The sequence below is a fragment of the Podarcis filfolensis genome, assembly GCF_964270895.1.
Source record: "Podarcis filfolensis genome assembly, chromosome: 5".
Classification (NCBI taxonomy): Eukaryota; Metazoa; Chordata; class Lepidosauria; order Squamata; family Lacertidae; genus Podarcis; species Podarcis filfolensis.
In genome coordinates, this window is record NC_139608.1 from 81,398,143 (window position 1) to 81,522,281 (window position 124,139).

A 124,139-nucleotide genomic window follows, 5' to 3' on the forward strand; every position below is an offset into this window, starting at 1 on the left:
CGGACCAAAAGTATAGGGGAAATGGCCTCTTCCAGCCAAAATTAAGAGCTGGTTCGCTCGTGAATGTGCATTACCTTATTTTTCCAAATGACTCCCAGCTGTGAATCACTTCTTTTAATCTTCTGTCCATGATGCTTCTGCACATATGCAAGTTGCCACAGTGCTGAAGTAATCAAATGGTGTACATTGAAGGTCGGGAAACCTGTGGCCTTCTAGATGATTCTGGACTACAACTCCCATCGTCCCTCCTCATTGATTGTGCTGGCTAAGGCTGATGGGAAGTGTAGTCCAACTAGATATAAGGTGTCATATTGCTGTGCACACATACATACCAGGTGTACAAGCATGTGTGAACGAGCCCTTGGTGGGTGAATATGTGAATTAATTCCACTGAAATGCAATGCTTCTAAGGTGGATATGGACATTCTGTCCCTGCTATTAAATCTGAACAAGAAAGAACCTTCCATGTCATTCCGTTGCTGCCACTCCCAAAATAAGGTAAGTCTGACCCAATTCCTGAAAAATCTAAATGGAAAATTGGACCCCCAAATAGTATTCATCCATACCTCTGTTGCACCATCTACTTATAAGCATATTTAGATAAATAATTAAATTGCCATCATGTGGAAATTTGACATTAAAAATTTGGCTATTGAAAATATGCTACTAGTCCAGAGATGGAAAGAAGGGTCCCTACCAGAGAGGAATGGCAAACTAAGTTGTTAGACTACGCTGAAATGACAAAACTGACCAGAAAACTCAGAGACCAAGAAGACAAGAGATTCAAGAAAGAATGGGGAAAGTTTATAATTTATTTAGGAGACTATTGTAAGCAGATGAAAACATTAGCAGGATCTTAATCTCACTTGTAATGTAACAAATACTATGGACAATATGGATAGACATAAAATATAGATTACGAAATAATATGCAGTTGAAAATGCTGACAGCCATGGAGGGGATGGGAGGAAGTCCCAAGATTCAGAGTAATCTCTTTATATGGATGCGTATTTGGTATGGTTATTAATTCATATTTGTAAAATCAAATAAAAGTGATTTGCTACGAAAACATGAAATTAAGATGAGAATAGAATATTGTGGTGCACACCCCAATTTTCAAGTGGCAAGAGGCTCCAGAGATGCCAGCACTTACCTAGAGTTCTCTTTCTTTGGAATGAATGTCAATGGAGACTGTGGTGCCCATAGGATATATGGTTTTATTTGCACATGTATATAACCTGAGCATAGGGCTCACCTGGTGGACGGGCTCACAGCATTCACACGCCAGCAAATCTTCCATCCCCATTAGGTTCCCAGGGAGACCCCCCAAGCCAGTGCTTTGGGTCCAGCAGAGAGCAAGACAGGTCTCCATGTCTCTAGCTTACAGAATTAGCCCAAACTCATACATACTCTGGCTCTTCTTCTTCTACCTTACATGGTGATGTCGCTTCTAACTGTGGGGGAGGGTCACCTCCATTTGTCTCTAGGACAACTGGGCAACTACTTTGGACATGTAAATGGAGGTACTCAGTGGTTAAGGACATTATCTTTCATAGAAACTGGTCTGACTAGTTCAGCAGCCTCTTCTACTAGATTCTAAACCTTACTAGATATAGAATTGTAGGCCTGGAAGGAGCCCATGGATATAATCTAGACTGACCCCCACATTTATAGAAATAGACTATTACTGCTTACCAAAATAATAATTAGAAAATTAAAGAAATTTGCTTAATACAGCAAATAACCAACTCCCATAAATGAAAATGGGACTATAATGAATCAAGAAACAGAAACATATAATGAGATTACAATATAGAAGTAAAATTTAGCAACTGAAATATGAGATTAATAGTTAAAAGCCTTTATTAGCAGTTATAAGATTACAATACTTCAGAGGTTATATTATCAATCAGCAATTAGGAGGATGACATGACTTAACTATAGACAAGAGATTTTTGACTTAAGCTTAATTAGAAGATTTTAACTTTAACTTAATAAATCGAGAAAGATTTTTATCAAGCTTAGCCAAAGCTATTTGCATCATGGACAGTGGTAGTTTCACTCATTTCCCACTGAAGTAAAGAGGCAATTATATGGCACCTCATAAGATAAGGTGATAACTGGAAAAAAACAAAAACAAGCCCAAATTCTCCTTAATTCTTCAAAGGCCACAGATGTTTGGGAGATCATGAGTCCAGGTAACTAAAAATGCAAGCCTTCCTCAGCATACTACACACGTAAATTAAGCTCCATTAATAAGGTTCTGTTAGGGTTATCAATTTTGTGGACACAAGATTAGCCTCCATTCAGAGCAGGGCCTTTTCAGCAGTTGCCCCAATGTCACAAAATGTTTGATGCTCACTTGATGAATCCTGGAGGCTCACTTTGACTCACTGTTTGCCTTTTTCCAGAAGTAGGGAAAACTATGGTGGCCACTTCTATATTGCCAAAAAAGAAGACTAGAGGGCACGGATTTGCATAAAATTTGCACGTACTAGTTTTTTAATATAGGGCTAAATTGGGGGGGGATAGAAATCCAATACAGTTTTTATTTTTTAATTTGGGGGGGGGGATACAAATATACCCTTTCCCCCAACCTGAAGACATAGTTCAGATGTAAACAATACTAGCCAAATTTATGCAAGTGGAAAGAGACCGAAAGTTGCTAAAAAGAAGGAAGGAAGAGAAAGATCAGACCTATTGGTCTGTTCTGGCAAGAAAAGAAAAGAAAGAAGAAATCCAATACACTTCACCACGGTGGGATAGACTGTGAGCAGGTGCCCTGTGTGCCTACTCAGTCTGCTGTCCGGGATCTAATTGCTGGTGAACAACATCAGGGTGCCTGCTGTCCCTCCTAGTGCTTCATCATCTTGAGACCAGACTTGGACAGGACAGCCCTTCAAGCAGAGGATCTCTCCAAACAGAGGACAGTCTCTTGATGACTCTCCAGAGAACACTGTGCACTGCAAAGGAGGACACATATGGATGAGTTTGGGGACCCTTAGGAGAAGGGTTGTAGCTCAGCGGTGAAGCATCTCTTGGCATGCAGAAGGTTCTGGGGTCAACCCCAGGAATCTCCAGGTAGGGCTGGGATTGCTCCATCTGAAATCCTATCGGGAGCCTCTGGCAATCCGTGTAGACGATACTGAGCTAGATAGCCCAAATCATGGGTAAGGAGGAACCTCTGGCCAGCTGGCTGTTGGGCGTTTAGGAAGTGCTGCACAAAATCCACAAAATGCAAAGCCCCTTACACAACAACACTTCCCAAAGGCGCAACAAGCAGCTGATTGTCAGGTGTTTGGGGAGCAAGTGCAAGTTGACAGGCGTCAATCACCTGACATCATTATGGCATTATGGCATCAGAGGATTGTTCAGTGGGTGGTCCCACCCCACCTGTCAAAGTTGGCACAAGGAAGTGGAGGGAGATACAGGTATGGCCAACCAAAATTATTCCCTGCACCTAGACGAAATAATCAGACCAAATATTATAAGGCAACTTCCTGTGTTCCTATCGGACTGTGTTCTGCTCTGAATAACATCGCTGGGGGGCAACAGAGTCCAAAAAAACCCCAGAATCTAAGAGGAAACAATTTGGGTTTTACAGACCAGTTCCAAGCCAGATTAGGGGGATTCTATCCATCACTAGTTGAGATGGGAGTGCAGACTCTATACACAAAATCTCTGACTCATCAAATTGCAGGTTCTGCCATTAAAAAGGTAAAGTGACCCCTGACCATTAGGTCCAGTCGTGGCCGACTCTGGGGCTGCGGCGCTCATCTCGCTTTATTGGCCGAGGGAGCCGGCGTACAGCTTCCGGGTCATGTGGCCAGCATGACTAAGCCGCTTCTGGCGAACCAGAGCAGTGCACGGAAACGCCGTTTACCTTCCCACTGGAGTGGTACCCATTTATCTACTTGCACTTGGATGTGCTTTCGAACTGCTAGGTTGGCAGGAGCAGGGACCGAGCAACGGGAGCTCACCCCGTCGCGGGGATTCGAACCACCGACCTTCTGCTCGGCAAGTCCTAGGCTCTGTGGTTTAACCCACAGCGCCACCCGCATCCCAGGTTCCGCCATTAGGCACATACAATTCGGTAGGCTCGGTTCCCAAAGAAGCAGTGACTGTGTGAAGGCCAGGGGTGGGAACATCAAGTTCAATCAGCTCCCTCTCCTATGCAATCTTCCAGACTGTGTGGAAAGGGATGGCATGGGAGGCGATTCTGCTAGTATTTTGGGAACGGTGAAGGGAAAACTGGGGAGCAGATGAAGGAAGTCAAGATCAAGCCTATAGTCTCGGGGGCCACTAGGTGGCGCATCGGAAGATGGCTGACAATAACATCTCTCCGACCCACACGAGGTAATTTGGAGGCTATGATGGGGGTAATTAGCCTCCTTAACCCCCCCAGGATTATGGGGGGGACGGCCCTTGCCTGCTGTGCCCTATACCACCCCCGAATTTGTGGGGGTGGGGGCACTAGGCACAAAGCCCTCCTGTGGGATTCCGGCACTCCTTGATGCCGTCTCTGATCCGCGCCTCTAGTTTGCAAGAATCTTCAAAAGAAACAATTTGGACGAGATAAATTGCACATACTTCAAGGAAAAAGGGGGAGTAAAGACTGCTGACAGAAGAGATCTCTGATAACAAGGCAAGAATAAAATATGAGAAGATACGACAAGATACGGTATTGCAAATGACTGAGGGGGGAGGGGGGGAAAACCTTCCTTTCCTTTTTATGTGATTTAACAAGAATCCCCTCCCCTAATGAGTCAGAACTTTAAGGACTTAAGCTGTGATTTAAGGCTGTGTGGAGATAAACTTTCGAACCAAAGCAATGTTTCAAGACGAAGCTGGAAAGTTAAGAGTTTTGGAATGACGCAGTTAAAAATGCCGTCGCCATCTTGGGAGGCATTGTTGGAGCTCTTGGGTCTGGGAGGAGAAAGAGAGAAATAGTGCTGTTTACATATCGTGGATTAACTCCTCTGTGGGATTTAAGAGCGAAAAATGCCTGATTTATAATGGAAAGAGTGATGTTATCTACGAAGGAGATATATGGAAACCATCTGGACTTAGATTGGAAGAACGGGAAATTCACACAGGATTATTATATTTGCTTATCGGCTTAAGGAGACTAACAGAAGAGATTGTAAAAGAAAAAGAGAAATTATATGAACAAGATATGATGTGGAAACACCAAGATAAGACTGGATAGATTTATGAACTTTGTCTGGACTGATTGGGACTGATTTGGACACTAACGCAGTAATAAGAAGATGATTTGAATCCCCCTTTGGATCTTGAAGTATGGGTTCCCCCAACAAAATTTAAAAATTTGGCTTTGTAATTTGGAATTTATGTGATGTGATTTAATTTGATGTGATTGGCCAGTTAATAAAAATTATTTAAAAAAAAAAAAGATCAAGCCTATAGTCTCTCTCTGTCTGTCTCATTTAATATTCCTATGTGTTTTCTTGCAGCTGAACTAATCTCAAACACTCCTATTGTTTTGCCCCAGAACCTGAGCAAGACGCTGACATTTCAAAGAAGTGGACTGACTTGCCACTGCTAGCACATTATCACATAGCAAATGTAGTGAAACACTAAGGCGCCAGGGCAATTGTTAGCTGCTCCACGAAGCATGACATCAGAGGCCTGCTGATGCTATTTGATCTTCCAGTTCGTGTCTGGCTAATGCTCATGGCATTAAATATCACACAATTCACAGGGACGAGAGCAGAGCAAAACTCCATTGAGTAGACATTTCTGCAGAACTCAACTTCTCCCTGTTATTGACTCTCTGTCCAGAAGCTGGTGTGTGTTGCCTGGTACCCAAGTCACTTCCAGATGACCTGATTATTGACCATTCATCCTGTTTTGTTTGCACAAAGCTTTCAGGGAGGTGAGGTGAAGTCTGCTGCTCTTTGTTGAGCATTCATTTGGATTCCTTTGTGGGGAGGTTATACCACACGCAGGTCTCAATCTCTGAACACAATGCATTCTCGGGAAATCATTTGTTAGGCAAGCGTTTGCATGACAAATGGACTGTTTCCCCTGATTCCTAAGGGGAAATTTCTAATACATTCCCAATCATGGAATTTTCACCAGAGAAATGTTGGAGGGCATGCTGTCTTCATCCCTCAACTCTAACGGCAAAACCATCAGCAGTTCCAGTCTAATGCCCCAGGCTAGAAGAGCAACACCCCAGGCAAACGAGGAATTGGGATTTCTAAGGAAGTCTGTTAAAGCACACTCTTCCCCAGACAAACCACAAACCTCAGTTTTTCCACAGATGACAAAAAACAGACAGCAGGCCTCTTAGTATTTATCAGTGCTGTGCTGAAAATTTCTCCTGCATTCTCTCCCCCTGCCCCCAATCCTGGCAAAAAAAAACCCTGCATTCTCCATCAATTAATGAGAAAAGAAATTGCATTGAAAAATTAACAATGGGAAGAGAAAATTCAAGTGAAATTCTCATGGATTGGTTACAGGGGTTTCTTCATGCTTAATAATGATGATGATGATGATGATGATAATTTATTATTTATACCCTGCCTATCTGGCTGGGTTTCCCCAGCCACTCTGGGCGGCTCCCAACAGAATATTAAAAACGCGATAAAAATCAAATATTAAAAACTTGCCTAAACAGGGCTGCCTTCAGATGTCTTCTCAAAGTCAGATAGTTGTTTACTTCCTTGACATCCGGTGGAAGGGCGTTCCACAGGGCGGGCGCCACCACCAAGATGGTCCTCTGCCTGGTTCCCTGTAACCTCACTTCTCGCAGTGAGGGAACCGCCAGAAGGCCCTCAGAGTTGGACCTCAGTGTCTGTGCTTACTTTACCTTTAAGGGCTCTTTTTGAGCATCCTTGCCTTCATTCTACAAGTCATTTCATGGGTTGTCTGTACTCTGTGACCTTCCTGGGTGCCCACTCTTCAATTAAAAGCCCACAGGTGGACATCATGACGCAACTCTTCCCACAAGGAAGAGTTATTATTCTTATTCAGATCAGAAAGTACAGACCTGGCCAATCACACGGGGCTTAAGCTGCCCAGTCCTATTTCCTTCTGGCTGAAATAAACACATTCCCCAGGCAAGACCATACTGCATACTTTGGCAGAGAATGCTCCCATGTTTGCCCTTTTCTGTGCAATTGCCATCATGGTAAAAGTGGTGAAAGGTCACCACTTTTTACACAACATCCTCAGGGCACATTGCATTGCATTCCAATGTTTTGGAAATAATTCTTAGGGGTGGTTTTTTTTTTGTTTTTTTGTTTTTTTTTTACATTTCTGGTTATTTTGTGTGTGCGATCAAAAGCAACGATAACAGCCATTTGCCCACTGTGGACGGGGAAAGCAAGTTGGCCTTCAAAGTTAAGCTCCTTTCCTTTGCATAACAGCTTGATTTATTGCCCCCTGTTCATTTTCAACAAACAGCTTCTGAATTGCCCCAGTGTCAGTTTCCCTTGCCACAGAAGAAGGCTTTAATGAAAGCTTTTTGGCGCTCATTGGCTGGCTGGTCTCATCCCCTGGGGAAAGCCTGTCCAAAACCTTCCGGCATTGGTCAGTCGCCAGCAGGCGGACTCGTAATCTGGTGAACCGGGTTCAATTCCCCGCTCCTCCACATGCAGCTGCTGGGTGACCTTGGGCTAGTCACACTTCTCTGAAGTCTCTCAGCCCCACTCACCTCACAGAGTGTTTGTTGTGGGGGAGGAAGGGAAAGGAGAAGGTTAGCTGCTTTGAGACTCCTTCGGGTAGTGATAAAGTGGGATATCAAATCTAAACTCTTCTTCTTCATCATCCACCCCAGCCATTCGCCAGATCACCGCTGTGACACCACCCACCATAGAAAGTGAACAGATCAGTATTCCTCCTCCCCCCCCCCTTTTTTAATGGAGAAATTGCCCTTTGTTATGCTCATTGCCAGCCTGACAACAATGCAGGCCTCCAGGTCTTCAGCTGCTGCAAACCTTCCTCTTCGCTGTGGGAGAGAGAGATGGACTTGACATGCACCACAGTTCACCATGCTCAAGCAGTCCTTCCTTTCACACAAAAACCTTTTCTCAAAAAGGCAACTCTGTGGTGTTGTTGTGTTGTTGTGTGAAATAACGCCGTGATTTTCATAATGCTGAAATTGCCCTCTTTCCTAAAGATCCCCTGTACTACTGCTCTTGCTTCCCCATCGTGGATTCTGTGAAGAACATCCTTGGAGATCATTTGTTGTTATAGTGATAGGGCTTCAAAGACCATTGGGAAAAGGTGTTCATATTAATCTGAAAGAGAGGGAGGCTGGGGAGCAAGAGGGAAGCATTCGCTGCGCTCCCCTTTCATTTAAAGGAACGGTTTCCTACTTTGGCACCCAGTTCTTTATTTACGTTATTCAGATGCCTTCTTGTGTCATCAAAAGATTATTATTTTTCCTTACTGCCTTTGCTAACAGCTTGTTTCTGGCAACAAGGGACCAGAGGGGCTCTGAATAGAAGGTGCAGTTTGTATGCTTTGCTTCGGCAGGGCCTGAAACCAGGGGAACTTTTTATGAAGCTTTTGGATTTGTTTGTGCATATAAATGCTCTGCCTTTCTTTCCACTAACAAATGGGTTTTCTAAACATTGCCTGTTGTTGCTAAGATGCAGGTGCGCCAGATGCAATTTCTGAAAAAAGACAAAGATGCTTGAACATCTGGTTATCTTCCATAGCTGCCTCCAGTGACCATGGAAATGAGATAAATAAAATTGGAAGGGGAGGGGCTGGCCACCATCATAGCTGCGTGTATTTCTTCTTCTTCTTCCTGTTTTCTTCACTTAAATGTTTTAGATAATTTCCTTTCCTTTTTATTGTTTGTGGGTCTGCAGAGAGAGTGGGTATTTTGCCTGGTGAAAAACATGGCTTTGAAGTACTTACACAGCGTTCTGAGCTTTAGGCTGTGCTGTCAGAGAGGAGACATTGTGGACCCTCTCGCGATGAGCAAGGCCCAGCCTGTGAAGGTGAAAAAACTGGACAGGACAACATTCTGGGATTTAAAAATTGGCCGCAACTTTATTGGTTTCAGACGTAGGTTGGACTTGACTCAGGCCAAGGTGTGTATGCCTCACAGCACCCCTGGTGGACAGCTGTGGCATGGCAGGGTCAGGCCCAAGATTAATGGGTCCTCCGCAAGATGCAGGTCTACACGGATGACCCTCTCAGGCAGCTGAAGGAAGCTCTGTGGCCCATCTTCTGCACACCTTCGCTTTTGGACAGAGACTTCCGACTAAGGCATGATGGAGGACAGCAACAACCGGGAAGAGATAAACGTACCATTTTACAAGGACAGGAAGAAACATGACGGACAGAATAATTGTCACACGCAGGAAGAATAAGGATATAGACTGAGTGCCTCACTTGTAGTTCCATAAATCATTTAATGTGCCAATACGAATGGAAGTTGTTAATGTTGCAGTTGTTGTTTAAGGGATTGTTATCTTGACTGGAGTGTAATTGAAATTAATAAGATTTTGGAATATAGAAATAAAGAAAATAATCAAACCATCAATTCTAGCACGCGGGGGGCCACCTATATTATATAATTTGATATCTGAATGATTGGTATTAGTAACTGTATTATTATTTAGCATTGTTATAATGAGGCTATTATTGGACTGCAATTGAAAACTAATAAAAATTGTTATCAAGAGAGAGAGAGAGAGAGAGAGAGAGAGAGAGAGAGAGAGAGAGACTTCCGACTAGCCCCCTGTAATGGGGTATCCTGTTATTGCACAGTTCTGAGGTGGGAATGATGTTAGACTAGAATAGTTCTTGGGGATGGATGCAGTCAGGATGGTGCTCCCAGGGGCAGAGGAAGGGGGTGCAGTGGGTCCACCCTGGATGTCACCACTGATGGGGTGACAAAATGCTGGGCAGCACACCCTGCAGCACACCTGAGCCACGTGTCTCTCCTGGGAGAGACGCAGTGGCTTGGGCGCGCGTAGGCTCTGTGCTGCCCAAATGGTCCGCCCACTGCCTCACCCCCCCCCCCAAGCTGTAGGGCAGCTGCGTGGGAGGAGGCAGGCAGACTCTGGAGACCCCATCCTATATGGGGCTCCAAGCCTCGTCCACTCAGCCCAGTCAGAAGGCCGTAATGGTGGGAGAGTCCGCCAATCCACAGCGGCCAGCTAGGGTTTTCCCCAACGGCCGGCTGCTTGACCCCAGCTTTGCTCTCTAGGAATGGGAGCAATCACAATGAGTCACAACAGCCGCCCACCCCGTGACTGGGTAAGCAGCCATTATTCCACAATCGACCATCTCCAATACTTAGTAGATCCCTCTTCTATTTCTCATCTAGAATAAATTCAGGTGGTTCTGCCGATTAAGATTTAGGAAAGAAGAAATTGGGAGACAAATCGAGAAGGGAAACACATTTGCCCCTTTGCTCCACCTGACTCATTTTCCCCAGGGTGAGGGATCAGACGGGAAAGGAAACAGCCCCTGCCAATGTGTTTCTTCTTGAGAATCTTTCTCTGTCTTCTGCTGTTTTCTGTAATGATGGCAAAAAGGTCTGCCAATCTGGTGGTGGTATATATGTTCCCCCATTGTAATCCTTGTTGCCTCAAGGTGCAGCATGGAGAGAAAATGTATACCCCAAAACATTTGGAGAAGGGGCATAGCTCAGTGATAAGTCACCAACAAAAGATCTCAGGTTCAATCCCTCTCATCTCCATGTAGCATTGGGAAAGACCCTGGTCTGAGATGCTAGGCAGCTGTTGCCAGCCAAAAGAAGAAGAAGAGTTTGGATTTGATATCCCACTTTTTCACTACCCAAAGGAGTTTCAAAGCAGCTAACATTCTCCTTTCCCTTCCTCTCCCACAACAAACACTCTGTGAGGTGAGTGAGGCTGAGAGACTTCAGAGAAGTGTGACTAGCCCAAGGTCACCCAGCAGCTGCATGTGGAGGAGCGGAGACACAAACCCGGTTCACCAGATTACGAGTCTACCGCTCCTAAACACTACACCACAATGGCTCTCTCTCAGAAGAGATACTTTTGAGCTCTAAGGAATAATGCTCTAACTTGGTGTGAGAGTACTTCCTATGTCTGATAGCTCCCTGAACTGGATCCCACTCCTGTCTCCTTTAAGGTTGCCTCCAGACTGTCAGTATTTTACAGGAGGCAATCAACTGTACGCTAGTAATTTAAGTTTGTGCAATTAAAGTGGATTAAAGTGTTCTGTCACAGTAGCACAACAAATTCCCTTAAAAAACAACAACCTTTTTGTGTTGAGGGAAATTAACGAGAAGAAATACGTACACCGTTCGAGCAAACCAGTTCATTATTGTATAACCTCCCTGCAAACAATCAGAGCAAATGTTCAGTAAAGACCCAGCATAATCTTACCTCAACATAAGCTTTGTGCAAGCGAATCAAGAACGCCCAGTAAACAGTGAATGACGACAATGTATCCCTTCTCCCTGCCTCGGTTTCCCCTTAGGGCTACAACTCCCTGCCTCATTTTCCCTCCCCAAGACTGTAATGTGTTCTTTCTTCCTCAGTTTCCAAACCCAAGAAAGGTTCACAATACTTGCCTATTTGCCCTACCCACAAAGACCGCCCTCTCTCCCACCCACAGCTTCCTCGAAAAGGACAACCTCTCCTTCCTCTTTCCACTCTCTGGTTTCCCTTTCTCCGTCTCTCACTTTCTCTCACCTGTGAGAAAAGTCATAAAGGGACCCCTGACAATTAGGTCCAGTAGCAGACGACTCTGGTGTTGCGACGCTCATCTCGCTTTACTGGCCGAGGGAGCTGGCGTGCAGCTTCCGGGTCATGTTGCCAGCATGACTAAGCCCTTCTGGTGAACCAGAGCAGCGCAAGGAAATGCTGTTTACCTTCCCACCGGAACAGTACCTATTTATCTACTTGCACTTTGAGGTGCTTTCGAACTGCTAGGTTGGCAGGAGCTGGGACTGAGCAACGGGAGCTCACCACGTCATGGGGATCCGAACTGCCGACCTTCTGATCGGCAAGTCCTAGGCTCTGTGGTGTAACCCACAGTGCCACCCGTGTCCAGAGAAGAGTCATACCTAGACCCTAAAATGTTCAATGCATGAATAATGTTTCTTGTGCACTATCGTAGCCTAAACTTCAGGCTGAATGCTTGTAAGGACACGAATGCTAAACACAAAATGTAGTTGTCATCCTCAGAGTCCATATTCCTTTCTTGCTTGGGTGTTACACATTATTCAAAATTATGCAACATAACCACAGTTACTTTAGCCTTCCTGACCCCATATACTGGCGCACACACTGATTTTTGCTTTCACGCTACACAGTTTCACAGAGGGAGAATGAGAATTGCATTCCGGGTAATCTTCCCATAAAGAAACATGTTTATTTAGGCTGGCAGTGTGGAGAGATGCTTTTAAAGTCACATCAGTGCCCCGCCACCTGTGGCAAGCTGCTTGTTTTTGCAACAGAAGAGTGCTAAATTTGTGGATGAGTGGCGGAAAAATTAATTAAAACTTGCTTTGGAAAACAAATGTGTCCTCCAAGTGTCTCAGGAAATGTATGGGCATCATCAAATTCATTAGCTGTTTAAAAAAAAAAAAGCAGGAGGGAAGATAAAAAAAGGTCTTTTAAACTATAAATGATGCATGTGTGCATTCCCCCCCCCCTTTAAGTTATTCAGATTCTCTTGGACCTTCCACACAGTTATAAGGCCCCTGGAGTGAGGCAAACATGAGCAACCATCTGTTATTTTTGCCTACAAAATGGCAACTTCTCTCTGCCTCCTGCCCCCCCCCCCACGCTGAATCTTTGATAGCAGTCAAGCAGTGCCATTGAGTGACTGCCAGAATTGGAGGGGGGGGAGAGAAAGAGAGATCTATATAGATTCAGGCTTCCCCCCACTCCTTCTCGCTCCCCCTGCATAGTAAACGGCCGCCCCAAACCCAAGGAGTTTACTTACCTATTTACTTATTAAAAACAAATTTTGTCTTTTCCCCTTTTTTATGATGCTCTCATTTAAATCACGGCAAATGAAAGGAAATGGCAACTGGCTTGGGGAGGGGAATGAACGCAGGGAAGGGGGAGAGCAATTGAAGAGCCTCCTGAGGGAGCATTTGTAGCGCCAAAGAGAGGTTCATTTTCTACAACCATCTGTCATGATCTACTTGGAGCGCTCTTTTCCCTCTCTCTGTTTGTTTTCTATCCACAGTCCCACTCCCAAATATGTATTGATATGAGCGGGGGGGTGGGGAAACCACCCTCATGGGGCATAGCGGACTCTCAAGAACTAATACCACAGCTATGGCAAACATGAACAAAGGCTGCGTACACGCCGTACATTTAAAGCACATCCCTCCCACCGCCCCCAAAGAATCCTGGGAACTGTAGTTCACCCCTCACAAAGCTATGATTTCCAGCACCCTTAACAAACTACCATTCCATGAATTCCTGGGGCGACAGGGGAGAGAGAAATGCGCATTAAACGTGTAGTTTTTGCATGTTCAGTTGTTGTGGTTTTCTTCTTTGAACTTTTGGAACACTTTAAGTCTTGTTTGTTATACATTTAAAAATAAATAAAAATAAATTGCTATGGGTGGAAGGTCTATTTAGACCCGTGCTTCTCAGTGTGGGGCACATGTCTCACAGGGGGGCAATTTGATTTTTAAGGGGGGCAATTCGAGAATGAATTTTAACAGTTAATGGCCTCTTAGGCTTCCTCCACGTGAAAAGTTCACTTTTTGAATACAGTGGTACCTTGGGTTAAGTACTTAATTCATTCCGGAGGTCCGTACTTAACCTGAAACTGTTCTTAACCTGAAGCACCACTTTAGCTAATGGGGCCTCCCGCTGCCACTGCGCTGCCGGAGCACGATTTCTGTTCTCATCCTGAAGCAAAGTTCTTAACCTGAAGCACTATTTCTGGGTTAGTGGAGTCTGTAACCTGAAGCGTATGTAACCTGAAGTGTATGTAACCCGAGGTACCACTGTAATAAGAATTAGATGCTTAAGGGGGGCATGGCCGAAAAAAGGTTGGGAACCACTGATCTAGACCTATTAGTCCTTACATCTAAAGGTGGTGATATGACTCGAGTGCCAAATGAAGAGTCCGCCACGAAGCTCTCTCGGTGAGCTTGGGCCAGTCACTCTTTTTCAGTCTAACCTACCTTACACGGTCAGACCTTCCAAGTCTATAATTCGAAGCGTCCCTATTTTCCTAGAACAGTCCCGACTGACAGAAGCCGCCCCGGTTTCTGATTTGATCCCAAAATGTCCCGCTTTTCCTTAGGACATCCCTATTTTCATCAGAGAAATGTTGAAGGGTATGGAGTTAGGTGACCGCCGATCCAAGGAGATAAGTAGCTATGTTGGAACCCATTAATTTGTTGGAAGCTGCCCAGAGTGGCTGGGGTGACCCAGTCAGATGGCTGGCATATAAATAAACAAATCATCATCACCTTTAGAAGACATCTGAAGGCAGCCCTGTATAGGGAAGGTTTTTTTAAAAAAAAAATGCTTAATGGTTTATTATGTTTTTATGTATGTTGGGAGCCGTCCAGAGTGCCTGGGGCAGGGGTCAGGAAGGCTTACCGGGCATGGGCCAGATCACTCCCACGGAGATCCTCCATGGGCTGGACCGACGCAGCATGACACCAGAAATTGCATCTGCGCATGTCCATGGAGCCGGAAATCGCTTCTGCGCATGCCCAGATGCCAAAAATCACTCCTGCGCAGAAGCAATTTCCAGAGCTGCAGAAGAGGGTCCCCACGCCACGCTGTGCCCGTTTAGCGCAGCGTGTGGTAACTCGCCAAGTGGGCGGCTCGGTTCGGGGTGGCTGATGGGCCAGTTAAGCGACCCTCATAGGCCGCTTCCGGCCCACGGGCCTTAGGTTGCCGTCCTCTGGTCTGGGGCAACCTAGTCAGATGGGCTAGGGGTAAACTAATAAGGGCCGCCTTCAGATGTCTTCTAAAGGTTATATAGTTATTTATCTCCCTGGCTCGGGGGTCGCATACCTCCATACCCTCCAACATTTTCCTGGTGGGTTAAACCACAAAGCCTAGGACTTGCCGATCAGAAGGTCAGCAGTTCGAATCCCCGTGACGGGGTGAGCTCCCGTTGCTCGGTCCCTGCTCCTGCCAACCTAGCAGTTCGAAAGCAGGTCAAAGTGCAAGTAGATAAATAGGTACCACTCCGGCGGGAAGGTAAATGCCGTTTCCATGCACTGCTCTGGTTCGCCAGAAGCAGCTTAGTCAAGCTGGCCACATAACCCGGAATCTGTACGCCGGCTCCCTCGGCCAGTAAAGCGAGATGAGCGCCGCAACCCCAGTGTTGGTCACGACTAGTCCTAATGGTCAGGGGTCCCTTTACCTTTAAGAAAAAGCGGGACATTCGGAGATCAAATCAGAAACCAGGACAGCTTCTGTAAATCCGGGACTGTCCCTGGAAAATAGGGACACTTGGAGGGTCTGTTGTTATTCTCTAAAATATCGCAGTTGGGGGGAATCAGTTTTTCTTTGGCTTAACAGCTAATGCTGCTGCTGCTTCATTGGAGCATGGTTGCTTGCTTAAATGAACATTGCTGGCTTTTGGTGGCTGGTGGCTACTAGCTGTAATGTACTTCACCAGCAGGGCTGGAAAGAAACACTTTGCCAGCTAGTATATAACCACTAGGGAAGGCAAAAGTCTGTTTGCGCCAGGCTAGCAAGAATCAGGCATTGTCAAAGTCCAATGTGCTTCTGCTTTCAAAGCTAATGCTAGGAACCTGCCTATTCCCAAATATTACAAGCTTCCAATACTCTTGCCTCACAAGGAAATGGATACCATAAAAGGTCGAGCCTTGTAAATTCCTACCACTCAGAGAAATTGAAAACAGCATAATACACTTTCCAAAGTCTGGAGTCTTGGCAAGCGTAAGCAAAGCTTAAACATTGTGATAAATTTACATTTGTTTGTACCACATCAAACATCATAAATGAAAGCTTTTGTTGTAAAAACTGAAGTACAATTTGGTGTGCTTCACCTCTTCAGTTGTGCTATTAAATCATTTTTCCCTCTTTCCAGAGATACACATGTTGAGGCATAAGGAGCAAACTGTTGACAGATGGCGCTGAAACACCACAGTCCCATAACTGAGGTTTATTTTCACACAGCCTTGCCAGTTCGAAACCTAATTGCCAATAAAACAATGCTGTGATGGTGCCACATCTAATTCCGTCATATATTTCTCTAAAGCTACCCTGAAATCTACTAGCAAATCCTCATCTCCCAAACACTAGTGTTCCCTCCCATTTTCATTTAAAGGAAGGGCCATAAATCTAGGAGCAGGAATAATATTCTGAATGAGAACCTGTTCACTGGAGCCCCAAAAGAACTCTTGTGTGGTTCTTGCTTGGGCCATTAGTAGGGTAGAACAATATTTGGCCTTGGCAAACATGTGTTTCAAAAGCCACACTGGCCAAGGGGACATGAATCCAGGAAGTGACATTTGTAGGGGAGAATCGTTGGGTGAGAGTGCTTAACCCTTCCCTGCCTTCTGTTTCTCTCTTGTAGGTGCCCACTGAGGCCATTCCCCTCACCAAGTTTCCATGTTTACTTCCATCTCAGAGCCCGGCTGAGTGGAAACAGACTACAAAAGTGGCTGTGGAAGGAGGCGTTTATCAGGGAGAGTCGGTAGGGATGGGTTAAGCACACTCTCACACTGACCACTGATCCTTCCCTGCAAATGCCACCCATTTCTGCATTAATATTATGAAGCCAACACTGGATTGGGAAAATCGTGTCTGCATTGTAACGTGAAATTCAGCTCCTCCACCCGGACCACTAGCTATTGTTCTACGTCACTGAATATCAGTTGCTAGAAACCGCAGGAGCCAATAGTGCTCTTTGCTCAGCTCCTGTTTATGGGTTTCCCACAGGAATCTGGTCGGCCACCATGAGTTACAGGATGTTGGACTAGATGAGCCTTTGGCCTGATCTAGCAGGCTCTTCTTATGTCCCTACTCATTTGCAGAACAGATGCAGTTTGTTTCCTTTTATCTATGTGGATATTGGAGGGTGGTATCCAAATAAACGCCGTTTACCTTCCCGCCACAGTGGTACCTATTTATCTACTTGCACTGGCATGCTTTTGAACTGCTAGGTTGACAGGAGCTGGGACAGAGCAATGGGAGCTCACCCCATCGCACATATTTGAACTGCCAACCTTTTGATTGGCAAGCTCAAGAGGCTCAGTGGTTTAGACCACAGCGCCACCCGCATCCAAATAAACTGTTCTGGTACTGCAAGCACTTTTGGTGCACAACAGAACTTCCTCTCTCTCTCTCCCAGCCCGCTGCACCCTTGAAATATATTCTAGGGTTGCCTCCAGCCCTCCAGAGTTCAGTCAGGGACTACACAGGGAGAGGAGAGGGCATGGGTTTTCTGTTGCGCAGCCCAAAGTGTTTGCGCAAGTAAAACTGCTCATTTGGCTGACGCCTTATATCCTGTCCTTCAGCCAGCAAGGCTCCCCCAAATGAGGTGGTTCATTTTAGCAGGGAAGAGTGCTACCGGGGTATTTTGGTAACCTTTATTAACAGCACACTTTCTCTCTCAGAGCACCACTGCAGTTTTCCTGAGTATTTCCAGTTTGAATGGAGAAGGTTTGGGGTGTGGAAAGTGCTAACTAGATTTCAGGGGAAGAGTAAAGATCAGCATCAGGAAAAAGGGAGGAAAGAGCAACATGGGGAAGGAGCTTGGAGTGAAGATATGCCCATCCAGTCTTGGAAACCATTCACTCCCATGTTTTCCCATTCACTGCTTAGACACATGGAGTCCATGGGTATCCAATGGATTTATTCTGTTAGCAGAAGAATTTCGCCTCTCTACAGCCGTGGCCTGCCCCTTCCCCAAATCTGCTCCTGAGGGTTTGGGAACTCCCACCACCCCATAGCAGTTGTGTGGGGAGAGGAGAGGGGCAAAGTTCTGTTATGCAGGCAAAAGTTGTTGTGCTGATAGCTTGTTGAATACAACTATGCAACGGAAGCTGTCATGAAAAGGTACCTGCTAACTGGATGGCAAACTAAACTGTTGGACTACACCGAAATGGCAAAACTGACCAGAAAGCTTAGGAACCAAGAGAATAAAAACTTTAAGAAAGAATGGGAAAAATTTATAATTTATTTAGGAGACCACTGTAAGCAGATGAAAACATTAGCAGGATTTTAGTCTCACTTGTAATGTAACAAATACTATGGACAATAAGGATAGATATAAAATATAGATTATGATATAATATGCAGTTGAAAATGTTGACATTAGGACCCATGGGGGGATGGAAATGTATTTGGTTTTGTTATAAATCTATATTTGAAAAATAGAATAAAAATGATTTTTAAAAACCACAAAGTACCTTCAGTCAAGCGCTCCATAGAAAAGGTTACATTAAACTCTAAAGTATAATCTAAGATTGAACTCCATAGATATCTTTGTAATGGCCAGTAGGATTTCATGTTGGAGGCGATATTTCCTTAAAATAAAGGACTTGAGACAACCAGACGAGATATTCAGATCAAGATGTCCGATCAAGAGCTTATCCTTAACACAAAGAATATTACATTGGCTAATCCCTTTTGTAAAAATGGACTCACGCTTCAGTATTAATACACACAAGTGAGATGGTATCTTCCATTGGATTAAATGGTGCTTGGGGTTGGTTTGGTACTGGGATTAGGTTTTTAAATTACATTAAACTCTTCTTCATCCCTAGAGTATGAGATCAAACTTGCTAGCGAGTCATCTTCATTGTTTTCTAGTTGTGGAGGTTTATTAAGCCTCTTCCATAGTCATGGAGATAGCCAAGGTCAACTGCAAGCATGACATTCTGATGCCGTGTATGATGTCATAAACGGGATAAGCTCCAAGTCTTGGCAAAAGGAAAGCAAGCTGACAGTCAGACAGAGGCTTCATGCTGTCGCGATGAGTCTTTGGTGCATTTTGCACCAGCCAAAGCTTCTGAACATATTTCAAGAGCATCTCTACACAAAGGGCACTGTGTCCATGAAGCTTTAAGCATGGGGAAAGCAAGAGGCTACGGGTATTAAAAGTGTCTGTGTGAGGTAGGAAGCATCTGAGAAAAGGCGTTAGAGATGGAAAGACCAATGCAAATGCCAGACATCACGAAGGCACATAATCCTGTTAAACATGAAGCAATTGGTCACTAGGGGGACCTTTAGTATGTGATCTTCTATTACTTGCTGCAGAATTTCTTTCTTTCTCGACTCAAAGGCCTCTTTCCCTTAACATGCTGGGCAACCCTGAGCGTTTGAAAGATTGAGTGTGAAATTTAGATGAACATTAGCACGATAACAAAATGTTTAATGGAGGAGAAAGACTATAGTGGGGTTACTGAGGTCTGCAGAGGAGTGGGGTGGGGTGGGAGATGAAGTGGATGTCAGAGAAATGGAGGCTTTGGCTTGCAGAAAAGACAGCCACTCATATCAACAGGTCAACCCATGTAGTGTTCAAGGACCCTGTCTTGAAACTCTTTGAGCAACATCATGGGCAGGGGGCTTCCAGCTGCCCCACCTGGTGCCTTTGGAAGCCTGATAGGGGGACTGTGAGCAACATCATGAAAGAAGTGTTTCTGAGACCAAGGTGCGATTGTCCATCTCACTTCTTGTTTTGGCCATTGCCCGAGAGGTTTAATGTAATCTTGTTATATCTATGGTGCTGAAATGTAATTATTATTATTATTGGTATGTTGGTATATTTGCTATTATGTCGTTGTTTTATTATGTTATTACAAAAGTGTTCCTGTGGTGGCTGATTTTGAGATGTACTACAGTGGAACTTTGGTTGTCAAACGTAATCTGTTCCGGAAGACCATTTGACTTCCAAAACGTTTGACAACCGAGGCACAATTGCTGGTCAGCAAAATCCTTTGAAAAAATGGAGAAACGCGCCTCAGAAGCCGTAGGACTTCCAAGGTGCGTTCGGAAATGGAAGCATTCACTTCTGGGTTGTCAGCATTCTAAAGCCGAAGCGTTTGACAACCAAGGTTCCACTGTATATTCCTGCTTTCTTTGTTGCAAGCCACCTGGAGCATGATTCTTTTTGTGGAACAGTGGTATACAAACAAAATAATGGTGGTGGTGGTGGTGATTAACAAAAATTGTCAGGGAACTGACATCGGAGCCAAGAGTGGAGGTAGGGCTCTCCAACGATGCAGGAGAAGGGACCAGCAGGGAGAGGGAGAACACTTCCCTTGGGGAAGGAAATCGGCGTGACACCAGGAAGGAAGGGGAGCAGGGAAGGGCTTCGGAGAGAGGGCTCCAAGACCCTTCCACGGGGTCCAGCAGGGAGAGCCCAGGACCTCCGCTGGCCACGCCCACTCTGCACAGGAGACTTCCGCGCAGGGAGGCTAGGCGGAGACTTGGCGTCAAACAGCTTTTATGTTGGAAGAAGTTCAGGGAACGCCCACTGACGGATTCTGCCAGTGACTGAGACAGTCGCCTTGTAAGGGCTGTCAAATCAGGGAAAGGTTTAGCTACCCCAACAGCTGGGAGCAGTTTGGAATTTACGCACAAGCAACCCCAATTCCCATTACAAAAATATTTTAGCACAACTTCTCCAGGATAACTCCAGGGTAGCGGATTAGTTGAGGCATTAGTATTTTATTTCAGCAAACTCTTTCTTTTTTTAATAGTGAAATGTTTTGTGTTGACTCTTAGACCTTTTTCTGTTGGCTATTTAGCAAACAGACATATTAGAAGGGGCCTCCTCTCTCACAAACTCGCACATACACACCAAGCAATTGTTAACTTCATGTTCATTCTCACTCGTTTTTAATCCTATGCAGCAAGCCCCGAAACATCACTGAGCTCCTGACAGCTTTAATTGGTTCAGCCAACAATGTGACTAGCATCCTGCCTGAACAAACCATGAATGGCATGAAGAAGACAACAGTAAGCAGGGCCTGCCCTACTGTTCAGCAGAGTGAGGCATTCGCCTCAGGCGGCAGATGCTGGGAGACCACAGTGACAGCCCGCCCAGCATTTTCTCCTGAGCCTCCTAGCCATTCCCACCTTTTGGAGACCAGAGGTGTGTGCCTTACACCTTCTAAACAACCTGCTGACTGCTATCCCATTGCCCAGTCAGCTTCTGTACATTTAGGGTTGCCATATTTCAAAAAGTAAAAACCAGGACACCCCAAAAGTCGTTGAGCATGATTTTTCAATTGATTTGATTGACAAAGTGCTGACTTTCAGAAATCCCCCCCCACATCAGTTCCGCCTTTGAAATTCTGGTAATGTCCAGGAAAATCTGGACATATGGCGATCCGTGTGTATGTGTGTGTGTGTGTGTGTGTGTGTGTGAGAGAGAGAGAGAGAGAGAGAGAGAGAGAGAGAGAGAGAGAGAGAGTCTTTTCCTCTGCCTAAGGCAGCAAAATGTATTGGGACAGCCCTGATAGTAAACACAGTGGTGACCTGGTTAGATATTAATATTCTGCTAGGCCAGTTTTGAGAATGTGCACTCTTCCTCATTATGAAACATTAATGTCTTACTAGTTCAAACTGCTTGGAGAGGAGCATCCAAAATACTTAATGAGTCATGAATTCAAAAACAAACAAACAGGAGTTCTGTTTATCTAGGCTTGCATTGACACGGTGGACCACTTGATGGATTTAGAGAATATGCAGGGGATTTCAGTATGCCAGGGTTTGATCATGTGGATACTCTTATATTTTGCTTTCTCAGTCTTGGACAGTCTTGGACAAAAGTGTAAAAAGCAAAAAAAAAAAGTGTTCATAGAGGAAATAGTTTTGAAGTCAAGTGAGCCATTGGAAACGGGCCCTTTGAAGATGCAGCCCTTCAAATAAGGGTTTTTATTTATTTTATTTTTAAGTGGATTTGAAGATTCCACCATAATGTTGCAAGGTGATGTCAAACAGGCTAATTTCTAAAAGATAATAATACAGCTATTAGAACTTGGAAACCATACTGTCTCACCAATAAGCCTATGTAATCTCAGGTATGTTGTTTTTCTTCTGTTCAAGTTGAACTCTGACCACTTGGGCTGCTCATGAAAGGCTCGATAAATCTAGTATTGCTGCCTGCTTGGGTCTGAAAAACAGGGAGCTTGTCAAGTCCTTGGCAGTTCAGAACACTTGACGGGTAAACAAGGCCATTTTGTATTGTTGCAAGTCTTTTCATGTGATATGCTGGTACCTCTTTTTTGTACGGTAGGGTCTCCACAATTTGAATGCAGCCAGCTACATTCTGGCAGTCATCCAGAACCACTCCAAAACAACAGAGATATTCTTGCAGTCCTCCAGAACCATGGAGATATTCTGGTAGTCTTCCAGAGCTACTTCTTAGCACATTTCATCATCAAACTGCTAGAGATCTTCCAAAGCCAGCTGCTGTCACATGTTTGGTGTTCTCAGAAAACATGCAAACAAACATATTTGGGGGGTCTGATCTTTCAAAAATGGTGGGAAAATGAGTGAAAGCTCTAGGGTGGGTAGAGTCACTACTACATGGATGAACCTCAAGATCTTGTTTGCAATATGAAGGGCATTTTCAGTCTTCCCTGTTGTCCAGCAAGATTTAAAGTGCATTTTTTTGAAAACCGTAATACAATGATTTTTGTTCTTCTCCATATTAAGTATGTAATTGATGCACCTGTAGAATTGACCGTAAAATTGGGCAATTGGAAGTCATCCCCGTTGAGTATTATTGATGGGCCAATTATAATGGGTCAGTTATACTGCAGCAGTTAGTTTCATAAAAGGGCAAGAGACGCTCAGACAGGGAAAAAAGAAGTAGAAGTTCGAAGTTGTGCAATGTAAAGAAGTACTCCAGGTCCTTTGGGACAGGGATAACATAAAGCTCTGCAAATGAAATTATACTTGGAAGCATAACATTTATAGCTCTTATCCCAGTTACAGATAATGCAACTCAAGAGTAATTATATTGGAAGTAAATGACCTGAGACTAATTTTGTTAAAAAAGCAAGATCAGCATCAATATTTTGTTGCAGACTAGGAAGGGGGGGAGGGAATCAGTGCAAGGAACAGAAAGAGACTCTTGTGGATACAAAGGCTGAGCCAAAGCAGTGGGACAGTGACAAAGCATGGAAAAGTTGAAATCTTACCAGTTAGATTTTTTTATTGTGGGGGGATGGATGATGAGCGTAGGCCTCTGTTGCCCCACAATTGATTGGTGGAATTTCAGCAGCAACTTCTCTTTTTTAACCCATATTATTGTATTTTTACAATCTAGATTTCTTTCTCGTTGGCCAACTCTGCACGGCCCATTGACATATCAGAGCCGTGAGAAACCGCCGTTGCTTTTCTCGCCGCATCTACGGCTCCAGATGCAGTTGAAATTGGCTGTGTGTACTTCACGAGGGCTGGTGTGACTTCTGCGCATCAGAACAAGGCGACGTGATCTCAGACAATTGGACTGTTGCGCTACGAGGATTCTAGGTCAGCTCTCATCAGGCACTGCCTGACCCCGGGTCTGTGCGAGGAGCTTAAACGTTTCAGAGGGATGACATGGAACGACGGCAGCTTGGTGAGCACAATGAAAAGCCTGCGGTCAAATCATGGCCCCAATTGAAGTCCGCGGCAAAGCTCCCATTGACTTCCACCGGGTGAGATGTTCACCTCAAGGCGCCGGGGGTTAACTGCCGGCTGTACGTTGATTAGACCTTCTATGGTTGATTTCCTCAGCTTGCCTGGAGGGATGATTTATGGCAGCTAGGCTGCTGCTCTTCATCTGGGTCTCAATTAAATCACATCAGAGGGGCAAACACCTCCTTGCCTCCATCTTGGTCAGAGCAGTAAATTTCCATGGCTCACTAGCAGACCGATACAAAAGGATATTGTGGTAAGCTTAGACAGCGATGCCTGTCCTTTTTGAAGGTAGACTTGAAAAGACCAAAAATGATTGTCGTAATACATCATCGCTAAAGGTCTTTCCTCCCAAAGGATCCCCTGGTTTTCCTGTCCAACATCCTACATTTCTCTCCATTAGTGGGGTCGTTACTTCTTTTTAAAAAATAATTTTTATTTGATTTTTACAAGTGTAGAATACATGTCCATCTTTAGAGATTTCTCTGAATCTCCTGAGTTCCCACCATCCCCTCCATGGGTCCTTTTGTCAACCTTTTCAACTGCATATTATTTCATAATCATGTTTTATATCTCTCCATGTTGTCCATGATAATTACTACATTACAAGTGTTATTAAAATCCTTCTAATGTTTTCATCTGCTTACAGTGATCCCCTAAATAAATTATAATTTTTCCCATTCTTTATTGAAGTTTTTGTCTTCTTGGTTCCTGAGCTTTCCAGTCAGTTTTGCCATTTTGGCGTACTCCAATAGCTTGATTTACCATACCTCTCTGCTAGGGACTGTTTCTTCTTTCCATCTCTGGGCTCGTAGCATCTGTGCAGCTGTTTCTGCATACATAGAAAGTCTTTTCTGCTCCTTTGGGGTCTCGGTACCTACAATTCTTAATAAAAAAAGCTTCTGGGTTTTTTTAATAAATGTTAATTTAAACATTTTTTCCATTCATTATATATCATTTCCCAAAATGCTTTTATTGCCTTACATGACCACCACATATGATAAAAGGTACCTTCTTTTTCTTTACATTTCCAGCAGGTATTTGTACTTGTTTTATACATTTTTGCTAGCTTACTATGAGTCAAATACCACCAGTACATCGTTTTCATATAATTTTCTTTCAGCGTACAACAAGACATGTTCATTAATTTCAATGTGTACGTGAAACTTAGTTGAATACCACCCACCTTTCCCCAGAGGTGTAAATGGTGATTATTTACTTATATAGAGGAAAGAAAAAAGGATTTGTAGAAAATTGGGAGCTCAGAAAATAAATATAGATGTGTTTTAATGCGGCTACTAAGGGGGAATTAAAAAAACATCAAGAAAGGAGGGATGGGAAGTCAAGAAGAAAATGTGTAACAAAAAAAGAGAGGTGTGTGATTGGAGTTATGCAATAGTTTGGAAGATTTAATAAAAATCATTACAAATAAAGAGACTACATAAAGATGGAAGCTGAGCCCACTTACTGCACTTTTTGGCTCCAGGCACTGAAAATGAATCTTGTTCATATCTGCACACTCCTCCATTGTCTCCTGAGACAGACAGATGGCAACAACTAACCTACATAGCTCCATCCAAGGTTCTGTTTCTTGGTTATGCTAGAGTATAGTGGAAAGCTGGGAGCTCACCCTTTTCTTTTTTTCTTTTGCAAAAGAAAGAGATTATATAGTTAAAGGGTTTAATTTGCCTCTTAAAGCAGGAACAGTTTTGAGTTATTGGCTGGGATCTGAAGAACTAACCCCTTGCTCAAAAACGGCTTTGGGTAGATCCGTCACATGTTGCTTTTGAAGCTGAGTGAACTCTCCAAAGCCGCTTTTGATATACAGCAGTACCTTGGGTTACAAACACCTCGGGTTACAAACAGTTCGGGTTACAAACTCCGCTAACCCGGAAGTAGTACCTCGGGTGAAGAACTTTACCTCAGGATGAGAACAGAAATCGTGCACCAACGGCACGGCGGCAGCGGGAGGCCCCATTAGCTAAAGTGGTAGCTCAGGTTAAGAACAGTTTCAGGTTAAGAACGGACCGCCGGAACGAATTAAGTTCGTAACGAGAGGTACCACTGTATAACATGCGAGTGACTGTTTTGTAAGTGGAGATGGGTAAAAAAAATCCCACCAGGCCTGCAAGAGTCCCACAGTGCTGCTCAAGTAGCTTTTTGAATCCCAGCATCTGTGTACGTTCAATACCAATAGCAACATAAGTCAATAATAAATAATAATGATAAATTTTTATTTATATCCCGCCCTCCCCAGCCAAAGCCGGACTCAGGATGGCTAACAACAATAAGTCAAGGAACTAGCAGGGACTTCCAACGCTGAGAACGTACACAGGGATCTGACTGAGACAACAGAAGCATCGTTTGGAACAAATCCTCAAAATTTCCATTTTCCAGTAGCTGGGAAAGCAGGAAATTCACATGTTGAAGGGAGTGGGGGGAAGAACAGCTTTCCTTGTGTTTGAGGAAAGCAGAATTGACTGGGTGGGAGGGCAGGAAGGGTTGCCAGCAGTGACATCTGTTGCCCATTGGTGCTCATTGGGTTTGGTAGGATGGAAGGCAAGGAGCCTACCAGTAGGTGGAGCCAGAGCCAACTAATTCTGGTTTTGCCCCCATCCGCCTCCCTGACAGTTAGTGGGCCAATATCCTATTCACCCTAACAGACAAGGCTCCATTAGTTGCCCACTTCCAACCCCAATAAAACACTTGTGCCTTTGACAGTAGGTATTTGTGCTCAGGCGCAGACAGAATCGTAGCTCCAAAACTGCAGAGACGTTTTAATGCAATTACTGGCTGACCAAATGATTTAGCCCCTGTGAAGGCCGGGCAGGCTTTAATGCTCTCACGTGCATTCAAATCAGTCACTTCCTGGCTGTAATTTTTGCTTGTTATCCCTTGGCACTGGCCAAGTCAATCAATTCTTACATTCAGAGCCCACCGCTGCCATTGCCGCTGCTGCTGCTGCTGCTGCAGGATACAAAATAATGAAGAAAAATAGGTGGGGTGTTGAAGGAGGTGAGCCTGACTGAAGACACTGTGATGTGGAATGAAAGTAAAAGCCAGATGAGTCGAAACCTCTCAGGGGTTTGCAAGTTAGGATGGCACAGCAATGTTCAAATCTGGATTCACATGATTCACATCCAAATGTGTGTGTGTGTTTGTGTGTGTGTGTGTGTGTGTGCGTGTGTGCGTGTGTGGAGTTGGGGGATGGTGTCAGTAGTTTTCTAACATTTACCATAAATATGAAAAGAGGGTTATCAAGAGGTGTTTCATTTAGACTACACTAGCCAGCAAGGCTATGGACTGCATATATGAACTGCTTTTCTGTGGAAGCACTGAGAAAGTGTGATGTGGTAAAATATCAAATTTTAGCACCGCAGAATTTATGGGCAAGATCCATTGCAAGAAGCACTCATGTTAATCCCAAGAGGAAAGTAAAGCAGTGACATATAGCGGGGGGAGGGGGGGACACAGGGGCGGTTGCTGCAGGCACAAAATTTTAACACTCAGTGCTTCCTCAGTACAGCTGCATGTTGGGCTCTGTTGGAAAGGGTTTCTCCATGCAAACCAGGAAATGACCACTCCAGACAACAAAATGACTCTTTTATTATCTCTGAGGCTGTGAATTTTGGGGTGACGTGGACACTGTTAGGCAGTTGAATGCACATGTGTGCTCTGTTTGTTTCCTTCCCCCTTCATGTGGCCCTGGGCCCTGGCAACCCATGTTCTGCCACTGTAGTTAAGCACATGATAGGCAAGGCAATCCTAGTAGCAGACAGTGTGGTGCTCACCCAGCCTCTGGTCAGTCATGGCTCTGCTGTTTACCAGAAGGTTGAAGGGGAAGGTGTGGCAGTGGTGAGTTTGATGCACTGCAGACACTTGGATGAAGCCAATCCAGGACTCCCACTGGTGTGTTTGCACTGCGCCAACCTTGCTGCAGTCTCACTCCCTCACCCTCCTCGTAAGCAGCAGCAATGTGACTGACTGGAGGTCAGGTGGGCACTGCTGTCCCACCATGCCATCCACCACTGGGCAATCCCATTGTCCCATTATGCTGGCAGCTGCCAATGTCACCAGAACAATAGCATAATGCAGTTGGGATCCTGGGCAGTCCCAGCAGCAAAGGTGGCAGCAAAATGGCACCGCTGCAAACCATGATGCAGCAAACCTTACAAACACTTTCCCAGCTTCCATGGCAATTGTCAGGAATGAGCCAGCTCCTAGTGGAACCTTACAGTCTGCTACAGAACAGAGAGACTTAGATTTGATGCAGGCTGAGCAAAGAACACAGCAGTCAGTGGTGAATCCTCTGGACTTTGGAATGCCGGTTGCCAAGGGAACAAATGAGAGTGGGCTGGAACACAGCCAAAGTTCTCAGGAAGCTCAAACAGCAGCAAACAGACACAGAGACAGTCTGTCAGAACAGGAAGAGGCTGGAGCTAATCCAATAAGTCTGAAGAGTCAGCGAATGGGAGGGATGCTAGATAGGAAGCAAAACAAGAGATGTCAGGGGCAAAGGTTCAATATATTCTGTAGAAACCGGAAGGAATCTTCAGAAGGGTCATCTGGAGTGATAATGCCGGTGGCTGCGTTAGAGCCGTCCGGAGCTATATGTTTGTTTTTGCAATAAATCCTCCTTTTTAATTAACTAAGCTTACTGTGTTATCAAGCTGGGAACCTGGACTCCTGACAGCAATGCTGTTGGCTCCCACCGGTCATACTGTCCTGTGCTGAAAACATTCCCATATGGATCCCTGATACTAGAGCTCCACTGGTGCAAAGAGTCAGTCAATATCCTATCCTTATTAAACCAGTCCACATGGAGAATAGATTTGCACGGCAAGTACTTCCTGTTGTCACCAATGAGGGTTAAAGGTGCTTAAAATTGCCTGGGTTGTGCCCTTTGTGACCAAAACTGGAATTGTGGAATTTGTGTTTGTGAAACGCATCCTTTGCAGGAAACAACAACACACTACAAAATCCAAAATAGATAATTTAAAAGTTGGTTAATGGGTTGAATATTTTGTGTGATTGTCTTCGATTTATTTGTAGCTATTCAACAGACTTGTAGCAAAGTCACTGACCCCCAAATAAACACCAGGCTCAGACAGGAGCAGAGCCAGCCCAACACTTTTTGCTGCTTGAAGCAAAAGAGAAGATGGAGCAATGCAACAATATTATCCACCACAGCTGGAATAATGGGGCAGCTTATGAAGTGCAGAACTGGCTAGTTAGCCCACCGGGGCAATAATAGGAACACTGTTGCCACATCACAGCCTCTGACACATGAGGCATTCTGCTTAATGGTCTCACTGGAGGGAGGAAGAGGCCGCTTGGTTTTATTCTGAGGAAGGTGCTTTTCAAGGGCTGCGGAGAGCAGCATCATTCAAAAGAGGAGCCTGAAGTATCAGTCACTTCTTTCAGAATGAGGAGAATAATGAAGAAAGAAGGGGAGGCAGATGGGGAAATGCCAGTATGAAGATTTATGCAACTCTAAGGTGATTAAGTAGCAATTATGAAAGCTGACTTGCAAATATTAGCATAAAATGTCCTTCCTGAAGTACTTAAATGCCTAAATGCACAAATCTCTTTGTGCATTCCACATTGGCCACAATATGTACACACATCTCAAATCCCAAATGTAAAATGTGGTCCCACTGCTGGTTTATAAGGACTGTCAGTCAGCCATGTTTATCTATTGGTAAGCAGATCCCTGCTCCAGCCCATTTCATAAATAATTGGGAGTAGTCAGGTCGATTTCCTGCATGCCCTCTAAATGTCGGGAAAGCAAATCTGGACGCCATATTAGTGGGTGTTATGTACTGAGTTGAATAGGATCCAAACTGCAGCAGTCTGATTGGTCCTAGAACAATAGGATTCAGAATGAAGCAGTCTGATTGGTCCTAGAACAATGCAGCAGTATGATTGGTTGGCAGGAACCACCCAATCATGCTCCAGATAGAAGTGAATCCACAACCTGATTGGCTTACAGTAGAATTCCAGAATTAGCCAATCATGTGCAGCCCATTGTGTAAATAATGTATATAAAGCAGATACCTTGAGGGGGACATTCATTCATTCCTCCTCACCACTATGAGCTGAATAAAAAGCATGAAATCACTTTGCGACTTGAGTATATTTCAGTGACGACATCATTCTTGCACGTCAGAGCTTGGAAGCCACAACCTTTCCTAGGCCTTAATGCCAATGTGTCTCCCTCCTTATTGCCCCATTGTGTTCCTTCTGTTTTCATGGATAGCCTGGGTACTCTTTGCTCTATGTATCCTTTGGAAGGACCTCTAAAGCCACAGCTTCCCACTTCAGATGTCATGGGAAATGGCAGTATAAGAAATGGATTGTTATTATTTTTGCTGAAGCTGGATACACGAGGAGAGGACAGGAGGGGTGAAGAGGAAACACGCTTGTTCCCAATGCAACAGAACAGGGTTTACTGTACTGAAATGGTTACATTTGGATTGGGCCTAGGACCGCCATAAATTCTTGCTGCTTTTGCCACAGGTTGTGCCACCCATGCAGCAAGTATTCTGCTCCTATTTTGATGTCATTGCAATTGATGAGATGGATATTCCCTGACAGAAAAGCAGGGGAAATCCCACTGTAACGACATCCATGCAAGCCCTCTGTTCACCACCTGCCTATGCACACCTGTAAGATCAAGATGTCAGGTGATGATTCTAACCACACTTATCTGGAAGCAAGTTCCGTTGCAATCTCTGTACAATTCAATGCTGTTCAATGTGCCGGTTCCCGTAACCAAAGTCCTTGAAGTGGCAGGGTTACTGGAAAGGATTCTCGTGGTTCGTCTCTTCAGGGAGCTGAGGGGGAGAGCTAGTAGCTCTCTCTTCCTTCCCTCGCTGAGCATTCAACAAGGAACAAAAATGAGTGGGGATGAGGAGCAGCTTCTTCCTGCTGGGCTGTACTGTAGGGAGCTGCGGTCAAACTAATCGGATCCATTCTTGTTTGACCTACTCACGATGTGGCACACCCCAAAGCAGAAAGTGTGAGATCTGGCAGAAGCAAGCCTGTTTGGAAGCTGGAATATGAATGGTCCAAGAATACTACCTTTCCCAGGCAGACTTTCTCTGAAGAGGTTGTGCATGTTTGTGGGTGGCAAATGACTCTTTCCTTCCTCACTATGTTCTGAGAACCCATGAGGGTAACAGATGTGTCCATCTCTGGACCTTCTTGCATGTTCCTCAAGAGCATGGAGAGTGCTGTCTGATCTTCCTACAGGTAAGCTTTAGGTGCATGCATAGGTGCCAGTTCTAAAGGGCCCAGGTCCCTTCGGGGCCGCCAATAAAATATTTGCCCCCTCCCAATGTTGAGGACAATCAGGAGCAGAGGTGGTCGAACGAGGAGCCAAGTGTGGTGTGGCATGGCTTCCGTGGCTCCTTCTCCTGTCACAAAGGGAGGGAGAAGCATCCACAGGCCAGTGGCAGGAGGAGGAGGAGGAAGCCAAGTGCCCGAGAAGAGGAGCCATCGGCCACTGAAGTTGTGCCCTCACAGCATTTGGTACCACCCCCTGACTCCTCCTAGCATCCCGACATCACATGCATCATCAGCACCCCTAATCTTCTGCTCAAATCGGTGCCTCTGGCGCATGGTTCATTCTGACTTATTCTAAGGAACCCAAATCCTAATGAATCTATTGCATGGCTTTCTGCGAGTTACAGTTCATAGCTCAAAAAACGGAGTGATCCATTGTCAATTAGAAAATTAATCCATATGGCTTTGCCGTTGATACATTAATACTGTCAAATCCCAGCGCCATATTGATCTGCATGCTTAATTATCTTTTGTAAACAGAGCATCCAGTACCGACTTTTGAGTAAAGGATTATTGGAAAAGGTGAGAGATTTGTTGATACATTCTGAAATCTGAAGCTCAGGGGCGGTCTTTTAGACATATGTCAAGCTCAAGGCATAGCTGGTCCCTAAATGTCGGGTTAGCACAACCTTTGACTGAGCATGCTGAACACAACATCCGAGCCATGAACCGAAGCCAATTTGGTGTTTCTCAGCATCCCTGTTTGTATATTAGTCTGCTGAGTGGCACTTTGACTTAACTGGTCCCAACTTATATTAAGACAGTTCTTAATTCTCAGTTTTATTATTCTTCTGTCATTGCTAGCTAAAGGGGACTAACATTCATTGGAATAATCAAAACAAAAATGCAGCTGAAAATTTTTTTAAAAAAACAACAACAGCATTTTGTGATCTGTTTACATTAATATTTAATTTAAAGTAGTTTGAAGATTAATGCCTGCAATTCTTTCCCTTTCTTTTCTTTTTTAAGCTTTATTAACCAAAGATGCTAGAGGATAGCATTTTGCCCGTTGCACTGTAGAAAACCGTGCCAAGGAGGAAAATGTGTTTGTGGCTGAAATCCTACAAAACCATCCCTTTCTCATCCTCCGCCCCTCTCCTCCTTCCTAAATAATAATAATAACAAAACACCAATCCATGGGGTACTAACAGGGCTCTGATTAAATATTCTGTGTCATAATTTATGCAAAAGCAAATCCCAACAGGAATCAGGAGCTCTGAAAAATCTGTTGTGAAATAATTATCCTGAATGACATTGTCGAAATGGTCCACAAGGATGTTGTCAATAATACATTACACAAAATCGGTTGGAAATAAACCTTGAAAATTACATGATATTCCTGGAACCTTGAAAGAATTATCTGTAAACAAATTTAATCAGTTTGATGTTATGCATCCCACTCAACCTCTTATTATCTGATCATCTAGGTTTTAGAACACTATGGGGAGTTGAATGACAATGAGCAGCTTCTTGTGAGAGATGACTTGCCGATGTTTGTGTGTGCTGGTTACCGAGCTACCTGATCACCTTTCTGACCTGCTTTTAATTTGCATTCCTGCCTTGTTGCTTGGATGCCTTTGGTGACACCCACTAATGGGGACATGGCTGTTTGTTTTACTCCCCTGACAAGAAGGTGGCTTGTTAGCCAAGGTGTGAACTTGCTCCTTTGCCTATGATTTGCAAAAGTGGTTACCTGATTTTGTCTGTTTGGCATTCTCTCTTTGTTTGCTTGCTTGCTTGAAACATGATGTCTCCCATGATTAGTGATAGATACTATATGGGAATGAAATTTGGTATACATGGTCAGGACTAGGGCTGGGCGATATCTGTTTTTCAACATTGCAATATACTGACATATCACAATGTCTGAAATATGGATAGAGCTGTGTAGAGGCATTGACTGGCTTTACAGTTTATCCTGCATCATGATTTTTGCCAGAGCCTGCTATGGTGATTTTCTGCCCCCTGCAGAGGAGAGCTAAGCCAGCAGAGTTAACAGGGGCTGCAGGAATTGAAAGCAGCATTTTCCCACATTGTGATTTTTGCATAGCATGCACACACACAAATGCATCCTGATTCACAATATATTGACAGGTCAAAAATTATGAAACTGATTATCACGATATGGAGTTCAGATCGGTTTTGGACGATATATCGCCCAGCCCTAGCCAGGACCCAAATTCTACATTTCAGATTTAAATACCAGCACAACTCACCCAGCTGTTTTCAAAGGGTGGAGCAAAGTCTAAATATTGTTATAGATCTTGGGGGGGGTTAACAGAGTTTGGGGGTGCAGGGGCACTTATAATATGGTTATCAGATGTCCCCATTTCCTGGGGACAGTCCCTCAGATTTACGAATCAGTCCCCTATCATTTCCACTATCATTCCGACTGAAGTTGAAAAGTGTCCCCAGATTCATTGAAAAAAATCTGGTAACCTTAACTTATAACTGCTAGAGCAAGTGAGTGTTAGAAATTAATAAGTGGTAGAATTTGGATATTTGACGTATTGAAGGGAAGATGCTAGGCCAGGCATCTGAGGTAGAAATGGCTAAGAATGACAAAAGATTCTGGAAGCAAGTCTTTAACACATCAGTGAAAACCATCATGGGGACGAGATTCTTTGCCAGTGGACAGAATCGGGGGGGCGGGGGGGAGTTCCCATGGTGGATGGAGAAAGTTTAGGATTTCAGCTTCTAGGACTTGGAAAACAGGGGAGGGGGCAGGCTGTGCCCAAAGAAGGTGAAAGTGTTATGTTACACAAGGCTGGGGGGCGGGGGGGTGTTGGGCTTCGGCAATGGTTCTTGGGAAGGAGAAAGGTGGAGCCAGAACTCCAGGCAAAGGCCATGCAAGGCAGAACCATATTGGCAGGCTGCGACAGACACGAAGATTGTAATGCTCTGAACTCTCTCCAAAGTAGACCCAGGTGTGGAACAATATGGAATAGTATGGGATGCGGGTGGCGCTGTGATCTAAACCACCGAGCCTCTTGGGCTTGCCGATCAGAAGGTCGGCGGTTTGAATCTCCACGACTGGGTGAGCTCCCGTTGCTCTGTCCCAGCTCCTGCCAACCTAGAAGTTCAAAAGCATGCCAGTGCAAGTAGGTAAATAGGTACCACTGTGGCGGGAAGGTAAACGGCGTTTCCATGTGCTCTGGTTTTCATCACGTCCCGTTGCACCAGAAGTGGTTTAGTCCTGCTGGCCACATGACCCGGAAAGCTGTCTGTGCACTAACACCGGCTACCTCATCCTGAAAATGAGATAAGCGCCGCAACCCCATAGTCACCTTTGACTGGAATTAACCATCCAGGGGTCCTTTACCTTTTTTTACCTATGTGAACAATAAACCATTTCTCTTAAAGAAACCAGTCTCCGCTGTGCCTTGATTTCCCAGTGGAAACATGACCAATCAGGGCGCCAGCTCTACTCTAGGAAGCTGCCTGTGTGACTTAGAGCCCTGATTGTGACATCACGTCAAGAACATCAGCAAGTAAAGGAGGCTTTCTACGTCAGACCTTTGCCATCACATTCATGCCAGCTGTAAACTGGGTAAAGCTCACATGCCAGAGGGGGTGGGGCTTGGCAGCACACTGCTGTTTACCCTCACATGTTTACTTACACATAAGTAAAAGGAAGACCCCAATAGGGCTTTGTGTGTATGGTGTTCCCTCTTGGGTTGCTTACCAGGCCTCCTGAGATCCCAGGAATATTTTTAGAAGGTGCGCAAAGTAAAACATGTTTTGCTGTTTTTATTTTAACTACTTCTTTAGGTGTTTATCTTGTGAACCACCCTGAGATCTTTCGAGGAAGGGCGATATATCGATCTAAATAAAATTTAAAATAATAAGTAATAAAGGAGGGCAGGGAGTGAGGAGGCAGGCTACTTTCTCAGAAAAATTAGGAGAACAGCGCCTGTTTGCCTCATGTCTCAAGTTCTATAAATGCTAGAAACTTGCTCTTTTTAAAAGGAAAAAAGGAAAGCTGATGATTATGATTCCATACCCTCAAACATTTCTACGATGAAAATAATTCCATTCCATACTGATAATGATAATAATTTTATTATTTATATCCTGCCCATCTGACTGGGTTGCCCCAGCCGCTCTGAGTGGCTTCCAACATATATAAAAAACATAATAAAACTTTACAGGGCTGCCTTCAGATGTCTTCTAAAGGTTGTATCTCCTTGGCTGGTGGGTTCACATAACTCCATACCCTCCAACATTTCTCTGATGAAAATAGCGATGTCCTAAGGAAAAGCGGGACATCCTGGAATCAAATCAGAAACTGGGGTGGCTTCTGTAAATCTGGGACTGTCCTTGGAAAATAGGGGCACTTGGGGGGGGTCTGTGGTTCATGGGGGTGCAAGGAGGACTGCCTCCCCCATGGGTGCCCATTGGGCTGGGGAAACCCACTGAAATCCTAATACGTCAGGTCAGTCCTAAGTCTGGCTCTCAGTCCTTTCCGTCTTCAAATGTAAGCCCCCCCCCCAGCTGTTTCATTCAGTAGCTTTGTGAAATGGGAAAGGAGTTGGGCATGCAATCATTTCTACATCAGCAGGCAGACTTGCTGTGCTAATCCTTTTCTGAATCTAAACTGGGGAGTTCCACTGCAAAAAAAATTGCACTCATCTTAATTTAGATTTGGGGGAAATGGTGAAACACTTTCGTTGATGGTAGGGCTGGGAAGGAATTTGGAATGGGAAGGAAAACTACATTATGCAAGCATTTGGGACCCATTCCTTGTGGGATGGGCAGATATCCTCTTGAGATATCCTCTCAAGTGTGGGTGGCTTTTGGTAATGGGTGTTTTCACCTTTAGGCCTGGGGGCCGTGTGGTGACCTCCCTAACCAGCATGATGGTGTGCCAGTGAGATGGCAGCCATCATTTAGATGTTGGCCCTGATGACATAGGAGCTGTAGTTGCGCGGTCCTTGAACCAAAAAATTGGTTGCTAGGTTTCAAGGTGACTTTTTTTGTGAAATGCTACTTGTTCCAAGCCCTAGAGAGGCACACCTGTGTAGCCTCAATGTGTGGATGAGATGGTGGCATCAGGAGGAGGGTTTGAGATCTGGTTCCTTCTCTAAGGGCAACACTTGCTTTGAGTCACAAGCAGGAGAAGTTTCTTGTCTTCATGTCCTGCTTATGGGCTTCTCATGGATATCTGGTTGGCTGCTTTGAAAACAGGATGCTAGACCAGACAGACCTTTGATCAGATCCAACAGGTTGTGTGGCAAGTTCCCGCCTCCCCCCAGCAGAAATATAGACACATGATGCAATTATTTAGGTTAATGGGCTAAAATGGCCACAACTTCATTGGTTACAGGTAATTAGCGGTATTGGCTTAGGCATTGGTCCTAATCGACTATCCGGCTTCAGCCTGTCTGCTCGAAGTCCGGGAAGGGTTAACCACCAGTAGGGGGAGTCCTGCTGATGCACATCAACTAGGAACTCCCCCGGGGTCATCGCTCGGGGGCATGCCTTAGGCCCTCACTGCCATAGGCTTCGGACAGGGCCACGCCCCCCGGAATCCTTTATCGGACTACCCTTCAATATGTGGGGGAGGTGATGGCGCTTCCTCCCCCCTTCCATCTACATAACAATACCCCTACCAAGGCCTAACCGCCAATGCCAAGGAAGTTGTGACGCTACGAGGTAGGTGAAAAACCAAGTGGCTGGTGCCAATTTGCCAAGTGGAAAAAATTCCTGCCAGGCCCCTTAACGGCGACCAACCGAGGTCCATAGCAAGGTCAAAGGAAACCTTAAAGGGAGGGAGGGTGGGAAACCAGAGCAGCTGAAGCGGTTGAAAGAGGGAGATCCCCAGCCGCGCCAGCGCTGAATAGGGCAGGCCACACACCCCAAGCCAGCCGATTGGCTGGCCAAGGGTTGACACGCCCGGGGATTCCCTCAGTCGTGCGGAGGCTGAGAGCCAGCCCCCGCACACGTGGAGGGGGCGTGAAGCCCGCAACCCAACCTCCTCTCTAGCTCGGAAGTGGCTTTCCTTCTTATGGTCTTATGTATTGAGACACAAGCCCCAGTGAGTCCCAAGGGATGCTTATAAGGCTACAGTGCAGACGCAAATCCCGTTTTAAATGCAGTTCCATTCCACTGAATAATCCTTATATCTTCCATGTTTTCTATAGCGCAGTCTCCTACTTAATATTACGGAGAAATACATCTTTCAATTTTCAGGGGTGCTTTTTCTTTTTCTAAGGACAAAATTGTAGTTATTTGTTGGGCCACTGCCTGGTTTTGTGGCTAAAAAGAGGTCTGCAAGGGGCCCGGTATCAGATGAAGGACACTCATTATAAGGAAGGGCGATGCTGGGGCTAATTCTCATGTCATCTAGATAATGAAGGCAACTCAGCAGGCTCTGCCCTTTGCCTGCCACATCTTCATCCCCAAGACCATGCTAGATAATGGCAATAAAGCGAGATAATAACCCAGGAACCCGTTTGCCAACCTGCGGTCACCTACGGATTTAAGAAGAGGGAGGATGAAAGCTGGGCTAATGTCCTCCTTTCTCACAATACTTGAGAGGTACCTTTTGCCGTTAACATCAGAGGATAATGAACAAATGCAGCAGGGACATGACATTGGTTTCCTTTCTTTCTTTTCAACATCTTTTATAACCTTTATTGGCACACACCTCTCTAACATCTGCATACACGCTGATCCCACGAGCCCAAAGGTTAGAGGGAAAGAGTCGCGTCCACAAAACAGATTGCTGCTAGTCCTTGGGTCAGTCATGCAGTTGGGTGAATCAACTCCTTTCCAGGTGGCACCGGATGTTGGGAGTCTGGTAAATACGTTGCAGAGATGTGCAGAAAGAAAGAGTCTGATAAGACTGCTGGTTGGAAGGATGAAGAAAGCTTCAGGTGTATCCCTCATAGCTAGGGCAGAAAAGCCATTCCAAGTGTAGGTTTTGCCTGCTTCTTGGGAGAAAAGCAATGACAAACCTAGACAGCATCTTAAAAAGCAGAGACATCACCTTGCCAACAAAGGTCCGTATAGTTAAAGCTATGGTTTTCCCAGTAGTGATGTATGGAGGTGAGAGCTGGACCATAAAGAAGGCTGATCGCCGATTAGAGTTGATGCTTTTGAATTATGGTGCTGGGGAGGAGACTCTTGAGAGTCCCATGGACTGCAAGAAGATCAAACCTCTCCATTCTTAAGGAAATCAGCCCTGACTGCTCACTGGAAGGACAGATCCTGAAGCTGAGGCTCCAATACTTTGGCCACCTCATGAGAAGAGAAGACTCCCTGGAAAAGACCCTGATGCTGGAAAAGATTGAGGGCACAAGGAGAAGGGGATGACAGAGGACGAGATGGTTGGATAGTGGTTGGATAGCTTCACTGCTGATCCCATTCATTTGTAGAGGAGGTTGACAAGGACACCCTGCCTCAGTCCCTGTCACTGAGATCTTTCTGGGAGGGGTGCCCAACATGTCTCTCTTTTGCTCTGCGCTGGTGGCAGAAGGGAGGCTACACCTTGTAATCATCGTACCCTATTTTTGAGCCTTTTCCTCTCGGCCTAATCTCACACTCACACAGCAGGAAGAACGGGAGGCGAAGTGGCTCCTTCCCTAAGAATGCAGCTCGGTTTCAAGTTGCTGATTTGGTTCTTTTCTTCTCCTTCTCAGAGTTCATGCTGAGGCTGTGCCGGTAGCACCCGCCGTAGCCGTTCGAGCTCGCTGGCCCAGTGGGACTAATTACTGCATTTACAGTAAAACATGCAAGGAAATGTATCTCCCTATCTCTGCATAGCCAAGATTACTGGAGGATAACCTACTACATTACACAGATTAATACTCCAGTGAGTAAATTAATCCTCAGAATTTCACTCACTCCTTGTGGCTTATAAATTTTAATTGGCTCTAAACTGCCACATGAATTTATGTGAATGTCTATTGATGCAGTGGAAGAGATCAGAAATTACTCTATCAGCCTTCGAACCTTCAGGATAAGAGAGCAGGCTACGCTGAGACCAATTTACAAACATATATTAAATGTCCATAAGGTGGGGATTCAAAACTTTTACATATTACATAAATCTCAGAATTAAGAGGAACAAAAGCACTGCAGAGAGGAAGACAAAGGCTGCAATTTAAATGGACATATTTGCTCATTGTAGCTATGCACCGGTGTCCCCCATCAGCACATCACCACAACTGAGTCAGTGATCTCAATTACCTCTTGATTGCTTAGATGGCTTTAAAAAAAATTAAATCAATACAGGATAAGTTTACCAACAGATATTAGTCAGGATAGCTAAACAGAGTATCTCTGTTCAGAGGCAGCATCTGGATGAGCTGAGTGAAATTTAGGGATAGAGAACTCGTGGTCCTCCAGAGCTGGCCAATGTTAGGGGTGGGGGAGCCAACAGGATGTGAGGGGCCACCAGTTCCCCATTCCTAGTGTAGTTTATCTCTCTCCAGTGGGGACATGTAGCTCAGATGGCCAATGCAGAGCCACACTCTCCTTTCTCTCTGGGAGAAGGGAGTGTTGTCCCATACCCAAAGGCCTGGCCCTGGCACAGCTTGTCTCCCCGCAGGGCATCTATCATGGGGGCACCTGGTTGCACCCTCTTGGGCCCTCGGAATCACGTGCCCAGGGCTGCCACTCCCACAGCCTCAGGCATGCTACGCCAGTGCTCAGAGAATCTCACTATTCCAACAAAAGAAACTTCTTAGACTTGACGTCAGGGAGAACAGTTTGGAAACCATTCATTTCCGTTGAACATATAGGAGTCATGGTTCTCTGTACACTCTTCAAATCCATGATTTCCTTTTCCTCTCTTCATCCTCATTCTGCACCTGCTCATCCTATGGCCCACCAAGCCAAACACAGTCAACCAGCTTTCTATGGTGCCCTGTCAGGTGCTCGACAATCCCCTATTCTTGCAATTCCAGGCAGACAGCAAAACCAGCAGGTTTCACAAGACCCCTGGGGGCCGCCAAAGAGCATATGGCCAGAGAACCACATTCAGCTTGAAGGGTCAGGTGTTGCGAAAGCCCATTGGAAGAGGTGAAATGCAATGGTTTGTTGTCACTGGATTTTGTGCCAAGATCTCCCTTGGAATCGATGGGGGAAGATTTCAGTTGCTACTCATCAGCTTGCTTGAAGTGTGGGGTTTTTTTATTATTTAAAAAAGCTGCTAAATTAGGGTGATTTTATGGGAAGGAGGCAGTCAGCACAGTGAAAGGAAGAAGAAGCCTCTTGGATCTGAACAATGTAACTGCTTTGGACTTTGGAAGAGAAGGAAAAGAGTGATGATGTTGATGCTTGTGTTTACTGGAATTGTGCAGACAACCAAGATTATTTGGTTCATTTCTATCTTTAAAAGCTGAGGGTCTTAATTAGTTAGATTAGAATGGCTCATTGACTCTGGTGAGCTTAAGAGAGGCTATCAAGCAAACTGCTGGAGACCTTCAATTGCAAGAAAGGGGTCTTGCTTTTTCTTCTCTGCACCACTTTTCTCATCCACTCTAGAAAGATCACCCAGTGCCATCTGTCGGGGCTTGCAACAGGTTCAGATGAAATAGCCAATGCCTTGTGTGGTCATATCATGAAGGATGCCAGCTGGAAGAATGAAGAAAGCATAGCATCATTTGGGCAAGACTAACCTTTGAACGAGACCTTTGGGATACTTGATCTCATCTCATGTTTAACTAGCCCCACTCCATCCTCAGTGGTCCCCCTTTTCTCAGTGAGTGTCTACCCCCATCACTGCCATGGTTTCTAGCTGCTAGGCCTACCATTGCTGCCTTTAGAGCACATCTGAAGCACACTCTTCCCTCAAACTGTAATTTGTTAAGGGTTGCAGGGAACTGTAATTCTGTGAGGGGTAAATTACAATGCCTGAAATTCATCAAGGGCGTTTGTGGTTCACCTCAGGTGTCAAAATGTCTCGGGCCGGTCCTGACTCTCACTGTCGCTGCTGGATGGATTGGTGGGAGTTAGGAGTCCCACAACCTCTGGAGGGCTGCAAAACCCTGCTCTAAGACATACACAAAAGGCCCTTGAACTTCAGGAGAAGTTTTAACTTTCTGTTGTTCACTGGGCGTTACAAATATGTGTAATTGAACCTTTGTTTCCTTGTGAGTAAAATAAAATAAAATAAAAAAGCTTTGGGAAGTGGGACTTTGAGTGTGAAAGTGTCAGGGGAAGAAGAAGAAGAGTTTTGGATTTGATATCCCGCCTTTCACTCCCCTTCAGGAGTCTCAAAGCGGCTAACAATCTCCTTTCCCTTCCTCCCCCACAACAAACACTCTGTGAGGTGAGTGAGGCTGAGAGACTTCAGAGAAGTGTGACTGGCCCAAGGTCACCCAGCAGCTGCATGTGGAGGAGCGGAGATGTGAACCCGGTTCCCCAGATTACATGACTACCACTCTTAACCACTACACCACACTGGCTCCAGGGGAGGTGGTGCGTTACACTTTTCTCATACCAAAAAGGTTTCCCCAACTCAGTTAATCCAAGCACTTCTGTACTACAGACAAATGTTGTGGTCTTCAGGTTTTGATGCCAGCCAATAGAAGCTCCCAGTGCCTTGTTTTGCAGGCCTTGCATTTATTGTTTCCAAAACAAGTAAGAACGTTTTTTACTCTTTAGTCAGAGATATATAGTCTGAACTCTTAATGTCACCTTAATGTTATTTGTCTGGGCCTAAAGAGCTGAACTCTGAATTGATGGGGTTTTCATTTCCTCTTACTGAGATATAATTAATGTTTCCTGAAACCAGTCAGGCTCAGGATATTTTAATTCAATTGTAACTATGCAAGGCTCTCTACAATTAACTCCACGAAGCAAGACCAGCCAAGTGGGTGCATTACTGCTCCATTTTGAAGTAAAGGTGCAGAGTTACTATAAAAGAGGGAGCTGCACAGACAGAATGGGTGGTGCCAGTTGACCTAGGGAAGACATGCTTAAGAAAAGCTGGGAGCCTCACACACCAGCTATCTTTACAGCTCTAGCAGTGATTAGAGATAAATGAATCTGCCAATTTTGGTTTCTCCTGGTTTCTCTTTTTTTTTTCCAACCATAAACTCAATTTGTCACATTTCCACATCAGTTTGCTAGAAAAAGAAAGCTGTGATGAGAAAAATTGTCAGCATATTCTCATCCTAATACATGCAATTGTTTTCTTACTCCATGTATTTTTACCTAATACGTGCATGTTTGCAAGCCGTTTTCCCATATGTAATGCACTTCTGCATATTATTTTCACAAAGGTATGCATTTGATAAGTTTTTAAATGGTCTTCTTGCAAACTCTCCAAAGGTCAGGTTCACGTGCTTTCCCATACACCAGTCAGAAAAGTTGCATGGGCAGTAAAATTTAGCTTTGTGATAAAAATGCCTAGCTTATTGGTATAGGCGATCAAGAATGGCTGGTGAGAGCCATGCGGCTGAGCTGGAGCAAGTAGTTCAGACCTGTTCACACGCTGAATTATAAAGTAAACTGAATACAACAATAGGCTTGATTACCTATATCCTCCCAAGGCGAGGAAAAGTGACAAAGCTAAGCCTGGTAGAACAGCTTACTCTATGGTGTTAACCCCTTCATGCATTAATTAGACTTATGTAGGTTATATGAGGCTGGTTGTCCATAGGAAGAGCGAGCGACTAGGCAGTGGCAAAAGGAAGAATGTAAGATCATAAGAATAGCCTTCTGGCTTTGGCCAATGAGCCATCTAGTCTAGCATCCTGTTCTCACAGTGGCCAACCAGATGCCTGTGGAAAAGCAAGGAGCAGGAAGAAGTGGACCCACCCAGGTTTGGGGGTCCACCAAGATCATTTTGCCCAAACACCTTCACAAAAGATCCTGAAACTAACACTGACTATACATAAGCAGACCAAAGTGAGCAGGAGTCCCACCCATCCATCTGGGGGGACGGAAGTACTCTGGGCTGCTTCTGTTTCCTGCTCGACTGGTTGACCAACTCCCAGTCCATCCCTGGTGGGAGAAGAAAGCTAACATTTTTACTGGGAGGGTTTCTCACTTTCTTCCATTTTTGTGACTTATGAGGCACACAGCCGTGCGATAGAAATCTCATCGCTTACCCTTATCTAAAGGATATCCTCTAATTTGATAGGAAAGTGCAGGAGTGTTTTGAAAAATAGATCTCAGCACAATTTACTGCAGATGCCCTTCAAGCCTCTGCCGGAGGAATCATTTATCAAATATGCGAGAACATGTCACAGCAAGGATTTCTGAGCCTTATCCTAAATTGCGCTTCATATATGGATTAATGAATGAAGTAATAAATCAGGAAAGATTGCTGGTAGCTCTTGGTTCACCGGCTCTTGTGGCTTCCTTTCGCAGCATCCTCTCCCGCAAGGCAGCGAGGCAGAGGGTGCTGGGAGTGAGAGGACTGAAATGGATCAGGTTTCCTCTTCGTACTGAAGATCGCCAGTCCTGTTGGTCTTTTCTCTTTGGCTGAAGATCAAGGTAACACTTGAGAAGCCATGAGACTGGTCAGGAGCAGGGCCGGATTTAGGTTTGATGAGGCCCTAAGCTGCTGAAGGTAATGGGGCCCTTTATATGTCCAGCTGTCCTTTGTCAACAACAAATTGTCGCTGTTTTTTGTGTTGAATATATGCTATATGGTAATAGGTATCTAAAGCCATTTGCAACCAATCCATGCAGAATGTAGGCACCCTATACAGTGGTACCTCGGGTTACATACGCTTCAGGTTACAGACTCCGCTAACCCAGAAATAGTGCTTCAGGTTAAAAACTTTGCTTCACAGAAACTGTGCTCCAGTGGAGCGGCAGTAGCAGGAGGCCCCATTAGCTAAAGTGGTGCTTCAGGTTAAGAACAGTTTCAGGTTAAGTACGGACCTCTGGAACGAATTAAGTACTTAACCCGAGGTACCACTGTATATAGGATGGAGCAAACCAGTGATATTTTAGGGAGCAGGCTAGCAGGCTGGGCCCATGGCTTACATCATAGGAGCCCACACAACACAAAACACTGTTGCTGTATGTAGGTTTTATTTTATTTGAATAAATATTTATTTGAACCTAAAGGCAGCTGTCCCTCAAAATTTGCACTTTTCTGAATTTTTCACTGCAGTTCTCTAGCTAAGTAATACATACAAAAATACATATGTACTGCAGTGAAGTGTGCATAAAATGTTGCTGAAAATATTGCACAATATCATTGTTTTGCAAAAATGTTTGTGTTGGGCAGAATTGCACACGTGTATTAGGAGAAATTCACACTGAGAAAAGCTGATTTATTGGCATTTTCTTTTCTTTTTTAAAGACTCTCAAGCTGATATGGAAATGTGAAGTCCTGAACTTAAGTGAGGAAAAACAAGGAACTGAAGAAAACCAAGACAGAGATTCACACATTCCTAGCTGCCTGAGGTAAACTTGATGGCTGAACAGAGATACATCATTTTTATTCACTACACCACACTTTCGAAGACAATGCAGAATGACAGCTTATGGGAGGCTGCTCCAAAGGATAGGTGCCTGATTCCACTATCATATGGAATGGAACTGCTGATGAGATATTATCTGCTGGAGGCCCAGGAAGGCAGCCATGATCCAAACCCCCAGCCAGCAGTTCTTAACCTGTGGGTCCCCAGATGTTGTTGGACTACAACTCCCATCATCCCTGAGCTCTGGCCTTGCTAGCTAGGGATGATGGGAGTTGCAGTCCAACAACATCTGGGGACCCACAGGTTGAGAACCACTGCGGGCCTTAGCCAAAACCAGGAGCCATACAAAGGAGTTTGGAAGCACTTGATCTCTCAAGAAGTTAAAACCAAAGCAGCTAAATTACTTTGATTTACTCCTCTGTGTTTATGTGGCCCCTCTTTGCGTGCAGTAATTTAGCCCTTGGAAGGAAGCAAAGGCAATGCTACAACCATAAAAAAAAAATACACTGGACTTGGTAGTTGTCTGGGGCTTAACTATTCCTGGGTCTAAGGTGATTGACTATATGGGACTGGCCGAGATGACTGGCAGAATCCGTGACCAAGGGAAAGAGACGGTGGAAGAAGATTGGAAGAAATTTAAAGTTTATCTTAAGAATTGTTGTAAAATTAATGAGTGCTAAAATGTCATGGGTAACGTAAAACAGAATTGCAGCGATAAATGATTGGGTAAGAGAAAAAGGATCAAAGAAATTGAATCATAAGTAATTGAAATTAGGGGTTGCTGAAAAAGTTTAAAACAGGGATGCAGAAAAGGGAGGTATGGGGAAGTCGTTGAAATAAGGTTTAAGAAAAAAAGGTTATGAAATTATACGTGTTTACATGTTTGTTTGTTAATGTGTTATGTTGTGAATTGTTAGTTTTTGTGTGTTAATATATGTTGTAAAACCAATAAAAATTTATTATATAAAAAAAAACCTATTCCTGGGTCTAAAAACCAATGTTTTTGTCTAAAGTTAGCTTTGCTGGTGTGGAATTGATCAAGCTGTCTAGAAATAGTAAGAACATGGAAGTCATGATGTTTCATTTTTTAATTATTATTTTACCCTTCCTCTCAAAAGAGCCCAGGGCAAAATATAATCATCATCATCATCATCATCATCATCAACATCATGTGGTTATTTTGAAGATGGAGAGCACTGTGGAGGCATTTCCAATAGTCAATATCAGGGGACCATATGCTGTTTCTATGGAAATTGCTTGTGAGCTGGTGGGCGGATCATTACCTAGCTGCTAGGGGTGTGCAAAATCCCACAACTCTGCCCCAAGCACCAGACAGGTTTTGTTTTCGTCTCTCTCTCTCTCTCATTTGCATCCCTTCTCTTTTATCCGCATGTAAACAGGAGCTCCGTGTTCTGACAGGTTGTCACCAGCCTCATCTTTATCCTGAGGGCTACTACTGTGAAGTACAACTGCTCCCGACAGTCCCTTTCATCTTGTCTACACAGAGTTAAGGAAGAGGCTGAAAGATTTCACCGCGAGAAGCATGTAAAGCCCACTTTAGCATTAATGCGACAACCCTGGAAGAAGCGGAATGAGAAAGCCCCCAAGTGTGGCATCCGTCGCGGGAGCCTTAAGTTTGTCACAAAACAGGCTGCCTCCACACTTAATGTCGCACATCTCCAAAGGGCTTGGTTATCATATCAAGTGTTTGTTTTGTTCCCTCAGCTCGTCTGTGTTTGTTGTGAGGGAAGGAAAGGTGAAGAAGAAAACTCCTCGAGGAACGGCAGAGGAGCCAAATAAACATCCTTTTAAAGTATTCCCACCCACCCCGCCTTGCATCGTCGAAGCTTCATAATCTGGGCTCAGGGAGGCTGGGAATCAGGATTGCCACAGTTACCCCACATCAGTTGCCTCCCGCAGAAGAACACAGCTTGGTGATAATTTATAATAATAATAATAATAATAATAATAATAATAATAATAATAATAATTTATTTATACCCCGCCCATCTGGCTGAGTTTCCCCAGCCACTCTGGGCGGCTCCCAATCAAGTGTTAAAAACAGTACAGCGTTACCTATTAAAAACTTCCCTGAACAGGGCTGCCTTAAGATGTCTTCTGAATGTCAAGTGATTGTTTCTCTCTTTGACATCTGATGGGAGGGCGTTCCACAAGGCGGGCGCCACTACCGAGAAGGCCCTCTGTCTGGTTCCCTGTAGCCTCACTTCTCGCAACGAGGGAACCGCCAGAAGGCCCTCAGCGCTGGATCTCAGTGTCCGGGCTGAACGATGGGGGTGGAGACGCTCCTTCAGGTATACAGGATTTAAAATCAGAGATAGCATAGGTTTAGCTGCCTGGTATTTGTTCCAGGGTTGCTTTGTTAACATTATGAGAGTTCCTAGTCCTCATTGTGGTTGTGGAGCATCTGAGTAGATTTCCATCCTGGTCGTGGGCTTTCTGTCCCCAACTAGCTCGGGGCATTTTCAGAAGCGACAATGGGAGCACTTACTGTCACAGAGCGTTTGTAAATGTGGTTAATGGCAAGATGGCACGCGAGAGAAATCCATAAATCAGATCATTCCAGTCCAGTGCATGGCCTGAAGGACCCATGAAGCATTACCTCCTGCTGAACCTGGAGAGGAGACCACCTTGGATCATTCATGCTCCCCGCCTTGAGCTCTATTAAGGAAAGGTGGGCTAGAATCGATAGAAAGAATAGCCAAAGTAGCTTTTTGCGTTAACCATCACGTTAAATTGCTTCAGAGGAGGTTGTTGGCGGTGGGGGTCAAACCAAGGCACATTTAGCTTAGCTGGATCAACCACAAAAGGAATAGGATCATAGGAGGAGCTGGAATGCAAAGGGCAACCAGGCAAGGACTGTTAATAATCTGTGCATACCATCAGTGTGTAGAAGGAGACTCACACTCCCAGTGGCCCTGCACCTCCACATGCAGGTGTTACCTTCAGACAGTCTTCCATGTGTTCAGAGTAAGTGCAGAGGACGGAGTGGGTCCAGGTTTCTTCATCCCAACCCCGATATCCAGCCCTATCCATGCATTCCATGTGACATCTGCAAAGGGTTTCACACATAGGACAGGACACACACATAAACTCCTCCCTTTGCAGTGTTGTACCCAAGCAGGGCCAGATTTAGGTCTGATGTGGCCCTAAGCTACTGAGCGTAATGGGGCCCCTTATATGTCCAGCTGTCCTTTGTCAACAAATTGTCACTGTTTTTTGTGTTGACTATATGCTATATGGTAATTTACGGACCTAATAGGCATCTAAAGCCATTTGCACTTAACAAAATATGTACAGTATTTTATCAAAGCAATTGTTGAAAAGTCCATGCAGAATGTAGGCGCCCTATATATAGAAATGAGCAAACCAGTGATATTTTAGGGAGCAGGCTAGCAGGTGGGACCCATTTCTTACATCATAGGAACCTACACAACACAAAACACGGTTGCTGTATGTAGGTTTCGTTTTATTTGTTTTTTATCTTATATTTTGGAAATGTACATCCAGGGGTTTTTTCCCTTAATTTTTTAGGGGGTCCTCAAGGGAGTGGGGCCCTAAGTTATAGCTTGTTTAGCTTATACATAAATCCGTCACTGTACCCAAGCATGGATGGTGAAGGGCAAGGCAGGCAGAGCTGATGGGAAGGGTAGGGGAGACGTATTTGCATCATGTTATGTTGCTTTGCCCGACCCAAATCCAATAGATAAACCACAACACAGCAATCTTTCAAACCTAGTGCTTCTCCGGATTTCGCAAAGCAGTTCTCCATCCAAAAGATGTGAACTGGGGGGGGGGGGAGCACATGTAAGGTGAAAGCGCACATTAAAATGCACCTGTTAGCAAAAAGAATGAACCAAAATGAATTCCATTTAGAGAAAATTGCTTGCCAAATGTATACATTAGGCCAAGTTCACATATTATGCTACACGTGGAGAAAAACGCATTTGCATTTTCCTACAGCCTTTTTTTAAAAAAAGAATTGCAAATGTATGTGGAAGTGAGGCAAACTGAATTTAAGATAGGAAAAATCTGAAACTCTTGGATATGGCTGTTCCTAGCTGAGGGTGAGGCAAGGAGACATGGTCCTTCTCCCCTATCTATAGACATGGAAGACTGTCTGAAGTGGACTTTTGTGTACCCACAATCTAGGTGTCTACAAGTAGCTCACAAGTACATAAATTGTGTGTGCCTGGGGGCCCTTTTCTGGGCTGAGAGCTGAGAATGGAGAGCTAACAGATGCAATGACTGGGCACATGGAGCCAATCAATGCATAGTGACTGGGGACAACAGGCAAGTTCTCAATATCCACTCTATGGGCATTTCCAGACTGTCAGGGTTTTCAGGTGGGATTCGATAACATAATGCCAAATGCATGTTGTGTGCAATTCTAGTTGCTTGGAAGGCCTCACACAACAAACCTGCTTCATCCAAAGATCAGACTTTTTCCAGTAATGAATAGGTTGGATGATACACTGGAAAGTGAAGGATATGACCCTCGCTTAGATACATTATCCAACTTCCCCACAAACAAATCAGAACAAATCAAATAGCCTACTGCTGTCTAATGTCCCTGCAAGCAAATCAGGATGGATGCTCAATTAGAAGGTCACAGGGATGCACCTTTTCATGTTGATAGTGTGTTGATGTATCGCACAATCGTCCTGGGGGAACAGCCCAAACACCCTAGGTGCAACTCAGGATATGTAACCTTCTGAAAGGGTTAAAGGTAAAAGACCCCTGGACAGTTAAGTCCAGTCAAAGGTGCCTATGGGTTGCGGCGCTCATCTTGCTTTCAGGTCGAGGGAGCTGCCATTTGTCCACAGACAGCTTTCCGGGTCATGTGGTCAGCATGACTAAACCACTTCTGGCACAACGGGACACCGTGATGAAAACCAGAGCGCATAGAAATGCCGATTACCTTCCCGCCACAGTGGTACCTCTTTATCTACTTGCACTGGCATGCTTTCAAACTGCTAGGTTGGCAGGAGCTGGGACATAGCATTTGAACCACTGTGGCGGGGATTTGAACCACCAACCAGCAGAAAGCACAGGGTGTTAAGGTATGGCAAAGGAACTCTGCTGTGTTGATAGCGCCAAGAATATTTCTCTGCTTTAAATGGTGGTTGGGCCTGTTAAAATAAGCTCCTCTCAGCCTTAATGACAAATCAAAACAAAGAAAAGAAAAAAGGGACACTAGACTCTCACTGAATGCCTTTATTTACTCTCTCATCTGCCCTAGCATTTGCATATCCCAAGTTTAAGGGAGGAAGCACGTGTGTGTGTGTGTGTGTGTGTGTGTGTGTGTGTGTGTGTGATAAGACCCTGGTTCTAATGGCTTAATCCTCTAGGTAAGGATGGGAAAACGTGATGGTGGGGTGGGAGAGACGAGAAAACCACATATGCACATACAACTTCCGAGCAACTGGGCTTGAATATTCATTAAACAACATTTAAATTAAAAACCCCAAACTCTGAAAAGCAGCAGCATATGGCCTGCTTTATTTCGCATAAACCGAAGAGGAGGTTGTGCCATTAGTTTCTGCAGACATAACGTTCATTACAAATGAAGTATGTTTTCCTTTAGGGACTGCGCCTCCATTTCAATAAGCTACTATTCCCTGCAAAGGGAGCTCGGTAGACTTTGCATGTGAAGTACTCTCAACAAAGCTCTTCAAAATGTAAACAAAATTCCCATCAATCTGCTGCTGCCGGGGGGGGGGGAGATGGGGGGAGGGGGGAAATGAACAAATGAAACTCTTTTAATAGCATTTTTTTAAATATAAAAAAGAAAGGCTTTCAATTGGCAATATTTCATCATGGATTGGTAGGTTCTGTTATCCTTCTGCTAAGCCCTCTCTCCCCAAACACACATACATCCTCCCATTGGATATTTTAGAAGCAATCGTTCCTTGTTGCAGAGTTATGGAGTCCCCTGCTGGATATATACCTGCTTTGCTCCCATTGAAAATCTATTTTAGTCCCTTTTGTAAATCTCACAACATTTTGAGGGTACCCAGGAGCCTGAAATTTGGCATGCAAGTAGTCCAACATCAGAAGACTTCTGCTGGATCAATCCAAAGACCAATCTAGTCCAGCATCCTCTTCTCCCAGTGGCCAGCCAGAAGCCCCAGTGGGGGGAAACACAAGCAGCACTCTCCCTACCTGCAATAGCCAGCCGTCGGTATGCAGAGATAGACTGCCTCTGACAGTGGAGTCCCGATATTAAAAAGGTAAAGGGACCCCTGACCATTAGATCCAGTCGTGACCGACTCTGGGGTTGCGGCTCTCATCTCGCTTTATTGGCCGAGGGAGCCGGCGTACCGCTTTCGGGTCATGTGGCCAGCATGACTAAGCCGTTTCTGGCGAACCAGAACAGCGCACGGAAACACCGTTTACCTTCCCGCTGGAGTGGTACCTATTTATCTACTTGCACTCTGACGTGCTTTTGAGAACTGTCTAAAAATTGGGACATGTTTCATATCAGTTGATAAGTGGCCATGGCCCACAAGACTGAATGCTCCATCATGCAAAGAAAGTATGACCCTTCCTTGGTTCATGTTTGCTTCTTGAAAGGAGGCATCACTTCACACTGCGTCATTGCATTGCTTTTTAAGAGTACTGGGGCCCTCTCAAAGCACGGGGGGAAGAAAAGGAATGCAGACAGGTCTGAAACTAGGTTTGTACTTTGCCGAGTTGGGTTTGTTCCTTGCTCTGCTGAGTGTACGCATCTCAACAAGCCAAGCAAAAATTTTCGTTGCCTCAAGCCTGTAGCGGTACCAGGACATAATTTGCTTTCTACAGTTCTCCTGAAGTATGTACCCCTCAGACACTCTACATTTTTTCTTTTCTTTTCTAATAATCCAAGTCATTTCTGTAAAATGATTGTAAATACGAAACGGACAGTGAAGATGCGGTGGAACAAAGTTTAAAAAAGGTAAAGGACCCCTGACAGTTAAGTCCAGTCGCAAACGACTCTGAGGTTGCGCCGCTCATCTCGCTTTACTGGCCGAGGGAGCTGACGTTTGTCCGCAGACAGTTTTTCTGGGTCATGTGGCCAGCATGACTAAGCCGCTTCTGGTGAAACCCGAGCAGTGCACAGAAATGCTGTTTACCTTCCTGCCGGAACGGTACCTATTTATCTACTTGCACTTTGATGTGCTTTCGAACTGCTAGGTTGGCAGGAGCTGGGACCGAGCAACGGGAGCTCACCCTGTCACAGGGATTCGAACTGCCAACCTTCCACTTGGCAAGCCCAAGGCTCAGTGGTTTAGACCACAGCGCCACCTGCGTCCTGGAACAAAGTTAGCCGCAGGAATATTGACCACCTCGCCGTTTCTAATTGCGCTTCCTCTACAGATAATAGTCCGGGAAAAAACCTGACGTTCAAAGGCAGTCTATTAAAAATAGTAAAATGTGAAAAACCTTATAAGATGATAGCAAGACCCGGCCTTAACAAAGAAGCCTGAAGTAGGGCAGCTATCACTAAGATTGCAGCCTCTGCAGATGACAGATGTAGCAAGGTCAGCAGGAGATATGAAGGTGTCTTCAACACACAGTAGGAACAGCATTAAAAGCCTCCAATTCATCAATACCTTCCACATAATTGCTTCACCTCCCACAGGAAAAAGGGTTACCCACAGTATCATCACAGCACGAAGCTTGCAAAACTCAGCATGGTTTTTGGGTTGTTGTGGGGTTTTTAAATCCAGGTTATGAAAGGCTGATACTTATTTGGGCTGTGCTTTAAACACACATTTGTTCTGAAGAACACATTTGATTTTCAAACTGGGAGAATGTGAAAAGGAGATACATAGAATTGTTTGTAATACTTTGATTTTTCCATTTCATTCTTTAAAATCTTCAAACCAAGTCCTTGGCGAACCTTTAAAAAAGTCTGTAAGGCAGGCCAGGATGAGAGACATCCCAGAGGTTTATGGGTGAGATGACATTTGAACCTCATAATTTACATTCCTGACCACTACACCACATTTCTATCCCCATAGCCACAAAATTGTTCTTAACTTGCAGATATGAGGCATCTCCAGATTTTTGCCATTCTGCAGGAGAGATTAAAGTGTATACTTGGAAATTTAGCTTTGCACTCTGGCACCCAGGCACAACAAACCTACCTTTGAATCCAACCTCTGTGTAAATTTTGTGTGAGCAAATCAGGATGAATGTTCAATAAATAAGTTCTCTTAGAGAACCCATCATCTCAGCATATAACAGTCTCTTTGGCTCATAATAGCAATCCTTTCTGATACCATTTAGAACAGCCTTCCCCAACCTGGTGCTCTCCATCTGTATTAGACTACAAATCCCATCATGTTCAGTTAGCATGGGATAAAATCAGAATGATTTGCCTAATGGATCTTGCAGCACCATAAATTCCTCTGGTTGTTTAAAAATCAGAAAGGATGAAAGCACAAGTCTGTGCCTCACTAAGTTTACCAACTCCTCATCTGGAGAGATCATCTGGTTCTTTAACATCTCCAAGACAGAAAGGGTTTCCACAGGGGTGGCCATATTCCATTTGCTTGAAATACTTTATCCTTTATTGTGAAACTCCGCTGTTAAACAGGATCACGAGGCCCATGCCTAGAGAGGACTCCTTGTGTGGGAAGAATTGTGCCAGATGAAGCCCTTCCTCTTACAGTACTGAGAATGGAAAAGGCACACTGCTAGACCTCTTCACAGCAAACAGTGCACCTCAAACATTCTCTTCAGGCATTGGTTGAATGTGGCAGAGCTATTTAGCCTGTCCTCCCAAGCTCACCCTCTCTCATGAGAGCCCTTTGCATCCAAGGAGGCTTCTCAACCACATTGGGAGCCTCCATGGCTGCAAAACACCACCCACTGCAAAAGTTCACCCTCATCGCAATAGGAGCAGGGGGTGTACCCCTCTTGACTTTTCCCTCAGATTAGGCTCAAACAGGGATTAGGTTCCGCAATGCAAATGGTTATTTCTCAGGTGTCTGAAGCCAAACTGCCCTTCCTTCCACAACCAGGATAGTGGGAGAGCTCTATGCTACTGGTTGTACCACAACTCTCCTCCTGTCCTAGGCCCTGTGCAAGTTTTCCCCGATCTTCAGTCTGTCTTTTACCTCTCTGCACAGAAGCTGTGCCTGTGGGGGAATACTGCTTGCTGCACTAGTACATTCCTCTGAATTGGCAGGTGCCAATAACTTATTTTCTCTACACAGCGACCAATTTGACTTTGCACCAAATCCATTGGCCCCTTTTAAATATGTTTATTCAAGCCATTAATACTGTGGAATAAGGGTGAAACATTAATACATTATTTTTTTAAGAATACAACCAAGAGACCCCTCTGCTTTATTTAATACAGTGGTACCTCGGGTTGCAAACACCTCAGGTTACAAACACTTCGGGTTACAGACTCTGCTAACCTGGAAGTAGTACCTCGGGTTAAGAACTTTACCTCAGGATGGGAACAGAAATCGTGTGCCGGCGGCAGTGGGAGGCCCCATTAACTAAAGTGGTACCTCAGGTTAAGAACGGTTTCAGGTTAAGAACGAACGAATTAAGTTCATAACCAGAGGTATCACTGTAGAGATTGAGAATTTGGGAGCCTCCCGGTGTTGTTGGACGGCTCTCATCATCCCTGCCCATTGGTCATGCTGGCAGGAGCTGGAATTCAGCAACATATATTGCTGGAGAGAACGTGCCTTCTGCAGTATTGTTTAAAGAGAGACTGCATCTTTGGTTTCAGCTGCTGCTGTGGGGTTACACCTCCCTCTAGTGACAACTAGCAGAATACAAAATGCTACTTTTAAGTAGAACTACATTTTACTGGATGTATGGAAGTGAGAGCTGGACCATAAAGAAGGCTGATCGCCGAATTGATGCTTTTGAATTATGGTGCTGGAGGAGACTCTTGAGAGTCCCATGGACTGCAAGAAGATTAAACCTATCCATTCTTAAGGAAATCAGCCCTGAGTGCTCACTGGAAGGACAGATCCTGAAGCTAAGGCTCCAATACTTTGGCCACCTCATGAGAAGAGAAGACTCCCTGGAAAAGATGTTGGGAAAGATTGAGGGCACAAGGAGAAGGGGACGACAGAGGACGAGATGGTTGGGCAGTGTTCTCAAAGCTACCAGCATGAGTTTGACCAAACTGCAGGAGGCAGTGGAAGACAGGAGTGCCTGGAGTGCTCTGGTCCATGGGGTCACGAAGAGTTGGACATGACTAAACAACAGCATTTTACTGTCTTTTAAACTTTTCCTGCCTTATTCTCCAATACAGCTATTCCAAGCTTGGCTTATAAATTTCATAGAAAGCTTACGAATGTGAAGTTGAGCAATGTTTCACCAACAGCAAGTCAAAGTTTGTTTTTAATATTACTGCTAGTGGAAGCGAGTATTGGGACTCTGAACTGCATAGGAAAGACTAACCAGGCTGTCCTCATGCAATTATTCTGTGCAGTGTTAGTGCTGGCATACAGTACTACCAAATGTTTACCAAGAGCACATCAAAAGGTATTTTTTGGTATGCAGGGGAGAAAGAGGTTAGCATCCTTCTGCCTCAGGAGACAATGAACTAGGGCACCCTTGCAGGGGTAATAAACTGAATTTCCCTTTTTTAAAATCATCATCTTCCAACACTATTGCTTTGATCCCTCCTCTGGAAATACGCTTGCAAGAGGTGTAACTTGTAAGAAGTCATTTGCTGTACCAAAGGTTACCCACAGTAGCCTTAGACCTCAGAGCATCACACATCAGCAACCTTGAAACCTGACAGGCCATGTTAACCCATATACAGATGCAGTAACAAGGGGAAACTCTTTTTTACCTGCGAGAAGTTGGAAACCTTTCTAAGCTGCTCTCACGGCAACATATTGAACCCAAAGCATTGTTTGACAGGAAACATGACACTACTAAATCTAGTAATTCCTGAACTCAGGAGCAAGACACCTCCATTTATGTGAACTCACAAAGTACATTGGCTTCAACAAATTTAAAACCTAAAAATACACCGGCCACATGCCAAAAAGAAGCAGTTTCTTCTATAAATAACTATTCAGTCTTTTTTTTTTTTGCCATTTCCTTCTCAGCAGAAAAGCTACCCCAAATATGTTGACACAAGTGAGTGAGACACTTCAAGAGGTAGCACATTGGGAAAATCTGGTGTGAAGGTCTAATTGCCATTTTCCTAGTAATTAGGTCCCAGAGGCATCATTACCACATCAGACCCATCAACTTAAAAGCAATTTCAAAAAAAGAAAGTGAAGACTCTCGCAGCTGCTGAAGAGATTGCGCCAATGCTGAGGAAGTTATAGGCTGAGTTCCCTATCGAGAACGTTTTGCTTCATGTTCCATGTGATTTTAAAAATATCCTTTCAGAGGACCCCTTTTGTATCAGCTCATCTGCTAAGGAGCACCTGAGCGTCAGCCTGAGAAACTCACTGCAGCATAGAATTTTTAAAGGCATGTTCTGTGACAGTTCAAGTTGGAGGCACTGACAAGTCTCTAGTCCTCATTGCTATAACCAAAGAATGAGACCCAGAACACACCACTCTCTTGGAATTGCACACTGCAGAAAGGTCTGCAGTACAGTGGAACCTCGGAAGCCGAACGTCTTTGAACTCTTAACGTTTCGGCTCCTGAACAATTGAAAACCAGAAGTGATTTTTCCAGTTTTTGAATGATTTTCAGAAGCCGAATGTCTGGTGTGGTTTTTGAACTATTCCAGGAGTCGAACAGACACCCCGAATGGATTAAATTTGAAAACCAAGGTACATCTGTAGCGCGAAGGAATCTTTCAATGAAGCATGTGTACCTACCATGGATCTCTCAAAAGAACCCTGGGGTTCCTCAAACTGCTTGAAAACCACTTCTCTGCACTATCACAAAGCATTGTGGGAAACTTTTGAGGCAGGGCGAGAAGAAAAAAAAATAAGAGCATTGCCATTTACACCAGTAGTTCCTTATTATGCAGCTTTGAGGCTGAGGAAACTTCACAGATGAGAGGAGCTGTATATTATGGGTGGAAAGGAGTACTAGGAAAGCTGATTAAGAGACAAGAGTAGCAAGCGGAAACAAAACAAAATAGGGAGTTCCCTGAAAAACTAGGTCTCGGGCAGAACTACATGCAGAGTTGACACAGGTAGGGCTGTGCAGGAGATATTTGGGGGAGCAGGGCATACAGGGGAATTCTGATAGCTTGTTGCTTGTACTGTCAATTGTACCACTGTGACCTATAAAATCTAATGAAAGCCGCATACAAGGTCACAATTTCACATTGAGTTTTGATCCAACAAGCCAATTCTCTGGCTGTATGTTTCTAGGCTAGTGTAACGGTCTTACGCATAAAGCCTAATTCCCCACTCAATCCCTACTCAAGGTACAAGACCTTCCAATCTGATTAACCGCCAGGGCAACATTAAGAGATACTTTTCTTTCTTTATTTTTTTTAACCTACAAGTAAATTCTAGGAGCCCATCATTCATGTTCCATGTGTGATTTTAAAAATATCCTTTCAGAGGATCCCTTTTTTATCAGCTCATCTGCCAAGGAGCACCTGAGCGTCAGCCTGAGAAACCCACTGCAGCATAGACTTTTTAAAGGTATGTTCTGTGACAGTTCCTGTTGGTGGCACTGACAAGTCTCTAGTCCTCATTGCTATAACCAAAGAATGAGACCCAGAACACACCACTCTCTTGCAATTGCACACTGCAGAAAGGTCTGCAGTACAGTGGAACCTCAGAAGCCGAACGTCTATCAAGTAAATTCTAGGAGCCCATCATTTGAGTTTTCACAGAATTTATTTGACCGGAATGCAACACAACAGTACAATCTCCATATATTTTCTGGCAGGATAATTTAATTTCTGTAAAGGAAAGGGAAGAGAATGTCAGTCAATATCGTGCTCTAAATATACATTCGTTCTATAACGCTAAGGAATTCTCCTCCCACCAATTGTAAGTAAATAAATTTTGACAAGCGTTCTAAAAGGGATTTTTCAATTGTGTGGCAATTTCAATCCAGCCAGTTGCCCCAACTGTTAAGAACACTCTGCAGATAATGTGGGGTGCATTTTAACTTTGACTGCTCTGCCCACCTTTCCCCAACCCTTGAAGATGGGAGGAGTTAGGCTGTGCTGAGGAGCCAGATCACTCCCCACAATACCCTTCAAGGGAACTACTCCCTGCTGCAGATATTTACGATAGTTACTGTGACATGCACCTAAAGGAGATTTTTAAAGAACTGCAATGAAGCAAGTTAACCATCAGTTATCAGACAGCCTTCAGGAGGAATGAACTTCTGAAGAGACTACCAATAAGCAGGTCCCTCAGCAATGAAGTATGGATGTACTTTTACCTGTTAAAATCCACTGCTGGCTCACTGTAAGAAAGGGAGAAAAAGATGTCAATACATCTTTAATCACATCATTTTCATTTAAAAGACAAGACAACCCCTTCAGGCTACGTACCATTGTTTTTACACTACTGGATCGCACCTATTTCCATACCATACATGTATACAGAATTAATTTTAGTTGTAGCCTTGGGCTAACTAAAGAATCAGGCCCAGAATCTTATTAGCAGGCTTCCTGTTTCAGTTGCGTCAAGATCCAAGTTTGCAGCATAAATAGTACAGCGATGAAACACAAAGGATTAGGTGAGAAAAAGTCAAGTTGCAGGACGATTTTGAAGGTGAGAGAAAATAGCCACAGGTAGCTTAGGAGCTGGCTGCTTGTCAAGTGAATAGCTTAAGAAGCAGTTTGCCACGGTTAAGGGTAAGTTGTTTGCAACTTAAGGGGGATTATTGCAAACTAGACAAAAGGCAAACAATTCCTTGCCTCCCACTACTAAAAAAAAGCTTCTCACAGAAAACCAAGACACTTACTAGATAAACACACATCAATGTACAAGCCTAAGTGGTATGATAAGGTCTACTATACAAGGATTGAAATACTTTGTGTGCATTTGCAATTATATTTAGAATATGCAATTGCTAATATGCAGCAGTGAGCCACACTATGTGAGCTATGTAACAGCATCAGGCCATATTCCTTTCTACAGTGGTACCTCTGGATGCGAACGGGATCCATTCCAGAGCCCCGTTCGCATCCTGAGTAGAACGTAACACACGTCTGCGCATGTCGCTGCTTCCACACATGCGCGTGACGTCATTTTGAGCGTCTGTGCATACGGCGAAACCCGGAAGTAACGCGCTCCGTTACTTCCAGGTCGCCACAGAGCGTAACTTGAAAACGCTCAACCTGAAGCACATTTAACCCGAGGTATGACTGTACTCCATAGCTCAGCAGCCACTAGAATACAGGAAAGTATAAATAAACTGAGGGATTTGTGGTCCTGATCCCCACTCAGTTTTCCACCTTTACAGGCACATCAGCAGCGTTCTTAAGTTTCACTTTAAGTTATACTTGAATGGAACAGTTCCAAGGAAAACTTTACAAACTATGAGATAGGGAAAGTGCCTTGTGAAGGTATTGTGATGCCTAAACCTGTTATTTGCTCTCATATGGTTGTAAGCCAATATTGAAGCAGGCAGGCTTATGATGTAGCATCACAGAAAAGGAGAAACAAGGATGCTGGTGTGAAGAGTTCCAGAAGCAGATGCAGTCTTGCGCCTGAACCAGTGTGGGGGACACCTGGATAATGGGACTGTTCTGTGCTTGTGGTGAAGCAGGAGGTACATTTAACTATTTGAAAGTCTCAGATAAAAGTTAAAGCCGAGAACAATATGATTTTTTATAGTGTATGCCACTTGCATTAAAAAAAGAAAAAAGGACTAAATCCTCACCATTCAACAGAAGGGAACAGGATTTCGAGTGTTTTAGTTACCAACTTGTTCAGCTATAAGCAGTTCTCACATGTAAATTCAGCCTGCAATGTAGTGTTTTTATAAGCAGAATATTTGCCTTGGTGTGTGGTTAGCCTGAAGCATGAAACTTCATCACGCTTTCAAGAAGGTTGTTGCACACTAAGTGAGAACATGCAACATACATTTTAGACATCTAGGGCCACACTTGTTCTTAATATGGGGGATGCTACTCAATTTATACATGTTGTATATTAACTACAGCACATTTAAGCTTACAAACCTGCCTGATACTACAGCAAAGTATTTCCTATTGGAAACTAAAATCTACAGAGGCAGGAAAACTTTGTTCCAAAGCAAAAACACACAGACAAAGCAAGGGAGCATTAGGAAGTCAAGCAAGTGATGCATAATACACGCAATCACATCCATGCTTATTCTCGGTACCTGCTAGGCACTTCATTTCTGATCAACAAGAATCCCAAGAAAGTAGGAAAAAAGGTGAAAGTAAAGGATTACTACTAATCAAAAGATTGAATTTACAGTAAGTCAGTCATTTAATGAAAAGTTTGAACTCAAGGCTATTTAAAATCCAAATTTAAACCATGCTTATGTTAAAAATGCCTACTGTGTTTAAGTCTGATTTCTGCACTGTTATATGTTAAGCAAAACTTATATTCAACTTGAATGCTCCATGTTTCAACTCCATTAAATGGCAGCAAGTGTTTTTCTATTTACCTGTACCCACTTTACTGAGGGACATTTAAAGACTCATTTAGTTGCCATTAGTATGTGCTAATTTGGAGGGTAAGGCAGGAAAGGATGGGGTCAGGCAAGATCTACTTTAGCTACGCAAGAGGGAAAGGGTGGGAAAAAGACACTCCAAAACACTCCATCTTCAGATGAAGACTTTGGAGACTAGGTACTGTTACCTTTTTACTTTGTTATCTACTAAGTAATAAGAGATGCACAAAAGCTAAACTACTTGAGAAGCTAAGAACTACGCAGCATCTCAGCGTTACCTTCTGCAATCCAGAAGTAAAAGTTGAAATTTGAAAGAAAAGGAAAAGGTTATTTTTGTCATGAAACATCCAATATAGTTACAACAATGACTGCGCTTATGAGCACTGATGGGTTGAACTTACCTTCTTGCCAGCTCCAACGTTTGCTTTAGCTGTTCCTCTGACTTTCTTCATCCTGTTCTTACGTTCTTTACGCTGTTTCCTTGAAGTCTTTTTCTTTTCATACAAACCATGCTAGTAAAAGAAAAGCAAAGTAAGTCACTCAAAGTACACACTGGCATTTAACCTTGGACAGTCATAGCATTGGAAAGGATCTAAAAAGACATCCAGTCCAATCCTGCTGCCAATGCAGGAAATCCACTACAGTGGTACCTCAGGTTACGAACTTAATTCATTCTGAAAGTCCATTCTTAACCTGAAGCGTGCATTGCCTACATAGGGCTCCCGTGGCCCCGGAAGTGGATTGCGTTCATATCCCGGGGCAAAGTTCGCAACCCAGGACACCTACTGGATACTGTTCGACTTCCAAGGTACGACTGTAATTCAAGTTGTGGCCTCTGAAGCAACATAAGGCAAATTCACTCTCTCATTTATATGACAACCCTTCAAAAGTTGAAGATGGCTCTCATTATTATGTTCTAAACTCTAATCCAGGCTCAACACACCCAGATAATTTGAACCTTTCCTCACAAGACTTGGTAGCCAGGCCTCTTATGATGTATGTAGGCACACTAAAAAGTGGGGATGTTGGCAATTTCAGTAGAAGAAAAAGAAGAAGAAGAAGAGCAGGAGCTTGGATTTGATATCCCGCTTTATAACTACCCAAAGGATTCTCAAAGCGGCTAACATTCTCCTTTCCCTTCCTCCCCCACAACATTCTGTGAGGTGAGTGGGGCTGAGAGACTACAAAGAAGTGTGACTAGCCCAAGGTCACCCAGCAGCTGCTGGAGGAGCGGAGACGCGAACCTAGTTCACCAGATTACAAGTCTACCACTCTTAACTACTACACCACACTGGTTCCTAGTAGACTGTAATGGCAAGCATTTATAGGAACAGGAAGTTGTTACAAGTCAAACATGGGAGAATTGTGGAATTGTACACAGTCAGAAGGGATTACAAGTGTCTTCTAGTCCAATCCCCTGCAATGCAGGAATATTTTGCCCAATGTAGGGCTCAAACCCACAGCCCTGAGATTAAGAGTCTGATGCTCAACCAACTTAGCTATCCCAACTGAGCACAGCATCTGCTTTGCATGCAAAAGGTTCACTGCAATGAGGGGACGGACAAGATACACAGATGTAAATAAAATACTGATGTAATTAATATCAACCTTCTTAATACCACTAAGTACAATAGTTTAAGATACCATTTTAAAATCAAAAATTCAACAGGAAGAGTGCAATTTTAACAGAACAAATGCTTCAAAAGGTCCCAGAAAAACCATTTGTCACGACCACCCCAGTCTGTCCAAACAAGGTAAACAACCGAAGAAGCCTACCCTGGCTAGTCTGTGCTTTGGTTCATTTTTCTTTGCATAGTCGAGGGAATCGTAGATCATGCCAAAGCCTGTTGTCTTCCCACCTCCAAAATGAGTCCTGAAGCCAAAGACGAAAATGACATCTGGGGTTGTCTTGTACATTTTGGCCAACTTTTCACGGATTTCAGTTTTGGGGACAGTGGCCTTTCCAGGATGAAGAACATCTATCACCTATAAATACAGAATTGGCAAAACATTAAATACTTTTAATGTATGGGGGGGGGGAAGAGACCTATGAATGCAAAGAGCTTCACAGAAATTACTATTCGTCAGCTACTTTACTTTGTTACACACACATAGGCCCTAAACATCCTCTACGGAAATCCAGCTGTCCCCCAGCACTGATGTTATTCAGGTAGCAATAAAAAAACCTATTTATATTTACATACTTTTTGCACATAGTGCAGATGGCAGTCCTGCAAAAATCTACTGGGTGGGTTTTACCTAATGCCAGTGGAAGAACTTTAAAAGGGCTTCTTTAATAGAGCTTTCCTCCCCTCCCCTCAAAATTGGTTCCTAGGAGTTGGGAGAAGCCCCAAGTAGCATGTGCGGCAAAATGTTCTCTCTGGCAAACCAATGTGCTGGTGCAGTGGAAACATCTAAAATAGAAAAAAGAATAAATTCCACCAGCTGATTGTGCTATACTAGTTTTCTTTATATGCAATGCACTTTAAGGACTTTTCTGTCATTTAAGGCAAAACATGCACATCTGAGTACAAGTTGCTCCTAGCACAGTGATAGCAATGCCCTGTGTGGGACATATACATTAGGATGCAATATAAACTTTTGAACACGGGAATGAAAACCAGTACGGAAACATTTGTTAAGGGAAAATTCAGGTTCCACTGCCACATTCTGGAATATAGCTAGTAATTTCTTTAGCTTCTAGTCTTCCTGTACAAAGCATTCTTAAGTTCAGAGTCTATTACAGCTAGCTTCAGTTGGAAGGCAAGATCACGGGTGTTCAAATATATATTAACTTATGAACTAGAAAGTTAACAATACATTCAATATATAAATGAATAAAAGATTGATAAATCTGAGTAGCCCTTGTTTACCCTCACATAGAAACATTGACAAACCGGCTGGGCCATTCCAGCTTTCCAATGCACTCCTTGCTATACCACAGTATGTTATCATGCCAAAAAATAACATTAACGGTGGGGGGAGCATGACAATTTATCAGATATTTTAGTAATCTAAAAGAAAACTTCTCGATAACCATTCAAGAAACTTTGCTTATAACTGCAACTCAAGATATTAACACAGTAACAAAAACAGATCAACACACTGTAGCGTCCCAAAATATAATGCTATATTACTAATTAATGCAGGAAAATCACTGCAGTCACTAAATTTACCAACCCCAGCTTTAACACAGACATAGAACTTTATGTACGTGAAAATTAGGCTACGATTATGAATGAATCAAATAAAAGTATTAACACATCTGCCTCACCATCTGCTTACGCTGAAGCAGCCTGTTGGTCATGAACTTCCTAGTTCGGATGGTGACCGTGTCGTTCTGCAACAAAAAAAAAACAAAATTCCAAGACACCGTTTGTATTAATGTCTGCCAAAGCAACGATTTGAAGCTACCTTCAAGTGCCAAATTTCAACTTTTTTTTTTTTTTAGGGAGGGGGATAAACTGCTACCTACCCCCACCCTGCCTCTGAAATTTAGGCAGATATGAAATAAAACAGTAAGATAAAATAGTGATTCATTGAACTAGTAGCCCTTCCATAAATCCGGCGCCCTCCAAGTGGTTGAGATTCCCAAATCTCACCAGCCCCGGCAAGGGATGATGGAAAATTGGGGATACAGCAGCAGCACCTTGGGAGAAAGCTGATACAGGAGAGGGCATTTTGATATAACACACACGCGCGCCCTCCGCCATCCCCGTTTATTGGTAGACCAGGCCGCACACTAAGCCCGAAAGCAGAGCGGTGGAGGGGGGGGTGCGCCGTTCAGAGCGTGAGCCGGACCCCTAAAACTTCCTCCTCCCGCCCAATATCCGACCCAGCACAAACAGAAAGCCCCGCTGAAGGGAAAGCAGTCGCTCCGAAGGCCAGCGGGCAAAGGATGGCGCGGGGCTAATTCGGATTGAAGCCGCCTCTCCCAGGGAACTCGAGGGAGCCCGACGAGAACTCACCATCTTGGCGGCGTCTCCGGCAAAAGGAAGGAAGCAACTTTCGGCAGCCAATCATATAGCGGCGCTCGCGCGGAGGAAAAGGAGGCGGGCCTTCGCGTCCAAAGGGGAGGGCACAGAAAACGCGTCGACGGAAATCGACGGGCGACCATAGAGACTTCCGAGTGTCGATACGGATGCCTGAGTGGCCTGTTTACTAAGAAAGAAAAGAAAACTCGTTTCCAAATCGCTGACCTGCGTGTCGGCTTTTCTTTGTATCGTGAGGACAAACAGCGTCAGGCTAAGGTTGGCTGTCATAAGGCACCGCTCGCCTGCCAGCTAATCTCACAGCTTCACTGATAGATGACATATATTGAATATCTATGCCGCCTTTCGTCCGAAGAAACACAGGACGGTTTACAGTAGAAAAACACAAAAAGTGCAGCTTGCTGTAAGAATGGACAACTACTATTAAAAGATGACATGGATATTAAACAAGATGCGGCAATAGGAAGAAGAGATGGACGTATGCTCGCAATGGGAGTGGGAAACCTGATTTTAAGAAATTGCATTAAACTAAAGTCATTTGGACGGATTTGTAATTTGGAAAACTAATAAAAAATATTAAAAAGAAAAACACAAAAATACATACCATAAGAACAAATGAAAGCAATAAACACCTTCCCCCTGCCCAACAATGCACACACTTTAAAAGGCCACAATAGATGGTTTAATCGGCAAAGGGCTAATTAATGAAAAGGTAGGGAAGCAAAAAAATATTTTGCAATACGAAAGTACCAAAATGCGCAACATAGTTGTGGTTGCAAATCGCCCTGCGATCCTCGGGTGTTGGGAGCCGTAGAAATTCAATAATAATAATAATAATAATAATAATAACAATAATAATAATAATAATAATAATAATAATAATAATAATAATAATAATAATAATAATAATACAACTTTCTCTGATCTGGGCGGCTGGCAGGTGGGTCCTTTCCTTTTCGTTGCACCTCCGGCCATTAGGTGGCGCTGCAACGCCGGGTGGATTCGGCTCCGAAAGCGGCGACCCTTGGCGGTTCGCGGCGACGCACGACGTACGCGCCCGATGCCCGTCTGCCGGCTCCGGTGTGCAGCTCGCTCAGGGGAAAGAGGAGGCGGCGGCGGCGGCGTTGGCTCCGCACGGCTCCGCTCTCTTTCCTTGCGCCGTCCCCGGGCGAGAGAGGGGAACCGCCGCCATGGTGAAGGAGCAGTTCCGCGAGACGGACGTGGCCAAGAAGATGTAAGCGGGACTCGGGGGGCGGCGAAGAACAAGCTTGCCAAGTTTGGGGGGCGAGAAAAGCGGTCCATTGAGTGGTGTGGAGGGGAATAGTCCAGCAGCACGGGAGGCACCTTACGGAGAGCCCTTTTGGAGAGCAGGAGGGATAAATCTTTTTATTTTATTTTTTATTATTTTTTTGAAAATGATTTTTATTTGATTTTACAAGCGTAGAGTTATAACAATACCAAATAAATATCCACATTTAGAGATTTCTCCGAATCTCCAGACTTCCCACCATCCCCTCCATGGGTCTTATTGTCAGCATTTTCAACTGCATATTATTTCATAATCCATATTTTGTACCTGTCCATAATTGTCCGCAGTGGTTGTTACATTACAAGTGTTATTCAAATCCTTCTATTGTTTTCATCTGCTTACAGTGGTCTCCTAAATAAATTATAAAATTTCCCCATTCTTTCTTAAAGTTTTTGTCTGCTTTGTTTATTCTGGGATAAATCTATTTTTGGCTCAGCCAAAAAAAGAAAGAAAAGGAAAAGGAAGTATTTTGGAAATCTAAATATAAGCAGTTTTGTTTACATTAGATGGCTATATTTTCTGCTTGCATTTTCTTTTTTGCAAACGTAGTTTGCCCTGGAACTTTATTAGGGTGGGGAATAAAGTAAAATAGTACAAAAAAGTAATTTTCTGTAGTATTTAAACATGCCGCCTTCTTGTAGTCAGCATTTTCCCTTGGTTGTAGGATTCTTTGGTTCTATATTATGCATGTTGACTTGGCAGCAAGTCCCATATAAGTCCACATGAGATTTGCATCCTTACACAGAGTTTCTTCGGCCTGTGCTCTCAAGAAAGTACTTCTTTACACAGCACATAGTTAAAACAATGGAACTTGCTCCCACAGAATGACCACCAACCTAGATGGCTCTAGAAGAGGATTAGACAAATTTGTGGAGGGCTGTCGATGGCTGCTAACCATGGTGGCTAAGCTCTGTCTCCACAGATGATGATGATAATGATAATGATAATGATAATGATAATGATAATAATAATAATAATAATAATAATGGAGGCAGCAATGCTTCTGAATACAATTAAGTTTGTAACTAGAGGTACCACTGTACCAACCAGTTGCTGGAAGTCACAGGAGGGGAGAAGGCTCTTGGGCTCAGATCTTGCTTGCTGGTTTCCCACAGGCATTTGATTGGCCACCGTGAGAACAGGATGCTGGACAAGATGGGCCCTTGGCCTGATCCAGCAGGCTCGTCTTATGTTGGATAAAATGTAAAATACCAAAACAAAAGACAAAGCAGCAGGAAATCTCAGGTAGTTGCTGGTCTCTTCTGTTGAAATCAGCAGGCTGTTTTTATGTTCTTAAGTGAGTAGGCATCAGGGACTTCATGCTTTCTATCACCTGCGGCTATGCTTCTAGAAGTTTCAGCATCGCTAGCCACCCAACAACATTTCTTAATATTATCTAATGGCAACTAGTCACAGAAATAATAAAAAATCTTTAAAAATCTACTTTTCCACAGTGTAACGTAGAGTGAGCTCCCACCTCTTGCTTCTTGCCTCGCTTCATGTTCTGACAGATAGACTATAGAAAGGAAGAGGATAAGATCCAGCTATTAAACTCAAGCATCCTCGCTGTCTGTGTACATGAGCGCTTGTTTATGGTGTCGGGGCATGTGCAATACTCGGGAAAATATGTGTTTTTAATTCACTTTTTGGCTTAGTCTTGAGCTAGCCAAATAAGGCTTCGTGTCTTATGTGAATCGTACATTTAAGGGAGACTCTTGACCAATATTGGAGATTACAGTGGGATGCATAGAAGGTGGTGTTCTGTTGGGGCCAGGCCAACAGCTTTATATGCTAAAGTCAGCACACTGAATTGTGCTTGGAAGGCCGCAAGATATAAATACAGAAGTCTGGTGTGCTGGATTCTTGGTATTGCTTACTTGTCAGAGGCAAGTCACATTCTGTATAAGTAGACTTCAAAATAGTCATCCAGGGTATCTCCATTTTGTGATATATCTGGTGCTGTTTTCTGTTCTAGAAGCCACATCTGCTTTGGGATGAAGTCTCCAGAAGAGATGCGACAGCAGGCTCACATCCAGGTGGTTAGTAAAAACCTATACAGTCAAGACAACAATCATTCACCTCTGCAGTATGGTGTACTGGACCATCGAATGGTAAGACCTTTTGTTGTTCAATCATATCCCACAATGCATCAGAAGTAGTATAAAGTATCTCTAGTTAGAAAGGATCTGGGTTGCAGGACTTTGAAAAAACTCAACCTGTGGAACTGCTGTCAGGCAGAGGAGACAGGAGAGAGATGGGTGACTTGACAATATAAAACAGCTTTGGATGCTTACATTCCAAACGCGTTTCTTTACGCACCCATTACTTTCAGATCATATCAGTCTTTTCTAGTGTGCAAAATGTATGTCGACGAAAAACTTACTTGAGGTCTAGAATTGTAGGCTAAAATAAAGCTTGATTTCTGTAGTCTGGTTTTCTTTTACTGAGAAGAAGAGCACTTGTTATGCACGCTTATTTGTGGCTAGATAATTGTGTATGGATGCATGTGTGTGTGGACTTGCGAGAACTAAGATCCTTGTGAGTTCTAAGATTACAAAGGAGCAATAAAGCCATATACTGCCTGTGACACATAATTAGTAGCGGGGTGTCTTAATTCATCAGAGAGCAGCTTGACAATATCTTATATATTTAATTTGATTTATTAAATTTCTATACTGCTTTTCATCTGAGAACCACAGTGCAGTTTACAACATAAAAACCCCAAAAATACATAACGTAGTAGCAAACAAAAATAATACACACAGAGAAAGTGTGTGTGTGTTTAAAAGATTGTTTAATTAGTCAAAGTCCTGGGAGAAGCGGAATATTTTTGCCTGCCACCTAAAGATACGTAGAGAAGGCGCCACTGTTAATTGTTTTATGCATTTCTACTCCCAAGGGTACAAGTGAGAAGGATCGTCCTTGTGAAACTTGTGGAAAGAATCTGGCAGAGTGTTTGGGTCATTATGGCTACATTGACCTGGAGTTGCCTTGTTTCCATGTGGGGTACTTCAAAGCCGTGATAGGCATTTTGCAGGTAAAGTGGCATTTCATGTCAAGGACTGGAGATGACAGAGATTGAGGGACACTTGACATGCTGTTCCTGCTGTGGGCCGTTGCCTGTGATGATGTCCTCTGATAGGAGACCAGGGTTCAAATTCCCACTCAGCCATGAAGATCACTGGGTGACTTTGGGTCAGTCATTCTCTCTCAGCCTATCCTACCTCTCAGGGTTGTTGTCAGGGTAAAATGGAGAGGAAGAGAACTATGTATGCTGCCTTGAACTTACTGGAGGAACAGTGGACTAGAAATTAATTACAGTACTGTGCTTACCTGATGTTCAATATATAAAGTTTCTGAGTAGTTATTATTAATGAAGTACTCAGTAGAATAGACCCCCCCAAGCATTCATATAGATATTTGGGCTTTTGCCATTTCCTTAGATTTACTGCATAGCATAGCTTTGAAGAAGAATACATGAAGAAGAAGAAGAAGAAGAAGAATACATGACAGGAAGCTCAACGCCTTCAACCTTCCACAGTGTCCCTGTATGTGCTTATAAACTTATGGAGTGTTCAAAGGTGTATTGGTTGATGGCAAATTGTTTTTTTCCCCTTCTGCTCTAGATGATTTGTAAGACCTGTTGCCGTATCATGCTGACCTTTGAAGAACAGAAACAGTTTTTGGATTATCTGAAGAGACCTGGCTTGACCTACCTCCAGAAACGGGGTTTGAAAAAAAAGATCTCCGAAAAGTGCAGAAAAAAGAACACCTGCCCATATTGTGGGGCTTTTAATGGTGAGTGCATTAATCTGCCCTTTGGTCCTTAAGCAACTTGAGCCTGGAACCGCTTAAGAACTTGAGAGCCTTACGGATCAGGCAGGGGACCACCTGGTCTAGCATCCTGTTTTCACAGTGGCCAGCTAGATGCCTGTGTGAAGCTTGCAAGCAGGGATCCAAGGGCTCTCTCTGCCCCTGCAGTTTCCAGCAGCTGGTATTCAGAAGGGTTCAGAAATACTTCACAGACAGATAGGCAGTATAAGACTGCCTCATATTATCACGGGTATTTGATTATAGATAGTGTCTTATTTTTGTTGTTGTTGAGATTTGCTATGTGCTTGTCACTCTAAGCTTTTAAAATTGTTGCTTGACTTTAAGAGTCGCTGCAATTTCTTGGTTGCTGTTTTATAACCGAGATTATGTAATGCCTGAAAAAACCCAATTTGAACCAAACATTCTTATTCTTAGTGACTAAACAACAATACAGTAACCTTACTCTGCTGAAGGTTTTGGTTGGTGTGTCTCCTGTGCTCCTCATTTTTTCCTCTTTTTTCTAATTCTGTTTGTAAAACATTGAGCACGACTCTGGAGTGCTGACCGATGTAAATTATTAAAATGCAAAAACGTGTGTGAAAATTTTCTGTATCTTCTTGTAGGTACTGTAAAGAAGTGTGGCTTACTGAAGATAATCCATGAGAAATACAAGACGACAAAGAAGATAGTGGACCCCATTGTGTCTAACTTCATACAGTCCTTTGACACCGCTATAGAACATAATAAAGAGATTGAATCCCTACTGGGGAAAGCCCAGGTAAATAATAAGAAATCTGTACAGTCTTGTATTGTTTCAGTTTTCTCTTCCTTTGGGAAGGGGGATTTCTCTTAGGTTGAAACAAACCAAGGATTTTTTTTTTGTAGTTGCAAAAGCATTTCTTGATGCTTAGTGCCTAGAGGATGGTAGCCTATCTTAGTCACGTTTTTGCTCTGCAGCAGGGTGGATTTGATTTAAATCAAATCAATTTAAACATATCATATGTATCCATTTTTGTTAACTGATGTGGTTAAACAATTTTTTTTTAAATTAGCACACATGAAAATCTTAAAACAAATCCTTATTTCCTGATGAATAGCCTTTGGACTATAACGTAACTTAAATAGAAAACTATATTTAGAAAGATATTTTATCGAAAAGCATTGTATATTAAAAGTCCAATTTAAATTTTAAAAAATCCAGTTATTATTTTTTAATTCATTGATTTCTATCCACCCTGCTCTGCAGTGTTCAGTAGCAGACAGCACAGCAGGGTTTTGCCTTTTATTCAACTTCCCTCCCACCTAGACACTGCTGCATACAGGGAGGGATAAGTTCAGTATGGAGCATACATGCCAGCAGAGCCAATCTGGTGTTTGTGCCACCAAATTTGCACCGTATTAACCTCACCACTTCCCTGCCCCTCTCCACCCAGTATGCAACAGTGATTCAGAGGGAGGGAGGTCAGGTAAGTGACGCAGCCTCCCTCTGCCATCCGCTACTCATAGCATTTATAAAACCAGTGAAGTGCCTTCTCTTGTCTACCCAACCTACAGCTGGTTCACAACACCTTAAAAGATGTTGGAGAGATTGTAGCGTAGCAGCTGAGTGCGTGGCTTTCTTGCAAAACCCTAGATTAAAAGCATTTCCAATTTAGTATGCAATCTTACACTTACCTGGGAGTAAGTCCCATTGAACTTAGGCTTACTTTTGACAGTTGCATTGTTGCAGGGTTTTTTTTAGCAGCAAGCCTGTAAGAGCTTGACTGCGTGTGATCCTTGAGAATTTGGTTTGAGGTGGTCAGAGTTGGGATTCTCAGGCTCTAGGAATCACTAGTCTAAGGAGGTCCCTTATCATTTCTGTCATCAAACTCTAATAATGGTTATTTGCCATGTGTGAGAGATGATGAGTGGGTGGTGACGAAAAGCCAGACATTCTTATTTTCTTGTCATGGAGGGAGGAAATGTAGCACAGGAGTCTGTGAAAGTACATGTGTTGTTGTACCAAAATCACTGAGTTATTGTGTGGGCTGAATCACTATAAATCTTGGCTGCCACTCGAAGAGCTGAATGTTCACTTTGCACAGTCTCCCAACTGCTGTAATCGGCTGCCTTGAATTTTGTCAAGAAAAGCTTTTAGCCTTGTGTGTCCCCTGGTAACAGCCTGCAGTTCCATTAGATGCCCTGCCTCATACTCTTAAAACAATTGTGTCTGGGCAGCAAGTGTACTTGGCCTTCATAAGCAAATACGCAGTCTAGACTCTGGGTTCTGTGTGTGTATGAAGCCACATATATTTGAAGTGTGTGGATGTAGTAGTTCAGGGGTCAGCAAACTTTTTCAGCAGGGGGCCGGTCCACTGTCCCTCAGACCTTCTGGGGGGCCGGACTGTATTTTGAAAAAAATATATGAATGAATTCCTATGCCCCACAAATAACCCAGAGATGCATTTTAAATAAAAGCACACATTCTGCTCAGATAAAAACACCAGGCAGGCCCCACAAATAACCCAGAGATGCATTTTAAATGAAAGGACACGTTCTGCTAATGTAGAAACACGCTGATTCCCGGACCGTCCGTGGGCTGGATTTAGAAGGCGATTGGGCCGGATCCGGCCCCCGGGCCTTAGTTTGCCTACCCATGCAGTAGTTGTTAGCATGTTCTTTCGGCTGACTGGAATGTGTCCTTGGACTATGACAATGCTATTCCTTGCCTGGAAGATTCATTTGCATGTGTGTAGAAACCTCTGATTTATGTGTGGCTGCTTATAGCCTACTGTACAAAGTACAGTACTTTAGACCGTTACTCTACCCACTTTTTTGTATAGGAGATGGCCCAATAACGTTAGGAAATAGGCAAAGTTTGAGAAATGTCTGCTTAAGCCTTTTAAGCCTTTGTGTTCTAAAGAAAGTAAAGAACACATTTGTGATCCTTAAAACATGAAATGCTGGCACAACATTTCGCCCTTCCTTGTGGTTTTAAAGCTACTTGACAAATCAGTGGACAAGGCATTGCTTGAGTCTTAGCCAGAAACTGAGTTTCCCGCCCTGCAATGATAAAAGTGTGATTGTAACCTTTTATGTTTTGTAGGAGAACTTGAATCCTTTAGTGGTTTTAAATATCCTAAAGAGAATTCCCGCAGAAGACATCCCTCTGCTTTTGATGAACCCTGAATCTGGCAAGCCTTCGGACTTGATCCTGACACGACTCTTGGTCCCCCCGCTCTGCATTAGGCCGTCCGTGGTGAGCGACTTAAAATCCGGCACCAACGAGGATGACTTAACGATGAAGCTGACAGAAATAATTTTCCTCAACGATGTGATCAAAAAAGTGAGTTGCCCTTTAATTTTATATTTGTGGTTAAAGTAGGTATGGATTGTGTTTCTTAGCAGTGCTTTTTAGAATGCCCTCCTAAATACAGATGCTATTAGCTTTTGAATTTGTAGTAAAATGCATAACTAGTGTCCATAGGAGACACCTTATTTTAGGCTGTCTTCAAACTCTGTGAGTGCCTGAGTTTCGTTGCATTCTTATTCTAAGCATATATACGTGAGGTTGGTCTGGGCCTGGGGTTGCCATAAAGTTCCTGACCTCTTAACTCCTTTCCTACCATGCAAATCTCCTATCCCTTCTGCTTATATCTATGGTGTAATGTTATGTCTGCATCAGGCATCCTTAATGAGCTTGTGGCTGGGGCAGGGATTGAATCAGGCTCTTCCAGAATCAGCAAATTCACAAAGATATTTTTTTTACACAGGAGTAAAACACAGCTGAGACCAGGGACAAAGCCATTTCTCAGCCCCAGAGAATTCTCTTTTTGGGCAACCTTGCAGGGGTGATTATTTTCAGGTGCAATATGTTCCTGATCAAAGATCACAACTGCAGCTATAATACATTTGGTCTGGTAAAAGTTCTTAGTTCTCAGATCTTAAGTTCACATCTGGAAGTCCATATTTGGAATTGCTCAGAAATGGTTACTACCCTGGTTATTTTTGTTTCCTTGTTTTGCAATAAAACTTTGTGAAAGTAATTTGATTTGTGATTCTCATAAGAACATCGTTACATCCTTGCAGAACTTGCTGAATGTTCCATAGAACTATGGAGTTGCTTTTGTTGAAATTTCCTTTCTTGAATTGGCTGTTTTGTTGTTGGGCAGCATAGAATATCAGGAGCCAAAACTCAGATGATAATGGAGGACTGGGACTTCCTGCAGCTGCAGTGCGCTCTGTACATCAATAGTGAACTCTCTGGCATTCCTCTCAACATGGCACCCAAGAAGTGGACACGAGGCTTTGTTCAAAGACTGAAGGGAAAGCAGGGTAGGTGTTTCAGCATAATCTCTGGCTCCTGCTGCTATCACATTTGAACATGTGAAGTCCCCTTGAGTTATGTCCATCTAGCCCCAGTATTGGCTAGTCTGACAGAAGCTCTTTCTGGAGTCTGGTGGCGGAACCTTTTCCAAATGCTGTTTGGGATTACATTTATTTCTTGGATTTTTGTCTTGCTTCCCAAAGCAGTTTTTAGGGGGAAGTAATGAGAGCAAACTCATTTGTGTGTTGAGCTCCATTAACAACTGCTGAAAGTGGGATATAGACAATTCCTCTGGGGTCATGTATTGCAAACGGTGCAGTTATATCGTAATGGTCAATATGGGCTTTGTAGCTTTTGTCTGTTGGACTTGCCAGGCAGACTCTGCAGCTGATTGTCAAGGTTCTTGGCAGCAGGCTACTAGTGTATTTGTGCACATTAACACTTGCTAGTGAGTTTTAACCCTTTTATTTCCTGATGTAATTGGTAAATCTAAATGAGTCTGCTATATTTTGTTCTGTAGAGGCTGCTGTGCATTATACCTAATGTCCTCCGTGGTTTTGCCCCCACCTTAATTTCGCATCTTTCCTATACCAATACATCTCTGCCTGTGCCATTAAATCTTCCAGCTCAATCCTTAGTCATCCAAAGGTCTGTTACTTGCTAGCTTAGATAACTCCACCTTTGTTATCCGTTATACCTGTGTAAAACTCTCTTCTAAGAACATCTGCACAACAACACCTCTCTCTCTCTCTCTCTCTCTCTCTCTCTCTCTCTCGTCCTTCAAATACCTTCTTAAAATTCACTTTCTCCATGAAGCCTTTGGTTTAACCCTCTTGCCATCATCACTTACTGAAACGGAACTGAAATATATTCAACAGAATTGAATGCATATTCTCCTGCTTCCTTCGTCCCCAGCTACCCCATTGCTTATTCCTGGGTTACATTTTCAGACTCTATCCTCCTTGCAGCAGGAACACATTGTTTTGTTTTTTAAACTGCATAAAGCACTCTGTACATTGATAACACCAAATAACAATAATAAAGAATAATAACTTTAGTTTATTTTCTCTGTGGAAGATCAGAGGTGTTTTTTTCTTGACCAACTTCAACTTTCTCTCTTTTCTCGCCTCCCTCCACTTCCTTTAAGGTCGGTTTAGAGGAAACTTGTCTGGAAAGCGAGTGGACTTCTCGGGCAGAACAGTGATCTCGCCTGACCCAAACCTGCGCATTGATGAAGTGGCTGTGCCTGTTCATGTTGCAAAAATACTAACATTTCCTGAGAAGGTAATTGGGAGAAAATGAAATCTTCTGTTGTGTGGTGCAGTCCCTTGCTGTAGTAGCTTCCAGAGAGTCTGCACATGGTTCTATCAAGATCAGATCTCAAGCTTTGTTTGAATCACCAAGTGGAATTAAATACCCTTTTGACTTAGGCTTTACTTGGGAAAGAGATGGATGTCAGACTTGCTCCTGGTATCATTCCATGTAAGGGACAGGCCCATGTCCTACTGACGGAAATTTAGCTGTATGTTGTCTGTTCCTTAAATTCAGAAGCTAATCTGGTATCTTCACAATAGCATCCCCCCCTCCCCCCTGCTCCTTGCACTCTTGCCAAGCTGAAAAGTCATTTAATATGTATATTTTTATAGATGACATCCAATAATCTTGAAAAGAGTTGTAGTATGTGCACAAGAATAGGGCTAGCCCAAACATGGAACTTAGCAACTTCTCTAGTGCTAAAATTCCAGAAGTGTCTCCTTCTGTTTTCAAAATGCCTTGAAGAGACCACCAAGCGGAAGAGGAGAACAGAGGCATCTTGTCAGTTGTGTGATGTAAAGGGATATCCCAGGGTATTGGGGTATTATCTCTGTTACAAAGGAGTGACAGGCATTTAGAATAACAGTGAGAAAATGCTATCTTAACTCTTGATCGTTTAATATGTTGTTGTTTGTGCTGCCTAGTATATAATACAGAGAAGACTATGATTTACCCAGGGCAGCAAAAATTATTGGCAAAGCTCTGCACAAGAATTGTGTGAGTTTTTCACTTTTAACTAGAGCATTCCTATTACAGGTGAATAAAGCTAACATCGACTTTATGAGGAAACTTGTTCGGAATGGTCCAGAGCTTCATCCTGGTGCCAACTTCATTCAGCAGAGGCACACACAGATGAAAAGGTGCGGCCTTGTATCTGAAATAGACTCATTTTACTTCAGTCACTTGATTTGAAAGTTTAGGGCTTGTTTTAAACATACCGAGAGATTATCTGGATCCCCCCCCCCTTTTCAGTTTCACTGATTCTTGCCTAAGGTGCTAGTCTTGTTTGTGTAAACATTCAAAATTTGCTCCTTATACAATTCACTAAGTACTTGCCTTGAAAAGCAGTAGCACATCTGGTGGGCAAAACTTAATTTTGATCCGGTTGCTGTGTGCGTGTGACCTTCAAAAATAGGCCTTCTGCAAAAGTGTTTTGAGGGTAAGCTAAGTGCCCTGCTTTTCTCCCATGAACTGCTGATAATCATAATTACTAGGACTAGGGTCTGCAGCCTTTCAGTGGGTAGGTGAAGTGATTAAAAACACTGAATTAAAAAGGCACAAAGGAACACACCCCAAGTTAACTGAGCCACATAGATTCAAAAGTCAAGAGTTGTATAATGTGAGTCCGTATAAAACTGCAGTTAGCAAGTGCTGCCTTAAGAGATATTCCTTCTCACACAAGAGGGAATACCCTTTCTGAGAGTGCACATGTATGGGTTGTAGTAGGCAGCATCTAAAAATGGATGCTTTCCCCTCTTCCAAAATCTTTATTCATACATCTGTCTTAAGTGTTCTTTAATGATCATAACTTTTGTAAATTGTTGGTGTTTTCTGCAGCAAGTAGATTCTCACCCTCCCTCTAACTTTAAAAAGTTACCTTCACTATTGTAAAATGGTACGGAAAAGCTTTCAGCTGTGATTTCCTTTCTTATCACTGAAGAAGCTCAGCAGTCCTGTGGAAGAGCAGCTGTATAACTGGAAGACAATAATTTCCTCTAAGACTGATTATTTCTTATGATAGATTTCCTTTCTTTCTCTCTCCCCCTCCCTCCCTCTCTCTCCCTCCCTCCCCCCAGATTTTTAAAATACGGAAACCGTGAGAAGATGGCTCAGGAACTGAAGTACGGGGACATTGTGGAGAGACACCTCATAGATGGCGATATAGTCCTGTTCAATCGACAACCCTCTTTGCACAAGCTCAGCATCATGGCTCATATAGTAAGCATATCACTGCTGTGGTTCCCTGGGGCGTATTTATTTTTATTACCATTCATCATCATAATTGGTCACCTAACAGATACATTCTTTAGTTCTTAAGGCTTTTGGGCAAGAGTATTATTCTTCTGCGAGAGAAAAGGAGCACGATCGCTGATTTCTGCCTGTCAGGCTTCGGGTGTGATCTGTGTGATTTTTACATGATCCAAATAGTACATGTGGCCTGCTACCTTCTCCAACTTAAGTAGCTATTCCACAGCTTCTGTAATTTCATCTGTGTGGTATGGCTACCATTGCCCCAGATCCAAGCTAAGTAGAACATTATTCAAGTCAGATATGGCAATGATCACGACTTGGCTGCTATTGAGAGATTCAGAGGGCAACAACATGAGAACAGGCCTTTTCTGTGGTGGCTCCCCATCTGGAGTGCTCTCCCCAGAAAGGCTCACCTAGCGCCATCATTACATGTCTTTAGGCACCAGGTGAAAACACTCATCTTACCCAGGCCTTTGGCCATTAAATAATCTATGGCCTGTTAGATTTGGGGCGGGGGCTGTTAGGATTATTTTATTATTATGTTGTGTATTATGTTCTTAATATTGCACACTGCCTTGAGATTTTGACTAAATAAAATAACCCTAGGATCTTCTCCATTTCGCAGGAGAAGAGTTGTCATTCACAGAGGAGTTCCTTCTGTGATCACACCTCTCTTTCTGGACCATGTTAGCCAGTTAAATCTAAAATTCAGGTTTCCTGATATGTGCCCGAGCAAAGCTGGCTCTGTGAATGCAGCAAAGTGAGATAGTAAAATCGCCTTTGGGTTGCAGAGGAGCAGGGAGTACACTTTTAATGCTTCTCTGGTTCAGACGCCCAAACCTGCCTGCATGTATAAAACTAGCATTTTGGTAGGAGTGGGGGATGTCTCTAGGCCAGTCTGTTTTACCTTTCTACTTGCAAGAAGCCCTTTGCATAGGGGGAGCATTCAAATATGTAATTCCCCACTTGCAGTCTGATGTGGTACAGCATATTCTACCACCTCAATCTGCTGCATGTGTACACCCACCATATGCTTTAAATTATTAAGATAATGCATATAGTGGGTCTTTGCTAGACTTTCCCTATAACAGATACGTGGAAGGGTGTGAGCCCAGATCTGTGCTGTAGGTACAGGCCCAGATATCCTAATGCCATCATGTTTTCTCCTGTCTAAGAGTTGGGTAAAGTTATGGCTCACAATGCCTACATCATTACATTATCTTAACCCTCCAGCAGTGCCAGGCAAAAATGAAATAAACTTGTCATTTGATGCAGGAAGTCCTCTCTCTTTTTTTGTAAAACTGAAATTATGTAAAAGCAAAAGCACAAATTTTCCAAGCGTTTTCCAAATACTGTTGATACGTTCTGAATTCCTTGTATGTTTTACACAGTATTTTTTTCTTCTGGATTTTTTCTTCTGATATGTTTTTTCCAGGCTAGAGTAAAACCGCACCGGACTTTCAGATTTAATGAATGTGTCTGTACACCATACAATGCTGACTTTGATGGTGATGAGATGAATCTTCATCTTCCTCAAACCGAAGAAGCCAAAGCAGAAGCCCTTGTTCTGATGGGGGTAAGCAAAGTACTATTACATACTACTGCCTGTTGAGATGGGTCAGGTTCACTGCCCGCTGCCTGATTTCTTTTACTAGTTGAAACCTTTTAAGAACTGCACAAAGTCTGCATTTTGCTAACTGCTTTCCTTCATGCTTCCACTTTGTGAGGAAGGGGAAGGAGTCAGAGATAAGTACAGAGGAAAGTTACTTAAAAGAAAACAGGGCAGAGAAACTGCTGAGGGCCAGATTTAGCCTGTGGGCCACAGTTTGGCCCCATGCCTTTTGTAGAACAATCTTGTCAGGATGGAATCATGTCTTCACTGACTAGGCAGTAAAGCCCTATCAAACCCTAAACAGATTTATTGCATTAAGAAAATGCACTGGAATATAACGTGTGTTTATATATGTCGCAGGGAGGAGTAGAAAGATCTTGTAGTAGTATGATCATGTACATAATAAGAGTTTTTGAAATATTGTGCCATGTTTCCCTAGTTAATATATCTTCCTTCATCTAGACTAAAGCAAACTTGGTAACACCAAGAAATGGAGAGCCCCTTATTGCTGCAATTCAGGATTTCCTTACAGGTCTGTATTTGAAGTCAAATATGTGTTTACCTGTGTTATGAGACACTCATTTGTTTTCAAGACCTCTTAGATCTTCCTTGCTCATGCATGATAGAATAATACCTCCTTGCAAAAAAAGAATTATTAACATGGCGTCATTGATATGGTGGTGCCTCTTCTGAAGAGGACTTTCCCTGCTGGGCATGCCACAGAGATGCATGGGTGTAGAGGTGACCAAAGGAGGGTTCTGTATGGACTGCAGGATTGCATCAGTATTGGAACTTCTTCACTGAAGACCTGGGCCTAAGTGTGGCCACTGCTGAGTTATTCTTAATCTTTGCCTTGTTGTCTCTAGGATGTGTACAAGGAGAGCCATGTGGTACAATATTTGCCTTCATTGTTCTCTTTTTAAACACCTTTTGGCCTTTCTAGTGTCCAAAATGCAACCTGCATGAAATTTATTTATTTATATCAATACAGATCATTAAGATGCATTTTTCTTTCACGCCACTGCAGTTCCATGTGATCCGATTACGTTTAAATGTATTGCCAGTATAGCGTATGTTACTCAGTGCCCTTTCTAGCTTATCCTCTTATACGGAAGTGTTTGCGTTGTGTTCTGTATTTCCCATTTTAGGGGCTTACCTCCTCACCCTCAAGGACACTTTCTTTGATCGAGCTAAAGCTTGTCAGATTATCGCTTCTATTCTGGTTGGCAAGGATGAGAAAATAAAAGTTCGCCTCCCGCCGCCAGCAATTCTCAAGGTATGGAACGTCTTGGAGAAAGAGTGCACACTTGAGTTTAGTCAGTAATAAATTGGTGAGGTTCTTTTGCCTGGACGTGGAGCGGGTCTCCCTGGTGTTGTGCAGTGTATCAAAAGGCAAGCTCTGAGGAAGGGCAAGAGGCCTTTCTGGAGGGTGGCAAAGTCTCAAACTGGACAATAGCTGAACACATCTGTCTCCCCTGTGACGCTAAATGTGTTACACTGCAGTTAATACACCATGTTGGGCTTCAAAAATGAATGTTCCCATTGCTGTTGCAGAAGAACCAGATAAAAATTTCTGTTGACTTCAGCTGAGCACACGCTGCTTCAGTTATCGGTGTAATTCTTACTGGTGAAAGGATAGCCATAAGGGTTTCCCCATTAAATGAACCATCTCTGCAGTGCTTGGTTGCAAATTCTGATTACAAAGAGACGGGTCTTCTTCCATTTGGTGGAAGGGAGCAGACATATTTGTGTGGCTGTATCTTTTGACCTTTGCCTCATGGATTGAACAAAGGGCAGGTTTTAATCTGTGATTAAAGCTTCAGTTGATTGGTTTAATCAATTTAATTGGTGGAGATTGAAACCGTGGCACCATCCCATTGCTTAGAATTATAGGATTGAAGAACTGGAAAGGGACCACAAAGGTCATCTATCCCAACCCGCTGCAGGGCAGGAATCTTTTGCCCAACGTGGGGTTCGAACCCACGACCCTGCGATTAAGAGTCTCATCCTCTACCAGCTGAGCTACATGTTTCTCCTTGAGCTGGAATAGTTGAAAAGAAGTGGAAGAGTGGTTTGGAGTCCTAAAGTATAATGTTGTTGCATGTTCTAGTTCTATAACTTTAGTGGAAACTCTTCTGCTTGTCTTCATAATCCTTTGTCCTCTTCCAGCCTGTAACCCTGTGGACAGGAAAGCAGGTCTTCGGTATCATTCTGAAGCCTAGTGACAGTTGTCCTGTCAAAGCCAACCTTCGAACCAAGGGCAAGCAGTATTGTGGCAAGGGAGAAGACTTGTGCAGCAACGATTCCTGTAAGTGGAAGTAATGGGGAAGCCTGAGACTTGGCAAGTGTAACTTCTAACATACTTACTGGCCACTGGGTTTATTGGAGATTTGTGCTTTCTTCTTCTTCTTCTTCTTCTTCAAATTTTAATAATAATAATAATAATAATAATAATAATAATTTATTTATTTATACCCCGCCCTCCCCAGCCAAGACTGGGCTCAGGGCGGCTAACAACCAGTAATAAAAACAAGTTGATTAAAATGCAATTTTAAAAGATTAAAATAACAACAATAAAACATTAGGATGCAGCCTCTTCACAGGAGGAGAAAGGAAAAAGAAAGAGGGGGAGGGAATCAAACTGATTCTAAGCCAAAGGCCAGATGGAACAACTCTGTCTTACAGGCCCTGCGGAAAGAAATAAGATCCCGCAGGGCCCTGGTCTCATGAGACAGAGCGTTCCACCAGGCTGGAGCCAGTGCTGAGAAGGCCCTGGCTCTGGTTGAGGCTAATCTAACTTCCTTAGGGCCCGGGACCTCTAGGGTGTTGCTATTTATGGACCTTAAGGTCCTCCGTGGGACATACCAGGAGAGGCGGTCCCGTAGGTACGAGGGTCTCAGGCCGTGAAGGGCTTTAAAGGTCAAAACCACCTTAAATCTGACCCTGTACTCCACCGGGAGCCAGTGCAGCTGGAAAAGCACTGGGTGAATATGCTCCCATGGCAGAGACCATGTGAGGAGCCTGGCTGCAGCATTCTGCACCCACCGGAGTTTCTGGGACAGCTTCAAGGGCAGCCCCGCATAGAGTGAATTACAGTAGTCAAGCCTGGAGGTGACCGAAAATACTTTTCAGATTTATACATTTCACTGATTTTACTATCATTTTGACGTTTCAAAACTTGACTTCCTTCTCCCTGTTTCTGCGATTCCTTAAATTTATTTAATATCTCCTGCATATCCAAATTAACTTAACTTGCTCATTTATTCATCTTCTTTAAATATATACTGTTATGAAACTGCAGGTTATTACAATAATCCTGCCAGTGTTTTTATCTGTTTACAATTTATCTGTAAATATTCAATAAACCATTTCCATTCTTTTATAAAAAGTTTGTTATCTTGATTTCTTATGCTTCCGGTAAGTTTTGCCATTTCTGCATATTCCATAAGTTGTTGTATCCATTCTTCCTTTGCTGGGACTTCTGCTTCTTTCCATTTTGGGGCAAGTAACATTCTTGCCACTGTAGTCTCATACATGAATAAATTTCTATACAGTTTGGGTAGTGCTGTCTCCATAATTCCCAAGAGAAAAGCTTCTGGGTTGTTGTTTTTACAAATGTTATTTTAAACATCCTTTTCTTTCATTGTATATCATTTCCCAGTAAGCCTTAACCTTACCACAAGACAACCACATATGATAAGAAAAAAGAAAGAAGAATTGTGCTTTTAAGGTAGCAAGTGACAGTATATCTTCCAAGGACCTTTTAAAATTATTATTTTATTCGGGACAGGTGAGATGTTTTCAGCAGACCAAAGAAAGTAACTTTGTGTACATAACGCAACTTAAGGAATTTGCTGGCTGATAGAGGAAAATGGATTGAACCCTTTCTGTACCACGTCAGTTTCCAAGCATTCACAAGCCTCTGACGTTTTGGTTAAAAAAGAGAATAGTTTGTACCAAAGTGGCTCCCATACATGGTGGACGAATGGGCCTCAAGTGGTACAAGTCTCTTTTGGCCTGCCTTGCAGCATCTGCAGCTAGAAAGAAATTACTTGAGAGCTGTCATTTCTAAGGAAAATTATCACTGTTTGGCAAGTGCAGTGCTGATTGTTCCTTTCATAGGAGCTGAACATTGGGCAAAACTTGAGCAATCTGACTTTGTGGGGAGGGTTGTTTTTATTTCTGAAACTAACTTAACCTCAAACCATTGTTTTAGTTGAAATCAAACTGTTTAACAGTTCCTAGATTATTTTTGGAATGAGAACAGTGTTTACTAGGTTAACTCGATTTGGGCAAATGCTTGCAGCATGTTCTACAAGGAAAAGTTTACTTGATTGGCCTTTTGTTGTAGAAAATACTGCTGAGGCTCACTTTCAAAGTCTTCTTGCTGCCCAAAAGCAGATGTTCCCAAGGAAGGTGTGGACGCCCACAGCTTAATATTGTTTGTGACTGAAGCAGAAAGTCCTTTGAAGGATGCTGTAGACCCCAGGCGAAAATGCACATCTATCTTATAGGTGCATGTTGAATGAAGAGACAGTCCTGCTTGTCTTGTCTATTAAATTAGCAAAGCCAACTTTAGCTTTGCAGACCTTGACATGTCAGAGTAAGAAAAGGAATCCCCTTGTTTGAGAATTATAGCTCACATACAGAAAGCCAGGCTCTTGTTTGACTGTGCTCAGTTATGTCTCTGTCCTTGTTTCAGTCTCTGTATTTATTCTTGTAACTAGTTTTAATTGTAAGAGGTCCCATGACCTTCGTGGTTGAGAATTTGTGTTTGTTTATATGCCCTGGTGGCCTTAAACTGTTACAAAATACGAAATGACTGAAATATGCTTGGATTCTACCACCCACCCTCCCCGTCTTACAACTTGAGCTCTCAGCGTTTCTGCATCTACCGTATAGGTTTCTGGGTGTGTTAAAGCACTGTTTTTCCCATTTGCAAACCAGGAACCACAACCGGGTAATGCCCTAATGTACACTGGGTTGCATATGTAGCCCTGCCACCATTATTTTGAGAAGAGTTTCTTTAAGAGAAGGGATGAAATGTTGCCATGTTGGGGCTAAAAGTGGTCGTGAGTCTGAAAAAGCTGAAAACGGGAAGCTTAGGTTGACAAGCTTCTGACGTTTTTTTCCAGACGTTGCAATCCACAACAGTGAGTTGATGGCTGGCAGCATGGACAAAGGAACTTTAGGGTCTGGATCCAAGAATAATATCTTCTACATTTTGCTGAGAGATTGGGGACAAGTGGAGGCAGCTGATGCGATGTCACGGCTAGCCAGACTTGCTCCTGTCTACCTCTGTAAGTACCTTGAAAAGTGGCTTTCTGGTAATTTCATTCATTTTTATTGCACTATGTTTCTATCCTGCACTCCTTCCAAAGAGCTCAGGGCAATGTGGTGCACAGTTCTTCCCCACCCTGTTTATCTATCCTCACAACAACCCAGAGAGGAAAATTAGCTGAGAAATATTGACTGAAATATCCTCTGAGTTTTATGCCTGAATGAGGAATTGAACCCCTAATTTTGACACTGTAACTGGTATCCCACAATAGTTCTAAGAAGAGCCTCCACAGCTGACACTTCCTAGTCAAAACTGGAGTCAATACTAAGGTCTGGAATTTGTGTCTCCCTCTTCACTGAATTCACTGGGACCATGGCATGGTGGAGCTTAGGGTTGGATAACTTTTTTTAAAAGAGTCATTAAACTGCACAGTTACAGATAGGTAGCCGTGTTGGTCTGCCATAGTCAAAACAAAAAAAAAAAATTTCCTTCCAGTAGCACCTTAAAGACCAACTAAGTTAGTTCTTGGTATGAGCTTTCGTGTGCATGCACACTTCTTCAGATACACTGAAACAGAAGTTGCCAGATCCTTCTATATAGTGAGAAGGTGGGGAGGGGTATTACTCAGAAGGGTGGTGGGAATGGGTGGTTGGCAGATAGCTGTGATGAGCCTGTTGACGACTCTTAACGACTGCAATAGGTCTTACAGGAAAAAGCTGTAAACTGCACAGGCATTGTAGAAAGGAGGTAGTTGTTGTTCATCCCTAGTGATGCCACAGGCGCGTTCCAATAGATGCCACTTGTTTAGGGAAGAATTCTCTCTCTCTCTCTCTCTCTCTCTCTCTCTCTCTCTCTCTCTCTCTCACACACACACACACACACACACACACACACACCCCAGTGACAAGATAATCAAATTTGAGTGCAGGAAAAGTACTGGCCTAGCAACAACAAAAATTATCTGGGTCCTGTGCAATGAGCACATAAGCCATAACTATGCTTATCAATTTATTCTCTGGAAAGGCCCAAAGAGACACAATGTCAAAATGTACCACAAGCCAGCAAGACCATTTACTAAAAATGCTACACTTTTAAAGCTAGTTCTGCTAGTTTTAGGAAAATCTAAACATATCTTGCATGGATAAGAAGTTAAACCCTGAGTACAAAAGTAACCTCGGATAAAATTCTCCGTGTGGCACTCAGTGAGCTGATGTGTACATTTGGCTGTTGTTTCCAAACACTTAGCTAATCGAGGATTTTCAATTGGAATTGGCGATGTGACTCCAGGACAGGGGCTGCTGAAGGCAAAGTATGAACTTCTGAATGCTGGGTACAAGAAATGTGATGAATATATTGATGCTTTGAAGACTGGCAAACTGCAGCAGCAACCTGGCTGTACAGCAGAAGAGACATTAGAGGTGAGTTGTATACCATCTGATAGAGCATTACTCATTCTTAGCAATGAATCAGAAGTCATGTTGTGTGCTGTTTGCTTATTTACCCTCTCAAGGGTGAAGCATAACTATTAAGATTCTGATTCAGCAAGTTGATTTGCCGTAATTTGGCCAGACAGTCCCAAAATGTGAAGGGGCCAAATCACAGTAAATCAATTTGCTGAATCAGAATCTTAATCTTCCCAAGGTTGTCCCCAGGGAAAGATTGCCACTTCTTGCTTCACCATAGGTGAACCCTCCTATCTCCTGATGGTTGAATATAGGGTTTCCCCTACCCAGGAAACAGGCACCTCCCAACAGCAATAAGTGCAGGAAAAAGAAAGAGGCAGTTTCTGGCCTCCCTGAATTCTGGGTCTTCTGAAGCACCAAAGGGGCCAGGCTGGGACAAACCCCCACAGAAAGCCAGCATGTTTGTCAATTTGACAAAATTCTTGGTCGTGCCTCTGTTGTTGCAATGATCAGCCTACAGACCTTTCCTTTGGGACACTCTGCTTTTTCTTGGTCGTTAGAATTTGCTAAGATGCAACAATCTCTTCAGGTGAATTCTTGAAATGGTCAGCTTATTAATTGTAAGTCTCCTCCCAGGCGCTGATTCTGAAAGAGCTGTCTGTGATCAGAGACCATGCTGGCAGTGCCTGCCTTCGAGAACTAGACAAGAGTAACAGCCCCCTCGTCATGGCTCTTTGTGGTTCAAAAGGTAAGCTTGTGAGGACTTTAGAAAACAAATGGCTGCTGCCCACTTGTTCTTCTTTTTCTGTTGCCAATAAATAAAGAAGGCAGCAAAAGGTTATGGTTGCGGTTCAGACAACACTTCGCTCTAGAACAGGAAGCACAGGTTTAGATGTAATTCCAAGTGCATGCAGATAGTCTTTGAACCTGAGACAGCCCATATGACCAGCATCTATTTGAATCTGAGTTGCACTGCCTGTTGGTGCACAGTTAGCAACCAAAGATCAGTGGCATGGGCAAAGATCGTACTGGCATGCCAATGTTATGCATTGTGGAGGCTGGCTTAAATGGCATGCTAGCAGCATGAAACACTGCACAGGTAAGTTTTGCTTCTGGTTTTTACATGGCAGCACCACATTTTAAATCGGATACTTTCCCACGTCATTTCTATACCTCCTACATAGCACGGTTGCTTAAAGACCAAGCAGCTGCATCTTAATTTTGCCTTCAGTTGTGTATAGGTCAGTTTGCTCTCTGTGCAACTCTAGATAGACTGTTCTTAATTCATTGGACTGTCATGTATGAGTGGGGATTTTGTCTGCTTTTTTTTTTTTTTGCCCGTTCAACATTGCACACTGGTTCTCCAGCTCTGGTTGAACTGTCATGTCGAGTACCAGCACTTCTACAGTGGGTTGTATCCAGTGCTGCCACTTCAATTGTGCCACAGAAATTTTGCGCTCTCTCCTGCACACCCTCATAATCTGCTCCAGATTTTGAAAATGTGCACGCACATTCTCTTTTCTCTTTTATTTCTTTTACTAGTTTTGGTTTAGATTAGTTTGTCTTTTTTGTTGTAATGTGAAAAGTTTTAATAAAACTTTATTTTTTAAAAAAGCAAATTTGCACATACAAATAAAGTAGAGTGGGGCAGACCTCCATCACAGTATGCTGCTTTGGAACATGAGGCAAGATGTGACCTACCTCTTTCTTTGTGGCGTTGTCTTTTTAGGCTCCTTCATTAACATCTCCCAGATGATTGCTTGCGTAGGACAGCAGGCTATCAGTGGCTCACGCGTGCCTGACGGCTTTGAGAACCGATCCTTGCCTCATTTTAAGAAGCATTCCAAGGTGAATAGCATTGCGGGACCTAAACGACCTTATGAAATGGGGAGGTGTGGGTTTGAATACTAAATGAAGACGGAATTTCTGGTGCGATGTAATGTCTGAGCGGTTCAAATATTGACTGCTGTGAACTTACAGACTAGTTGGCCTTGAGAAAACCTCCCTCTCTGCTCCTCCCTCCCTCCTCCTTGCGCTTTGAGGTTAATACAAATGACCTACCCCATAGGGTTGCTACAAGGACCAAGACACGATAATGTGAAATAATTTGCTCTTAATTCAATTGAACAAGCTGGGTCGTTTGCTTTAGACCACTGGAGTTTAACTCCATAAGGATGTAACAGTTCCAGTGGGCAACTTGCCCAGATCTTGGTCTCTTCTCCCTCTCACTCCTCTTCCTTCTCCCCAGCCGCAAGTTGGCAGGCATCAAATTTAGAGCATTCTCCTCCTCTGTGTTGCCTATTATAGCTAGTTCTCTTTCCCACTCCCCGGGAAGCAGAGAGGCCTGTGGCTTCTTGTATTGGAATTGGAATCCTCTAGAGCCAACCAGGAATTGGCAAACTAAAAGCAAGGAAGTTGGGGTGGAGGTACTGCCAGTTATTCTGGACTCCATTCATCCTTCACTCTTGGCCATGCTGGCTTGGACCGATGAGAGCTGGAATCGAGCAATATCTCGATGGAGGGCCATCAGTTCTTCACCCTTGGTGTAAGGAGTAAATACAGGACGTAAATGTTGGGAATCGGCCTGTGGCGAAGGAATTCCAAGAAGTTCAGCAATCATGCTGGATCGTTTCTATGGAAAGCAATTCTGTGAACAACTGTTAACCTGTAGGAAATATTTTGGTAAGAGTGGAGCTTTTACTATAGGATATTTTACTGTGTGCAAAAGGGCCACCCCTCCATCCTTTCTTGACCTCGCTTGCACTCCTAGGAGATGAGTTCTCACATTTTCTAGAGCTGATAATTTCATTTGTTCATGCAGCACTTCTTGAAGAGGTACAGATAATAGCTGTAAAGATAATAGCTATTATTATTGTACCTGTAATACTGTATTTTTCCATGTATAAGATGGTTGTTTTTTTTTTTGCTTAAAAACATTAGTCAAAAATTGGAGGTTGTCTTATACACAGATGGTGAATGCACAGGGGTTTGGGCTCTGGTGCGGGTAGTTCTGGCTCTGGCCCGATTTTTAAATTTTGGATTAAAAAAAATAAGGTAAAAGGGTAAAAAGGGTAAAAGGTAAAAAGGACGGTTTAGTCCAGTCAAAGGCGACTACGGGGTTGTGGCGCTCAACTCGCTTCAGGCCAAGGGAGCCAGGCGTTTGTCCACAGACAGCTTTCCGGGAAACGCCGCCGAGACCATATAACACCGGTCTTGAAAGACCTACACTGGCTTCCAGTACGTTTCCGAGCACAATTCAAAGTGTTGGTGCTGACCTTTAAAGCCCTAAACAGCCTCGGTCCAGTATATCTGAAGGAGCGTCTCCACCCCCATCATTCTGCCCGGACACTGAGGTCCAGCACTGAGGGCCTTCTGGCAGTTCCCTCACTACGAGAAGCCAAGTTACAGGGAACCAGGCAGAGGGCCTTCTCAATAGTGGCACCTGCCCTATGGAACGCCCTCCCACCAGATGTCAAAGAGAAAAATAACTACCAAACTTTCAGAAGACATCTGAAGGCAGCCCTGTTTAGGGAAGCTTTTAATGTTTAATAGGTTATTGTAGTTTAGTGTTCAATTGGAAGCCGCCCAGAGTGGCTGGGGAAACCCAGCAAGAAGGGCGGGGTAAAAATAATAAATTGTTGTGTTGTTGCTGTTATTCCGGGTCATGTGGCCAGCATGACTAAACCGCTTCTGGCGCAGCAGAACACCATGATGGAAACCAGAGTGCACGGAAACACTGTTTACCTTCCCTGCTGCAGCAGCACCTATTTATCTACTTGCACTGGTATGCTTTCGACGTGCCAGGTTGGCAGAAGCCTGCATCTCCCAAAAAATAGGGGTTGCCTTATACATGGAAAAATACGGTATATGAAGTCTGAAGTCAGTGTTCTCATGGTTTGCATGTTTGTTTATTATAATTTCTATATAATTAACAAGGAGCTAAAGGTGGCATGTACGTTGTCCAGCTCTTGCTTTATTCTCGCAGCAACCCTGAGAGGTAGGTTGGATTAAGAGACAGTGACTGGCCCAACATCACCCAGGATGCTTCATAATGTGCATCTGGGGTCTCCCTGGTCCTGCTTTGACATTATTGGCTACTGCACCTCATTGACTCTGAGTGCATTTTCTACTGCAGCACATTTCAGGTCTTTTTCTCCCCTCTTGCAGCTTCCAGCAGCGAAAGGTTTTGTTGCCAACAGCTTCTATTCTGGCTTGACGCCCACGGAGTTTTTCTTCCACACCATGGCTGGTCGAGAAGGCCTGGTTGATACTGCTGTAAAAACAGCTGAAACGGGATACATGCAGGTAACTTGTGGATACTTTGCTGTGGGAGGAGACCCTGTTAGTGTAGCGGAACACTCATGAGCAACTTCTATCCGTTACATGTAAAGGTTCGTTTTCCTTATCTAAGTTAAGAAAATAACTAGCATTCCTCTCCCAGTTTGTGGCCTCATTCTTCCTCAAGGTTCAATTCTGATGATGAAGAAGGAATCCTGTATCTCTAGAAATGTCTATACTACATCTATAGAAAGATTCCTATATCTGTAGACGTATATTGTGATTGTAGGAAATTTTGTGGGTCTTCCCTTTATGTCTGATTTGTCTTTTTACCATGAGGGGCAGCCTTGCAAAAACAGCAAACATTTATTGCAAGCTGCCTATATTCACCAGTGTTAATACACATGTAACGTATTCATGACTAGAAAGAAAAAGACCAGACACCTGTCATTTTATCCATTTTTTTCTGTCTGGTTGCTTGGAGTCAATTCTTTCTATTTGCAGCTAACCAGCTAAGTTGTCATTTGGAAACCTGTGTGAGGCTGTTTCATATGAGAGGATTTTTGTCTCATCAGCTGAATTCTACGTAGCAAAGGAGCTCAAAACTCCAGATTATCCCCCCCCCCCAAAAAAAAAACACACACCATGATACTTTAAAAGATGATTAGGTCTTGCCTTCATCCCTTCTACAGGCTTCAATGCTTAGAAATATGGGATGGGGTGCATTTTTTTCAAATAATCTTTTTAAAAATTGAGACTTTGATCAAGAACATTTAATGAGATTTATCCAAGCCAAACCAGGCAGTAAGACCTCAAGAATTGTACCTTGAATGCCTTTAATGCAATATGAAGTGTTTGAAATGTTCCCTTAAAAGATTCAAATGGAGGGGGACTTTCAGTGTACTGGACTGCAATGGTTCCTATTTATTACACCACGGGTTATATTTCCAGACCTGTAATGACTCTCAAAATGCAGCACAGTTGCTCATCCTGCGTTTGGCAGTGCGAATTGGCCACCCCACCCACATTTTAGAAGTTTTGTAAACTGCATTACTAGATTGGTCCTGAAGGAGTTGTCTTCCCTTGCTTCCCAGAGACGGCTGGTAAAATCGCTTGAAGATCTGTGCTCACAGTATGACCTGACTGTCAGGAGTTCTACCGGTGACATCATACAGTTCATTTATGGCGGAGATGGCTTAGATCCTGCAGCTATGGAGGGAAAAGATGAACCTCTGGAGTTCAAGCGTGTCCTGGACAACATCAGAGTAAGTTTAAAACGGTATCAATAAATGTCAACATACTACTGTAGCCTTATTAGACTTTACCGATTGGTGGGCTCTGCGTTGCTCCCGGACGGGAGGAAGGAAGTCAAATGACACCGAGGGTTGGTTCAGAGAAAGAGTTCTTTATTTCTGCTATCCGGAGCAGCAGAAAGGCACTTACATGGTCAGTCCGCAGCAAGTCCAAAGAAATGAGAAATTTCATGCAGTATATATATCCTCCAGGCACCCTCTCCCCCTTCCCCTGGAATCCAGCCACGTCAGCTTGTATGCGCGGGTTGACATCACAGATGTTTCTGCTCCGGCACTCTTAACCATAAAAGGGATTTCCTTCCTGTACTCCTGACCATAAAAGGGTTTTCCTTCCTACACTCTTATCTTGGAGCAAGAGGTCACCAACTCCAAGAACACACTCTGGCGCTGTTCCCGGAGTAGGTCTGTGCGTCAGAGTGTGGTCAGGACGTAAGATAAGACCTAGACATGTCATCCCTACTCCACTGGAACAGCCAAGGTTATTCCTTCACTACAAAGCTTGAAGGAAATCTTCCTGTTGGATTTTAGTGAATGGACCTTCCAGTCCTCGTTTCAGCATCCACCAATTAAATATGCTACAGAATTCTTAATCTTGTATCTGTTTTCTTCCATCTGTCTTTGAGATTGGATGACTCAGTTGGTTAGAGTGTGGGGCTACTGACGCCAATGTTGCGGGTTCGATTCCCTGTGTAGGATGGCTGCATATTTATGCATTTCGGGGGCGGGGTTTGATCCTCAGGGTCCCTTCCTGCTGTACAATTATATGATTCTAATGGAGACTGGAGATCTTTGTAAGAATTGGGGTTTTTGCCGTAAATGATAGGATTTGATTAAAAAGCGGGAGGGGAGTTGGGCACATCCAGTTTGAAAGCATATTAAATTGTCTGAAGGAATTAAATTGAAAAGGCCCTTGTAATGTGTCTGTGTACTACTTTGTTGTTTAAGGCAGTGTATCCAAGCCGAAGTGAGCCTGCACTTAGTAAAAATGAATTGGTGTTAACTGCTGAATCCATCATGAAGAAGAACGAATTCCTTTGCTGCCAGGACAGCTTCCTACAGGTGAGGTCTTTGCGTCGTTTTCTTTTTCACACGATCATTAGTCCTTTACAAACTGCTCTCCCCAGAACACAAAGCAGCACGATTCAGTAATCTTACATGTTTTCTGCTTCGGTAGCACCACCTCAGTTGTTAAATAGACAGATTTTGGGTTGAAATGCAGGTGTTTGTGCTCTGCCTTCTGAGGAATTGTTTTTATTTGCCAGTTAGGAACTGATGAGGTGCCTAAATATTCACTTTTAAAGGCAGCACTTTCTTGTAAATATGAGCCAGGGCTCTGTTGCTTTGATTTTCCGTGACTGGCATAATTATTGGTTTGCAGTAGCAGGGATTTGGTTCAGAAAGTACATTAACGTGTGCTATCATATGACTAGTTTATTTCAATAACAGCAAAATACCTATTACTTTGTTTTTTTCCTGTTCTTTCTTGAAGGCGTTTACTGAAACAGGTTATGCAGTGTACAATGAGGTAATTGTAGCATGTGTGTGCACTATATAGAACTTTATAGTGGCGACGCTTCTGGAATTGCAACTGTTTTGTACTACTAACCCCCAGTTCATATGTTCATTGGTGCTGGAACTTCCATCCACCACCTCCCTCTTGCCACCGTTCTTGGACAGCCCTTTGGTTCCACTGCCAACTCCTCAGTTCCCCAACCTTTGGGATTCTCCCTGCAACACGAGGATCAATAAGGCACTGGACACACACCTTCCATGAACTTTCCTCCTTTCATTCAGATCTAGTAATCCCTCTCCCTGAATGCTGTTCCGCTCTGCACCACCCAAGCCACCTTCCAGAGTCCCGGGGACTCCCATCTCACCCTCAAAAGTCCTGCTGTGTCAAGAAAAGTTTTTGTGGACTACAAGAAGTAACTTCAGAATACAGTGGTACCTCCGGTTATGAACTTAATTCGTTCCAGAGGTCCGTTCTTAAGCCGAAACCGTTCTTATCATGAGGCACGCTTTCGCTAATGAGGCCTCCCGCTGCTGCCATGCCACTGGCGTGCAACTTCCACTCGCATCCCAGGGCAAAGTTCGCAACTAGGGGTATTTACTTCCGGGATAGCGGAGTTCATTACCCAAAGCATTCGTAAGGAGGACACTACGTAACCCGAGGTTCCACTGTAATCAGGAAAAGCAGGAGAGGTTCACTGAAGTGCAGCTGGAGAAACAGAGCCCCAGTCTAAAAGACTTCAGTTTGCTTACCTCAAGGTCCTGACAGGATTTGGGAGCCTGACTGATGAGGCTACTTCCCTGTCAATATTGATCCATCAGCTGTTTGAGTCTATTTGATTCATATTTCTATGCCGCTTTTAATTCAAGTGAATCGCAAAGCAGCCTACAAACGATAAATAACAATAGCAGAACAGAACATCACAAACACATGTTTTGGAGGTTTACTATTCATTTCATAAAGCTCATACACTGCTTGATTGTAGGAAAAACCTCGAAACAGTTTACTAAGAAGATAAAACAATGACATTACCACAGTAAAAGTTCACAAAACAGACAAAAAGTTAAGCAACAATAGACTAAAACAAAACTCTTAAGTAACTGGGTAGGCTTGTCTTACAAAGAATGTTTTTGGCAGGCACCAAAAAGAGCACAGTGCCTGCTTGATCTCAGTCTTGGAGATAAACTGTTCCCAAGTGGTTAAGCGCTTTATATGCTAATAGTAACACCTTGAACTCTGCCCGGTAGTGAATCAGCAACCAGCACAGATGTTCTACGTTGACAAGTCCTCATTCGTGTCAGGAATCGTACTGCAGCATTCTGCACTAGCTCCTGGGTCAAGCGCAAGTGAAGCCACACATAGAATGTGTTGCAGCAATCCAGTCTGTTCCTTCAATGCCTCTGCTGTATATAATGTTCTATTCATGTTGTTTTACTTTTAAAATTATTCGAATAGTCTGTACTTGTAAGGTTCCTTAATGAATCCTCACCACCTATACCTTATATTAAGGGAGCCTGTTCTTTTCATTTAGAGTTTTGTTTCCACCATTGTTTCCACCCAATACCTTACTCAATTTTTTAAAAAATCCCTCGCACACTGTTGTTGGGTATATGTATGGGACAGGCAGCTCAAGAATTTCATGTTTGCGAATTAAAAAGAATTCATTAATGCTTATTTACAACATAATATAATGGATTTGCTTATTGGTAGACAGATATCCCTACCGATTGGAGAAAATAGTACATTAACTGTAACAGTGTTAGTGTTGCTTTAAGAAGATTCCCATGAACTTGTTCTAATCCTTACATGAAACCATTAACCAATTACCTGCTTATCTCCACCTCAGTTAACTCACAAGTTTATTCAGAGAACTTCACTGGAAGTCTTCTCTCTGGTCAGGAATTTGCCACCTGCTGGCTTGAGCCCTCCTGAAGGCTGCTGCTGGAGGTTTCTTCTCTCTTTTGGACCTCCTTAGCTTCTGCCTTCAGTGATTTCAGCTCTCGCATGAGCTTCTCACTCTTCCTCCTCCCCAAATGTTGCTGCTATTGCTTTCAGGCTCTCTCTCCAGGCTTCCTCTTCCTCCTTCAGAGTCACTTCTTGACTCAGCTTCCGCAACTGAACCCCCCAAAGAGTGTGACAGGGCCGGCCCGCCCATGAGGCAGGCTGAACCAGCTGCCTTGGGCATCAGAATCCCAAGAGGTGGTCCCCCCTCAGCCACCAGTGGAGGAGCGGCTTCTGGCAAAACATTGCCAAAATCTCAGGAGATCTCATGTGCTCCGTGAGATCTCACTGCAACCCATCGCTGCTTCACAGGTGCCACCACACAAGCCAGGTGAGGGGCGCTTTGGCAGTGGGACACCACCATCCCGTTTTGCCAACGGCAAAATGCAACAGGTTCCCCCCCCCAAGTGCTGAATCTGCTTCCACATTCCACGCCAGCTAGAACTCTCCAACCCGTGTATTTGCACTGAAATTCTGAATGCTCATTGGCCTATAACTGTGGACCGTTGTTGGGAAGGAATTTTCACAAAGGGACCAATCATAAACAGACTTATTTTGGATGCTCTTGCCTGATGCATAAAGGTTGAGGTGCACTGATTAATTGAAACCTCACATTTTACATAGTTACCTCCCCTTAGCAACACTGACAGTTCTAACTACCACTTGGCAGACTGTCAGCTGAACTCGCATATAATGTTTACCTTTCTGGCTCTAGCCAAGAGTAAATGGCTGGTGTTTTTCCCCTCTTCGCGCATTTACAGTTTTCTTACTTTGTGTGTGTCCCTATTATCACAGTATTCTTGCATTTAGACTGTACCTCATCAAAAATGTGGTTTCTTCACAACAGGTGATAGCAGAGGTACCAAAAAAAAAAAAAAAAGCAGACGAGAGAGTGAAACCCCAATAGAATAGCTGCAAACTATTCTCAGCAATTGCTGAGGGAACCAAGTGGTGATGGCCTTATCGTGTCAGTCAATGGGGGGCATTTCTAAGTCTCCGCTGTTGCTAGGCTAACTTTAAAGTACATTTTCTGAAACTACAGTAGACGCAGGAGTTATACTTGCTCCTCTACTTTTTGAATATGTAATTGAGTGAACTTATGGGTCTGACATTGAAATCTGAGGACATTCTCCATTGTAGCAGAGATCAGCGTTTTGTCCTATGGGAAACATTTCTGGTTGTTGACAAGGTATATTGAAACAATAATGAGCCAGGGAAAGCTTGCTTTTTTCTTCTTCGTGGAATGTCTGTCTTTTGCAAGAACTCCGAAACTTGGTTTCTACAAGTGCCTGGGGTTGCCACTGCCATTACACGCAAAGCACAATATGCACATGCTCCCTTGAACTTGAGTATTACTTTGGCATAGCAGACACTGTAAACTCCTTTTCACAGCCCTCTGGATTGCAGCCTAACTGCTGAAATGTATTTTGACCCTCTTCGGATCTTGCTCTGTTGCACTGTTACTTGTCTGTTAGCTCAGAAAATAACTCAGTGCAAAAGAACACATTTCACTGTGACTTTCACTGGCTTTGGTAGTGCCTTTTCAAAGACGATCATCTAGTATCCTGTTGACAGAAGACTTTCTGGGGTAGTTAACCTTATAACAGGATGGTGGTTAGATTGAAAATGCATGCAAAGTGCTTTGTACACTTAATGGCGGAGTGGGGGAGTATATAAATGATGGAGTACATGTTTTAATGTCCATTTTGTAACACTAACCAGTGCTGGATATTAGCAGGGATCATTAATGTAATGAGAAGCTGAGAGAGAACTGGCCCTTAAAAAAAAAAAAAGGCACCATTTCATAACCCAAGTTGGCTGAAAAAGCATCAGAGCTTCAGACTGGAGGTCCATGTTGTCCTGTGTCCTGCTTCCCACTGTGATTTAATCCACTGCCTCCAGGAAGCCCCCAAGCAGAGCATGAAGGCAACAAGCCAATCCTGTTACCCCTCACCAGCACTTATTCACTGACATACCACCTCTGAATTTGGAGGCTGCATATAGACAGTCTTGCTAGAAGCCACTGATGCCCTTAAAATCCATGATTTCCCCCCCTTCCCCTTTCAATTGTATCTTAAGCTAGCAGCCAAATGAATATTGCCTGGCCCAAATCAGGATGTTCCTGAGTTCTCGTAGTTAGTTTATTAAATTCATGCATTACTTCCCACAGTGGACGATCCTGAAGTATTTTAAAGGAGTAAAATACAGGGATGCGGTGGAAAATACACACAGTTGTATCCAAAGCAAGACTACGTGAACATTCCATCAGCTCAAGGATTTCTGCTTGTACAACAAAACGTCCACACTCTCTTCCCCCAGCTTGTTCTGGGATTCCCTTGGCTCTCTGGAGCGGATTTGGGGAGGGTGCAAGGTTGTGGGGTGGAGGGAAACGTGTGGGGAAAGTCCCTTTGTGCAATCTGAAATCCTTGTGCTGACAGGACACATACGTTGATTACTGCCTATAAACATGGTAACAACATAATTAGAGCAAAATATCTAGTCATTGGTGCAACCCACATGCCCAGGAAAACAGAAATGTTACCTGGCAGCGAAAATAGCAACAAAGTTGGCACTAAGCAGGTCTCCCTGGGGAGAGCATGCAATAGACTGGGAGCTACTACAGAAAAAGCCTGTTCTTTGGACCCTTTATGTAGGTGGCAAAGAGAGAAGAGCCTCAAAGGATGATCTTGGGGTTCAGTCAGGTTAGAGAAGCTCCTCCAAACACACCTTCTTATCTCTTGCTCCTTTCTGGTGTCCCCCCCCCTCCGCCAGTCCCACTGAATTTTGTGCATCTGCTTTTTGCATTCTGTTAATACAGGTTCCCAGGTCTCTGTATGTTAGAGAAATCTTGGCATAAGAGAAATATTCCAGAATCTCCTCCTCCTCCTTTCCCCGCCTCTCTCAGCTTTGTGAGATGTATATAAAGTCAGAAAACTCCCCAATATTCTAGCAGAGAGAACATCTGTAATCACTTTATTGCTCCTTGGCAGGTAGCTATTTCAACTGCTTTCCAAAAGCAACTTGAAGTGTGCAGTTGTGGCATGAAATGCATTTTTGAATCACTTTTATGCTTTACGGCTTTTTTACTAATGCAAAATACTGCCAGATGTTTATAAGCTAAGTGTCTCCATAGTAGCTGGGCTGCAGAATATAAGGCGGAGAAGCCTTAAAACGTGCATTTTATTTTATTTTTTGCTGTTGTTGCAGGAAATTAAAAAATTCATCAAGGCTATGTCCGAGAAGATCAAGAAAACCAGGGACAAGTATGGCATTAATGACAATGGCACAACAGAGGTAATGTTGCTTGTGGGTTGTGTGCTAATTCCATACTCTTTAACAGATGAAGAGAGGGGCACTATTTTTTGCATGTAAGCTTGTGTAATACACCCTTAATTCCCATACCTGGTATCTTCCAGAACTGCCCATTCCCACTGTCATTTCATAAAGCTGGACAAAGTGTTGCACCTTGTCTAATAATCTGTCCTACACTTATTTCTGAAGCAGGGAGGTTCGGAAACTCAATACAATGCTTTCATTACAATAAACAAAAACCCAACCCTTAAAGTTTAACCCCCAGTGATTCTGGATATATGTACTGAATAACAGCTGCGGCTTAAATATTTTCCATAACTTATTATCTCGCTTACTGCAGGGAAGGGGGGAACAGAAGTGAATGTCACTGTTGGTTTTTTCCTCTGCGTTTTCATATTGGGCACTAGGGGAATGCATAATACATGCCCTGTCTATTGAATTAAATTCCTAACTGTTCTGGCTCTTTATTGCTTCAGCCGTATGTTTTGTACCAATTGGACCGGATTACTCCAACCCAGCTGGAGAAGTTTCTAGAAACCTGTAGAGAGAAGTATATGAGGTATGGATAATTCTCTCCCCCCCCCCCCCCCGGTAGGAGTGAATGTCATTTGAACTGATTTAGCCAAATCTGATTATAAGTAGGTGAGAAACTGATAGAAAGTATTCTCCTGCTTCTCGGGCAAAACTTAGGAGGTCTGAAGCGGGAAGCAAGTTTTAGCCAAAGTTCAGTTTCTTCCCTCAGATGTTTTTCTCAGTGTCAATATAGCTAAATAGTAATAGATCTGCAATTGTTACATGATTCATGCTAAAATGGCAATGACCAGCTTCCCTCAGATTGATTGTAAAGTTGCCCATCTCCCCTGATACATAGTTAAATTCCTTGCATACTTACTACAGTGGTACCTCAGGTTAAGTACTTAATTCGTTCCGGAGGTCTGTACTTAACCTGAAACTGTTCTTAACCTGAAGCACCACTTTAACTAATGGGGCCTCCTGCTGCTGCCACGCTGCTGAAGCACGATTTCTGTTCTCAACCTGAAGCACTATTTCTGGGTTAGCACAGTCTGTAACCTGAAGCGTATGTAACCTGAAGCATATATAACCTAAAGCGTATGTAACCCGAGGTATCACTGTATTTCCCCAAACCTAAAAAGCATTGCAGCTTCCCAGACTAAAGGATCATCCCTTTCCTACCCACCCCCCACCCACAATTACATTGTTCTGGGGTTTCTCCCAACCCCCAGAGCCATGGGGGGGAGCAGAAGGGGGAAGCCCCATTGCAGAAGCCTTCACGCATGGCTTGCACTGAGGGGACTCATTAGGTCAGTGGTTCTTAAAGGGTGATGGGCAGGGCAGGATGGCAAGTGTGGCAGAAAGATTCAAGGACAATCAGTATTATATTTTGGGAAGAATTCATGTTCTTGTGTAGCTAGCCACAATGATTTCTATTTTCCAGATGTCCTGTGATCACATTGTAAAGTAGTTGTGTTCTGTATTACAAATCAAGCATTGCTGGGAGTTGTTTTGTTTTGTTTCCCAATGTATTTCTTACCAGTAAAAAAATTGGGCAATTTTTTCCTCTGAAAATGCATCCCAGAGAAAAAAAGTTTGAGAACCACTGCGTTAGGTGAATCCACCTTCACCCCACCCACCCGCCGTAATTTTTTGTACTTATGATTTCTCCAGTAGTAAGAAGCACACGTTTTATTTCTTGCAGTCGAACAAAATATAAATGCAAGCACCTGAGATTTCCCAGTAATACTACTACTGAAACGAAGGGTATTATATAGCAGGACATTTCCTGGATGACATTCAAATTTATTATTATTACAGTATATATTTAAACAAATGTTATTACATTGAATTGAACAGTAATTATGAAACACGACAATTGCAGAGATGGGGGTCCTGCTGCCCTCTAGATCAGGCACCCCCAAACTCAGCCCTCCAGATGTTTTGGGACTACAATTCCCATCATCCCTGACCACTGGTCCTGTTAGCTAGGGATGATGGGAGTTGTAGTCCCAAAACATCTGGAGGGCCAAGTTTGGGGGTGCCTGCCCTAGATGGAGCTGCAATGCAGCTCCCATAATCCCTGATCATTTGCAGTGTTAATGGGAGTTGAAGTCCATTAACATTTGGAGGGCCTCAGTTTCCCCATCTCTGCATTGCAGTGAAACGCTATAAGTAGTCTTGCCTTTGGATGTGCTGATTGCCTTCCACCAGGTGGTAGCAAACTCGGAAGGCTCCAGATTACGAAACGGAAGGAGATCTGAAATTATCCTAGGCCTCAAGTTCTCCAACTATGGACGGCTGCTGCATTAACTAATAATAAATCCCACTAGACAAACTATTAAGTTTAAGCATGTTGTACCTATGGTTTCTCTGTCATTTAGATTTTGTAATAGGAGGTATACTGTATAAGAATAATGCTTGTTTTAAATGTCTGTGCTAGCTTTTAGCCCGTAACAACATAAAAGCAACTTCTATGAGGAACAGCAGCACTAAAACCATATTGAAAATGTATTGCAGAAGCAGCAAAAGGGCACATAAAACACTGAATTGCGAATGAATTTACTTGTGTGTAAGATCACCAAAAAAACAGGACTATTGGGAGAAGCAATTTCCCTTCCCAGCCCTCATGGAGTGGATATTTTGGGGTGGGTTGATTCCACACACATACACCCAATCTAAATATTCTGTCTCGGCATCAGTGGAAAGGAAGTTACCTTTGTTTCCGAACTGCCTTTATCCTGAATCTTGACGTTGGTTTTGAGACGGCTGAGACTTTTTTTATACTGGAAGAAGACAGTACTAGTCTTGAGGCTGTTACTGCTCTGTGAGCTGATTTGCTTTATGTAGAGAAGGTCCATAATATGCCGTAGGATTGTTTCGCTGGGATTTAACTAAGGGTGACAGCTGTCCTCTGATCTTCTACTTGCTTCGTTGCATAAGGTCTCTCGCTAAGCATATTGCTGCTGTGACTCTGTGCATCTTGGAGCCTTAGTTTTGCCCTGCCAGATGAGGATGGTTAACAAATGGGATTTAAAATAATTGTTTGATGTTGACCTCCTTGGCTGAGATCACTTAGCCTGTGCACAAGAAAACGACAGTGCTGATAATATTCATTGGAGTATTCAGATCGGGGCTGGTCCAGTGACCTTGGTAAGGGCACCAATTGAATCTCATCTACCAAATGAAGTCATGTTGATATAATAAGACACCTTTTTCATGTCATGGGGTTCATAGCCTTGATGCTTCTAGTGTTCACTGTCCCCATATTGCTATTTGCTGTCAAATGGTTGATATGTTTTATTATAGGGTAAAAAAACATTTTGTCTGCCTTTGAAGGCATTTCAAAATAGGGTAATTATATATAGCAGACCCTGATTGTTCCTGGAGGAGTTGAAGGATGTTTACAGATTTATCTGGGCAGCCAATTTTCAGAAGAACAGTCCACAGGGCATTACGATTTACATTGTCGAAGGCCTTTGTCAGGTCAAAAAATGCCATATACAGGGGTTGGTTTTGCTCTGTGCATATTTCTTGAAGCTGTTGAGCAGTGAAAATCATGTCCACTGTCCCCCTAGAAGGCCGAAAACCATTTTGGGATTCAGGAAGGGTAGACTTGGATATTGTTAGGAGACAATTTGCTAAGATCCTTGCGAGAATTTTGCTGGCCGCAGCTAATAAAGAGATGCCTTGATAGTTTCCGCAATCCATTCTATCACCTTTTTTAAAGAGGTTGATAATTTTGGCATCCCTAAAGTCTGCTGGAATCTCTTCTCTCTCCCAGATTTTTTCGATGAGCTTCTGAAGTTGTTGTTTAAGTTCAATTCCACCCACTTTGAAGACTTCAGCAAGTATCCCGTCAGGTCCGCTGGCTTTGTTGTTTTCCATTTGGGTAATAGCTGTACACAACTCTCCCAGATTTGGAGATACTGCAAGCTCATCTCTAACTTGTTTTTGCGGAATTTGTGAGAGGACCTCAGCAGCTATTGGGGGGGGGGCGTGCGGTTAAGGAGATGTTGGTAATGTTCTTTCCAGCACAGTGCAATAGCTTCTTTATCTTTTAGAAGTGTGGTACCGTCTGCTGAGCATAGGGGGCATATGCCATGAGGCTTATGAGGGAACAGTTTCAAGCAGCTGATCTTGGGACTTTGTGATTCTGAAGGATCAGGGAGAAAAACAAAATGTGTATTAAATGCACGGCTCTCCTGAACACCTGTGCTTTCACTTTCTTAAAATAGAGTGTTTGACCATTATATAATATATAGTTGAAAGTGTGCAGCCAGTGCCTGATGAATTCTCAGAACGCAAAAAAAGGTGACGGAAAGATTTTGAGCCGTCTGTGCTCCTAGGCTGCGACACAGCTTCTTGTCTTCCACCAGGGTTTAAAGAAGTGGGTTTTATGATTCCATAGTGCCACACTGAACCTTTTGGGGTTTTTTTATCCAGTACAGAGAATGGGGATCTTGGTCCTTGGAGGCCAGCTCAGCCAGGAACTCTCTAGAGTAGACACGTAGGTGTGAAAATTAATAAATACAAAAGTTTTCTTGGTTTTATAACCTAGGGCACAGATGGAACCTGGCTCTGCAGTGGGAGCTCTGTGCGCTCAGAGTATTGGAGAGCCTGGTACACAGATGACTCTGAAAACTTTCCATTTTGCTGGGGTTGCCTCAATGAACATCACGCTAGGGGTGCCGAGAATCAAAGAGATCATCAATGCCTCCAAAGCCATCAGGTACTGCAGCCAGATTTTATTCTCATCTTGATATTTGAATGGCAGATTTAATTATAACAGGGGGAGGTCTCTCTCTGTCAACATGTTAGCTGGAGTCAGAGTCTGGGCACTATAATAAACAGAAACTGACAGGAGCAGGATAACTAAAACATTAGATCTATCCAGTAATTCTTGCCTATGACACAAACATTTGTTGTAATGTCTTCTGAAAAGGAAACAAGTTTAGTAACTCAACTTCTGCTTGCAAGTTGCCTACTGTTGGGGGGGGGGAATAAGCTGCAGGATGATATCCCTTATCTTGGATGGCTGCTAAATGCTCCCATTTATAGGGGTTCAATGTATTTGTTGCTCTCTTGATCCATCAAAATGAGACCTTTTTTTAAAAAAAGGTAGAGAGTTATTTGTTAGGCCTACCTGTTGATCAAAGCACAAAAATAACTGAACCTAAAAAGTTACAGTGTACCGTATTTTTCGCCCTATAGGACACACTTTTTCCCTTCCAAAAATGAAGGGGAAATTTGTGTACGTCCTATGGGGCGAATGCAGGCTTTCGCTGAAGCCTGGAGAGCGAGAGGGGTCAGTGCGCACCGACCCCTCTCGCTCTCCAGGCTTCAGGAAGCTATCCCCCCAGCCCAGCAAGCTCCAGGAGTGATGGCGAGGTTGCACACAACCTCGCCATCGCTCTGGGACCTGTTCTGGGGGCTGGGGTCGGGGGAAGCTCGGGCTTCGCCCGCCCAGTGGCGTAGCGTGGGTTGTCAGCACCTGGGGCAAGGCAAGTAATTTGCGCCCCCTAACCCGTGGATTTGCGCCCCCTAGCCCATGGATTTGCCCTAACCCCAGATGTTGCGCCCGGTGCGGCCGGCCCCCCCTGCACCCCCCACGCTACGCCACTGCGCCCGCCCGCAGCCCCGCAAGCTCCTACAGCGATGGCGAAGCTGCGTGCAACTTCGCCATCGCTCTGGGACCCATTCTGGGGGCTGGGGTCGGGGGAAGCTTGGGCTTCCCCAGCCCCGCAAGCTCCGACAGCGATGGCGAAGCTGCACGCAACTTCGCCATCGCTCTCGGACCCGTTTTGGGGGCTGAGGTCGGGGGAAGCTCCGGCAGCGATGGCGAAGCTGCACGCAACTTCGCCATCGCTCTCGGGCTCTCCAGGCTTTGCGCAGCTCTCCGCAAGCCATGGGAGCCCGGCGCTGGGGGACAGCTGGGAGGCGCAGTGCGTCTTCCCACTGTCCCCGGACCTGGTCTGCAGGCGGGCGGCGGGGGGAAGAGCGCTTCTCCACGCTGCCTGCCCCGCAAGCGCCTGGGGGGGAAATAAAATTTTTTTTCTTTATTTCCCCCCCAAAAAACTTGGTGCGTCCTATGGGCCGGTGCGTCCTATGGGGCGAAAAATACAGTAATTGGTTTGGCATTCTTCTTACCGAAAAGCAACAAATTTCAGCAGAGTGAGTTAATACCACAGCAGATAACTGCAGATATGCAGTTTATGGATTTTTTTTTTTTAGATTTTAAACGTACGGGCATCGTAAGTTGTTTTGTGCAATGTTTAGTTCTCGATATATAAAATAGAATTATTAGTAATGTTCATGGCACGTAAAGGTAATAAACCAGTAGGCTTTTCACAACAATATGCTTTTGCTACTTTTCTATAGTACGCCAATTATCACAGCCCACCTTGACACGGACGATGATCCAGACTTTGCCCGTTTGGTTAAAGGACGAATAGAGAAGACACTACTGGGAGAGGTAGACGGTCCCTTATTGTTGCTTAATATACAATATTTCCAATTATGGTTCTGCACTGCTGTGATGCTTATTAAACAATGAGCACGATTGAATTTCTCTTTTTGACTTTCAGATTTCGGAGTACATTGAAGAGGTTTTCCTTCCTGACGACTGTTTCATTCTCGTCAAGCTTTCGTTAGAGCGGATTAGGCTGCTGAGGCTGGAAGTGAGTGTGTCCCCCTCCCACTGATACTGTGTTCGAGAAACTGATTTGCCACAGGGGTGCCTTCAGGCAGGGCAGATACAGCAGTGAAAATTAGCGTGGCTTTTTCTGTAGTGCTTTAATTTATTCTAGTTATTGCTCTGTGGTACCTTCAATATGTTAATTGCTTCTGCAGCATGCATCTATGCACATTTTCAAAGAGAATTAATGTTCTCTGCTAGTTTCCCCCTAACCAGATTTGAAGTGAGCAGGGAGCAGATGGATCAGTCTAGCTGTCTTTCTGTTTCCAGCTTGCGTCAGTTTCACACACATTTATTCATAGGAACATAGGGAGCTACCTTATAGAGACTTTGACCATTGGTCCATGTAACTCAGTAAGGTCTACATCGATTGGCAGCAGCTCCTCATAGTTTCAGACTGGATACATCAAAGCCCTACTTGGAGATGCTTTGGATTGAACCTGGAGCCTTTGGCAAAACAGATGCTCTACCACAGAGCTACAAAACCCTAACTCTCTTCTGATCCCTTTCCATGTTAATCTGCATTTTTTTAAAAAAAAAAAAAAAAGCCCATGAACAGTACAGTCATACCTTGGATCCCAAATGCCTTGCAAGTCGAAAGTTTTGGCTCCTGAATGCCGCAAATCCGCAAGTGACTGTTCCGGTTTGTGAACTATTTTTGGAAGCTGAACGTCCGACGGGGCTTCCGCAGCTTCTGATTGGCTGCAGGAGCTTCCTGCAGCCAATCAGAAGCCGCGCTTTGGTTTCCGAACGTTTTGGAAGTCAAACGGACTTCCAGAATGGATTCTGTTCAGCTTCCAAGGTACGACTGTAGTATCTAAATTCATATTTGGATATCTATGCAGAATATGTATATATGTAGTTTATATCAACATGCATATTTCAGGATAAAAAAAATAGAAATCTGTATGTTGGTATGCTTTTTCTTTTGAGATGAAAACTGCGTTGCAAAATTTGGAAAAATGCAAAATCCAAAGGATAATTGCACTCCGATTTGCGCATTAGTCTGGAGGTGTGAATTGGGTCAGCGTTTTTGAAAATCCAGACTAAATGAAATTTTCCTCCATCCCTGTCTGCACCAGGATTTGTAACCCCATAATGCCTGGTTGTTGTTTCTCATATGCAGAAGCATCCAAATGTCATTTACACCTGTGGTCCAAAGTGGTGCATCTTAACAATAATCTGCACCATGTAATTACTCTGACCATGAAAGCTGGCTCATAGAACTTGGCTTGCAGCTGCTGTGCAGACAATATTTTAAATAAATTTCTGATGAAATTCTGAGCAGGCAATTCCTGGAGTGATTTGCACTGATCTCTTTAGGGCATGTAAAACTAATATTGTCTCAGACCCGACTAATGCATCAATTCCTGCTCTCTTGAGGGCCCCCGCAGTTCATCTACCTCTGTAATCCCTGAGCCCATATGGCCCCAAGTAATCTCTCTTCAACAGCGTGGGGTTGCTCTTGCCACTACGCTTCTCTTGTTGGTCCAAACATGGCAACGGGCAGTGAGCAGCTGCAAATCATGGTGGTTAGGTTACGAGGCAGTGGCTAGCCAGAGATGGTCCAGTGAGTTCCGTGGCAGAGCAGGGAGGGACAAGGGTGGCGCTGTGGGTTAAACCACAGAGCCTAGGACTTGCCGATCAGAAGGTTGGCGGTTCGAATCCCCATGACGGGGTGAGCTCCCTGCTCCTGCCAACCTAGCAGTTCGAAAGCACGTCAAAGTGCAAGGAGATAAATAGGTACCGCTCCGGCAGGAAGGTAAATGGCGTGTCTGCGCTGCTCTGGTTCGCCAGAAGCGGCTTAGTCATGCTGGCCACATGACCCGGAAGCTGTACGCTGGCTCCCTCGGCCAATAAAGCGAGATGAGCGCTGCAACCCCAGAGTCGGCCACGACTGGACCTGATGGTCAGGGGTCCCTTTACCTTTACCTCCTCTATTTGCATCTACCATGCCAAATGCAGTTGCCACTCACTGCTTCAGAGGGACAGGCTTGTCTTGGACTTCCTCAAGTGGGAATGGACCTCCTGGTTATTGAAAGCAATGTGGGCAAGTTCCTCCTCAACAGTGCCTAGGCAGGCTACCCGGAGACAACCTCCACCTTACCACTGGTGGTAGGCCTGAGAGCCCCATCCCCACCATGGCCTGCAACTTGTTTTTTTTTTTTATATAATATTTTTATTCAAGAATTTTTTCCGTATAAACATAACATACATAAACATACAAAGACATAAACAAAACAAAAAAACATGTACCATTTCATATCCTAATTTCTTATACCTTTCTTCCCCGACTTCCTCATGCCTCCCTTTTCTGTATTCCAAATTCTTATCAATTACTCAGCAAATCTTCCCTTATTTTAATTTAGATTTAAACTAATCTTCCTTATTCTCCTTGTCTTAACCATTGCTAATAGTAACCATTTACTTTCCAATCCAACATCATTCTAACTTTCGTTAACTTTGTGATATTTCTTTAAATAGTCCTTGAATTTTTTCCATTCTTCTTGCGCTGCTTCTCTTCCTTGGTTTCGGATTCTGCTCGTCATTTCTGCCAAGCCCATGTAGTCTATCACCTTCATCTGCCATTCTTCCAGTGTGGGTAGCTCTTGCGTCTTCCAGTACTTCGCAATGAGTATTCTAGCTGCTGTTGTAGCATACATAAAGAAAGTTATATCCGTCTTTAACACCCCTTGGCCGACTATACCCAAGAGAAAGGCCTCTGGTTTCTTGGGGAAAGTATATTTAAATACCTTTTTAAGTTCATTATAGATCATTTCCCAGAATGCCTTAATCTTCGGGCAAGTCCACCAAAGATGAAAAAATGTACCTTCAGTTTCTTTACATTTCCAACATTTATTATCAGGCAAATGGTAAATCTTGCAAGCTTGACTGGGGTTATGTACCACCTATATATCATTTTCATAATATTTTCTCTTAAGGCATTGCATGCCGTAAATTTCATCCCGGTGGTCCACAACTTTTCCCAATCAGCAAACAAAATATTATGACCAATGTCCTGAGCCCATTTAATCATGGCTGATTTAACCGTTTCATCTTGTGTATTCCATTTCAGCAGCAAATTGTACATTTTTGACAAATTCTTAGTACTGGGTTCTAACAGTTCTGTCTCCAATTTTGATTTTTCCACCTGGAAGCCAATTTTACTGTCTAGTTTAAACGCTTCATTTATTTGATGATAATGCAACCAATCTCTCACCTTCCCTTTTAATTTCTCAAAGCTCTGCAATCTCAGTTTGTCCCCTTCCTTTTCCAAAATTTCCCAGTATCTTGGCCACTTGGACTCCATGTTTAACTTTTTAACTGCCTTAGCTTCCATTGGCGACACACCATGGCCTGCAACTTGAGGACCCCAGCCAGCAAACATCTGGCTGAGCTGGCTTAACAATAGGCATGATTCGCATGTGTGTATTTTAATGAACTGAACAGAGTGAAAGGTTCTGAGTCATGGGGTTGCAGAGATTGTGTGAGTGAACGTAGTGCTTAGCTTATATTTTAATTGCTATTTTGTTAATGTTTTTAATATTGTTTTATAGATTCTAAATGCTGTGTTGATTTGTTAATCATATGACTTGCCATAATTGTGAGGTTTAGCTTATTTTTTTAGTTGCTGTTTTGTTTAGTTTTTTATAGATTGCAACTGTTTTATTGATAATTTGTTAATTATTTTATATGATGTATGCTGTATTCACAATGTGCTATTATGTTTTATTATGTTATGGTTATTAATTGCTTGTTAGCCGCTTTGAGATTCATTTGAATGAAAAGTGGCCTAGAAATACAATCAATCAATCAAATCAATCACCAGTGTTAGTCAGATGAAATTAGAGAGTTCTGACCTCCTGTTAATTTCCCTGTTTGAGGCTGAAGCTACACATGGCACAGAATGAGTTGGGAAAGTCCTGCAGTGGTAAAACAGCCTCTACCTCTTCAGCTGTAGGTATCACTTTCATGTGAGCGAGTAGTCAAAGGACCTCTCTTACAATACATTAGCATATAAGGAAGAAAGGTTTAGAGCAATCCTCTCTTAGTTCAGTACATCCTTTTTATCTGTACGAGGTCAATTGAAATGGCACTCAGCACAACCAGTTGCAGTCTGAAGTTGCACATCTGTGCAATATGTAGAATGACTGTAATTCATGCACCCAACTTGAGGAGCATGGGGGGGGCCATACCTGGGAGTCATTACTTCCAACATTACATTGAAAATGTAAGAAGAGGGTGTATGGGTCAGTTGTGCCGCCCAAAGCCTCCCTCAGGCTTCAGTAGCACGAGGCTGAAATGGATATTCACATATTTCAGAACTGAATATTTTTGGGGCTCCTGGGCAGTAGCGAACATCGCCTGGCCGAATAGAATAGCATCTTGCGAAGGCCGGCAAATAATCGCTTGCAGAGCTTTTGCCAGACTAGTGTTTTGGACACCGTGTAACAAATTGCATGCCCGCGGAACTGCGGCCAGTGTCGAAATAATTATGCAAATAACAAAGTGACATTTGTGACACAGGTTAATGCGGAGACTGTGCGGTATTCTATTTGTGTCTCGAAGCTGAGAGTGAAGCCTGGGGATGTAGCTGTTCACGGTGAGGCCGTTGTCTGCGTTACTCCCCGAGAGAACAGCAAGAGTTCAATGTACTATGTCTTGCAGTCTCTGAAAGAAGAGCTACCAAAAGTAAGGACTTTCCACCTTCCGTGTGTGATGCTCGACAACAAATGCATGTGCTCAGATCACAGCATTCAAAGGATTCACTGCTTTAGTGTGAGAATTCTTGAAAACCTCTGCTAAGAATACCCCTGTTTCATTTCTTACTTCTTCCGTTTTTCCCCTGAAGAAGCTTTTGTAATTTGAAAACATATTGGGCATCTTGTACCTTTATAAAGTTGTGCATATTTAACAGAAGCTGATCTGGGTATTGCCCTCTTGCTGTTGGATGAGCCTATTTTATAGCATGATCTATATTTTGCGTGTGTTTGTATGTATATGTAGAGAGATCAGATTTTATTACATACCATTTTTCAGCCCAAAGGCTCCCTAAGCTATGACCTGCATTATAATATTATTTTTATATATATATATATATATATATATATATATATATATATACACACACACACACACACAGAGAGAGAGAGAGAGAGAGAGAGAGTAAAGTACAATAAAATGCCTTCAGTCATTCAAAAAATAATACTGGGGATCACAGTGTAATTCTTTGGCGATCACTCATGGCCGAATAAGGTTGTCTTCCATGAACACGGTATTAACAGTGAGTCCGTAAGTTACTGTGGAGGTCAGTTCTGGATCCACACAGCCTTTCATAGTGGGGACATAGGTTTCTAGGTGGGAGTTGATCACGGTGAGGATTTGCCAAACGTGCCTTCCTCTTAGCTCGTTTCTCCCTTTCAGTGTAATAAATTAGGTGCTAAACCTTCAGGGTACTGAGTTAGTTTTACTGAAGCTCTTTGGGAAGTTCCTCTTAAGGATAACTTCACAAATTTGCTTGAAGGAGTGATAAGTGGTGGCTTCTCTTAATTACAGTGAGCACACTCACTATTTTGTCAAAGCAGTGAAGCCTTTGGTGCCCATTGGCTGAGTAGTAATGATGTCACAAAGAAGAATGATGTCACAAAGAAGCTGAGCAATAGATGGAAGCTTAGGGAAAGAGAGCTCAGGGCTGAGGTTTGCTGAAGGAAAAGGAGCCTGACAGGCTGAAGAGACAGGAGCTGGAGGAATGGGGTAAGGAGAGAAAGAGGGTGGACAGGAGAAGGGGACCCTTGAAGAGGATGCAGAGGAGCCAAGGAAATAATGCAGAGCAGAGAGTGGCATGCAGGAACTGGGGGAAGAGGAAGAAACCAGTGGGAGGAGGTGTTTCTGATTCTGTTTGGTTGCAATTGCATTGAAAATAGCTTGGCCTTTCAAAAACAGCCAGTTCCCTACCAAAGCCAAACTATTTCCTTTCCTTTCCAATAAAGAAATCAAATAACTACGTAACAAAATCAGTTGAGTGCCTAATTGAAGTAGACTGATCTGTGCCGGATGCATATTCTTTGGGTTGCAAAAATGCACACGCCAAGTGAAAAGGCTCGAAGTACAGAAGTCCCTGAAGACCACCCTTTGTAGGAATTCTCTTTTTATGTTGCAGATTGTGAGCCCTAGTTATGTGGACTCCTTGCCTTTGAGTGTTCTGACTGCTTTCCTTCACAGTCACAACACACATCCTTGGAACTCCCAAGCAAATATGAAGAGCCAGGGGTGGAAGCTAATCTGTAGTCATCCCAATGTTGCTTGATTTCAGTTCCCATTATCTCTGACCATTAGGCTATGCAGGCTTGGGACGGATGGGAGCTGGGAGTCACCTGCATCTGGAAGGCTACAGGTGTGTCACTTCCAGTTTAGGCAATATTAAACAGTCACTGTAGGAAAGAGCAAGGAGGGCAAAGAGTGGGGTTTTGATTGTGATATCTGGTCTATAGCAAGAAGCATTTATCAGGGTATCTGTTTTCTAGACACTTTATTTGATTTCCTTTCCTACATGAAGGTGGTTGTGCAGGGTATCCCGGAAGTGTCTCGCGCTGTCATTCATATCGATGAGCAGAGTGGGAAGGAGAAGTACAAGCTGCTGGTGGAAGGTGACAACCTGCGAGCTGTCATGGCCACGCATGGAGTCAAAGGAACACGGACTACTTCGAACAACACTTACGAGGTAGCCATCAAGAGGGCATTGGCGATATGAGCTGGCGGTGTGAGGCATAGTGGTTGAGTGATGGAGCCTGTGGAAGTTCTTGGTTCAAATGTCACCTTTTCCATGAATTTCCTAGGTCATGGGTAGGCAAACTAAGGCCTGGGGTCCGGATCCGGCCCAGTCACCTTCTAAATCCAGCCTGTGGACAGTCCGGGAATCAGCATGTTTTTTACATGAGTAGAATGTGTCGTTTTATTTAAAATGCATCTCTGGGTTATTTATGGGGCATAGGAATTCGTTCATTCCCCCCCCCAAAAAAATATATAGCCTGCCCCCCCCACAAGGTCTGAGGGACAGTGGACTGGCCCCCTGCTGAAAAAGTTTGCTGACCCCTGTCCTAGGTGGTCTAAGGCAAGCCATGTTCTCTCAAGACTAACTTCTTCCCCCCCTCCCATCCCCAATCTACAATATGGGGTTAATACAGATTGCAGCAAGGTACCGTATTTTTCCCTCTATAACACGCAGATTTTTTCTCCTAAAAAGGAAGGGGAAATGTCTGTGCGTGTTATTGAGCGAATGTGTGGTCCCTGGAGCCAAATGGCAAAAAAAATCAGGCAAAAATCAAATCGCGCGTCTCGGAGAAGGGAAACCTGAAAAGAGGAAGTGGCTGCTTTCCTGCATTCTGCCTCAGGGTCTTACTGCCCACCCTCCTCTGTTTCCTTGCTGTGTTTGCTCAAACGGAACAAAGAGCAGGGAAAGCCCCTCCCCTCCAGGCAAGCAGAGTGTCGTCTCTGTGCTCCGGTGCTGCTGAAAACATGCAGGAGGGAGAGAGAGAGAGAGAGAGAGAGAGCTGGCTGGCTTGGGTGGGTAGGTGAGGGAAAACTTTTGCCTTCCTTTCCTCCCTCCCGTTATACCCCTCTCCTGCATTCTTAGCCAGCTGCTTCTCTGCACACCCCTCTCGTGCTCCTTGTCCATTCTGTATTTTTCCTTCCTTCCCCACTTAAAATGTGGTTAAAAAGCATGGATCCACATGGATCCTCAGGATCTTTGCATTGGGTCACCCCAAATTCACCATCAGATCACATAGCATGTCCATGGCTACAGCCTGCCCCCCAAAAATCACACACGCACTGTTGCCTGGGGCTGCAATGGTGCAAAAATGTGGTTAAAAAGCATGGATCCACATGGATCCTCAGGATCTTTGCATTGGGTCACCCCAAATTCACCATCAGATCACATAGCATGTCCATGGCTACAGCCTGCCCCCCCCCAAATCACGCACCCACTGTTGCCTGGGGCTGCAATGGTGCAAAAACGTGGTTACAAAACATGGATCCTCAGGATCTTTGCATTGGGTCACCCCAAATTCACCATCAGAGCACATAGCATGTCCATGGCTACAGCCTGCCCCCCCCAAAATCACACACCCACTGTTGCCTGGGGCTGCAATGGTGCAAAAACGTGGTTACAAAGCATGGATCCACAGGGATTCTCAGGATTTTTGCATTGGGTCACCCCAAATTCACCATCAGATCACATGTCTGTGGCCACAGCATGAAGCACAAAAATGATACATCCACTGTTTCATTCAGAATGTTTTTTCCCTTGTTTTCCTCCTCTAAAAACGATGTGCGTGTTATGGTCAGGTGCGTGTTATCGAGCGAAAAATACGGTAATATAGTGAAACACTCTGAACACTCAGAAAGTGTTATTATTATTATTTATTGAATTTATATACTGCCCTATACCCAGGGGTCCCAGGGTGGTTCACAGTTATAAAACCACAAAATACATGATAAAAATAAAAGCAACAACCCAATAGCACCCCCCCCCAAAAAAGCCACATTTTAAAAGGACACAGGCTGTCAATCAGATCAACCAAAGGCCTAGTTAAAAAGGAACATTTTGCCTGGCACTATAATGAAGGCGCAAAGCGAACTTCCCTGGGGAGAGCATCCCACAGACAGGGAGCCACTACAGAGAAGGCCCGTTCTTGTGTTGCCACCCTCCAGACCTCTCAAGGAGGCGGCGCGTGAAGAAGGGCCTCAGAAGATGATCTCAGGGTCCAGGTAGGTTCATATGGAAAGAGGCAGTCCTTGACGTATTGCGGTCCTGAGCCATTTAAGGCTTTATAGGTCAAAACCAGCATTCAATAGGCATCCTAAGTGTGATAATGAAGAAAAATGCTACCGCTGGAAGCTACTGCCTGTAAGGAAGCAGGGGCAAGCTTGGGTGCAAGCCGGGGCAATTTTTAAGCCAAAATATGTGGGAATGATTGTAGTTTGGGGGAAGGAGTTGCTTTGGAAAATCACAGTGCTTATGTGCCAGCGGAATCAATGTTTTGCCACTTCCCTAAACCACATAATTGAATCCACTAGGTCGAGAAAACCTTGGGCATTGAGGCTGCCCGGACCACCATCATCAATGAGATTCAGTACACTATGGTAAACCATGGTATGAGCATTGACCGGAGGCATGTGATGCTGCTGTCTGACCTGATGACATACAAGGTTTGTTTTCTCCCTTTTCATTGTTTTGCCACCAATGCACTTGGCCCTCCTTCCCTCAAATAAATGTAAATGAAGAAAATACCGGGGAAACACCTACACGAGTGTTGCTTGCTGCGATATCCACATGGTTTACTCCCTTCCTAGGCGCCTGCGTAGCAAAGAGCCTCGTGATGGGCATCCGTTTACTGTACTGACATACAGTATATCTTCTAAGCCCAAATTAAGGTTTAGGGTGGTTGTTTTTCTTTGGTCCAAGTAACCAGTAATATGTGAATCATTCGGATGTGGCCTTCCAGGAATGTCCACACATATTTTGCCCCCTCCCCCCACTGGTGTACCCAGTTTCCTTCCTCTCTGCCCATCGCCACAAGAGTGAGCAGTGTGGGCAGAGTGAGCAGGCTGGTCTGTCAGCTGCCACTCTGCCATACTCTTTCCACTTGCTTTGTTGACTGGGAGAGATCAGCCTCTGCTGCCAGCAATTGTAAGAGACATTGATGCTTCCCCACACCTGATTGGCCACCAGCATGGGAAAGGGAAGTTAGCACTCAAGAATCAGTGGCCTAATATAATAGAACAATAAGAAACTAAGCATAGGAGGTCTTAGGCTGTTGTACAGTCATACCATGGGTTAAATATGCTTCGAGTTGAGTGCATTTGAGTTGCGCTCCTCGGCAACCCAGAGTAACAGAGCACGTTACTTCTGGGTTTCGCCGCTTGCACATGCGCAGACGCTCAAAATGACGTCGCGCATGCGCAGAAGCAGCGAAAAGCAACGCACGCACAGATGTGCTGTCGCTAGTTACGTTTACCTCTAGATGCGAATGGGGCTCCGGAACGGATCCCGTTCGTATCTAAACGTACCACTCTATATGTAAAAAAATATGTTATATATGTATATGTTGTATTTGAGAGGAGGCGGGCAAGACAATTGTTCCAAATCTCCTTTCTTAACAACCATGCTGGACAAATTATTATGCATCCATATAGCTATCAGTGTACACTTGCCCAGGACAAGAAATGCAACTTCATCCACCGTATAGATTTGCCTTCTTCGTACAGAGTCAAAGCCTTTGTTGAGCATGAATTAGCTTATGAGGTTCCGCTGTCTTCCTTTTCTCGGACTAGGGTGAGGTTCTGGGGATTACTCGGTTTGGCCTGGCAAAAATGAAGGAGAGCGTATTGATGCTTGCTTCGTTTGAGAAGACAGCAGATCACCTCTTCGACGCTGCATATTTTGGGCAGAAGGATTCAGTGTGTGGTAAGTGTCTTGGGTGATGAATCTTGCCACTAAGCACAGCTCTCTAAATGTATCCTGGCTGAAAATGGGGGAAGTGGAGCATGGCCTTTTTTGCTGTTGCCCCATACTAGGGAATGATCTCTCTTCCTACTCCTTTTTTCACCATGGCCTTGACGTAGTGAAGTTGGTTTGCAGGTAATAATTGCTTTAGATAAGTCTTCACGATTGTAATCTGTAATATTACTGTAGCTAATCTCTTAAACAACCTCTGCTTCTTTAAGTCCATGGTGCACATTGCATGGGAAATATGAGGCTTTAATTGTTTTTTCTTGATCTTCTCTAGGCGTTTCTGAGTGCATCATTATGGGTATCCCAATGAACATTGGAACTGGACTTTTCAAGCTGCTGCATAAAGCTGACAAGGAAGCAGACCCCCCGAGAAGGCCTTTAATTTTCGACAACCCTGATTTCCATATTTCCCTTACTACGTAGCAGCTGGAGAGCACCAAACAGCAAGCAGATGGCATATTTTAAACTGGAGCTGCATGCCTCTCTAAGTAGGGTTTGGAGGCTGGATAAGTGAGAGATCATGATGTGCGCAACTGATCCACCACTGCTGCAGGCGTTTATCTTTTGTGTAGTTAATCCGCAGTGAACTTCAGCTGACGGCGTTTGGTTTTTAAAAGCAATAATTTTCCCTGCTACATCAAAAACCTGTAACGTGGATTGTGGGACACCAAATCCCTATGAAAGGGAAGACGCTTAACATTTTTGCCTGGATTTCTGTCAGAAGCATTAGCTATAGTAATAGGAAAGATTTCTGCTGCCTCTACCAGCTGTGATAAACATCTGTCAGAGTGTCCAAAGTAATTTCCAGTTGGACTGATGTCAAATAGGTTGTGTTTGCTGTCATATGTAGTGCATATCCTTTTCTGTTAAAGTTTGCTTCCCAAGTACACTTTGTGTGGCAACTTCTTAGAAAAAGGGCGGGGGGGGGAAGGGGCCCGATAAATTCTTTATATTTTGGGGCCATTTCACAAAACTCCATTCCATGTAGATTCCACCACAGAGTAACTACAGAAAGAGAGAGGAAGACAGAGGGGTGGGAATCAAAATTGGCTCTGAATGGTAGTGAATTGAATGGGGAGGAGCTATTGGGGGTTAGCATTGGGATCATGGCCAACACTGATTTTATTTATTAGGAGATTCAGAGAATGATCTTACCTGCTAAAGTTCAGGCACTGATACACTGACTATTTCTCCAGCCTAATTAATACACAGTAGTGTTATGCTAATGATGAGCTAATGGGAATGACTGGGAATTGTGCAAGTGAGGGCTGATGGACACCCCCCCCCTCCTTTCATTCTAGTAGACATTTCTTGGGTTTACTCCCCAGAGCAATTGCATTCTGTAGGTAAGAAAGCTGCAAAACTCACTTTTGTAATATCTGACACTTTTCATATTGCTGAATGTTGAAGAGTTTGTGAGTAAAGTTTTTAAGTAAATGAAGGTACTTGGAACCCTTCAATACTTTTATAGCAAGTAACATGATGGGGAAAACTAGATGAGGAAATGAAGGCAATGCCCCTCTCCCCCCCTTATTGTTTAAATTATCCCTTTTTGGTTCATACTGATTCATGCGTTTCACGTTGGTCCTAAACTACCTTACATTGTTTATCAGAGCAAATGTTTAACTGATTCGCAATTATATTTGTATGTGCTTGTTAGTATCACCACCAACATAGGAATTAAGGTCATCTTCTGGTTTGTTTGCTTTTTTGTTAAAGAGAAATGATAATGTACAGCAAATTGCATGATTCTTTTTTTGCTAGGCATAAAGAAACAAATTCTGAATACAAAGAAAGATAATACGAAAAAATAGTGATAATAAAATAAAATAAACAAAATTGGTAATGCAGCCAGAATAGCATTCATGACCACTCATTTGCTTATTTTCTGGATGCCTTTTTGAAGGTGAAGACTGTGATGGAGGCAGTACTTCAGAGCCTTCCAGGTAAAGCCAGACTAGAGTAGAAGTCAGTCCAGAAGATGATCCAGATCTAAACGTGAATTACCAAATCTCTCCTACCACTAGAGGGAATTGAGTGTAGCAACTCTCATAAAAACTGAGCTGAGCTGTTAATAGCACCATGGACTAAAAGGTATGAAGCTGGAGTACTAACGAGATGATTCCCCCCCCCCCCAAATTCACTACAAGCTACTCTGTATTTGGGAGGCTATGGGGCAACAAAGACCACTGTGTGATTGCAGTTTGTGCTTTGTATGGCAGTTTGCAAATTCTTCTTTGAGCCAGTAGTGGGTCTGAATGTCAGATCACTATCCCCAGTTTTGTGGATAATGTTATACAAGACAAGTTGGTCCTCAGAATCCAGAAGCTTCCAAAAGGAAGTTCCCTTCCAAAATGTGAACATGTAGCATGGGAAAATGTTGCTTTCTTATACCGTACTGTAGATGTGAATAAAGATAATTTTTCAAGGTGTGCGTTCAGGGTCATTTACTGATGGAATTCTCTACCTAAAACTGCTATAAATATTCTTAATAAAGCATAACTATTTGAACATTCATGCATACCTAGGGTACCCTGAGACCATTTTGTTGCATTTATGTAACTCGCTAGAAAGATGCAGAAAGATGAATGCTTTCCAGTAATCTAAGGGCTGATCCACACATGAACGTTATATGATTGTGGCGACTTTAAGTAATGACTTCCTTGTCTCAGTAACTGACACAGATGCGACACCCCCAGCCACAACCTCCATTTGCCTTATTTACAATGTTTCTCATGAGCTGTTCCCCACAATTTTGTGTCGATTCATCATGTGATGTGCTTCTATCATGTATGAGCCAATCAAAGGATCTTTTCTTCCGGCCCTGCATGAATCAGCTGACCATACTCTGCTTGCGCGCACACACACAATATAGTGCAGAGAATGATCATTGTTTGTAGAGAGGATGGCTACCAATTCATAATAGTATGTGCCAGTAATTATTGTCAGTAAACTTAATACGTTGATTGGAACTGAACCGTCATCTAGCTTGTCTCTACATTTCCATTCAGTGCTGCTGTCAGCTGGTTTGGGGTTTAAAAAGAGATTGTCGAGCCAGACCCCTCCACCTGCTAAAACAAGGGGTGGAAGAGTGAAGAACATCAATTCTGACAGGTCCAAATTTTAAGCTGCTGCCATGCACACAGAGCATATGCAGTCTTCAGAAGATCCTTCCTGCACAGGGGATATGTTATGGGAACTGGGCCCTTGGGAAATGACAACACACATGAAACTTCAAGTAAAGTTAATAAGTTTTCTGCAAACTCTAAAAAAATAAAAACAACTAAAAGCAAGTCAAACACAAAACAGATTATAGAAGTTGGTCAAAAGGGATGTTAATTTCTTGAAAACCCAAAGCTCTGACAAACTCCTTTGGGGGGTGGAGTGGTTTCTACACATTTCAAACACCAATTTAACTCGGTGTTCTGTAATTCAGCAAAACGATTTTGCTGCTTTGTCTTTGTAAATGTACAGAGGCTTTGCAAAGATGCTGTCTTAACTAACTGGTCTGTTGGGCTTAAATAAGGTATTTCTGGTGTGTGTAAGCTCTATGGCAGCAATGTCTACAACTTCAGCACATTTCCTCGTTTTCTGGAAACACTGGGGCAAAAAGCTTTGGGTCCACAGTATCATTCTCTAGTGATCTGGTCTTCCCTCCCATACTGCTGCTTGTATAATCTAGCCTTGACACGATACTTCTATCTAAATCTTTGCATTCCCATCTCATACCCTACAGTTTCCTGATATATTTAGTGTCCTCCCCTCCCCATCCTTATTCTTTACAGAGAACTTTTCTGCCCTCTGGCCTCACATTGGATGTCACTGGTAGAGACAACACTTCCCCAGAGCGGAGCTACATTAACCACATTGTGCCACTGGCTGACTTTAATTCAGCCATGCAGGTTCATGCTTAACTCTTTCCCTCCGGGGCAATTTCGCCACTAAAGGAGGGCGGGAGTCCTTTTGTGTATTGCAAGCTGGAATTTGATTGCCATCACAGCTATGACTATTGACTTGAGTGATTTCCGGCTGTAAACGACCGACTGTGCTGGGAAGCGAGCTTACACTCGGGGTGACGAGATAGAAAGAGACCCGCACGTTTGCCTCAATAGCGTGTTGCTACGTTTGCCCCATGCTTACCATAGTATCCAGGATGCTATGCTGACAGTACTATAAGGTGGCTGTTTATGCATCAGCAAAAAAAAGATCGACTTTGTCACCAAAAGGGGGACAAAGTAAAAATATCAAAATTCATATGCTTATATATCTAATTAGGGGACGTGGGCGGCACTGTGGTCTAAACCAGAGAGCCTAGGGCCTGCTGATCAGAAGGTCGGCGGTTCGAATCCCCGCGTGGGGTGAGCTCGGTCCCTGCTCCTGCCAACCTAGCAGTTCGAAAGCCTGTCAAAGTGCAAGTAGATAAATAGGTACCCCTGCGGTGGGAAGGTAAACGGCGTTTCCATGCGCTGCTCTGGTTTCGCCAGAAGCAGCTTAGTCATGCTGGCCACATGACCCGGAAGCTGTACGCTGGCTCCCTCAGCCAGTAAAGCAAGATGAGCACCGCAATCCGAGTCGTTCGCGACTGGACCTAACGGTGAGGGGTCCCTTTACCTTTATGTATCTAATTGCATGCAAACTCAGAATGATTGTAATTTAGATAGAGACAGGTATTATGCATGTCTGCTGTCCAGGTACTAACTTGAGGGGCAACCCCTGTTTATGTTTCCTTATGTCTATCTAAAAGAGACTTCAATTGAACAGCCTTTCAGGGAGAGGACTTTAGTCTGTAAAGTGAGAAATACGGCCATACTACAACCCTCTGAAAAGATGGGTAGGTATATTGTGTCACTCATGGCCTGGATGTTGGGGGCAAGGCCCAGATGAGGTCATGGGTATGTATCAGGTGAGGGATGGGGGTCAATAGAGATAAATATTTGCCATCCCAGCGCTGAGGTTTATTGCCAGATCATGACTCTACTATTTGGGCAATAGAGCAGTAGCTGCTTAGCAACCACATTTAGCTGATACTGTATTGGGGGGCTGTTCGGCTAAATGTTGCAGGTGTCTTGTTTCTTGTTATATATTTGCTTTATATAATGTGGTTTTGAACATGATAGAACTGGCTCCAAGCCTTTGGGACAGGACAGCGTAATAAATAAGCGCCATATTGATAGGTTTTAAAAAGAACTTCGGAGAGGTGTTCCTTTTGGATGAGCAGCGATAATTTATACTTCAGGCACAACTGCTTGTAGATAATCATGAATGCATTAGCATGATGTTTAAAGACTGGGCCTTACTTCAAATTAATATATGGACCCAAAGGCATTCCGTGTGTTGCCTGCCAAAAGTTCTTGTAATCTTATGGATGCACATTTTTGAATTATTTTCTCGCCTTTATAGATGATTATCATATTTAATCATGCTGGGTTTCCTGATATGAACGCCTTTGGAGGAAAGATGCATCGCACCCAAACCTCTTTGCATATCAGTTGCCCTGAATTTGTGGAATATGTGCTTGTTTATTTTACATAGCAATTAAGAAAATGTCTTTATAGAGCAATAGATGCAGAAAAGGACAGTTCTCTGAAGATATCAATTCCCCCTCATGGATTGGAGGCAAACATATACAGTGAGGAGCCTTTTGGGAATTATAGGGACAGAACTACCCAAACTATAGAAATTTATTCATGTATGCGACTACAGCAGCAAGAATGTTACTTGCCCAAAAATGGAAAGAAGAAGAAGTCTCAGCAAAGGAAGAATGGTTACAAAAACTTAATGGAATATGGAGAAATGGCAAAACTTACTGGAGATATAAGAAATCAATATAACAAACTTTTTATAAAAGAATGGAAACGGTTTACTGAAAATTTACAAACTGTAAACAGATAAGAACATTGGCAGGGTTATGGTAATAACCTGCAGTTTTATAAGAGTATATATTTAAAGTAGATAAATAAATGAGCAAATTAAGTTAATTTGGATATGCAGAAAATATTAAAAATTAAGGAACCACAGAAAAGGGGGGAAGGAAGTCAAGTTTTGAAATGTTAAAATGATTGTAAATTTATTGAAATGTATAAAACTGAAAATCATAAATAAAATAGAAAAAATATATAATACATTAAAAAATAGAAGCACTGTAACTATCCAACTTTACCCCTGAAGGCGCACTCTTCCATTGTCTCCCGAGACGGATGCGAACAGCAACGATATGGGGGAGTGGGGGTTTAAGTAAAAATGTTACTTCATCATATATATACATAGTAGTTTACAAAGGAATTCCACTTACTGCATTAGCTTATGTAATTTATTCATAAATGCTCAGTGTGTCCAATGTGTTTCAAGGCACTTTCTCTTGTCGGGGTGAGGGGGGGCGTGATCAGGAGTTATTTCCTTGACAATGGCTTAGCTGAAGTTTGAAAGCAACAGGAAGCATCTCCTGAACTTTTTCCCTTGATGAAGATGTATTTCCTTGAAATGGGATCTCTTTGGCCACTATTAAAAAGTAGTTGTCAACAGCGCCCCACCACCACCACTCTGTGTAATGAAATTTTACACATCACTTGGGAAGACAGGCGAACTAATATCAGTGTACTGGAAGAAGCAAAGATCACCAGTGTTGAAGCAATGATTCTTCAACATCAACTTTGTTGGACTGGTCATGTTGTGCGGATGCCTGATGATCGTCTTCCAAAGCAATTACTCTATTCCGAACTTAAAAATGGAAAGCGTAATGCTGGTGGTCAACAAAAGAGGTTTAAATACTGTCTCAAGGCAAATCTTAAAAAATGTAGTATAAACACTGACAACTGGGAAACACTGGCCTGTGAGCGCTCCAGCTGGAGAGCAGCCTTTACCAAAGGTGTCATGGGCTTTGAAGACACTTGAACTCAAGATGCAAGGGAGAAACTTGCTAAGAGGAAGGCACACTTGGCAAAACCACACCGTGGTCAACTCCAGCCCAGAAACCAATGTCCCCACTGTGGAAGGACATGTGGATCCAGAATTGGCCTCCACAGTCACTTACGGACTCACTGTTAAAACTGTGTTTATGGAAGACAATCTTACTCGGCTATGAGTGATCGCCGAAGAAGAAGGTCCATATTCTTGGTGACCATTGGTGACCCACCATGGGACGAGGACTGGTTCTGCACAATACTTCATAGAAGGTGAGGGATGGAGAACTTGCCCACCAGGCTATATTTCCATGGCAACTGTAAATGTGTTCTAAATCTCATGCCATGGCCCCTTTCTTACTGAGGGGGCAAGCCTATGTCTAGGGTTGGACTGTACCACTTCAGACCATGGAGGAGGGGTGTCACAGGATTGAATACTTACTACTTTGTACAAAAATATTTCCTCCACATGCAAAGCTAGGCGTCAGGTTGTAGCCTAGTGTCCTCCCTGACATCAGGGGATGGGTGGACGCGATCTGGTTTGCCCAAAAATTAATTGGGCTTTTTGAGTGTTCAAGTAAAACTTTTTAAAACAAAACAAAAGAAAAACAACTCTGGAATGGTTTTCTGAGCATTTGGCATTAACACCCAAAAAGCTTTCCCATCTCCACCATATACACCATTTCATTCTGTAAATCATCATAAATCTGTCTGTCTCTTTAAAAATTGTATACCACCCTTCATCCGAAAATCTCAGGGTGGTTCACAGCATAAAAATACAAGGTAAAAACAAACACAAAATACAGAATGAAAACAAGAAGAAAAACAGAACGAAACAATAATGTCCCCCAAGTCCTAAACCAGTAATAACTACCATCCCACTCTGCAATTGCAATGATTACCCAATTAGTAAACATATATTGAAATGAAAAAGTGGGTGAGAAGACGAGATTCCACCTTTAAAAACTGTTTAACCAACTTCTCTATGGGAATGCAAAATGGCAATGATTCAGGTATGCTACGTGATCACCTACCACATACTTTGGGTTTTAAAAAATTATATTAATCCCAACTGCTCTCCATTTAGTACCTTTAGCATCTCTGCAGTCCTTTGCAAACAGTAAAAAAAGGACAAGTGCTGGTGTAACATTGTAGCTAAGAGAATGATCTGTGGTCCAGATCAATGGTTGAAATCTTACAGCCATAAACTTATTAGATGGTCTTAAGGAAGGAATATACAGTGGTACCTCAGGTTAAGTACTTAATTCGTTCCAGAGGTCTGTTCTTAACCTGAAACTGTTATTAACCTGAAGCACCACTTTAGCTAATGGGGTCTCCTGCTGCCCCTGCACTGCCAGAGCACGATTTCTGTTCTCATCCTGAAGCAAAGTTCTTAACCCGAGGTACTATTTCTGGGTTAGTGGAGTCTGTAACCTGAAGCGTATGTAACCCGAGGTACCACTGTATATATATTCTCAGTCTCAGCTGCCCACCCAAAATGTGGGGATAATAATACTGGCTTATTTCCAATGGTTACTGTGTTATAAGACAATTGTGATGATAATGCTTTGTGTGCTATATAAATGTATTTTTACAAGTTGCCACCAAAACATCACTTAAAGCAAAATTCAAAGACAAATGTTGAGGGTTCTCTTCAGAAGAAACAACTTGGGCAAGAAAGTTGCAGTGAGACCAGATTTCTTTTTATGTTTGTTCATCAGCACATCACAAATAATAGGAGAGGTCCTTGGGACACTGCTGGGGGACCAGCTTGAGCTGCCAATTGCTTATAATGTCCTATATTCTCAATGTTACAGATGAAGGCTGGAAAACCCATCACAGCGATACAGTTTTTTGCAGCCTCCTCCTGGTTAGAACAGCTATTAGGTTGGAGTGGAAAATGGGAAGTGGGACAGAAGCTGGCAGGCAATCTAAGGCGGAGGTTGGCAGGTCTCTGGCTTCTTGGAGTTCTTGTAAAAACCCAAACCGGATCCAAGATCAGGGATAGCCAACATGTTGTCATAGAACTGTAGAGTTGGAAGGAGCCCTGATGATCATCTCGTCCAACCCCCTGCAATGCCTGAAGGTTTGGACTACAGCTGCCATCAGTCCCAGCTAGCAAGACCAATTGCCATGGATGATGGGAGCTGTAGTCAACAATATCTGGATGGCACTATGTTGACTATCCCTGCTCAGGATCTACCATCCAGACCAAGGCAACTACAATGAAAGAACAGGCTATCTCTGAGCACATACGGAGTCCAGGAACTTGTTGTCAGTACCAGATCTTAACTGAGCTCAGAGTCCTTTCCATGCAAAAGTCTACTCCCAATTAGCTTTCTTCATTTCACCAGCCTAATTTAGGCCCCATCTGCACTATGCATTTAAAGCAGTACCATGCCACTATAAATAGCACTTCCCCCAAAGAATCCTGAGAACTAGTTGTTAAGAGTGTTGAGAGTTGTTAGGTAACCCTTATTCCACTCTTAACAAACTACAGTCCCCATGATTCTTTGGGAGGAGCCATGACTATTTAAAGTGGTATGATATTACTTTAAATTCATAGGGCAGATGGGGACTTAGGTGGGAACAGTGGTTTTTCGATTGCTATTGTTAAGCAGTTAGAATCAGATATCCTTGCCGATCTATGGCAAATCACCTAGAAATCTACCAATAAATCCTGGTCTACCTTCTGTCCACCCCA

At 43.6% G+C, this 124,139-nt stretch overlaps 2 protein-coding genes and 3 long non-coding RNA genes across 8 annotated transcripts; 4 read left to right on the forward strand and 1 right to left on the reverse strand.

The window, feature by feature from the left end:
• The first annotated feature begins 18,361 nt into the window (after window positions 1-18,361).
• On the forward strand, window positions 18,362-24,264 carry LOC310763188. Its single transcript, XR_014548532.1, has 2 exons — window positions 18,362-19,061; window positions 23,230-24,264. It is a non-coding gene; the product is annotated as an uncharacterized lncRNA (long non-coding RNA).
• Window positions 24,265-27,616: 3,352 nt separating this feature from the next.
• Window positions 27,617-32,209, forward strand: LOC310763132. The gene is made up of 3 exons (XR_014548505.1): window positions 27,617-28,087; window positions 31,410-31,451; window positions 31,899-32,209. It is a non-coding gene; the product is annotated as an uncharacterized lncRNA (long non-coding RNA).
• Window positions 32,210-34,439: 2,230 nt separating this feature from the next.
• Window positions 34,440-46,139, forward strand: LOC310763187. The gene is made up of 3 exons (XR_014548531.1): window positions 34,440-34,649; window positions 44,203-44,306; window positions 45,724-46,139. It is a non-coding gene; the product is annotated as an uncharacterized lncRNA (long non-coding RNA).
• Window positions 46,140-57,110: 10,971 nt separating this feature from the next.
• Window positions 57,111-64,868, reverse strand: RPS24 (ribosomal protein S24). The gene is made up of 7 exons (XM_083614891.1): window positions 64,827-64,868; window positions 63,865-64,057; window positions 63,171-63,236; window positions 61,673-61,882; window positions 60,298-60,408; window positions 57,686-57,709; window positions 57,111-57,194 (listed from the first exon to the last, which is right to left on the reverse strand). Exons 2-6 carry the CDS (start codon window positions 63,865-63,867, stop codon window positions 57,707-57,709), a joined length of 393 nt encoding a protein of 130 aa, XP_083471017.1. The 5' UTR covers window positions 63,868-64,057; window positions 64,827-64,868; the 3' UTR covers window positions 57,111-57,194; window positions 57,686-57,706.
• A 2-nt stretch (window positions 64,869-64,870) lies between these two features.
• Window positions 64,871-117,059, forward strand: POLR3A (RNA polymerase III subunit A). Of its 4 annotated transcripts, XM_083614558.1 has the most exons (32): window positions 64,893-65,122; window positions 67,173-67,308; window positions 68,097-68,234; window positions 68,824-68,995; window positions 69,634-69,788; window positions 72,096-72,335; window positions 73,162-73,324; window positions 74,464-74,600; window positions 75,387-75,490; window positions 76,427-76,568; window positions 78,037-78,177; window positions 78,676-78,745; window positions 79,362-79,489; window positions 80,383-80,521; window positions 83,349-83,513; window positions 84,740-84,912; window positions 85,534-85,645; window positions 86,627-86,745; window positions 89,065-89,202; window positions 90,270-90,440; window positions 91,434-91,547; window positions 91,978-92,013; window positions 97,207-97,293; window positions 97,788-97,870; window positions 101,885-102,055; window positions 103,705-103,798; window positions 103,911-104,003; window positions 108,548-108,712; window positions 110,577-110,741; window positions 113,099-113,230; window positions 114,356-114,488; window positions 114,811-117,059. In XM_083614558.1, the coding sequence occupies exons 1-32, from the start codon at window positions 65,079-65,081 to the stop codon at window positions 114,957-114,959; spliced, it is 4,209 nt and encodes a 1,402-aa protein (XP_083470684.1). In that variant the 5' UTR covers window positions 64,893-65,078; the 3' UTR covers window positions 114,960-117,059. The 4 variants fall into 4 exon arrangements, with proteins under 4 accessions (XP_083470685.1, XP_083470684.1, XP_083470686.1 ...); XM_083614559.1 differs by lacking the exon at window positions 91,978-92,013 and having other exon boundaries at window positions 64,871-65,122; XM_083614560.1 differs by lacking the exons at window positions 114,356-114,488; window positions 114,811-117,059 and adding an exon at window positions 114,155-114,297 and having other exon boundaries at window positions 64,912-65,122; window positions 113,099-113,252.
• The last annotated feature ends 7,080 nt before the right edge of the window (window positions 117,060-124,139 follow it).

What these genes read in the sequence shown, in the direction of transcription:
- POLR3A (XM_083614558.1), top strand. Translation starts at nt 65,079, where the DNA reads ATGGTGAAGGAGCAGTTCCGCGAGACGGACGTGGCCAAGAAGAT. An exon ending in TCAACGATGTGATCAAAAAA is followed by an intron (nt 72,336 to 73,161) that starts GTGAGTTGCCCT and finishes GTTGTTGGGCAG; the next exon opens with CATAGAATATCAGGAGCCAA. An exon ending in AGAAGACACTACTGGGAGAG is followed by an intron (nt 103,799 to 103,910) that starts GTAGACGGTCCC and finishes TTTGACTTTCAG; the next exon opens with ATTTCGGAGTACATTGAAGA.
- RPS24 (XM_083614891.1), bottom strand. An exon ending in TGCTTCAGCGTAAGCAGATG is followed by an intron (nt 61,883 to 63,170) that starts GTGAGGCAGATG and finishes CTGTATTTATAG; the next exon opens with GTGATAGATGTTCTTCATCC. An exon ending in CAAAGCACAGACTAGCCAGG is followed by an intron (nt 60,409 to 61,672) that starts GTAGGCTTCTTC and finishes TTCTTTTACTAG; the next exon opens with CATGGTTTGTATGAAAAGAA.